Source organism: Canis lupus, chromosome 18, assembly GCF_011100685.1.
Source record: "Canis lupus familiaris isolate Mischka breed German Shepherd chromosome 18, alternate assembly UU_Cfam_GSD_1.0, whole genome shotgun sequence".
Lineage (NCBI taxonomy): Eukaryota > Metazoa > Chordata > Mammalia > Carnivora > Canidae > Canis > Canis lupus.
This window is the reverse complement of record NC_049239.1, coordinates 56,304,290-56,448,468: the sequence shown is the minus strand read 5'-3', so window position 1 is coordinate 56,448,468 and position 144,179 is coordinate 56,304,290. Positions and strand designations below refer to the sequence as shown.

The 144,179-nt window shown below is 39.1% G+C and overlaps 4 protein-coding genes and 1 long non-coding RNA gene across 15 annotated transcripts in view; 2 read left to right on the top strand and 3 right to left on the bottom strand.

The window, feature by feature from the left end:
* Nucleotides 1-28,007, bottom strand: part of LOC119864288 (rho GTPase-activating protein 20-like) — a 49,232-nt gene extending 21,225 nt beyond the window's left edge. For 3 of the 6 annotated variants that reach the window (XM_038564455.1, XM_038564456.1, XM_038564458.1), the window contains exons 1-3: nt 12,826-14,395; nt 11,725-11,892; nt 3,656-3,805 (exon numbers count right to left, since the gene is read on the bottom strand). The gene's annotated coding sequence lies outside the window, so the exon portion shown is untranslated. Of the gene's footprint in view, nt 1-3,655; nt 3,806-11,724; nt 11,893-12,825; nt 14,396-26,732 lie in introns of those variants that run through there. The other 3 variants (XR_005373696.1, XM_038564457.1, XM_038564459.1) reach the window with 3 other exon arrangements.
* Nucleotides 28,008-29,102: 1,095 nt separating this feature from the next.
* MAD2L1 (mitotic arrest deficient 2 like 1) lies at nt 29,103-36,315 on the bottom strand. Its single transcript, XM_038564453.1, has 5 exons — nt 36,123-36,315; nt 34,893-35,039; nt 31,776-31,896; nt 30,669-30,772; nt 29,103-29,953 (listed from the first exon to the last, which is right to left on the bottom strand). Exons 1-5 carry the CDS (start codon nt 36,193-36,195, stop codon nt 29,781-29,783), a joined length of 618 nt encoding a protein of 205 aa, XP_038420381.1. The 5' UTR covers nt 36,196-36,315; the 3' UTR covers nt 29,103-29,780.
* Nucleotides 36,316-74,516: 38,201 nt separating this feature from the next.
* On the bottom strand, nt 74,517-115,609 carry LOC100685183. 3 transcript variants are annotated; one of them, XR_005373694.1, is made up of 4 exons: nt 115,304-115,609; nt 88,953-89,061; nt 84,399-84,567; nt 74,517-74,701 (listed from the first exon to the last, which is right to left on the bottom strand). It is a non-coding gene; the product is annotated as an uncharacterized LOC100685183 (long non-coding RNA). The 3 variants fall into 3 exon arrangements; XR_005373693.1 differs by lacking the exon at nt 84,399-84,567; XR_005373695.1 differs by lacking the exons at nt 74,517-74,701; nt 84,399-84,567 and adding an exon at nt 78,840-78,866.
* LOC119877253 (U6 snRNA-associated Sm-like protein LSm8) lies at nt 90,368-90,757 on the top strand. Its single transcript, XM_038564454.1, has one exon. The coding sequence runs from the start codon at nt 90,441-90,443 to the stop codon at nt 90,729-90,731; it is 291 nt and encodes a 96-aa protein (XP_038420382.1). The 5' UTR covers nt 90,368-90,440; the 3' UTR covers nt 90,732-90,757.
* A 74-nt stretch (nt 115,610-115,683) lies between the features above and the next one.
* MS4A13 (membrane spanning 4-domains A13) lies at nt 115,684-137,619 on the top strand. Of its 4 annotated transcripts, none has more exons than XM_038564451.1 (7): nt 115,686-115,978; nt 118,403-118,517; nt 121,277-121,417; nt 124,685-124,741; nt 125,679-125,798; nt 129,881-129,976; nt 134,695-134,718. In XM_038564451.1, the coding sequence occupies exons 2-7, from the start codon at nt 118,464-118,466 to the stop codon at nt 134,701-134,703; spliced, it is 477 nt and encodes a 158-aa protein (XP_038420379.1). In that variant the 5' UTR covers nt 115,686-115,978; nt 118,403-118,463; the 3' UTR covers nt 134,704-134,718. The 4 variants fall into 4 exon arrangements, with proteins under 4 accessions (XP_038420380.1, XP_038420379.1, XP_038420377.1 ...); XM_038564449.1 differs by lacking the exon at nt 134,695-134,718 and adding an exon at nt 137,004-137,619 and having other exon boundaries at nt 115,688-115,978; XM_038564450.1 differs by lacking the exons at nt 115,686-115,978; nt 134,695-134,718 and adding exons at nt 116,122-116,370; nt 137,004-137,619.
* Nucleotides 137,620-144,179: the final 6,560 nt, after the last annotated feature.

Below are 144,179 nucleotides of genomic sequence, written 5' to 3'. Positions count from 1 at the left end.
AGCATCACCCTGGTATATATTGCTATTTTTCTGTGACTTCTAGATAAAGAAGGCTGTGCCTCCTGAGTGAGCATCATATACACCCTTGACGGGAACACCCTACAGAAAGCATGTGCCCAAGTGAAAGATTTTAATAAGAGAAATAATTTAAAGCATGTTATTTTGCTTGGAATACATATATTCATGAGTGCATTAAACAATGCTGACTTTTGCTGTGTTTCTGTCTGAGAATAGTTAAGATTTTCTAGTTTGTGCCTTGATATTAACTAGATCTATACATCTTAGGCAAATTACTTGACCCCGTCGAGCCTTACATTCATTCTTTGAAATGCTTGTCTGCACACAAACTTATCAGAGTGAATATATTAGTAAGCATTGGTGGTTAATATTTTTTATTTTTTATTTTTATTTTTATTTTTTGGTTAATATTTTTTTAATATTTGGAGTATATATATTAAGAATTGCTATCTTCACTATTCTCTCCGACATAATGTCAGTTGAACAGATTTTTTTTTTTTCATTTCCTTTTGTCAATTCTAGAGCCAGAGCTACTCTAGAGTAGTGGGATGGGTTGCCCTTATGCTTTATGGTTCTCTCCCACTGCTGCCCTCCCTCCAAGGGGTGTCCTGCCAGGCAATGATCAGAAGGAAGGCTGCACAGAGTTGGAAACCCAGAAGCAAACTGTAAAACGATGGTTAGAGAATAGAAAACCACTCCCAGAGCCATCCAGAATTGCCTGCCGAGTGATTTGTTTTGCTCTTTTATGCTTTAAATTGTTTTTCCTCTCTAGAGAATTTTCAAAGACCCTATGCTATGATACGGATTTCATTTTTTAAGAATAGAATGAAAATTCTCATTCTGTCATTACTGATTTATTATTAAATGTACCTAAGGGAGCTTTTGCTGTTCTTTTCATCTGTCATAAATGCAACATTCACAAGAATCACAGAGACTTCCCTCTATTAAGGAAAAAGAAGCTTCTATGACAGCAATACAACCAAACCAAGATAACCAGGAGTTAATCCACAATTGAGAATTGAGAGTATGTTTTAAAAAAAATGCATTTTGAATGCTGCTAATGGATCATCATGAACAACAGGCTCTTTGGATTCCTTAGAGCTGGTTTCATGTGTGAAGCTATTCAAAGTCTAAAAAGTTATCATCTACATCATTTTATCTAAATTAATGCACTTTATTAAATATATAAGTATTTAGAGCTTTTTTTCTTTTTACTGCTAACCAACTTTTGTTTTTTAGATTTTATTTATTTATTCATGAGAAACACAGAGAGAGAAAGAGGCAGAGACACAGGCCGAGGGAGAAGCAGGCTCCATGCAGGGAGCCCGATGTGTAAATTGTACTCCCCTTAGAGTTGGGCTTTTGATGGACTCCACTCTTTTGTGAGTGGTATTAAAGCAATGGGAAGTAGATCCTAAAGAGGAAGAACAGTGATTTCAAATCTGAAAACTTAATTGTGACTATGTGATGCAAGCTATGTGATCATGGGCACGTTGTTAACCACTTTGATATTTAGTTTCCACAACTGGAAAAGGGTTAATTATAGCTCAGAGTGTTCCTGCAGCTGCAAGGGCTATTCGGATATAAAGAATATAACCATTCAAATTAAATCATATTTAAGAAATTTAGCATTTTGATGTAACTGTCTTGGCTCAGAAACAAGAATATCTTTTTAGGGAAAAACACCTGTAATATTATTTCTTTATACATATGGCAGATTGTAATATGTTAAATTAGTTCCTAAAAACATTATTCTTCATCACTGTGATCTTCTGAGAAAGATCAATCCACTGATGCAAAATTACTAAATATCAGTATTTTCTCTGCTAAAATTTTCACAGCATTTAATATCCAAAGTTGTGAATGTCTTAAGGCTCATTCACACGTGGACTTATCACTTACCAGCATTTTTTTTTATTGTGGTAAATTACACATAAAAGAAAATTGACCATTAGTGACCTTTAGTACATTCACAGTTTTGTGCAACCATCATGACAACATTTTTATCACCCCAAAGCAAACATGTGTCTATTAAGCAGTCACTCTCCCTTCCCTCCTGTCCCTAGCTCCTGTACCACATTTTGTATATTTGTTGATAAACACTTGGTTCTTTCTTTCTTTCTTTCTTTCTTTCTTTCTTTCTTTCTTTCTTTCTTTTTCTTTCTTTCTTTCTTTCTTTCTCTATTGTCAACAATGCTGCTACAAACGTTTGTGTATCAATTTTTGCGTGGACATGTTTTCCTTTCTCTTGGATATGTGTCTGGAGGTCATATGTAATTCTGTTTCACTTATTGAGGAGCCATCAAACTGTCCACGGTGGCTGCCACATTCTATATTTCTACCAGCAACACTGCTCCCCACCCCCTCCATCACCATTTCAGGACCTGTCGCATCAAGAAAGTAGAATGCCCATTTAGTGTCCCAAGCTGACTAGGTGCATAGACACAGCTTCTAGTTACTATGCCAATCTGCAGAACAGTAATAATAATCAATAACAAAAGCATCAGGTGCCAGGTGTTGTTATAAATGCATTCTATGTATTTGTACAGCCTATTAACTAATACAACATGTATAAACTTGACTTCCACATTTTCCTCCTATTAGGGGAAAAAAATTTCTTGGGCACTCTCCTACCAAACATTTTATATATTCCCATTTGAAACTGTTTCCTTCCATTTGCAATCTGGAGAAGATATTAAGCAATGGGAACTGTGATCTTTATGGAAAAGAAGACCTGCAGAGAGGCTATAAATACATGTTCCTTCTCAAAAAACTTTGAAAATTTTTCACTAAGTTAACAGCTGCATTTTAGGATTAATAAATTAACAACTTGTAAACATTTTTGTTGTCTTACGTGTGAGATTTTGGAGTGGGGTGAGGAGAAGAAAGCAGTGTGCTAAGTGCAACTGCATAAAATAGGAACGAGGCTTGGGGTGTGGATGTTTCAAACAGAGATGCAAGTGTGGCATGATCCCTGTAAACTCAGAGGTGTCTGCTCAGGATATCCAGGGTCGAGAGCCACATTGCCCATCCTCATGTCAGCCTAAGAATGTGTCTTACACAACTAACCTCTACTCAATGGAAACATATTTTTGTTTTAGATTGTCACCAACTAAGATAATCTGTACACAGCAATTCAGGCAACCTAGTATTCAATGACATGATCAATTTATTTGTATAATTACATACTATTGTTAAGGGAATTAACTTGGGAGTGTAAAAGCAATTTTTCAAATTTAATTGGACCCTTTAATAGTACTTGCTCAAGAAATCTATTCTGGTGATTTAAAAATGCAGATACTCCCTGGGAATCAGAGGGCAGGATATTGGAGAGGAGACCTTGAACCTCACTCTGTTGATTCTCCTTCCACATAACTAGAACACCTAACTCCTCAAGTGGCTACTAGAGCCCATCTGAAAAACCATTGATCAAAACCGAAGGAAATTACTCCAGTAGTTCCCAGTATACATTATCTACTTGCTTCCATGTGGATATAAGCACCTTCTTAGGCAGAGTACAAGGCAAAACAGGTGTCATGGGAGGTCAAAAAGTGAGTCACCAGCTTGGTAGACAATAGATTACAAGGTTATCCTTTTCAAGCCATGTAATTACAGGACACTAAGCCATTGGTCTTACCTGAAGGTGGCCAGGAAGTTCACCGTGAGCCAGCCCAACACAAAGGACCTCCCAGAATGGATGTTGGCATCTCCCACTATATCCATGCAGTTGGCAATCCACATAGTGTTCAGTGGTATTTTATTTTTTATCTTAAAGTTTTTTTTATACCTAGAAAGATCCCAAACAAGACCTCTGTTAGTTCATTTCAAAAATGTTATGGGAGCAGCTGTGCTCATTAGAGACCAGTTCTCACTGTTCTAGGGTAAATCATGCCTCCCACATCTCTATTACCCTCTGTGCACACACAGCAAATGGTTAGATGGGCCTTTGCAACATGTGTGTTGAGCAAATTCTGGCTTGGAAACCTGAAAACACTTACTCTAATGGCAGCAAATAGCCGTTCAAAAATAGACTTTTTGAATGGTGAGTGTTGAGTAACCACTGTATATTTTAGAGCTTTGTAAGAAAACCATTAATTCATTTGCTATTGCTGGATTTGTTACTTATTATACATAATTTTTATGGCTATTATTGCAGTTAATTATTCATTTATGACTTGCATACTTCAAAAAGTGTTTGAGGGGCTGAACAAAGGTACCTGATACATGATTTATAAAAATAGTTATACATTTTTTTTCTTAAGAGAGACAAACCAGGGGCACCTAGGTGGCTCAGTCAGTTAAGCGTCCAACTCTTGGTTTTGGCTTGGGCCATGATCTCAGGCTCTCGAGATCATGCCCCTGTGTAGGGCTCCCCACTCAATGAGGAGTCTGCTTCCTCTCTCCCTCTGCCCCTCCCCCTGCTCATGCTTGCTCTCTAAAATAAATAAATAAATAAATAAATAAATAAATAAATAAATAAGTAAATAAATAAATAAATAAATCTTTTAAAGAGTGTGAGGGAGAGAGAGGAAGTCAAAGCAAAAAAAAAATAAGCTTGGATCAGAAAGATTTAAAAGTTACTTTCAACCTTAATTTAAAAAAATATTTTCTAGGCTTTAAAGCATAGGTTATTTTCAATTTCCCTTCTTAAAATTTTGTCGATACCATTTTCCCTTAGATTCTGGCTAAAATGAAAAAACTGTTAGCCTACAGACTGAGCCTGACTGAAAAATCATCCATCCATCCATCCATCCATCTGTCCATCAATCAATCCCAGATCAGTGGTCTGGAGGTCTTATATGTAAGTCATGGATACTTCCCATTTCTCTGAGGAGTCAGAAGGGGTGAAACCGCTTTTTGAAAATTTCTGCCTAATCTTTGACCTCAAAGATGAAAACCACCATTGATTTATTTTGGTTGATTAATTGATTAATTTGGTTAATTCACAACTTGGACTCGCAGGTAGGCTTGAGATTTAAATAGTTACAAGTCCTATAAGGGATGCCTGGGGAACTTGGATCCTCCACTCTAGAATTCCTTACTATTCAGAAACACATGTGGAAAACACTGAACTAAACTGAGATGAAAGACACCTCATGTGCAAAAATCCCTATGACTCCACTGATTCATGGAACAATTAAAGCTAAAACTCTTCAATGGGATTTATGAAATAAAAATAATCTCTTAGGAAGCCCACTTGAAGGATAATCTAGATTCAAAGCTTAGGTCATAATGAATATAAATATGATGGATACCAACATCTTTCCACATTTTTATTTCAACATTTTTTTATTTCAGCATTACACCCAAGTGCCTGTATCTGTGTGCTTGAAGATTTTTATGGAACATAATCAATTAACAGATAAAATCATTTTTCTAGATAGTAATTCCAAAGGCATTGTCACATCAAAAATATATGGCCAGGGGGAATGATAGACAGATATCTGCTTGTTTTTACGTTTTTTTTTTTTCTTTCTAATATAGGTATTTGTGTATATACAGACACCTAAGATCCCATGTGGAAACTTCCAAATATATTGACCTGGAAAAAACCATCCAATAACCTTAGTTCAATAAAGCACCAGGATTAGTTGAACCAAGGAATTATCCTAGAGCCCAGAGCATGGTTTCTACTCTCCTATAACATTTTGAACACTTATCATATGCCAAGCTCTGTTCTAAATATTTTATAAATATAAATATAAATATAAAAAATTTAATCCTCAAGCAACTACACTAGATGGTCTCTATTAGTTCCATTTTACAAATAAGGAAACTCACAGAGAGTGTAAATAAATTGTCAAACGCAGGAGACAGGGTTTGAACCCAGACAGCCTAACTCATAAGCCCATGTTTGTAAACATTTGGCCATGAAGTAGCCTTTTCATCTTTCCTACCCTCAGCCTCATTTCTGTCCCCAGAGCCATCAGGCTTTCTCATGGGATTTATATTGGGAGTGAGAGGATAAATCTCAAGGCATTATAGTAATACAGCCAGTTGCTAGCTTGGATATATTTAAAACGTGTTTTAAACAAAGCTTTATACTTCAATAGATTCTTCTAAGGTCTTACTGTGTTTCTTTACTCCCAATCACTGACCCAATTGGATTATCTCAGCAGAAATTAGAAAGTGTTAATCTACTGTAAACTGACTCAAGAAGAAGGAAGAGGAGGAGAACTGCAGTTTTTACTTCTAAAAATAGTCCTTTACTATAGTTGTATTAACATGATGGATGTCCTTCTTGCTTTCCACTACCTTAACCTTTATGCCAGAAGGTAAGCCCCAGTGAACTGTGGAGATTTGCAGGATTCTAGGGAGATTTCCTCTGTTCTAAGATAGAGGTATTCTCTTACAAATGTTGGAAGCAGGGGTCATAGTCTATTCTGTAACTATTTGTCATTTCACTGACAATGAGTTAATAGTCATCTTCATCTTTTGACCAAATTAAATTCATTTTTTATTTCATTTCTACATTCTTTAATAACTAACGATGAGGAATGTGATGTCTAAAGAGGGTGTGAGCTAAGTTCAGTCCCTTTTTCTAAATTCACAGATTTCTATATTTTATTAAGTAGATACTATTCTCTCTTTTTTAAAGATTTCATTTATTTATTCATGAGAGACACACAGAGAGAGGCAAAGACATAGGCAGAGGGAGAAGCAGTGCCCCAAGTAGATACTCTTCTTAAAAATAAAGTGATTTTTATTTTAATTTTTAAAGTACTTTAAAATACTTTAATTTTTAAAGTAATTTTTATTTGAAAAATAACTTTAGTATTCTAATGAATATCAAAAATGATGAGGTTCCATTTGACTTCAATTCTTGTGAATACAAGTTTCTAGTGTATGAAAGAAGTGACAAAAATCCCCAATTTTCACTATTATTAACATCTTGTACAACTGGAGAAATAGAATTTCTTTGTGAAGAAACAAACATTTAATTCCCCTCATTATTACGTGCAAGCCAAAATTCACTAATTCTGACCGAAAAAACAGGTAGAAATTAATCAACTACTTATTCAATTTCTGTTAAATTCTGTAGTGTCAACCTAAGGTGAGAGAGTCTCCAGCTGATGCCTGAGGGTGAGCTGAGGTAAAATGGAACCTGGGCCACCCTACACCCTTTTTATGGCTAATTGGAAAAATTAGGCACTAAACTCAGATTATTAATTTGAATAGATTGATTGAGGGTATTGATTCCTCCATGTAAGAGCAAGGCATGACAGGGATGAAATATGTTATTTCAGGGGCTATTCCTTTTTAGTTGTTTCCTTCTAGAAAAAAAAAGGTAATTTTTTTCATATTAACAGTGATCATAAATATACCCAAATATTTACTATGGGAATGATCTCATAGTAGTTTTCTAAAGATTGTGACAAGCATTAAGTGCTGCTTGCTACTGCTATGGATGAAATTGTGTGTCCCTCCCACTGCTTTCCTGCCTTCTTACCATAAAGCCCTCTCTGCCAGTATCATCATGTTTGGAGATAAAGCTGCTTTTTTTTTGATATAGAGGTTTTGAAGGTAATTAAGTTTAAATGGGATCATCAAGTTAAGGTCCTAATCCAATAAGATGGATGGCCTTGTAAGAAGCGGGAGAGATCTGTATGTGTGTACATACATGCATTGAGGAAATGCCTTGGGGTACACAGTGAGAAGGCAGCCATGTGCAAGCAGAAAAAGAGCTCTCACCAGAACCTGACCATGATGATATCCCGAACTCGGAATTCTAAAAATCTGTGTTCTCTCTATATCAAAGACCTTGGCTTAAAAATGAAATTCAAATGTCCTGAGATCACTTACATTTTCTAATATTCCCAATGTATATATAAAGTATATAAGTAATATTTTGGGAGCTGAGTCTCTTTAAAAAAACATTAACAAATAAATTGATAAAGATTTTGTCACATAAAAACTCTTGAGTAGACATAAGGACATATCTCAAAAGCAATATGTGAAAGATGAAAAATGTTCAACTTGTTTTGTCATAATGAACCATTTGAAATAAAAATTCAGCCCTTCAATAGGTGCAACTCTCTAGTGGAAAAAGAACACTGTCTTTATATAAAATCTTTTTAGCAGAACATCGTAGGCTCTGTAAAACCTGCTGAGAGGTAAGCAGCACCCAGGACAATAAATGGTTCTAGTAAGAAAAGGAAAGTCTTCTCCTCTCCCTAAATGCTATAATAATTACAAAGATGAAAAAAAAAGAAGAAGAACAGTATTCCCCTTATAAATTGAATATGAGTGGTCTGTAAGGTCCTAACAACCAGGAAATGAGTTTGCTATTTGTTAGCATGTCTCTTGGGCTAAGGATGGAAGGGTACAACATGGTATGGGAGGAAGAACATGGCCTTGGATGAAGGCAGGCCTGGGTTGGAATCTCTTGCATGATTTTCCTTTGTATGACTGGACCATTTCTGAGACTTCCCCTGTCCCCATTTTCATCTCTGCAGCCTGTGGATGATAAAAAATACTGGCCTCGGAGGGCTGTGAGAAAATTTTTATTTATTCATGAGAGACACACAGAGAAAGGCAGAGACATAGGCAGAGGGTGAAGCAGGCTCCCTGTGGGGAACCCGATGTGGGACTCGACCCCAGGACCCAGGGATCATGACCTGACCCAAAGACAGATGCTCAATCACTGAGAAACCCAGGTGGGTGAGGCATCTGTGATGTTCCTAGTGTGGTTTCCAGCATGCATCCCACATATTTTGGTCTCCCATATTCACCTTGGTTAAATAAGGATAATGGTAACTAGTCTGTATTTTTAAAATAATGACTTGGCCCTCTATCAGGAGGAGTAGAGTCTTTCATATGGACCTCATGCCAAGGTCTGGACATTCTTTTTCTCTTTGTCCTCCTTATGACATCACCACCTTCAAGGTTACATCTATGGGCAATTTCCCTAATCTCAAATATATTTTACAACTATCTTTGCCTCTGATTTTTTTTTGATAGCTATACTTCCTTCATTTTTCAATTCACTAAGTGTTCTGATTTATTTCTTACCAAGCAGATTGGAGTTCGTTGTTCACTCAACGTAAAGGAAGGGTTAATTTCAATAATGAAAGAATCTAGGTGTTCATGGAATGTTCTATGAAATTCAGGAAAAAAGAGAGAATAGAAATGGTAGCACCACATAGTGAATAAAAGCCTGTGCTTTGAAATAAATAGACCTAATTTCAAATGTAGAGTCTGTCAATTACTAATATGGTTACCTGGGCAGAGCCATTAGACCTCTGAGCATCAAGGTTCTCCAAAATAAAAATAATCTGATCTCACAGGGTAGTTGTAAGGTTGGACAAAATTAGGTACATAAAGTTTTTTAGCATAATATCTGACATGTAGTAAGCCCCTCATAAATTATTATTAATGTAACCCAGATGAGTATAGCATCTTGCCAAATTATTACTAGCAAGTCTTACCTATGACATGGCATAACTGGGATCTAGGGTGAAGGCAGTAAAAAAAGAGGGGGTTAGTTTTTTCTCATGACCAAAAAACTTCTTGATATTTTGTTTGTGGGAGTCTTCTTTGTCTTCCATGTTTTGTGAATAATGCAAACAGAGATGGAGTAAGTAAACAGGTGACCTTCCATGACCTGCTCCCAGATGTTTACTGAGCAATTATGTTCTAGACTGGATATTTGATGCATTTGTGTTCAGGGTTGAGAGGAAAGTGCACACAGTCGATTCTTTCTCCTACATTCCATCTGTCTGCTCCATCTTTTTATTTTAAAAGATTTATTTATGTATTCTTTATTTATTCTTTATTGTTATGAGAAACACAGAGAGGAGAGAGAAGCAGAGACACAGGCAGAGGGAGAAGCAGGCCCCCCGCAGAGAGCCTGATGTGGGACACGATCCCAGGTCTCCAGGATCACGCCCTGGGCTAAAGGCAGCCCTAAACCCCTGAGCCACCCGGGCTACCCTGCTCCATCTTTCCTTTTTACTAAACTGCTAAGATAGAGCCCTGATACCATCCATCAGGACTATTGCCTCCCCTAACTAGTCTCCCTGCTTCCACTCTTGCTTACCCATCCATCTATTATCTACCAACAGTCAGAATAATTTGCTAGGAATATAAATCAGATTTGGTCAGTCCCCTAGTTAAAAATCCTTTGGCAAAATATTTCCACTTTTTTACCATGGCCTGTGAAGACCCTGTGTGACTAGACCCTTGAGCACAGTATCATATCTGATAGCATGGCCCATGCTCTAGGCTCTAGTCAAATCAGTCTTCCCTGAGCCCCTCTCTCTGAGGAGTCAGATTGTACCCACATAGGCGGGCAAGTCCCTCAGCCTCGACGGCTCAGGCACATTGTCTGGGAATGTGGCTGCTTCTCCTCTCATAGATTTGGTTTTAATTCTCCACCTCAGAGAGGCCCTCCTAGACTATTCATCTCTAATTATGTTCCCACCCTCTCCACACAGCCCCCATCCACGTTCTATCAGCAACACTAATCATTATCATTCCCCCTCTTATTTTTATCATTTGTAAGTCCCAGGCAGGAGAGACACTGGCCTGTCACATTGTCAGTTGTATTTGCTGCAGGGACTTGACACAAAACAAGACCTCCAGAAGTACTCAAGGAATGAAGGACTCAAGCATTGGCAAACACAAAAGGAAAAAAAAAGTAATGTTTTCTTATAGTAAGGGTTAATGAAGAAAGAGAAATTAAGGAGTCAATCCCATTTACAATTGCACCCGAAAGCATAAGATAACTAGGAATAAACCTAACCAAAGAGGTAAAGGATCTATACCCTAAAAACTATAGAACACTTCTGAAAGAAATTGAGGAAGACACAAAAAGATGGAAAAATATTCCGTGCTCATGGATTGGCAGAATTAATATTGTGAAAATGTCAATGTTACCCAGGGCAATTTACACGTTTAATGCAATCCCTATCAAAATACCATGGACTTCCTTCAGAGTTAGAACAAATTATTTTAAGATTTGTGTGGAATCAGAAAAGCCAGGAGAATTTTAAAAAAGAAAACCAGAGCTGGGGGCATCACAATGCCAGATTTCAGGTTGTACTACAAAGCTGTGGTCATCAAGACAGTGTGGTACTGGCACAAAAACAGACACATAGATCAATGGAACAGCATAGAGAATCCAGAAGTGGACCCTCAACTTTATGGTCAACTAATATTAGATAAAGGAGGAAAGACTATCCACTGGAAGAAAGACAGTCTCTTCAGTAAATGGTGCTGGGAAAATTGGACATCCACATGCAGAAGAATGAAACTAGACCACTCTCTTGCACCAGAAACAAAGATAAACTCAAAATGGATGAAAGATCTAAATGTGAGACAAGATTCCATCAAAATCCTAGAGGACAACACAGGCAACACCCTTTTTGAACTTGGCCACAGAAACTTCTTGCAAGATACATCCATGAAGGGAAGAGATACAAAAGCAAAAATGAACTATTGGGACTTCATCCAGATAAGAAGCTTTTGCACAGCAAAGGATACAGTCAACAAAACGAAAAGACAACCTACAGAATGGGAGAAGATATTTGCAAATGACGTATCAGATAAAGGGCTAGAATCCAAGATCTATAAAGAACTTATTAAACTCAACACCAAAGAAACAAACAATCCAATCATGAAATGGGCAAAAGACATGAACAGAAATCTCACAGAGAAATGCAATTTTTTTGAGAATCACAAGAGCACAAAACATGGTACACCTACTTGGTATTAGACATCAGCAACAAATCGCTGTACAAGAAAAGCTGCCGCTTCTGCCTCCTCCAGCCTCTCTTGAGTTCAAAGGGGCCATGGATGAGCACAGTACGAGTGGCACCCTCAGATGATGTAGTGCTTTCGCTGTGGGTGTCCACCTCCACAGACGAGCTCTTCCTGCAACACATCAAACACAGAGCAACTAGTTACTAGTCAAATACACAATATAGTTTAATGCCAAGTGTCAAGGTTTACACAACACTAAAATTTAGTCTCAACCCCCAAAGCAGAGCTCCAGAGCTCAGAATCAGGGATCCTTGAGTTACAGAAAGCTATAGAAAGAGGTGAGGTCACTTGGGGAACTGATGCTGAGGGAGGACAGTTTCAAGGACGAAGCCCTTGAGCATGCCAACACTTAGAGGTGTGGTGGAGAAAGAAGCAAAGCTAATCATGAGCCATTAGGCAGGCGAGAGCCAAGAAGCCAAAGGTAGAGCTGATTACAAGAAGGTGAATGAACAACAAAAACAAACAGGACTTGTGGCCTAATATAAAATAAAATAATGTGTGAAGAATTAATTACAATTTGCTTTTATGTTAAGATAAAAATGAAGATAACTGAAGATTCTGGAAATTGATCCCCATCTTATCTAATTCAATATTCAAAATTGGGGTAAAAATTCTCAAAGATCAGCAAAAATACTGGAAACCTCAGAAAGTTTCTGAATACAAGAGTTTAGCTATTATTTGGCTGAGCTCTGACAGGACTTCCTGGTCAGAATAGGTAAAACAACTCAATTGAACAGAATGTAAAAATTCTTTCATAAATAGGACAGGTATTTTTATAGACCCACTGAAAATTCTGTCTCATGGAGAGAGAGAGTTGGCTCTCTCATGGAGTCAAGAAAGTATCTCCGCCTCCCCCAAGGATGCATAAAGCCTGCTCCCTTCTGCTCATCAGCCCTGAATCTTATGAACAGGAGCAACTTTTCAGGAAGCTGGTGCTGAAGTTACTTATTACTTTCTATGTAATTAGAAGAAACAAAAGAAAACAACACTTCCTGTTATTGCCAGTCTGTTTGGATGATCAGAAATAGTGTATCAGAAGACTACCTCATGCAGTGAAGCCTTGAATGACCACCTGTAAGTTTAGTATGCTTTCTGATTGACGGGAACATCCTTTTTTCTTCAATTCATGGGACGGGAAATCGAGTGAGTCTACAGTACTTGGCAGAGTACTGTCAAATGCTTGAAGCCTGAAGATTCCACAGTGGTCTGAGATCACTGACATTATGATGTCACAGATTCAAAGCTCATGTCATAACTGCCAAACTGACATACTGGTTTCCCTATCTTGGCCTCCAAGTTTTGATTTTTTAAAAGTAATCTTTTTATTTTGAGATAACTGTAGATTCATTTGCAGCTATAAGAAATAATACAGAGAGATAACATCAGTTTTTTACAGATGGAGTCTTCCAGAGATGCTTCCATCACCACAAGGGTCCTTCCTATTACCCGTTTACAACCACACAAATTTCTTTCCCCCTCCACCACCTCTTTAATCCCTGGCAATCACAAATCTGTTCTCCATGTGTATAATGTTGCCATTTCAAGAATGTTATACAGATGGGATCATATAGTTTATGACATTTGGGGATTTGCTCTTTTCCATTTGATGTAACTGGAAATTCATCTGGACAGCTGCAAGTATTCACAGTTCATTTCTTTGTGTCCCTTAGTAGTACATCATGATATGGATGTATCACAGTTTGCTTAACTACCTGTTGAAGGAGTTCAGGATTGTCTGCAGGTTTTGGCTGTCACTAATAAAGCTACTATAAACATCTGCATACAGGTTTCTGTGTCAGCGTTAAGTCTTAACTTCTCTGGGCTAAATGCCCAGGAGTGCAAGAGCCAGGTCATATGGTAGCTGCTATGTTTTGTTTTTTAAGAAACTGTCCAACTGTTTTCCAGAATGGCTGTGCCGTTTCACATTCTCCCCAGTACTGTATGAGTCATTCAGTTTCCCCTCATCCACAAGAGCAGTTGGTGTTGTCATTTTAGCTATTCTGATAGCTGTGTAGTGTGATATCTCACTGTGGATTTCACTTGCATTTCCCTAATGGTTAGTGATACTAACCATTGATTTGCCACCTGGACATCTCCTTCAGTGTCACGGCACCTACAGGAGCCTGTTAAAAACATGTTACATGAAGACGGTGTTCCCTTTCCACTAGGAAACTAATGGTTTTACAGATGATGAGGCTCCTGCACATACAGGTTGGACTCTGAATCCAAGCAGCCGTGACGTAGCATGAAGGCTTCAAATCCAGCTGACTCAGGAGGTCACACAGCTTCCTGTGAGCCACCATCCCTTCCCACATGGACAGTGTCTTTCTTTGACAACTGTGGAGGACTGAAATTTGATCTTACGGACAAAGTTTGTGGTTTCCCTTACAGGCTCCTGTAACAGGCATGTGAAAACCTATCTTTTATTCCCCACTAGACTATGGACCTCAAGGAAAGAGTCTGTGTCTGATCTATCATTAAATTCTCACAATCACTGGCACGTCAGAGGAATCAAAAAATTCTGTATTGAACAAGTGAATGAAATAGTTTTCTGGCAGGGATGGACAGGGAAAAAGGCATGACATAAAACAATCTTTCTCTTATTTACTTCATTCATTCAACAGATAGTGTTTGAACCTATACTAGGAGAAAGGCACTTGATAGGTCTGGGCAACAGGGAGCCAGGCCCAACTCTCACAAAACCAGGATTTAAATGAGGAGGCGGGGGGGGGGGGGGGAGACAGAAATTAAACAGAGAATGCCATCAATAACTGCCTAACACAGCCTCTGGAAAGTACAGCAGAGGAAAATTAAAGAGTGAGATGAGAAATTTAGAGAGGGACTTGACACCTGATTTCAATTATGGAGAGGAAGGCTTCTTTGAAGATCTCATTTGAAATGACCTTTAAAGAATAACTTGGGGAATCCCTGGGTGGCGCAGCGGTTTGGCGCCTGCCTTTGGCCCAGGGCGCGATCCTGGAGACCTGGGATTGAATCCCACATCGGGCTCCTGGTGCATGGAGCCTGCTTCTCCCTCTGCCTGTGTCTCTCTCTGCCTCTCTCTCTCTCTCTCTGTGACTATCATAAATAAATAAAAAATTTAAAAAATAAAGAATAACTTGGGATTACTTAGAAGAGAGAAAGAGGAAGGAAGGGGGAAGGGAGGGAAGATATATTTGTCAGTTGAAGGGACAGAATGTGACTAACTGATGTTTCAGAAACATGGAAGACTTTGCTGGATTGGAGACACAAGCAGAAGGTACAGGAGAGGAAATCGGCCTGTAAATTAGGTAGAGGTGAGAGCACAAGTCCTGGTAGTCTTTTTAGACTTTATTAAGGCTTCTCATCTTAAAACCAAACTAACACAGAAGTGGCATGTAGATAGTGGCCTCCAGACTTCTCACCACTTTTATTTATTTTTTAAAAATATTTTATTTATTTGAGAGAGAGAGAGAGAGAGAGAGAAAGAGACAGTGCATGTGCACAAGGGGGGGGGGCAGAGAGAGAGAGAGAGAGAGGAAGAAGCACAAATGGTGCTGAGTGTGGAGTCTGACCTGGGGCTCTGTCTCATGACCCTGATATCATAACCCTGAGCCGAAATCAAGAGTCAGAAACTTAACCACTTAAACTTAACCAACTAAGCCACCAGGGTGCCCCTTCTCACCACTTTTAAAGGACAACGCTTGACTGGCCATGCTTGACTGTATTTAGAACCATGGAGGCTCATTGGGCAAGACTTTCTGGCCTCCCATCAAGCACCTGTCAAAATCTATTTCAGGTAAAAAACAATCTATTTCAGGTAAAAAAATATAGGCAGACTTATCTCTGCACCTTCCCCAATTCTCAGATTGTGTCCCATTCTCTGCGTCTCCCTTCAGAGAGGTTAGAGATTTAGAGGCCAGGAAAACCTCTCCTTTTAGAATCTAGTCCTGTTGATCAATTCTGATATGCATCAGACTCACTTGGGAGGCTTTTCAGGCACTCATTCTGAAACTGCCTCCCCAAGAGGTTCTGATTCATCAGATCTGGAAAAAGCTCTTTGAGTGATTCTTACATGTAACCAGGATTGTGAGTCACTGGTTTTCAGGAATTAATTGAGAAAGATACAGTGATAGCATCTTCTCCTTGTAGTAAAGCAAAGGAGAGAAAAGTTTGTCTGAGAAAGATAAAAGGAACTTTGTTTTACCATGTCATAATTACCTTTGCAGTAATAGCTGAAGCTTAATTTCTTCCATACCATTGTTATTTATTTTAATTTGATGAATGAGCTCTAAATAGAATAATAGTGATAGGGTCTGTTTTCTTTTCTTTTTAAAAGACTTTATTTATGTATTTATTCATGAGAGACACAGAATGAGAGAGAGAGAGAGAGAGAGGCAGAGACACAGGCAGAGGGAGAAGCAGGCTCCATACAGGGAGCCCGATTTGGGACTCCATCCCGGGTCTCCAGGATCATGCCCTGGGGTGAAGGCAGCGCTAAACCGCTGAGCCACCTGGGCTGCCCTAGGATCTGTTTTCATCTATTTCACCGAACACCTATGTTTTCACCCTAAATATCAAATAGAAGAGATACTGTAAGGTGATCTTTATGCCCATAATACCATACCATTGATCTATTGTCTCTTTTTGTCAATACCATACTGTTTTGATTACTACAGCTTTGTAATATATCTTGAAATCTGAGTTTGTGATACCTCCAGTTTTTTTTTTTCTTTTTCAAGATTGCTTTGGCTATTTGGGGTCTTTTGTGGTTCCATAAATGCTTATGAATTACTTGTTTTAGTTCTGTGAAAAATACTATTGGTACTTTGACAGGGACTCCATCAAATCTGTAGATTATTTTGAGTATGGGACATTTTATTAATACTTGTTCTCTCATCAATAAGCATATTGGAATATTTCCCCATTTGTGTTTTCTTCAATTTTTTTCACCAATGTTTTATAGTTTTTCAGTATATATATATATATCTTTCACTTCCTGGTTTAAGTTTATTTTTAGGTATCTTATTATTTTTGGTACAATTGTTAATGGGATTGTTTCTTAATTTCTTTTTGCTCTTCATTATTAGCGTATAGAAATGCAGTGGATTTCTGTATATTGGTTTGTATCCTGTGACTTTCCTGAACTCATTTATCAGTTCTAGTCAATTTTTGGTAGAATCCTGAGGGTTTTCTACATATAGTACCATGGCACCTGCAAATAGTGAAAGTTTTACCTCTTCCTTACCCATTTGGATGCCATTTATTTATTTTTCTTGTTTGATTACTGGGGCTAGGACTTCCAGGGCTATGCTGAATAAAAGTAGTGAGAGTGGAAATCCTTGTTTTGTTCTTGATCTTGGGGAAAAGCTCTCACTTTTTCACCATTGAGTATGATATTAGCTGTAGTTTTTTTATATATGGTCTTCATTCTGTTGAGGTATATTCCCCCTAAACCTACTTTGTTGCGTTTGTATCATGAATGGATGTTGTACTTTTAAATGCTTTTCTGCATCTATTAAAATGATCATGGTTTTTTACCCTTCTCTTGTTGATGGGATGTATGATGTCAATTGATTTGTGAATATTGAATCATATTTGCATACTAAGAATAAATCCTACTTGGTCATGGTAAATGATTTTTTAATATATTGTTGGATTTGGTTGGCTAATACTTTGTTGAGGATTTTTGCATGTACGTTCATCAGAGACATTGGCCTGTAATTCTCTCTCTTTCTCTGTAGTCTCTTTATCTGGTTTTGGTATCTGGCCTCATAGAATACATAGAAGCTTTCCTTCTTCTGTTTTTTTTTTTCTTTAAAGATTTTATTTATTTATTCATAGACACAGAGAGAGAGAGGCAGAGACACAGACAGAGGGAGAAGCAGGCTCCACGCAGGGAGCCTGATGCGGCACTCGATCCCGGGTCCCCAGGATCACACCCCAGGCTGCAAGCTGCGCCAAACCGCTGCGCCACCAGGGCTGCCCTGTTTTTTGAAGTAGTTTGAGAAGAGTAGGTGTTAACTCTTCTTTATATGTTTGGTAAATTTTTTTTTAAGATTTTATTTATTTATCCATGACAGAGAGAGACAGAGGCAGAGACACAGGCAGAAGGAGAAGCAGGCTCCACACAAGGAGCCCGATGTGGGCCTCGATCCCAGGACTCCGGGATCATGACCTGAGCCAAAGGCAGATGATCAACTGCTGAACCACCCAGGCATTCCTAAATGTTTGGTGAAATTTACCTGTGAAGGCATCTGGTCCTGGACTTTTGTTTTTTGGGAGTTTTTTGAGTACTGATTTGATTTCATTGTGGATAATCAGTCTGTTCAAATTTTCTATTTTTTCCCAACTCAGCTTTGAGAGGTTATATGTTTCTAGGAATTTATCCATTTCTTCTAGGTTGTCCAATTAGTTCGCATACAATTTTTTCATAATATTCTCTTAAAATCCTTTATATTTTTGTGGTGTTTATTATTTCTTCTTTTTCATTTCTGATCTTGTTTGAGTCCTCTCTCTCTCCCTCTCTGTCCTTTTTTTAAAGGATTTTATTTATCCATGACAGAGAGAGACAGAGGCAGAGACACAGGCATAAGGAGAAGCAGGCTCCATGCAAGGAGCCCAATGTGGGACTCGATCCCAGGTCTCCGGGATCATGCCTTGAGCTGAAGGCAGACGCTTAATCGCTGAGCCACCCAGGCGTCCCCCCCACTCTCTTTTTTATGAGTCTGGCTAAAGGTTTATCAATTTGGTTGATCTTTTTAAAGAACCAGCTCTCCTGGTTTCATTGATCTGTTCTATTGTTTTTTGTGTTTTTTTTTTGTTTTTTTTTTTTGTTTTTTTAGTTTCTATTTCATTTATTTCTGCTCTAATCTTTATTATTTTATTTCTTCTGCTGGTTTGGGGTTTTATTTGTTCTTCTTTTTCCAGCTCTGTAGTGTAAGGTTAGGTTGTTTATTTGATATTTTTCTTGCTTCTTGAGGTAGGGCTGGATTGCTCTAAACTTCCCTTTTAGAACAGCTTTTGCTAGATTCCAAAGTTTTTGGACCATTGTGTTTTCATTTTCATTGGTCTCCAAGTATTTTTAAACTTCTTCTTTGATTTATTCTCTTAAAATTTTAAATCTTTGGGATCCCTGGGTGGTGCAGCGGTTTAGCGCCTGCCTTTGGCCCAGGGTGCGATCCTGGAGACCCGGGATCGAATCCCACGTCGGGCTCCTGGTGCATGGAGCCTGCTTCTCCCTCTGCCTGTATCTCTGCCTCTCTCTCTTTCTCTCTGTGACTATCATAAATAAATAAAAATTTAAAAAAATTTTTAAATCTTTGATTACATGTGTATATTGGAAAACATTATGTAATGGCAAGAGCATGAGGTCTGGAATCAAATTACGCAGTTTTAATCCTTCCTCATAATTTACTACCTATATGACACTGGGTAAACTAGTTACACTTCTGAAGCCTCACTGTTGTCATTTATAAAATCAGGATGGTGATAAAAGCAGCTTCATAGGGTTGTTATGAGAATTAAATGAGATCATACTGCAGAAATCTTAGTATGATACCTAACAGAGTAATCCTTCAAATGATTTAGTTATAGGAGACATTGAGACTTTTTATTCAGAAATAGTAACAATATCGTGGGTATTCTCCATGACCAAAGATAGGGAGAGATTGTAATAGTGCCAACTGAGTAACTACAAACTGCCAAGTTCTTTGCCAGGCAGTTTATGGACATCATCTCATTTCCTTGTAGCAGGTTTGTGAGGTAAGAATCATTATTTCCACTTGGAGAAACTGAAGTTTAGTAAAGTTAAGTGACTGAAAACCACATACCTAATAATTCATAGAGTCAAGTTTGTCTAATTTCAAAGTCCTATAATTTTTCCTTGCCTAAACAATGTTTCCCTCCTGGAAGAGGAAAGAAAATATATTTTAAGCCACATCCCATTTAGGTTGGCTCCCAAATTATTTAATTGACACATAAGTGAGTGTTTTCATCAACTGTCAGTGTTCACATATGGTGCCCATGTCCCACTCAGTCTCTTCTCCCGAGAATGGCTGGTTGTGGAACCCAGAGCTACTGCTGGTACCATGAACTGACTGTCAGACAGGAAATTTGCATCAGCTCTCAATGTGGATAGGAGACTCCTGGTACTTTACAGAACGAGATCTTAGGTTTTAGACAGGCTGGGAGTAAGAGTCAGGGCTGTGAAAAGTCTAATGATTCCCCTCCTAATGTCCATGGTTCACATCTCTTTGATAGATACCAGGCTATGAATTTGTGGCTAAACATTTCCACTGCCTTCTAAGCTTGATACCCATCCTAGATAAGTATTATGAGTAATTTCTCTCCTGATTCTGGCACTCTGGATTTTCTACTACCACTAATTGATCTCTATAAAGAGGGAAAAAAGAAAAAAAAAAAAAAAAAAAAAAAGAGGGAAAAAAGAGATGCCCAGGCCTTGGCAGTGAGTGTTCACGCCACTACCCTTTGCTGCCCTCTACTGACCATATCTGGAAATTACATTTAACCTTCTAGGTCCTTGTCCCAAAGCAGATAGAGATACTGCAGTGAGTGAAACCAGGCACACAAAATTTGAGATGCACCAAAAAACTAAGGAAGATATATTTTAATATAATATTTTTAAAAGTCAATTTTCAAAAAATAAATGATGAACAAAATACCGAAATGTACCCTAAAACAGTACTACTACTAGCTTATATGTACAAAGACCCTGCCATCCATCTTTTCATTCAAGAAAGAGGTTTAATACCACAGTGGAAAATCATGCTACCAGTGCTGATGAACCTTTTTCATCACTTGCATATATGGAAAAAGACCCAGAAAATTTAGAATAAACTGAAAAAAAAGGGGGGGGGGAGAGAAGGTGCAAGTGGAACAGATATTATAACAGTAGACTCCTGAGGAAAACAAGTAAGAGAACGGAAAAAAAATTAAGAAAACAAAACCAACTAACATCTTCAGAGTCAAGAAGCCAAAAAAGAGGTGGCTATGAAATAAGAACAAAGGCAGATAAAGATTTCTTGTATATTAAAGGTATCATCGACCAAATTGAATTTAAAAGAAAGTCTTGAAGATTGAGTTCAAGGAATCCCATTTGACCTTGACACTTGGAACATTCATCTTTCAGTTTTAATGACCTAAGGTTACCCCTTTTTTTCTCAATAAATAGAGCTATTTAGTCCTTCAGTAAGGAGTAATTTAATCATTGGAATAACGGAAATGCTATTTTAATTTATAGAATCAACATACAAACAAAGCTTGGAAGACAACAACTGTAAAAGAGAATCTGACTAATATTAACACTGATAATATGAAACAATGGAAGTCTGAATATTAAAGCAGCAGAGCGATATGGAGGATAATGTCACAGATTTTTCTCACCTATTTATTTATATAGCAAGAAATCAATTATATACTGTCTAAAATTGATGTAACAAAATAGAGTTTAAGTATACTCTTTAAGGGATCCCTGGGTGGCGCAGCGGTTTAGCGCCTGCCTTTGGCCCAGGGCGCGATCCTGGAGATCGGGGATTGAATCCCACGTCGGGCTCCCAGTGCATGGAGCCTGCTTCTCCCTCTGCCTGTGTCTCTGTCTCTGTCTCTCTCTCACTGTGTGCCTATCATAAATAAAATAAAATAAAAAAAAAAACTGTAAGTATACTCTTTAAAATGATAATCATCAGAAATATCAAAACAAAGTAACTGGAAAAACATAGGCATGGATGGATCAAAGAAATAAGTTTCTCATCTTCCAATAGATGCTATCTAAAGTTGATAAACAAGATAAAAGAAGAAGTGCAAGTATTAACATATATTTCAGAGGTATTGTGATAACCACCAGGAGAACAGAAAATACTTAAAAATAGGGAGCTGGAAATGAGTCGGGGAACAAGTTCAAGCTGAGAATTTACTTTTCACTTGGTATCACTCTGTACTGCTTGATTTTTAAAACATGTGTATGTATTAATTTAGGTATAAAAGTTAAAAGAAAAAAAAAAACCAACTCAACTTTTTGCAGCTGCAGCTCTTGGCATCACTTCCTTCCCAGCTGCAATCTCTCTCCTTACACCAGTGGTCCAATCCTACAGAGATAGGAAGGAGTAAAAGAGACTAGAAAAGTTTCTGTCCTGAAATTTAAGTTTTTTGGAATCTTTTTGGTTTGTGCTCGGGTTCTATCTTTTCAATGGTGCAACTCTTTGGAATACTAACTTTTGACTACTTTAATCTGTGATATCTAGAATCTCCTGAAAGTTTTGCTAAACTTTGTTATCCTTCTTTTACTTCTTGACAAAAGACTAATCCTGACTCATTGCCTCTTAGTGTGATCACAGTATTTTATTTTCTTAGAATCTTGATTCTGGCCACCTACTGCTTTGCCTGGCCCAACTCAACCTGCCTAGGTAGGAATGAAATGTCTATGGAAGAGATGACAATTATCATTTTCAGAATAAATAAAATGTCATATATTAGTAAGTTAAACATAGTACTAAGGGAGTAGGGTGACGTTCATTATCCCATTCCTCATGCGTTTACAGAGGAGAGTGTACTTCACTGTTCTGGAGAGAACAGACTTGGAAGAATTTGGGAGTAGAAGTTTTCTCTAGACTTGTGGTCTCACAATCTTGTACTAAAGTAGCCAAAACATGAGACACAAGACACAAGGAAATGAAGAAACCAGAATATCTACATTTTTGAAGAAGGCAATAATGTCTCAAATGTCACTCTCTGAGAGAAAGTAGGTAATATATATGGAAGATCCCTGCACACATCACCAAAACAAAACAATAACAGCAAATGCAAAGGAATACCTATATTAAACATGTGGAAGCACAACTATTGATGGGCACTTTCTGCTCAGTCATACAGATTCACAGGCTGTGGATTCAGTGCTGGTGCAGCTGGCTGGCTTGCCACCAGACTGAGACCAGGTCCTCGCTGTCTCCAGCATAGATGCTACTAAGTTATCTGCTATGCTCTTTGGCCGATAGCAGTGTCAGATGATATTACATATTCACTTAATTGGAGTACCACAGTTTTGTTTGTGACAACTTCTATAGTGGAGATGCAGTTTCTTTTGTGACTGCTGACCCCTTGGAGACTAGAACTATTTAGAGATTTGAACCAACTTTGAAGAGGCTGAAGAAGCTATACTCATTCCTGTGAAATCCCAGGACACAGCTGCAGCTGTAGGAACCTTGGCTCTGAGTTAAAGCCTCTGGCTGACACTGAGCCAATTGTATAAAATGGATAGTGAGAGCATTTGGACTTTAATTTCTATGAGCTTTTATTTGCAAGGGGATTTAGTTTGTGGGGAAGTTGAGTAATAAAAATGAGTTTCATATTGTTCAAATTTGGGACATTTTAATATTGATACAGTTCTCTGTGTTCATTTCATAAAGTCTGGTGAGTTATTTTGGACAACATGACTGGGCGTAATTAGTGATAAGAAATCGAATCAGAGAGAGAACTTTCAGCTTAGTACTATCTGACTCATGGTGCTAGTCTTTTGTGGGCAAAAGCAAAATGCCCTTCAAGCAGTTCCAGAAGGACTCTGTGTAGGGAGAAGCAGACTTGGGGACTGTGTGAGCACAGCAGCACTGTGAGCATGCACCACTCGGCTGAGAGGGACAGCTGCCCTGGTCCCCTTCTGATGCCTGAGTACCAAGGGTTATGACATTGTTTCTCAGCCTTCCATCATGTGTGAACTGCCTTCGTGACTTTTCTACAAAAAGTGACATGTTTTTAAGTATTCAGCGTGGACTTTATAATCTTTGCTCAGGGTAATATGCGTTAAAACATGTTAGGAAAAAAAAACAGGTATCTTTCTGACTACAGATGAAAATACATACATAATTACTAAAACTGAAAAAACAAAAGCCTTTGAGTATGCTACTTAAAACAACTCACATGATGCCAGTGGAATCCACAATGTAATATATTTAAAAAATTAAAAGCTGGCAAATATTAGGAGGGATGCGTGTTATTCCCCTCTTCAGGATTCTACTCCAATCCTGATGACAGAACATGGTTTTGGAGAAGAGATTTGGGGTCGCTGTCTTCACTTTCTCACACCATCCCAAGCAATGTAGAACAGACCTTTTTAAGACCTATAGAAGCTGTGTAAAGCTTTTGTACTTAAAGAGCTTCTTGGTCCCCTATTGGAGTGGGCTTGAGTGAGGACAACTGCAGTTGTCTGGCCATCCCATGGCTTGTTTATGGAGGTGCAGTAGCAAACCCTATTTTTGCAAAAGGTCTAAGCTTCTACCCAGCTTTACTAGGGAACCCTATAATTTGGATGATAACATACATCTCAATCACCTTCTATCTTCCCTCTTTCTCAAACTGGTTCCAACCCATAAAGAAGCCCAAATTCCAACACAGCATGTAGTTACAAAAACAAGTGAAAGAATGAAAGAAGAAAATGTTGATGGAAGAAAATGTATGCTGCTATTATACAGCAAAATACTATGTATATATAAACATTTAATGATAGCTTATTTTGAAAAAGTGTTTTTTAAAAAATTAATGCAACTCGATATTCAAATAGTGTTGAGTTCTCCTTCCCCAACTTGCTGGTAGAGTCATGTAGTATTCCAGTCTTTCTGGCTGAGTCCCTGCAACTGGAGCAGGGCACCTTCCCCTGTTGCCTAGATTCTGAAAACCAGTGAGAAAGAATATTGGTTTTGGGGTCAGGCCTGGTGCTAGACCCTGTGTGTCTGAAGTTCAGCAAATTACCTAGCCTTCCTGAGTCTCAGGTTTTATACATGTAAAATGGGAACAATACCCCCCTCTAGGGTTGTTGTGAGGATTAAGTAATAATGCATGTGAGTGAGTGACACTGCCATTCAGAAAGAAATTCAGATCCATGCCTAGGTATCCACTGGGTATGTCCATAATTAGATAGTTTTTGAAGAGGTTTGAGATCTTTCCCTTGCATGGAAGTGGAGCATGAGTGGCCGTGCTTATACTCAGAGGCTTTTTATAGCACAGATAAAATGCCAAAACAATAAAGATTTTGATCTCATGTGTTCCTTTGTGCAAACAAGCTTGTATAGCAAAATGGTGTAAACACAGATGAAAATGGACTTCATACAAATAAATGAAATTAGGTTTCTCTAGTATAAAAAGAGATCAAATGGTAAGAGCACAAAAATAGGTGAAATGGTAAAATAAACTGACTTGTGTAATCAGTGGGTAAATTCTTGATATTTTCCTCTCTAAGCTTTTTCTAATAGTTTTGTTGCTAAGGCTACAATATTTTTGCCAGATTGGAAGATGATTGTCAACTCTAATGAAGATTAAGTAGCTTTCCCAACTAGATTTAAAAAAAAAAAAAAAAAAAGCATCAGTTAATGCTGCTGGCTTTCAAAGCCATAATCATGAAGAATGGAAAGATCTTTAAAGATATGCTCTTAAATGTGTGGGAAATATCAGAAAGGGAGACAGAACGTAAAGACTGCTAACTCTGGGAAACGAACTAGGGGTGGTAGAAGGGGAGGAGGGCGGGGGGTGGGAGTGAATGGGTGACGGGCACTGGGGGTTATTCTGTATGTTAGTAAATTGAACACCAATAAAAATAAATAAATAAATAAATAAAGATATGCTCTTAGAGACTCCTAACTCTGGGAAACGAACAAGGGGTAGTGGAAGGGGAGGGGGTGGGGGATGGGGTGACTGGGTGACGTGCACTGAGGGGGGCACTTGACGGGATGAGCACTGGGTGTTATGCTTTATGTTGGCAAGTTGAACTCCAATAAAAAATAAATTTAAAAAATAAAAAATACAGATCTGCTCTAAGAAGATGTAACTAATAAAATTTGAAATTTAGCAGCATTTCTATTCCATAGTTATTCCAACACACTGGTTACACTGAACAAAAATAACTTAAAACAGAACTTTACATATTTAATAAAAAAGATAAAGATATTATTATTTACAACTTTAGCAAAAAATTAATTCCCTAAAGAGTAACAGGTTATTTAATGAACAATGCTTTTGACTGGTTGGGAAAGTGTTTCACCACTGCTCACAAATTCATACTTGATTTATTCCTTGAACAATATAGATAAGTTACAGGATTAAGTCCTCTGTCTTTTGGTTCCTGCCATTAATTGGTTAAAGTCATCTGAGGACAGTGTAAATATAATGCTCCCAAAGAAACCTGGAGTTTTATAAAGTAGTTAATGGAAAGTAATTTGTTATGGACATTCAATTGCTAAAAGGATGTAAAAGGGTAGGAGCCATTAGGAAAGATGAAGAAACACTTCTTTTGATGTGCTTGCTGAGGAGCCAAATGAGCTTCTTGATCATGGACAGAAGAGACCATCTAAAGTTCAAAAAATGTAGAGCTGTTTGTGAATCCATTGATCCTGCTATTCTACTTGTGCACTAAAGCAGGAAAATTAAATATTACTTAGCCAATATAGGTGCTGTGTTTTCTTCCTCTGATGTCTTTTTATTTTTAAAGCCAGAAATCCCATTGTTAATTTCCAATAGGAAAAGCTGAATATTAAAGTTAAAAGTTCACCTTAATTTGAATATTGTAGCATTAGTGACATCTGGTGGAAAACGAGTTACAGTGTGGCATTATTTAGGTATTCTGATCTTTCCTGTATAATATCATTTTCATCAGATTTTCACACAGCCCTCTCCTCAAGTCCATGGGAAGAGTGTACTTTCTGGCCCCACTGAAGTTTGGCTTAGCCTTAAGACTTACCTGCATCAGTGGAATATGGGCAAAAATGTCAGTGTGAAAGTTCTGAAGATAAGCTTTAAGAGTCCTGGTGAGGCATTGCCCCGTCAATGAAAGAACGAGACATGTGCCCTGCAGACTTGCATGAGAAGAAGACAAGCACTCCAGGTAACCCACAGACTTCCAGGAAAAAAAAAATTGTTATTCTATGGTTGTTTGCTGCAAAAGCCAATTAATACATGAGACTATTACACACCTCTGTGTGAATTCCCATGGAGGCTTGACTCCTCTCTTCAATTGATGACACTGGGAGAAGAATCCTGGAGACATGTGGTTCAGTCCCTTCTGGAGCTCTATTTCAGACCCTGATAGGCCCAGCCGGAACATGTTTCCATTCCTCTACCTATGGTAAGCAAAGCTGAGTCAAGAGTCCAGGGCAGGCCCATCAGACTCTCTTAGAATCTTCGTTTCTCTAACATGGTGTGGAAGTCATGTAGGGCTTTTTTTTTCTTCCAAATTTTTATTTAAATCTTAGTTAACATATAGTGTAATATTGGTTTCAGGAGTAGAATTTAGTGATTTATCATTACATATAATACTAACTGTTCATAGGTCATTCGCAATTCTTGCATCTGTTGGTTTAAATATCTTCCTCTTAAGGTGGACTTCAAGGTATAGGAAAAGAGGGCAGGACAAGTTTAGTTGGGGCCATAGGCCAAAGCTTTTCCAATTGAGCTTTGCCAATAAAGCTCATAGCTTGGCTCCGACTCAACTCCAATATATGTACTAGTAGGAGTCACTAGTGTTATAAGCCACAAATTATAAGTGGTAATATTAGGATTGTTTTATTTGGCGAATAAAAACAACTGACAGAAATTTAAGTATTATCAGTGATCTATTAAAGTTGCTACTGGTGAACGTTTTTCAGGGAATAACCACATTATTTCTGGTTATTTAGCAGAGGCATTTAGTGTTTCCTAAAGCAGTTACTGCTTTCTAAAAAGAATTTCAAACTTTTGTCCCAAAAGTAGGACCAGAATTTTTAACTCTTCATATTTTTACTGAACTTCCAGTTCTGCTTTCCTTCTCAACCTAATGTTTCATGTTTAGAGGTTACAAACAGCCCAGAATTTATTTTTTTGATGTTTTTTGAAGAATTTATTTTAAATTCAACTAATTAACATATAGTGTATTACTAGTTTCAGAGGTAGAATTTAAGAGGTGTTGGATATAACACCCAGTGCTCATGACATCACCTGCCCTCCTTCATGCCCATCCCCCAGCTACCCTATTTCCCCAACCTCCTCCCATCCTGTGACCCTATTTGTTTCCTATGATTGAGTACCCTTTTTCCTCCCTCTCTGTTTTCATCTTCTTTAGTTTTCCTTCCCTTCCCAGACGTCCATCTGTTTTGCTTAATTCCACATAGGAGTGAAACCATATGGTAATTTTCTTTCCTGACTTATTTCAATTAACATGATACCCTCTAGTTCTATCCCAGTCTTTGCAAATGGCAAGATCTATCTATCTATCTATCTATCTATCTATCTATCTATCTATCTATCTATCATCTATCTATCTACCTACCTATCTATAGATCTCACATATTCCTTATTCATTCATCTGTCCAAGGACATCATGGCTCCTCCCACAGTTTAACAGCCCAGAATTTAAATGTTTTAATCTTGCTAGTGTCCGCTTTGTAACATACCTCATGTTTGGAAAACCAGACTCTTGACCATACTTTAATTCAACATCTTTTTCATTTCTGCAGAACTACTTTTCTTATTCAGGAAAAAGACATGTGGGTGGACCTCAATTAGATAGCTTCAACAATTCTCAAGGCAATGGGCTTTCACAATAGCATTCACTATACCTGTCATCAAATACTGGCACTTATTTGTCTTGCAATGAGAGAATTGCCCTTTATTCTTAACAAGCAGGCAACTGGATCAGAGAGATCAGATTACTCAGGCGAAAAAACAAAGACAAATACATAATGAGATAAACCTGTGTAGTAACTACCTGGAAGCTTGCCATCTATTTTCCTCTCCATATCTCAAGCTTCAGAAAAACCAGGACTTTGTTTCATTCATCCTAATACTTGGCACTTTTACAGGTGCTCACTTTGTAATTTCTGAATGAGTGATACAGGCTATGTGTTTTTACTTTATAGTGAAGGTTAATGAGTTAACTCATATAAAAAACTTAGAACAGTGTCTGATACTAAGCACTTAATTACAAAACAAGGTAACATTTAGAATAGAGATTAGAAAAGACTTCAGAAGTTTGCCTTAAACTGATCCTTAAAAAATAAGCTAGCCAATAAGGCAATAAGGCAATAAGGATAAGAGCATAGAAAAGTTCTACAGTGCACTATATGCTAAAATCAATTAATTCCAAATGACATGTATTATTTTATACAGAGAATGATGCTTATTTTAAGTCTAAGGTTATAAGATTAAAGGGATATAATCAAAGCTTGTCCACTAAATTGAAAGTACCTCCAGATTTATTCAAGTTTGTATCTTTAGGCCTTGGTAGGCACAAGATATTATTTGCTATACTGAATCCATTCTATTGTATGTGTTAATACCACACCAATATAAACATATTTTAAGACAAATTTTAAACATACATATTTAACTTTATTTCACCATGATTTAAAGCTTGATTTTATAAAACATAAAAAAAATTTAAGAGTTCTGTATCACAGGAATTTAAACAGTGGCAATATACATAGCTTTGTAGGTTCGAGTTCTACAACAAATTAAAATCAAATAATTGGAAATGTTTTCAATATGGAAAATATACAAATAAAATAAATGGCAGAGACCTATTATGAGCAATTTTTCATTACTTGCAGATTATCATTAGATAATTTCAGAATCTAAACAAAGACTCTCAATATTCAGACTTCTTTTACTGTATTTTACATTTAATATCTCCCTGCCTATATTCCAGAGTCAAAGTACTTGACCAAAAGGTCTGATTTAAGAAGGCATTTAGCTTTATGGCAAAAGTTATCCATCTACAGTTACCACTTTCAAGGAATTGACAACAATGCTGATGTGATCTGCTAGTTCCCTTTTGAACAACATGCAATAATTTATGCCAACCCTGTATAAAGTCATACAGGTAACAAAAAAATGGAACAATTATGCACAGTTCAATAGATGTATAATGTTAAGTTTTCCCAGTCTAAAAATTAACCAGTGAAACAAAATTTATCAACTATAGTTGACTTGGTTTCAGGAAAACTGCATCTGAGAACTACAAGTACATCACTGTCCTTATCTCATCCTCAGTCATTCGTGGGAATTTTATAGGCCACCATGCTATTTACTTTGTGGATAGTAGTAGTAAATGAACGAAGACGGACTTCCTCAGAATTGGTAATAAACTGTGGTCCCGACTCTTCCCATTTTTCAGGTACAACCAAATCTTTGTCTGTATAAATCAGTAGGTCAAATGAACCTGAATTGGGGATAAGATCATTAAAGTACAATTATTTTTTGAAAGGTACAACTATCCTTCCTGTCTCCCTCACATATGAGCCACCTATCATGTCAGAAAAGCTAGTTTAGCTTGATCTCTAATCAGTTATATTAGCTAATTGCTTTTCTTCAATGGAAATTTTAGTACAGAAAATACTGTACTCCTTTTTACTTAATGAAAAACTCGAAAAAGAAAAACTTTTTTTTTTCTTCAAAGAGAAAAGCCATTAAAGATATTTGCAGAAAGTATATAATTAATCATGAGACAGCATGAATCTAAGCCAGAGAAAGAGAACATCTTGGTTCTGTGACCATTGTATCCCAATGCCCAGTACCGTGTCAGGCATACAGTAGGCATTTAGGGTATATCTGATGAATCAAGGAGTAACTAAGCTAGAAAAGAAAGACACAGTTATACCTGTAAGTCTTAATTATATACAAGGAAATGTGTAGAAAATAAAATGGAAGAAATTACATCAAAATATTCAGGAGTACTGTAGAAAACTTTCATTCTTTCCCTTTTCAGCACTTGTAAATAAAATGCAACCAGCATTACTTTAGATTCATGACGTTTTTCTCACTTGTATACCATGACATGGATAATTAAGAAAAAAATTCAACAAAACTGTTCTTAAAGTAATAGCTTAGTCTTTCCACAACAAATCTGAACCAACGTGAAGTCATATAATACTTACAAGAGACTTCCAACAGTGGCAGAAACGTCACGGTAGCTGTGATCTGTCGGATTACGGAGCGGATCTCATCCTGGATAGCCTTCTGAGACTTTTCTCTGGGTGTGCTACCGAGGAAACCAAATGAGTTGATTCATTTTAAGTTTTAACAAGTTATTTAAAACACTGGTAAGATTGTTTGATTAAATGCTTCAAAACTCAAATTAAGTAATGCATTCAAAAGGAGTTTTTAAAAAAACGATTATAATTTCATTTATTATTCCAGTATTTAAGACTGCTCTTCCAGTCTCTTCCCAGGTCTCACTTTCTTAGTATCACTTTCTTAGTATCAGGTCATTAAATAACAGATGACTAGAAAACCTGCCAAGTGCTTCAAGTCAGGAAACATTCAGCATATTGTAAAACAAAGATAACAAGTAGTACCTAAGATCTTTAATTGGCATAATCATTTTGGCATTTTTAGTAATACCTAAATGTCTAATTCTGTAGTGCTTCAAATAAGATGTTATATCAAGTTATTTTTATAATTAAACACTTTCTAAAATAGACCAAAGGCTTCAGGAACTACATTTCATTATGAGAGAGTTCTGAGTTTACAGGTAAGCATGCCTAGGACAATGCTAAGAATTAGCATATAATGAGGGGCATTTCCCATCCAGAGGACCTAAGAACTTCAGTTAAGAGTGTCTTAGGAAGTTCATAGCATTAAATGAAATACAGTAGAGCTGCAAAATAAGCTAGTAGAAAGTCTAGGATAATACTTCACGGTTAAAAGTACCTTGACACAATTCATTAAATGGCCCACCTAATATATCATGTGTAGCTTACATATAGCACCATAAATACTAAAGGTTGAAATTTATGGATTTTAGACTAAGGGCAATTATGTTAAAAGTACACTATACAAGTCCATAATAGGCACAACTCTTTTGTGAGCACAGTTTGTGAGTCTAATTCTTCTCCACGGGAGATGAAAGATCGAATCTAACATATTTAGAAACAAACTACCTTATACAAAACTATTTCAATATAGTTAGAACTCATTTACTCAAGAAAACAAGTTTGGGAAAAAAAATCTATGAAAGTGGAAGCAATTTAATTCATACTTACTTGTCATCTTTTGCAGTCTTGTCGCACTCAATATCAAACTGCCACCTTTCAAGGACTTCACCGCTTTCAATATTTGAGATGACTACCACCAGTTTCTGAACTGAACACTTGTATAACCAATCTGCAATGCATAACAAGGCATCTTTTTTGGTTCACTGCATTACAAAGTAACTCTCTTCCCAGGTCTCACTTTCTATCCTTAGCAAATTCCTACCACTGGTATTTTGGAACTCCTCCAACCTGTACAGAAAACTTGCCTCATAATAACCTAGCTCCTGTTTTTCAATTCTCAGTATCTGTACCAGATACTGAATGCTAAGGACAGAGTAGTGAACATGCAGTATACTCTAATCCAAGGTAAACTGCAGAAGATGAGCATTAACCTAATCACTGCAGTAATAAATGTAAAATTTTAATTGTAATAAATGCTAAGAAGGTACAGTATGTGATCCAATGAGAGAATATAGGAAAATCTGACTCCGGGAATTCTCACTCGACTTCAATTCTAAATAAATACCATTAAATATGCAAAAGGATACAGAAAATGTACAGGTCTTAAATACTGAAAAGCGAAAAGTATCTGACCAGAGGATTGAAAGGGTAATACAAAGGGAGAATGAACAAGGTCGGTTTGTACAAGATACATAGGGGTCAGACCACACAAGGCCACATGGACTAAATTAAAGAACTTATACTTCAAGAACCAGGGAAGTCATTACTTTGTATAGGGTGTGATGTGATTAAACTTATATTTCAGACTATACTTTTGCCTGCGATGTGTGGAAAGTAGAGTGGAAGAGAGGATCTAGGGATGCTAAATGATTACCTCAAGCAAGAGGTACTGAAGGCTTATAGAAGGATAAATTGGTAGAGATAGATAAGTATAGGTAGAGTCCAGAGATTTCGTGGTTAAAATTGTTAAGATTTATTGGATACTAATGAAACTAAGGAAGAGGAAATACTCAGGGATAGTTCCCAACTTTCTGGTTTATACCACTGGTTGGAAGGTTGATCCGTTCACTGAGAGAAAGAGAATGGAAATGAGACATGATGCTTACAGTTTTTTTTAAAGGTTTTCTTTTTCTTCATTTTTTTTTAAGATTTTATGTATTTATTCATGAGAGACAGAGAGAGAGAGAGAGAGAGAGAGAGAGAGGCAGAGACACAGGCAGAGGGAGAAGCTGGCTCCATGCAGGAGCCTGATGTGGGACTCGATCCCAGGTCTTCGGGATCATGCCCTGGGCTGAAGGCAGCGCTAAACCGCTGAGCCACCTGGGCTGCCCTAAGGTTTTATTTCTAAGTAATATCCACACCCAATGTGGAGCTGGAACTAACAACCCAAGATCAAGAGTTGCATGCTCTACTGACTGAGCCAGCCAGGACCCCCTTACATTTAGTTTTCAAGTATCACTAGGATAGCCACATGTGGATATCAAGGGAGCCACTTACTATATGAGCAAAGAGAAGACTTGGGTTGGATGTATGCTTGTGAGTCAACTACACAAAGATTGTTAGTGAAGTTATGTATGTGTCAGAAATCATCTTAGAGATTATAATAAGAGGGCCTCATAATGAGCCCTGAATTAATCTTGGAACTTGGGATAATATACTCAAGAATACACAGTTGTTTTTTTTCAAGAGACAAAAACAATCTTGTAATATTTAGGGCTTGTGGGCCACCTAGGTCTCTTGTGTAGTCTTTTAAAAACTAGCTTTTAAAAATCTGAAAATATTCTTAGTTTGCAGGTAGTACAAAAATAGGCCACTTGCTGGATATGGGCGGTCAGTCTTGCTGACCCCTTGACAAAAATCAGCTTTTTCTCAATTTTGCTCTGAAAAGGAAGAGATTGGGTAGTCACTTAAAGATCTGGGGTGTGTGGAAATTTTTTTCTTTTAAAACTGAAGACAGATGAAACCAATGAAAATATCTCAAAACAAAGAAGTCAGAAATACCAGAGAAGAACTAGGGTAAAGTCCTTAGGAAGGCTAGAGTGATGGGGATTCAAAGAGATCGAACAATTTGCCTCTAAGAAGAGCAATTCCTCCATTCTAACTAAAAGGGACAAATTAAATCGGAAGGTTTAATTCACATACAACTCACATACAACTGAGGTGAAATGTCATCAGTGTAGTCTTAAAGGAGACAACCTAAAATCAGTAGCTTAGGCAGGGCTTGCTTCTTCATCAAATTAAGGTGACATAGATTCTTAGTTACTTCTATGTTTCAGGCTAAGTAATCTGAGTATAGCCCTGGGTGATTTAGCCCTGAAGATGATAAAAATATGATTAATAGAATTTAAAAAATAAAGCCCCTTGAAACAGAAAATATATATATGACTCAGGAATTAAAAAAAAATTACTGTAATTTTTTTGGGAACTAGTTTTGGAAGGTCAAATGAGGAGCCAGGGAGAAACATCCTATAACACAGAAAAATTAGAAGTGAGAATCCTAAGTAGAGAAAAAGATGGGGGGAAAAAAAGAATAGATGGAGAACAAGTATTCATTCAACAAGTATTCAGTAATTTCTTGAGCTAAGAAAAAACAGTGAGTGTTCAGATAGAAATGGCTAACTTACAGGCAGGATTTTAACAAAGACAATTGAAGACAGTAAGACATTAAAAAACTTTATTGGGTACTCTATTAGTAGTATTTTTTTTTTTTTTTAAGTTTAGTTCCCAGGCTGGATTCAATTTCATTTTATCTTAAAATAATGATGGTTTTAAACTCTAGGCAGCTATAGAAAATATATCATGTTAAAAATATATAGTGGATTTCTCTCCAATAATAAACATCATCATAGTTATGTAAAATTCCAACTTGTTCCACCTGGCTACACGAACTGCAAAAATCACTTCAAAGGGAGTTGATAGAGATTGTTTTGTGAAGCCAGATCAGATTTCTAACATCAAAGTATTTAGCCCACTCAAAATGTGGTAGGGAAGAGTGGACTTTCTTTCAACTTATTATTTGCTTCCTTCCGATTGAGAATCACTGTATTTGAAATTGCAGTGTTTTACACCTCTTTGTATAGCGCTGAAAAATGAACACCAAGATGCCAGAAAGTACGGGTCCAAGAAAGCCTGCAAAACTCAAAATGGTTTTCAACAATTAAATACCTTTCAGTTGTTCCACTACATTATTTAGGTATTTCATGAGCTCAGGATCAGTTGTTACAAGCAAGGTGAGTCCGTATTTCTGCACTCTGGTAAAGGTTTCAGATGGATATATGCCACGCTGATATAAAATGCTGTTGATGCCAAATGCTGAAAACAAAAGGAATGTTAAAGTCATTTTCACTTTGCAACTCTGGAAAATAAAACCTATTTAGATGTGGCTGCGGTTTCATTCCTGGTATCAAACTGAAAAAGCCTAAACGTGCATTTGTGGGTGTCTTGCTGAAAGCAGAGTAAGTGAAAAGTGCCACTGAAAATCCTTAAAAATGTTGCTTCTAAGTAAAAAGAACACGATACCTGCGTTTATGCGGAACTAAAAATGCCAAACTGCATTAACCTAGTGTCAAAGTAGAACTACAAGCTCACGGTAATGCAAGCCCCAATTCAGGTTATGTGATCACAGGGTGTCGAAATAGGCTTTTGCGTCTGGATTAGCAACTGATTAACCGGTCCAATGTTCCAAAGCAAGCCTCTCCCTCACTTTTCCCTCCTCTTCTCCTACCAGATTCCATCAGAGGGTACAAACATGGCCTGGTCCAGGACAGAGTTTCCTAAATCTAGTCCATCGCCGTCAGTACCGGGGTCAAAGCTTGGTGGAAGGGCTATTCAAGATATACTGGGGCCCCACCCCGCTCGGGGTGGGCGTAGGCGTGGGGCTGGGGCCGGGCTGGGAAGCGTGTCGGATCCGCCGTTTAAAGCAAGGCTGCTGGGATCCCTGGTGGCGCAGCGGTTTAGCGCCTGCCTTTGGCCCAGGGCGCGATCCTGGAGACCCGGGATCGAATCCCACGTCGGGCTCCCGGTCCACATCGGGCTCCCGGTGCATGGAGCCTGCTTCTCCTTCTGCCTGTGTTTCTGCCTCTCTCTCTCTCTCTCTATCATAAATTAATTAATTAATTAATTAAAAAAATTTAAAAAAAAATAAAGCAAGGCTGCTGGTGGAGGGGCCGCAGCGCCAGGCGGGCCTCGGCAGCACCTGGGCTTCCTGCTCCACCAGGAGCGAGGCGCCCGGGGGTGGCGCCTGCATCCGCCTCCTCCTAGATTAGATTCTCCAGCCCGGCGGGCGCTGGAGCAAAGAGAGCCGACCCCGACCCCCGCCTCCGTGGCCGGGCCGGGCCTCCAGGGCGGCCTGGCCTCAGCTCTCCCCGCCCTCTGGCCTGCGCAAGGGGGACTTACAGAAGAACTCGGCCACGATTTCGGCGCTCCCGCGCAGGGTGATGCCTTGCTCCCGGGAGAGCTGCAGCGCCATGGCCAGGCCTAGGGACGAGGGAGCGCGCTGCTGCCCGGCGGACGGCGACGCCACAGCCTCCAACGGAAGTTCCCCGCCAGTCGTTTCAAAAGTAACGACGCAGCACGCCAGGGGCCCTCCGCGCAGGCGCGACGAGCCTCCCGGCAGGCCCAGCGCCAGTCTCCTCGCTCGCGGGAGGGGCGCCTCGCGCAGGCGCAGTGGGTAGGCGTGGTCAGGCACTTCCGGGTTGTCGGGCACGGAAGGGTCCCTACCGAGCACCTGTAATTGTGGTCGCCGGGTCGCAGCTGAGGCGAGACGACCGCAAAACCTGGCTTTGACGCCCGCTCCCGAGGCCTGCGGAGTGAGCAGCCCAGGATCCCGGTTCGTCAGTTTCAAAGCTATTTTCAGAGTGATGTGAACGCGCCAGTTGCATCTTAACGTGGCCCAGGGACCCCGCCCACTCCCTAGTGGGCGATTGAAACTTGCTTAGATACTCTGGGAGTCAGTCAAGAAACCGCGTGCGTGGCGGTCCAGCCACAGCTTGAGAAGGCCTGGTGACTGTGTGCGGGCGCAGCTGTTAAGGAACTGGGGGGCAGACCCGGTGGCTCGGCGGTTTGGCGCCGCCTTCTGCCAGGGCGTGATCCTGGAGACCCGGGATCAAGTCCCACGTCGGGCTCCCTGCGTGGAGCCTGCTTCTCCCTCTGCCTGTGTCTCTGCCTCTCTCTCTCTCTCTCTCTCTCCTCTCTGTGTATTCTCATGAATAAATTAATAAAATCTTACACACACACAAAAAAAAGAAATTGGGGGGGGCGGCCCTGGTGGCCCAGCAGTTGAGCGCTGCCTTCAGCCCGGGTGTGACCCTGGAGACCAGGGATGGAGTCCCTCCAGCCCTAATCCCTAAAGCCTAAACCCTAACCCTAACTCTAAATCCTGGACCTGGTAAATCTGGTCCCCATCTGGCCTCACCCAGTCCTGGTGACTTTGGTCCCCACCTGGGCCCCACCTGGACCTGACTGCTGTGGACTCCTTCGGGCCTCACCTGGAACTGGTGACTCTGATCCTATCTAGGCCTCACCCAGACCTGGTGACTCTGGTCCTCACCTGGGCATCATTGGGACCCGGTTACTCTGTTCCACACCTGAGCCTCACCTGGACATGATGACTCTGGAACCCCTCTGGGCCTCACCCTGACCTGGTGACTCTGGTCCTCAACTGGGCCTCACCTGGACCTAGTGAATATGCTCCCCACCAGGGCCTCATCTGGACCTGGTGACTCTGGTCCCTACCTGGGCATCATCGGGACATGGTTACTCTATTCCTCACTGGGACTCACCTGGACCTCGTAACTCTGGTCCTCACTTTGACCTCTTCTGTACCTGGTGACTCTGGCCCCACCTGGGCCTCAACGGAACTGGTGACTCTGATCTTCACCATGGCCTCACCTGGACCTGGTGAGTCTGGCTCCCACCAGGACCTCACCTGGACCTTGTGTCCCTTGTTTCCTTCTAGCCTCATCTGTACCTGGTGACTCCGGTCCCCATCTGGGCCTCACCTGGCCCTGGTGACACTGGTCCTCTGCTTGGCCTTACCTGGACCTGGTGACTGTGTTCCCCACCTGTGCCTCACCTGGATCCAGTGACTGTGTTCCCCACCTGGGCCTCACCCGGACCTGGTGAATCTGTTTCCCACATCAGGTTCACCTGGACATGGTGACTGTGGTCCCCTTCTTGGCCTCACCTGAACCTGGTGACTCTGATCACCATCTGGGCCACACCTTGACTTGGTCACTCTGGTCTTCATCTGGGTGTCATTGGGACCTGGTTAATCTGTTCCACACCTGGGCCTCACTTGGACCGGGTGACTCTGGTTTGCACATGGACCTCACCTGGAGCTGGTACCTGTGGTGTCCTTCTGGCCTCACCTGGACATGGTGACTCTGGTCCCCATCTGGGCCTCACCTGGCCCTGGTGACACTGGTCCTCAGCTTGGCCTCACCTGGACCTGCTGAGTGTGGTTGCCACCTGGGTCACACCCGGACCTGGCGACTCTGGTCCCCACCGGGGCCTCCCCCGGACCTGGTGAATCTGGTCCTTACCTGTTCCTTACCCAGACCTGGTGACTGGTCACCACCTGGGCCTCACCTGGTCTTGGTGAATCTGGTCCACACCTGGGCTTCACCTGGACCTGGTGACTGTGGTCCCCACCTGGGCCGCAAATGGACCTGGTGGCTCTGGTTCCCACATGGGGCTCACCTGGACCTGGGTCCTATGGTCTCCTTCTAGGCCTCACCTGGACTTGGTGACTCTGATACTCATCTGGGCCTCACCTGTACCTGGTGACTCTGGTCCCCTCTTGTGCCTCAGCTGGACCTGTTGACTCTGGTCCTCAGTTTTGCCTCACCTGGACCTGGAGACTGTGTCCCCACCTGGGCCTCACCCAGACCTTGTGACTTTGGTCCCCACCTGGGCCTTACCTGGAGTTGGTGAATCTGGTCCCCACCTGGGATTCACCTGGACCTGGTGAGTCTGGTTGCCACCTGGGCCTCACCTGGACCTGGTGCCTCTGGGCTCCACCTGGGCCTCAACCTGGACCTGGTCTTTTTGGTCCCCACCTGAGCCTCATCTGGTCCTGGTGGCTCTGGGTCCCACATGGGCCTCACCTGTACCTGCTGACTGTGGTCCTCACGTGGTCCTCACCCAGACCTGGTGACTGGTATGTGAGGAGTCTGCTCCAGATTCCCCCTCTCCCTCCACCCCTCCCCACTGCACCCTCTCTCAAGTAAATGTTCTGAAAATTAACATCAAGTCATGTGAGCATCTTTATCCCCTCTTCAGAGGTGCCTTCATATGTGTAATGACCATTTTAATGCCTTTCATGGACCCACTGTGAGTCCCATCAGAAACCCCTTTTCTTTGATATTATTGAAGTACATTCAACACACAATGTTACAGTAGTTTCAGGGCTACGACTTAGTGATTTGACAATTCTGTGCATACTCAGATCTCCCTACGAGAAGTGGAGAGAAGTGTCATCATCATCTGTCCCCATACAAAGTTGTCACGATAGTACTGACTCTATTGAATAGGCTGTACTTTCTAAATATCTGTGTCTTATTTATTTGAGAACCAGATGCTTATAGCTCTTAATGTTCTTTTTTTAAATTTTTATTTATTTATGATAGTCACACAGGGAGAGAGAGAGAGAGAGAGGCAGAGACACAGGCAGAGGGAGAAGCAGGCTCCATGCACCGGGAGCCCGATGTGCGATTTGTTCCCAGGTCTCCAGGATCGCGCCCTGGGCCAAAGGCAGGCGCCAAACCGCTGGGCCACCCAGGGATCCCGCTCTTAATATTCTTCATCTATTTTGCCCATCTCCCACCTGCGTCCCCTTTGGCTATCAGTCACCATGATCCATCACAGTAACAAGAGAAAGGACATGGGGCAGCCCGGGGAGGCTCAGTGGCCCCACGTCCTCCTCCTTGAAATCAATTAATTCCTCCTTAATTTCCTGGTTTACCCTTTCATCTTTTAGCAGGATGGTCCTTAACCTCTACGTGTTTGAAGTCCTTCCAAACTTCTTCTTGTCATTCAGTTCTAGTTACAAAGCATTATGGTCAGAAAATATGCAGGGGACAATCCCAATCTTTTGGTATTGGTTGAGACTTGATTTGTGACCCAGTATGTGGTCTATTCTGGAGAAACTTCCCATGTGCACTTGAGAAGAATGTGTATTCAGTTGAGTTTGGATGTAAAGTTCTGTAGATATCTGTGAAATCCATCTGGTCCAGTGTATCATTTAAAGCTCTCATTTCTTTGGAGATGTTGTGTTTAGAAGACCTATCGAGTATAGAAAGCGCTAGATTGAAGTCACCAAGTGTATTATTATCTAAGTATGTCTTAACTTTGGTTATTAATTGATTGACATATTTGGCAGCTCCCACATTCGGGGCATATATATTGATGATTGTTAAGTCCTCTTGTTAGATAGATCCTTTAAGTATGATATAGTGTCCCACTTCATCTCACTACAGTCTTCGGGGTAAATTTTATTTCATCTGATATAAGGATGGCTACCCCTGCTTTCTTTTGAGGACCATTTGAATGGTAAATGGTTCTCCAACGTTTTATTTTCAGGCTGTAGGTGTCCTTCTGTCTAAAATGAGTCTCTTGTAGACAGCAAATAGATGGATCCTGCTTTTTTATCCAGTCTGAAACCCTGTGCCTTTTGATGGGGTCATTAAGCCCGTTCACGTTCAGAGTTACTATTGAAAGATATGAGTTTAGTGCCATCATGATATCTATTCAGTCTCTGATTTTGTGGATTGTTCCACTGGACTTCTTCTTAAAGGGGAATTTTAAGAGCTCCCCTTAAAATTTCTTGCAGAGCTGGTTTGGAGGTCACATATTCTTTCAGTTCCTGCCTGTCTTGGAAGCTCTTTATCTCTCCTTCCATTTTGAATGAGAGCCTTGCTGGATAAAGTATTCTTGGTTGCATGTTTTTCTCATTTAGGACCCTGAATATATCCTGCCAGCCCTTTCTGGCCTGCCAGGTCTCTGTGGAGAGGTCTGCCACCAGTAGCTGTATGATAGTGCTTCTGAATTGGCTTTCTGACATTGAATTGTAATCCAGATTTTGTAACTCTGTGGGAGAGAGGACTGTTTCTGATTCTTTCTTTTGAGGTGAGTTTTTCCTTCTAGTCATTTTGCTCAGGGCAGAATGGCCAAAAACAAGTTGTATTGGGAAAAGAAGAAAAAGAGAAAGAAGGAAAGAAAAGAGAAAAAGAAAAAAGAAAAAAGGAAGAAAAAAAGAAAAAAGAGAAGAAAAAGAGAAAGAGAAAGAAAAAGAATGAAAGGGAAAAAAAGGGGGGGGGAAGCAAACAGAAATCAAAAAGAAAAAAAAAATCCACGGGGGAGTATCTTCTGATTCTGTATACTTTAAGTCTCTTGACTACCCCTGGAACTTGTCCGTCTAGCTGGTCTTCTGGGGGAGGGGCCTGTTGTGCTGAATTTCAGGTGTTGGCACTTGGGGGAGCTGCTCTGCTCCCTGCCTGGTGCAGGGCTCAGTAGGGGTTGTTTACCCCGTGAGGCCGCAGGAGGAACAACCACGGTGGCTGCGGCAGCTAGGAAACCTGGATTCATCCCCCACAGGAACTCTGAAGCACTCCCCCTGCAGGGCCTGGAGGCTCCGGGGGGCGGGGCCGCTACTCTGCTCAGCTTGGGGCAGGAGCGTCCTTGGGGTCCTGGGCCCTCCTGGCCTCTGCCTGTCCCGGGGGGAGGCCGGATCCCGGGCTGTGTCCCCGGCGCCCTGGGCTCTGGGACCTGCGCTGTTGGATTCGCGCTCCCGGCTGCGCAGCCGCCTTTAAGGAGGAATTAAAAAGATTCATGGAAACTAATGAGAATGAAGATACAACCGTTCAAAATATTTGGGATGCAGCAAAAGCAGTCCTGAGGGGGAAATACATTGCAATACAAGCATCCATTCAAAAACTGGAAAGGACTCAAATACAAAAGCTAACCTTATGTAAACCTAAAGGAGCTAGAGAAAAAGCAGCAAATAGATCCTACACCCAGCAGAAGAAGAGAGTTAATAAAAATTCGAGCAGAACGCAACGAAATCGAGACCAGAAGAACTGTGGAACAGATCAACAAAACCAGTAGTTGGTTCTATGAAAGAATTAATAAGATAGATAAACCATTAGCCAGCCTTATTAAAAAGAAGAGAGAGAAGACTCAAATTAATAAAATCATGAATGAGAAAGGAGAGATCATTACCAACACCAAGGAAATACAAACGATTTTAAAAACATATTATGAACAGCTATACACCAATAAATTAGACAATCTAGAAGAAATGGATGCATATCTGGAAAGCCACAAACTACCAAAACTGGAACAGGAAGAAATAGAAAACCTTAACAGGCCAATAACCAGGGAGGAAATTGAAGCAGTCATCAAAAACCTCCCAAGACACAAAAGTCCAGGGCCAGATGGCTTCCCAGGGTAATTCTATCAAACGTTTAAAAAAGAAACCATACCTATTCTACTAAAGCTGTTTGGAAAGATAGAAAGAGATGGAGTACTTCCAAATTCGTTCTATGAGGCCAGCATCACCTTAATTCCAAAACCAGACAAAGACCCCACCAAAAAGGAGAACTACAGACCAATATCCCTGATGAACATGGATGCAAAAATTCTCAACAAGATACTAGCCAATAGGATCCAACAGCATATTAAGAAAATTATTCACCATGACCAAGTAGGATTTATCCCCGGGACGCAAGACTGGTTCAACATTCATAAAACAATCAATGTGATTCATCATATCAGCAAGAGAAAAACCAAGAACCATATGATCCTCTCATTAGATGCAGAGAAAGCATTTGACAAAATACAGCATCCATTCCTGATCAAAACTCTTCAGAGTGTAGGGATAGAGGGAACATTCCTCAACATCTTAAAAGCCATCTACGAAAGCCCACAGCAAATATCTTTCTCAATGGGGAAGCACTGGGAGCCTTTCCCCTAAGATCAGGAACAAGACAGGGATGTCTACTCTCACCACTGCTATTCATCATAGTACTGGAAGTCCTAGCCTCAGCAATCAGAAACCAAAAAGACATTAAAGGCATTCGAATTTGCAAAGAAGTCAAACTCTTCCTCTTCGCCGATGACATGATACTCTATATAGAATACCCAAAAGCCTCCACCCCAAGATTACTAGAACTCATACAGTAATTTGGCAGTGTGGCAGGATACAAAATCAATGCCCAGAAGTCTGTGGCATTTCTCTACACTAACAATGAGACTGAAGAAAGAGAAATTAAGGAGTCAATCCCATTTACAATTGCACCCAAAAGCATAAGATACCTAGGAATAAACCTAACCAAAGAGGTAAAGGATCTATACCCTAAAAACTATAGAACACTTCTGAAAGAAATTGAGGAAGACACAAAGAGATGGAAAAATATTCCATGCTCATGGATTGGCAGAATTAATGTTGTGAAAATGTCAATGTTACCCAGGGCAATTTATACATGTAATGCAATCCCTATCAAAATACCATGGACTAGAGCCCCGGCCTGGAGAAGCAGGAGCTGCACCAACCTTCCCGGGCGGAAAGGGGCTCGCAGGGAGGTGGAGCAGGACCCAGGAGGGAGGGGATGCCCTCGAGCTCCCCGGGACAGTAACAGCAACTGCGCGCCCAGGAGAGTGCGCCGAGCTCCCTAAGGGCTGCAGCGCGCACGGCGGGACCGGCGGGACCCGGAGCAGCTGGAGGGGCTCGGGCGGCGGCTCCGCAGAGGGGGCTGCGCGGCCCCGGGAGCAGCTCGGAGGTGCTCGGGCAGAGGAAGAGGCTCCGTGCGGAGGGGGCTGCGCGGTTCCAGGAGCAGCTCGGGGTGCTCGGGCGGCGGCTCCGCGGAGGGGGCTGCGCGGCCCGGGAGCGCGAATCCACCAGCGCAGGCTCCGGAGCACAGGGCGCCGGGACACAGCCCAGGATCCCGCCTCCCCCGGGACAGGCAGAGGCCGGGAGGGCCCAGGACAGCAAGGACGCTCCTGCCCCGAGCTGAGCAGATCAGCGGCCCCGCCCCGGAGCCTCCAGGCCCTGCAGACGGAGACCTCCGGAGTTCCTGCGGGGGCTGAATCCAGGTTTCCAGAGCTGCCCCGTCACTGGGGCTGTTCCTCCTGCGGCCTCACGGGGTAAACAACCCCCACTGAGCCCTGCACCAGGCAGGGGCACAGCAGCTCCCCCAACTGCTAACACCTGAAAATCAGCACAGCAGGCCCCTCCCCCAGAAGACCAGCTAGACTGACAACTTCCAGAGGAAGCCAAGGGACTTAAAGTACACAGAATCAGAAGATACTCCCCCGTGGTTCTTTTTTTTTTTTTTTTTTTTTCTGTTTTGTTTTGTTTTGCTTTTTGATTTGTTTCCTTCCCCCACCCCCGTTTTTTCTCCTTTCTTTTTCTTTCTCTTCTTCTTCCCTTTTTTTTCTTTTTCGTTTTTTTCTTCCTTTTTTTTCTCTTTCTCTTTTCTTTCCTTCTTTCTCTCCTCTCTTTTTCTCCTTTTCCCAATACAACTTGCTTTTGGCCACTCTGCACTGAGCAAAATGACTAGAAGGAAAAACTCACCTCAAAAGAAAGAATCAGAAACAGTCCTCTCTCCCACAGAGTTACAAAATCTGGATTACAATTCAATGTCAGAAAGCCAATTCAGAAGCACTATCATACAGCTACTGGTGGCTCTAGAAAAAAGCATAAAGGACTCAAGAGACTTCATGACTGCAGAATTTAGATCCAATCAGGCAGAAATTAAAAATCAATTGAATGAGATGCAATCCAAACTAGAAGTCCTAACGACGAGGGTTAACGAGGTAGAAGAACCAGTGAGTGACATAGAAGACAAGTTGATAGCAAAGAGGGAAACTGAGGGAAAAAGAGACAAACAATTAAAAGACCATGAAGATAGATTAAGAGAAATAAACGACAGCCTGAGGAAGAAAAACCTACCTTTAACTGGTGTTCCCGAGGGTGCCGAAAGGGCCAGAGGGCCAGAATATGTATTTGAACAAATTCTAGGTGAAAACTTTCCTAATCTGGGAAGGGAAACAGGCATTCAGATCCAGGAAATAGAGAGATCCCCCCCTAAAATCAATAAAAACCGTTCAACACCTCGACATTTAATAGTGAAGCTTGCAAATTCCAAAGATAAGGAGAAGATCCTTAAAGCAGCAAGAGACAAGAAATCCCTGACTTTTATGGGGAGGAGTATTAGGGTAACAGCAGACCTCTCCACAGAGACCTGGAAGGCCAGAAAGGGCTGGCAGGATATATTCAGGGTCCTAAATGAGAAGAACATGCAACCAAGAATACTTTATCCAGCAAGGCTCTCATTCAAAATGGAAGGAGAGATAAAGAGCTTCCAAGACAGGCAGCAACTAAAAGAATATGTGACCTCCAAACCAGCTCTGCAAGAAATTTTAAGGGGGACTCTTAAAATTCCCCTTTAAGAAGAAGTTCAGTGGAACAGTCCACAAAAACAAGGACTGAAATAGATATCATGATGACACTAAACTCATATCTCTCAATAGTAACTCTGAATGTGAACGGGCTTAATGACCCCATCAAAAGGCACAGGGTTTCAGACTGGATAAAAAAGCAGGACCCATCTATTAGCTGTCTACAAGAGACTCATTTTAGACAGAAGGACACCAACAGCCTGAAAATAAAAGGTTGGAGAACCATTTACCATTCGAAATGGTCCTCAAAAGAAAGCAGGGGTAGCCATCCTTATATCAGATAAACTAAAATTTACCCCGAAGACTGTAGTGAGAGATGAAGAGGGACACTATATCATACTTAAAGGATCTATTCAACAAGAGGACTTAACAATCCTCAATATATATGCCCCGAATGTGGGAGCTGCCAAATATATAAATCAATTAATAACCAAAGTTAAGACATACTTAGATAATAATACACTTGGTGACTTCAATCTAGCGCTTTCTATACTCGATAGGTCTTCTAAACACAACATCTCCAAAGAAATGAGAGCTTTAAATGATACACTGGACCAGATGGATTTCACAGATATCTACAGAACTTTACATCCAAACTCAACTGAATACACATTCTTCTCAAGTGCACATGGGAAGTTTCTCCAGAATAGACCACATACTGGGTCACAAATCAAGTCTCAACCAATACCAAAAGATTGGGATTGTCCCCTGCATATTTTCTGACCATAATGCTTTGTAACTAGAATTGAATGACAAGCAGAAGTTTGGAAGGACTTCAAACACGTAGAGGTTAAGGACCATCCTGCTAAAAGATGAAAGGGTCAACCAGGAAATTAAGGAAGAATTAACAAGATTCATGGAAACTAATGAGAATGAAGATACAACCGTTCAAAATCTTTGGGATGCAGCAAAAGCAGTCCTAACGGGGAAATACATCGCAATACAAGCATCCATTCAAAAACTGGAAAGAACTCAAATACAAAAGCTAACCTTACACATAAAGGAGCTAGAGAAAAAACAGCAAATAGATCCTACACCCAAGAGAAGAAGGGAGTTAATAAAAATTCGAGCAGAACTCAATGAAATCGAGACCAGAAGAACTGTGGAACAGATCAACAGAACCAAGAGTTGGTTCTTTGAAAGAATTAATAAGATAGATAAACCATTAGCCAGCCTTATTAAAAAGAAGAGAGAGAAGACTCAAATTAATAAAATCATGAATGAGAAAGGAGAGATCACTACCACCAAGGAAATACAAACGATTTTAAAAACATATTATGAACAGCTATACGCCAATAAATTAGGCAATCTAGAAGAAATGGACGCATTCCTGGAAAGCCACAAACTACCAAAACTGGAACAGGAAGAAATAGAAAACCTGAACAGGCCAATAACCAGGGAGGAAATTGAAGCAGTCATCAAAAACCTCCCAAGACACAAGAGTCCAGGGCCAGATGGCTTCCCAGGGGAATTTTATCAAACGTTTAAAGAAGAAACCATACCTATTCTTCTAAAGCTGTTTGGAAAGATAGAAAGAGATGGAGTACTTCCAAATTCGTTCTATGAGGCCAGCATCACCTTAATTCCAAAACCAGACAAAGACCCCACCAAAAAGGAGAACTACAGACCAATATCCCTGATGAACATGGATGCAAATTCTCAACAAGATACTAGCCAATAGGATCCAACAGTACATTAAGAAAATTATTCACCATGACCAAGTAGGATTTATCCCTGGGACACAAGGCTGGTTCAACACCCGTAAAACAAACAATCAATGTGATTCATCATATCAGCAAGAGAAAAACCAAGAACCATATGATCCTCTCATTAGATGCAGAGAAAGCATTTGACAAAATACAGCATCCATTCCTGATCAAAACTCTTCAGAGTGTAGGGATAGAGGGAACATTCCTCGACATCTTAAAAGCCATCTATGAAAAGCCCACAGCAAATATCATTCTCAATGGGGAAGCACTGGGAGCCTTTCCCCTAAAATCAGGAACAAGACAGGGATGTCCACTCTCACCACTGCTATTCAACATAGTACTGGAAGTCCTAGCCTCAGCAATCAGACAACAAAAAGACATTAAAGGCATTCAAATTGGCAAAGAAGAAGTCAAACTCTCCCTCTTCGCCGATGACATGATACTCTACATAGAAAACCCAAAAGTTTCCACCCCAAGATTGCTAGAACTCATACAGCAATTCGGTAGCGTGGCAGGATACAAAATCAATGCCCAGAAATCAGTGGCATTTCTATACACTAACAATGAGACTGAAGAAAGAGAAATTAAGGAGTCAATCCCATTTACAATTGCACCCAAAAGCATAAGATACCTAGGAATAAACCTAACCAAAGATGTAAAGGATCTATACCCTCAAAACTATAGAACACTTCTGAAAGAAATTGAGGAAGACACAAAGAGATGGAAAAATATTCCATGCTCATGGATTGGCAGAATTAATATTGTGAAAATGTCAATGTTACCCAGGGCAATATACACGTTTAATGCAATCCCTATCAAAATACTATGGACTTTCTTCAGAGAGTTAGAACAAATTATTTTAAGATTTGTGTGGAATCAGAAAAGACCCCGAATAGCCAGGGGAATTTTAAAAAAAGAAAACCATATCTGGGGGCATCACAATGCCAGATTTCAGGTTGTACTACAAAGCTGTGGTCATCAAGACAGTGTGGTACTGGCACAAAAACAGACACATAGATCAGTGGAACAGAATAGAGAACCCAGAAGTGGACCCTGAACTTTATGGTCAACTAATATTCGATAAAGGAGGAAAGAATATCCATTGGAAGAAAGACAGTCTCTTCAATAAATGGTGCTGGGAAAATTGGACATCCACATGCAGAAGAATGAAACTAGACCACTCTCTTGCACCAGACACAAAGATAAACTCAAAATGGATGAAAGATCTAAATGTGAGACAAGATTCCATCAAAATCCTAGAGAAGAACACAGGCAACACCCTTTTTGAACTTGGCCACAGTAACTTCTTGCAAGATACATCCACGAAGGCAAAAGAAACAAAAGCAAAAATGAACTATTGGGACTTCATCCAGATAAGAAGCTTTTGCACAGCAAAGGATACAGTCAACAAAACTAAAAGACAACCTACAGAATGGGAGAAGATATTTGCAAATGACATATCAGATAAAGGGCTAGAATCCAAGATCTATAAAGAACTTATTAAACTCAACACCAAAGAAACAAACAATCCAATCATGAAATGGGCAAAAGACATGAAGAGAAATCTCACAGAGGAAGACATAGACATGGCCAACATGCATATGAGAAAATGCTCTGCATCACTTGCCATCAGGGAAATACAAATCAAAACCACAATGAGATACCACCTCACACCGGTGAGAATGGGGAAAATTAACAAGGCAGGAAACAACAAATGTTGGAGGGGATGCAGAGAAAAGGGAACCCTCTTACACTGTTAGTGGGAATGTGAACTCGGTGCAGCCACTCTGGAAAACTGTGTGGAGGTTCCTCAAAGAGTTAAAAATAGACCTGACCTACGACCCAGCAATTGCACTGCTGGGGATTTACCCCAAAGACACAGATGCAGTGAAACGCGGGGACACCTGCACCCTGATGTTTATAGCTTCGATGGCCACGATAGCCAAACTGTGGAAGGAGCCTCGGTGTCCAACGAAAGATGAATGGATAAAGAAGATGTGGTTTATGTATACAATGGAATATTACTCAGCTATTAGAAATGACAAATACCCACCATTTGCTTCAACGTGGATGGAACTGGAGGGTATTATGCTGAGTGAAGTAAGTCAGTCGGAGAAGGACAAACATTATATGTTCTCATTCATTTGGGGAATATAAATAATAGTGAAAGGGAATATAAGGGAAGGGAGAAGAAATGTGTGGGAAATATCAGAAAGGGAGACAGAACGTAAAGACTGCTAATTCTGGGAAACGAACTAGGGGTGGTAGAAGGGGAGGAGGGTGGGGGGTGGGAGTGAATTGGTGACGGGCACTGGGGGTTATTCTGTATGTTAGTAAATTGAACACCAATAAAAAATTTAAAAAAATACCATGGACTTTCTTCAGAGAGTTAGAACAAATTATTTTAAGATTTGTGTGGAATCAGAAAATACCCCGAATAGCCAGGGGAATATTAAAAAAGAAAACCATATCTGGGGGCATCACAATGCCAGATTTCAGGCTGTACTACAAAGCTGTGGTCATCAAGACAGTGTGGTAGTGGCACAAAAACAGACACATAGATCAATGGAACAGCATAGAGAATCCAGAAGTGGACCCTCAACTTTATGGTCAACTAATATTAGATAAAGGAGGAAAGACTATCCACTGGAAGAAAGACAGTCTCTTCAGTAAATGGTGCTGGGAAAATTGGACATCCACATGCAGAAGAATGAAACTAGACCACTCTCTTGCACCAGACACAAAGATAAACTCAAAATGGATGAAAGATCTAAATGTGAGACAAGATTCCATCAAAATCCTAGAGGACAACACAGGTAACACCCTTTTTGAACTCGGCCACAGTAACTTCTTGCAAGATACATCCATGAAGGGAAGAGACACAAAAGCAAAAATGAACTATTGGGACTTCATCCAGATAAGAAGCTTTTGCACAGCAAAGGATACAGTCAACAAAACTAAAAGACAACCTACAGAATGGGAGAAGATATTTGCAAATGACGTATCAGATAAAGGGCTAGAATCCAAGATCTATAAAGAACTTATTAAACTCAACACCAAAGAAACAAACAATCCAATCATGAAATGGGCAAAAGACATGAACAGAAATCTCACAGAGGAAGACATAGACATGGCCAACAAGCACATGAGAAAATATTCTGCATCACTGGCCATCAGGGAAATACAAATCAAAACCACAATGAGATACCACCTCACACTGGTGAGAATGGGGAAAATTAACAAGGCAGGAAACAACAAATGTTGGAGAGGATGTGGAGAAAAGGGAACCCTCTTACACCGTTGATGGGAATGTGAACTGGTGCAGCCACTCTGGAAAACTGTGTGGAGGTTCCTCAACGAGTTAAAAATAGACCTGCCCTACGACCCAGCAATTGCACTGTTGGGGATTTACCCCAAAGATACAGATGCAATGAAACGCCGGGACACCTGCACCCTGATGTTTCTAGCAGCAATGTCCATAATAGCCAAACTGTGGACGGAGCCTCAGTGTCCATCTAAAGAAGAATGGATAAAGATGTGGTTTATGTATACAATGGAATATTACTCAGCCATTAGACACAACAAATACCCACCATTTGCTTCAACGTGGATGGAACTGGAGGGTATTATGCTGAGTGAAATGAGTTAATCAGAGAAGGACAAACATTATATGTTTTCATTCATTTGGGGAATATAAATAATAGTGAAAGGGAATATAAGGGAAGGGAGAAGAAATGTGTGGGAAATATCAGAAAGGGAGACAGAACATAAAGAGTCTTAACTCTGGGAAATGAACTAGGGTTGGTGGAAGGGGAGGAGGGTGGGGGGTGCGGTGAATGGGTGATGGGCAGTGAGGGGGGCACTTGACAGGATGAGCACTGTGTGTTATTCTGTATGTTGGCAAATTTAACACCAATAAAAAATAAATTTATTATGAACAAAAAAGAAAGAAAAATACTTGGCTACGCTTTTGCCTCTGCTACATCGGACAGAAGCTAGTAGGATATTCCAGAACATCCTAATGGAGCCACACATGCCTAATAAAATGACAGCTTTTCCCCAAGCTCTTGCCGAGAGCCAGCATGAGGCAAAGCACGATGTGAGAAGGGACTGCGGTTAGACATAAAGACGTTTTCTCTCCAGCCCTGTGAGTTTTTCCTCAAAAACAAAAGAAAAGAAAACAAAATCCACATGAATCTCCACCCTCCAACTAAGATTCTTCCTCATTTAAGAAATGGATTTCATAAGTTTTTGTGTATGCTTTATACATTTTAATCAGATATTATACTAAGTTACAACCCAATATATTCTGGAAACAAAGTTTCAAAAAATAAGTAAAGTTTAATAAGGTAGGTTACTTTGAAAACTATCCTAGTTTTAAAGATATAACCATTGGTATCACAATGTTAGCTATTAAACTAGGCCACAAATTAGGACTTTAGCCCACTGACTAGTAGTATTTTAAAATCTGTACCCAAAGTACATAGGAAAGTTATCAGTCTATGTTATTTTTCTTAGGGAACTCGGGTTTCTATAGATTTTTTATCAACTCTGAATTCTTCTTAGAAGTCTTCCACATTTTTGGTTAGATCCAAGGTTTATAAACAAAATGTGATGTAAAACCATGCCATACGAGAAAGAACACCCCAATGTGGTCTTTTTGCATTACAGGCTTCTCTTGTACAATTTTTGATTGAAAATTGCCTCAAGATATTTGGAGAAGACATCACTTCTCTCTTGGGAGAGAATTCAATGAGTTGTGATAACAATGAAAAAGCTGCAGGTACTGTGAATAATTTAATTGGCTTTAGGGAGACACAGACAGCAAGGTTGCCAGGGGTCATGGCAGATAGCCCTGTTCTGGAGCCCAGAGCATTCCCAGGGCAATGATTCCCAGCTGCTCCTTCTTCTGAAGTCTGGCTCACAGGTCAAGGGAGGTTTCACACTGTTGGAGACCAAAGAAAGCATAGAAACTTCAAGAAAGGGATCCCTGGGTGGGCAGCGGTTTGGCGCCTGCCTTTGGCCCAGGGCGCGATCCCGGAGACCCGGAATCGAATCCCACGTCGGGCTCCCGGTGCATGGAGCCTGCTTCTCCCTCTGCCTGTGTCTCTGCCTCTCTCTCAATCTCTCTGTGACTATCATAAATAAATAAAAAATTAAAAAAAAAAAGAAACTTCAAGAAGTTTCTAGCAGTATTAGGAGATAGCATGGTATGATATAGTGTTTGGGAATTTTTTCTAACACAATTTTAAATGGATCATATATATACATATATACATATATATGGTTAAGCATATAATGCGTAATTATGTATTTCTATTTATAATATATAAATCTGGTTTCAGCCAGAGCATGGGGCTTTTATTCCTCCTCCCTCCTCTTTTTGCTCAGTGGCTCTTGAGGCACCACAGGACTCCAGTGCTCTTTGAAATGAGTTGAAAAGAACCAACATCATTGAGAGACAAGGACTTGACTTGATGTCAAACCACCTCTCCAGAGGACAAACTCCAGTGCCCCCATTTATCAGCTATATTACCTTTTGCCAATTATTCTAGCTCAGTATCACTTTATTCATGCCTAAAATGTGGATAAAAATAATGTCTAAATCTTAGAAATGTGGTCAAGATTCAATAAGATAAAGGATGTAAAACACATTTCTAAAAAAGCAATTAATAGAACTAGGAGAAGTTCCCCTGAGACTAGTGCGAGTATTATTGGAGCCTAGCTAATCACAGCTCACCGGCAACACCCCGCTTTGTAAAACAGAGTTTACATTCAGAACCTGGAGACACATATCATCAATCACTCCATAGTTTTGACATGTCTTCATTTTACAACATATACTTCATTGTGTTGAGGAAATCTTTAGGGTAATCCGTGTGATCAGGAATTAAGACGATTCTAGTGTCATGTCTGAGAATATGTTGATATAAGACAAGTGTTTGTTTTTCATTTCATCAGTGCCCGAAAAATCACCTGTTGAATCCAAGCCAATGAGTGATAGTGATTTACAAAAAGGCGCAACTACAGAAAGATACCAAATCTCCATCTGGCATGGGTCCATCCACCAACATGTCAGCAGTTTGCTAAGTCACTGAAGACTGGAATCTCCATAATGACACTTGACACTTTCTATCTTCATTTTTCCAATGAATGAAAATTGAACCCCTTCCAAGACCCAGCTATTTCCATTTAAAGTTTTTTCTTGGTCCCATATATTCATATTGAAGTCTTCCCACAAAATATCTCCTGTATGTTCAATGCAGACCATATCTATCATCTTACATACTTTTTGTAATGCGTTGTATTGTGTTGTATGTTTATATATTGATAATAAAGATCATTCCATAACTCAGTAGGTTAGACAACCATTTCTTTGGTTATGATTCACATAACACTTCAGTGGAGACTCATCTGAGCAGTTTCTGTTCTCAGCTGAGGTCACTTGTGCAGTTGCAGTTAGCCTGCAGTTCCTCTGGAGCTCACCTAGGTGTCTACTGGCACTGGCTCTCAATTGGTCCCCATGTGTTCAATAAGGTAGCTTCTCCTCCTTTCATATGGTGGAGGAAGAGTTCCCAGAAGCAAGAGAGACTTTCCAAGAGTTCAAGTGGGAGAGGACTGTGCAAAAGACCACGCCAAAGATGGTGGTTTACAGGACAAAGAGGCATTATTTATTGAGACCACACATCATAAAACTCACGGCAGCACCACTACCGTACATATCCTTTTCTTTGCTGGCTTTTCATCCTCAGTTCTGTACACCTGCATTTCCTAAGGGGTATTCCAAGTATGGTAGGAAGGATCTTTGAAATACTCTTTTTTCACCTCAGGTATTCCTTCCCTCACCCTTCTTCCTGTCTTAAGCTGCCTTAAGAGGCAACTAAATCACCTCCTTGGGGAATAGAAGCAAGAGGAGAATATGAGGAAAAGGGAGCTCTTTTGCTTACGAGTTTTGAAGATTTAGCTTTCTAGGAAACAATGATTTGTGGCATACAGTAGAAGATTTAATCTCATGGGAATTAATCTCATGGGCAATCTCATGGGAAAAACCCCAAACCACTAGGTAGGTACATGGGATATCTGCACCATTTCCTGGATAGAAACCAAAAGGAAGCAGAAATACCTCACAGAATAGCGAGCTGACATGTCTCAGAACGATGGGGCCCTCTATGTCCACGCAGAGCTTCTTATACCTCAACATGGAACAGATCAGTTAGTAAAAGTATCTCCATCAGTCCCAGAATAGCATACTATTCTAGAAATAGAAAATAGAAATAGAAAGCCACTGGGTCTGAAAGACATGCCTCAGCAACAGGAGTACACACCAATTTCCCAGGACCAGAGAGCAGTTTGGACACCTTAGTGTCTATTAGTATACATCAATGACACAGAGCAACCAGATAAGTGCCACTTCACCATTTTATAGCCTCCCTGGCACTAGAAGACTCCAGAACATAGACACACTCATGGGGACAATTAAGAAATCCTAAATCTCTACCAGTCTCGGAACAGAGAATCAAACTAGACATCAAGTGAGCTATTTAGAACTACAGTACTGTACATTTCTTACATATGCTAGTGTATAGACGGAGATTGCTATCAGTGCATATAGAATATATGATCCATGCATTGTTTTCCCTTTCCCAGAAAGGGTTCTCTCGTCCAATAGGCTTGGGAAATTCATATTTTCCTTTTGGAAGTCAAATGCCCCAGTATTTTTTCACAGTTATTTGACATGATTTGACCCTTTTGAAGTGACCCTATTAGTTAATGATCCTTTGAACATTAGTAAACATTTTTCTAAAGATATTTCTTAATTCACAGTTTAACATTTCACTCCCTGATAAGAAGCCATCAAAGTTTTCAATAAATCTTTGGTGTTATTCCTTTTTTTCCCTATAAAAAATATGTTCTCTTTAAGATCCTGCACAATGCAGCCTGCTCTGTTAATTAGTATTGTCTTCACTCTTTCCCAGTGCAGATCCTTAACTTTAGCTGGGTCAGAGATTTCCTTGTTTCCTGAATAAACCACACTCACTTATCTACTATAATTCTCACCTCTTCTTGGACTCTTCATTGCTACACACTAAGTAGCCTAGCCATTTGGGTTCTCCATTCCTAGAAATTTCACAAAGCCTTTCTGATCTCAATTTAATAGTTCTTTAGAAAACATGAGCACTTGCCCCTACTGGACATTGGCTCATATGCTGCTTTGACCATCAGGAATTACGCTGGTGTGTTCATACATTATCCAGAAAATCCAAATTCCTGTGGTAAACAACTGTATCTTGTGTTAGTTCTGTACTTCTTTTAAAGCCTGGCTAAATGTCTACTCAAAAAAATGTATGAATGAATATGTTCAATTTTCTAAGAGTATAGAGATTTTATAGAGATTGGTAGAAACTGCAAGTTTTAAAACAAGAGGTAGAACAGCACGTGAAATTTTAGGGGGCGACAGCAAGTCATAGGTTTGAGTAATTGTTTTAGATATGACTTCACAGGCTGATTGACATGTTCTTGGATATACTATTTTTATTCATTATACAAAAAATGTGAAATTGGTGTGATATATTTGGGAATAATTACATGTTTGTATGAAATTTCTTTTAAATATCAACAGTTCAGAATAAAAGGTGCAAAAAACATAGCTGGGCAATGCATCTGTGAGTTTTTAAACCAACAAAGATATTTTAAAAAAAGAAAGAAAGAAATTGAAAAGAAGAGGAGATAGAAATACAAGAGGAGATAGAAATACAAGGAGGCATAGAAAAGCTGAAACTGAACTAATTTGTCAACTGTGACTCAGAGAAGAGATTTCTGACATAGAGAAATAGTTAATAAATGTTAGTTTTTCCCTCAGGATACTCAAGCATAATATCTCTGGGAACAGCAATTCATTTCTTAATTTTGAGGAAAAGATCCTGAGAACTCTGATAAATTTAAAAGGATCTAATTGCATAATCTAGAATGAATGACAGGCAATCAGGTGTTCCCATATTGGCCTTTACCATACCTGGGAGTAAGATATGTGTAATCTTTAGTTAATATGCACTTAGTGATACAGTTAAGGCAAACATTTCGAAAAGTTAAATAAAAGTACTTAGAAGGACTATCTTTATTCCAGAAAGAAAGTTACTCACTGGCTACCAATATAAGAAAACTAATTCTCATAGCTGGTCTGGATCAATTACCACGAATTACTATGTATATATCACTCAATTTTTAAAAAATATTTATTTATTTATTTATTTATTTATTTATTTATTTATTTATTCACAAGAGACAGAGAGAAATAGAGGAAGAGACACAGGCAGAGGGAGAAGCAGGCTCCATGCAGGGAGCCCAACATGGGACTCGATCCTGGGTCTCCAGGATCATGCCCTGGGCTGAAGGCAGCACGAAACCACTGAGCCACCCGAGCTGCCCAATATGACTCAATTTTTATTCATATGAGCAACATGTAAGAATTTGGTGAATGAAAAAAAAAAAAAAGAATTTGGTGAATGGAATATATATCAGTACAAGAAACCAACTTTTTTTCAGAGAGCATTGAACAATGCCTTTTATATTTTTCTGTAATTCTTTCCATGCTAGTCGAATGGGACAATAAATACTCTGAAGATTTATAGTGGATGGTGACTATTTTCCAGTTTTGTTTTGTTTTACTTACCCATAGCATAACTGGTGCTAAGAACAAATTGGTTTCTTCACAGTCTTGGGCCTCAATGTCAGTATTAACTTAGTTGGCTTACTCTTTTAAAGAATGAAGTCATTCCTTTGTGAAATAAAAGAAACAAGTAAAAACACCAAATTGTCAAAGGAAAATTGTAATTTCTTAAAGTGGATAAAGAGAAACTGCTTTATAAGAATGGGAGGTTTTCCAAAATGTAAAAGTATAAAACTGGTTGGGAAACAAAACAAAACAAAACAAAACAAAACAAAACAACACCATCCTTAGGATAATAATTATCTCTGTGCAAGGAAAGACTAGGATTAGGAGAAGGGGGAAAGAAACTCCAAGTACACATATATCAATTTAAATTCTTGAAAGATTTAAAAAGCTAACACTTCACCATGTGCTTCATACTTCTTAAGAACATGTTGTAGGTAACTTGGTCATATAAATATCTACAACATACCCATGCATACACACACACATTGAATTGTATATGTAAACATACAAAACACTGTTAAATGAATAAGTAAATATACCACAGAATTTTTTAAAGATTTTGTATTTATTCATAAGAGAGAGATAGGCAGAGACACAGACAGAGGGAGAAGCAGATGGCTCTTCACAGGGAGCCAGATGCGGGACTCGATCCCCAGACTGGGATCACACCCTGAGCCAAAGGCAGACAGATGCTTAATCGCTGAGTCACCCAGAGGTCCCTAAATTACAGAAATCTTATCATTCAGCAATTTTATCTGTGATTCCTCTGTATTGATGATCTGGTTCACTCAGTCTAAGTGGCTGAACAGTAGTATTCCGTTATATGATGATAACACTTATGTGTGTACACATCTAGTCAAACTTTCTAGAGGCTTACCTAGTTTATTAGCTTTCAAAGAAATTGATTTTAAAAATCATCTCCATAAATGTTTTTCCTAGGCTTATTAATTTGTGTTTTTATAATTCTGTTGCTTCAACTTTCTTACTGTTTTGATTTCTTCATCTAGCTTCTTGCATTAAATGCTAGGTCATTGTAGTAAATATATTTAAGGCTATTCCTAACTTCTAAGTACTGTTTTAGCTATACCTCACAAATTTATTTTTCATATTTTAGTTTGTTGATAAAACCATTACAGTTTATGATTTTCCTTGTGAAGTCTTGTTTAACCTAGTCATTAAAAACTTTTGGCTTTTTTTCAGATTTTCTAACCTCTAGGATTTTAATTACTAGTTGTAATAGTTAATTTCTAATTAAACTGCATTGTAATCAGATAATGTGGTTTGAATAACTATGACTCTTTGTGACTGAGAGTATACAGTTAATTTTATAAATATTTAAAATGTTGCATGCATGCTTTAGGAGAATGTGTATTCTCTGTTACACTCTCTTTTTTTTTTTATACTCTCTTTTGAATACAGGGATATGTAAACTCACAATTCTGTCATATGTGTTACTCAAATTCTCTATATATTCTCCAAATGTGTAGTTTCTGAGAGAGGTGTTAAAATTTGCCATTATGCTTCTATGAGCTTTTCACTTTTATTTTGCAATTCTGAGTTTTCATAGTTGTTGGCTTTTGGTGTTTTACAGTTTAGGTCTATATTATTAGGCACATACAAATTTATAATTTCTATTAGCATTTTCATGAATTATAGCTTATAATTATAGCTCTATAATTATGTGCTTTATTCACATTAATGCTTCGACTTCATATTCTACTTTGACAGATATTGTTGCACTACCTTTTTTTTCGGTTCATATATGCTTAGTCTATTTCTTTTTTTTCCTTTTTATATTTTCTGTTTTAGGTTGTGTGTGTAACAGTGTCCCCTGTAAGCAGCGTATAACTGATTTTTTATATCCACACTGATAATTTCTGATATTTATTTATTTTTATTTTTTTTAATTTTTATTTATTTATGATAGTCACAGAGAGAGAGAGAGAGAGGCAGAGACATAGGCAGAGGGAGAAGCAGGCTCCATACACCGGAAACCCAACGTGGGATTCGATCCCGGGTCTCCAGGATCGCGCCCTGGGCCAAAGGCAGGCGCCAAACCGCTGCACCACCCAGAGATCCCAATTTCTGATATTTATTAAAGCGATTTAATCTATTACATTTTATTGTCATTATAGTGTATTTCAAGTTATACGACAAACCGTATTTTATAGTTTTAGTTTTGTTTCATCAAAGATTTCTCCTGGTTCCTTTTTTCTTCCTTTCCTAAGTTTTGTTAGATTCATAAATCATAGCTTAGTTTTCTGTGTCAATTTTTATTTATATTAAAATTTCTCAGCTGTTATGTATTTGACCACTTTGTTCCAATATTGCTCTATAATCTTATACTAGAATCCATTAAAAGTTTATGAAACAGTGATTCTCAAGGAACACTCGATATAAACCTTTTCACTTTTCTCTTTATACTGCATCCTGGGTAAAATTCTCAGTTCTTTTTTCCAGTTTATTAACTTCTTAACTTTGGTCATTTTAGAGTTTATTCTTTTACTTTCGTATTTTTTCTTTTTTTTTCTCTCTCTCTCACTCATGTGCTCTCAAATAAATAAAAATCTTTAAAAAGATCATTTCATTTTCCCCTCTGATTTTGTACCAAGAAGTAGGGTCCTACTGAGACAAATACCTAAAAATGTCAAAGCAGCCTTAGAACAGGATAAGGGGTAATAAGGCTGTAGGAGTTTGGAGGGCCATGCTGGGAAAAGCCCACATTGCTGTGAAGGAACTATTGGTAGAGGTAATAGATGTTGAAGGCGATTCTGGTAAGAGTTCAGAAACAAAAGCAAGATCTTCAGAGATAGACTGTATCTTCTTAGAGAATACATAACTAATCAGAAACAGATTGTTCAAAATATGGATGTTGAAGATCTTTCTGTGAGATCTCAGATGGAAATAAGGAACATGTTATTGGAAACCATAAAAAAAGAGAACCTTGTCATAAAATGGCAAAAACTTGGCTTAACGAGTGTTCTAGTATTTTGTGGAAGTTTGAACTTGGAAACAATAACATCGGATATTTATCTGAGTAGATTGCTCAGGAAAGTATTAAAGGAGCTTGTTTCCTCCTGTTTATAGTAAAATGCAAGAAGAGAGAAATGAGTTGAAGAAGGTATTCAGCAGAAAGAAGTCAGGACTCAAAGATTCTCAAGTTTCCTAATTTCTCAGTTTGTCATTTCTGCTCTAGTACTTGTGCTCATGCTCTTGCTACCCCTAGACAGTTCCCTTCTTGTCCTCTTCCCATCCAAATCCGACCTATAGAGTGTCAGCTTCCCAAGAGTGTTCAGTCATGTTGGCATTTTCTCTTGTGAATTTCCATAGCCATATAATCATTCTCCTGTAATTTTTGTGACATGTAGTCTTTAAGGCAGGTCTTTTTTTTTTTCACATTTTCTGAAATTGAAATTTCAATTTTACTCTTTTGTCTATGTATATATCTTTTTCAGTAATTCTCTGTCCACCCTCAAATGCCTTTCATGGATAACACATATGTAATCCACAGGTTCTAGAATATGAGGAAATAGAAAACTTGACTTCTCAATGGTTCTCAGATGGTTCTCCATGGCACCTCCAAGAGCAGGGCTAGAGCAGGGGGAAATTTAAGCAAACCAGTGGAGCCCTGCTCTGGTCACTCCTATACAGCCTTGAACAAGCAGCTCAACTCTTTTTTTTTTTTTTTTGTACTTTTTGCTTTATTATTTTATTTATGGATCTGAGCAAAAAGTTTTGTGAACCCCAAAATATTGGTATAAATGTGTAGTATGTTTTAGCTTTGTCTCTCTTAGGAGAACACAAGCTTCTGTACCCAAAGAGACTGGCACAGTTATGTCTAGATACTTGGGTCAGCTTATTCTTGATTGGTTTGTGTGCAAACATGCACACTACATCCATAGTCATAACTCCTCTTAATCTTTCTTTTTTTTCCCTCTTAATCTTTCAAACAACTCTGTGCCAGTCTCCTAAATGTTAGTTCCCTTCTAACATTTTCCTAAAAAAAAAAAAAAAAAAAAAAAAGGTGTCTCAGGCCTCCCAGAATGAACACGAATTTCATAGCATTAATATTTCTTTACAGACAGCAAATTTTAGATTTCTTTCCAAAGCAAATGAATGGATTTTAAGAAAATCTGTAAATGGCTATATTTTAAGAAAAAAGTATTATCCTTAAGATTAGAATTTGGAGGGAAAAACAACCACAACGTTTATCTAGAAACTTGTTATCTTCTCCCTCTGCCCCTTCTCCTGCATGCTCTCAATCAATCAATCAATCAATCAAACCTTTATTTCAAAAGAGGAAATGGGCTCACACAATTGTGGAGGCTGGCAAGTCTAAAATCTATAGGGCAAGCTTGCAGTTCTAATTCAGGAAAGAATTGATGTTATAGTCTTGAGCCCAAATTGCACAGGCAAATGAGAAATTCAGGCAAGGCTTCTGTGGCACTGTCTTGAGGCTGAATTCCTTCTTCTATAGGAAACTGGTCTTTGCTCTTAAGGCCTTCAACTGTTTGAATGATGCCCACCCACCCTACAGAATGTAATCTGCTTTACTCAAAGCTTACTAATTTAAATGTTATTCACATCTAAAAAATATATTCACAGTAACGTCTACACTAGTTCTTGACCAAACTATTGGGCACCATAGCATAACCATGGTAACATATAAAATTAACCATCACAGTGTGTCATTATCTATTAGGCTCTGTTTTCTTACCTCTTTTCCTCACTCAGCTCTATTTAGTTTCACTTTACTCCACCAAATAAAATGCAATATGATTTCAGCCTTGCAAGGGTCTCCAATCTGCTACAGACCTAAAATCTCTGAACTAATCAGGAGTTCAAAGAACGCTCTAGATGACACAGCCACAAAGACCAAATTCCCAACAGCTTTGTGTATCAGAGGTTTTCCTGCATGGTAGGTTTGGTGGAAGAGACAATGAGTGAAAGAAGCAAATGTATATGAGGCAGACTGATCTCAAAATGTTAATACACATTTGCCACGAATTCACATCATGGATGGTGTATCATTTGTGTCATTATTGCTAGAAGTAAATTTTCATGAAGTCTGCCTGATACATATGTCAAGACTGCTGGAGTGTGGCTAGGTAAGCGTGGATCTGAGCTGCTCTTTCATTCTGTATTTGGAATCTCAGTAGTCATCTCCTGGATTTTTTTAGAGCAGAACTGATACAGCATTCAGGAGCATTTCAAACTCTCGAAATGACATTTGAAAGCATTCAAATGAATGCAAGTAGCTGCATAAAGTAAACACTAAAAAGTGAGATTAACTATTGCTATGCTTTATGAGCCCTTTCATGTTTTTCTTCTAGCACCATGGTAATAATAAAACTTAATTGTAGCAGCCTTGGCAGTTTAAAAACAGCACATATGTATTTCCACATTTGATTCTTCCTCCAAATAGCACCATGGAGAAATATTGTTCTACAGATATGAAACTGGGGATTCAGAATTCAGATTTCACTTGCTGAAAACAAATAGTAAATACTGGGTCAGAAGTAGATCACAGCTTTTTTCACTACATCATCTAGTCTGTTAAACATTCTCAATTGCTGTTCTGGAAAATAAAAATCATTATGTTTCTAAAGTAAATTAGAAATTTACACAATTGTGTTACATTTAACACAAATGACTTGTGTTAGAGGTAAGAGTTCTTACACAAGAAAAAAAAAGCAACTATTTGTGGCATTACCATGAAAGTCTCTTACTGTGAACTGTCAGAGAAAAATGTTAAATTTACATGACTCTCATTGATTTAAAATGTAACATAAAAATACTAGAAGAAAAAAGAAATGGTGTTTTCAGTTATGATAATAAAGGAAGTAATTTTCTTTTGTGTCTGGTAATTGCATTGGAAAACATTTAAAAAAATAAGTACAACTCAAACTTAATTAGATCTTTGAAGAAGTAGAGGAAAGAGGAGATTCATTCTGAGGATCAGCTTGATCTTTGCTTCTTTCACAGAGATCAAAAGATTGTTATTTGAGGGATCCCTGGGTGGCGCAGCGGTTTGGCGCCTGCCTTTGGCCCAGGGCGCGATCCTGGAGACCCGGGATCGAATCCCACGTCGGGCTCCCGGTGCATGGAGCCTGCTTCTCCCTCTGCCTGTGTCTCTGCCTCTCTCTCTCTCTCTATGTGACTATCATAAATAAATAAAATTAAAAAAAATTAAAAAAAAAGATTGTTATCTGAGAGGGAAAAGCAGAATTCCATTAGGACTGAGATGAAGGATGCTGGGAGCAGAGTAGCTGCCTTCTCAGTACTTCCTAATTGGGTATCCTGTCTCCAACAAGATACTCTTAAATGATTCTTCAAAATCTTAATTCCAGTAATTAAGCCATTTAGACGTGGGAAGGATGTTAAACAGAGTCCAATAAGAGCAACAGGATTCAAAGTCACTGCAAATGACTAGAGTGGCAAAGAGATGAAGAGATTGGAAAACAGGAAACTTTTTCCCTGACTCTCTAAAGTTAACCTGCAGTGCCTCAAATGAGTTCATTTATCATTCATGGGCCAGATAATAGGTCTCAGTGTGGAGGCTGAGAAAATTAAGGCCATTCCACTTTAAGTTCAGCGTTAGCACACGTCCAGCCATCCCAGGCCCCTGTGAATAAGAGCTGAAATTTACATTACTTCAGTTACAGGAAAAAAAAAAAAAAAAGCTTACAGCTTAACGCCCTGGAAAGCCCCATATTAGAATGAGAACAGAGCTCAATGCCCTTGAAAGCCCCATATCAGAATGTAAACAGAACTTGAGAAATTCCCCCCCCCCCCCCCCCCCACTTCTGGAGGTCCCCCAGACCAACCCATAAAACTAAGCTGAAAACCACCTCGGGGTCCAAGTCCCTGCCCTGCTGTGTCGGGTGTACTTGGACACAAGCTCCAGCTTGTAAATAAACCCTCGTGTGTTTGGTGGTGTGGTCGGCTCCTTGGTGGTTTCTTGGATACGTAATCTTGGGCACAACATTTGGGGACTCGTCTGGGATCCGAGAAACCCCCAGGACCCCATCTGGAGGGTTTCACGCGTGGTGAGTGCGCTCAACTTTTTCCACCTTTTGCGCGCATATTCTCTGAGAGCTCTAACCTGTAGGAATTCCAATCTGTATTGGGTCAGCATTGGCTTAGGAGGACGTGCTGATGGGCCATGGACGGGGGTCTTGAGGAGACGTCCCTTGCCCCCGCCTGGAGGACAGAGTCCTTATCAGTAAGGAGGACGGAATCCTCGTCTGTACGGAGGGCTGACTGCCAGCCCTTCGGGTTACTTTCTGTTTTTGTCTCTGCGGCCGCATTGGAATGTTTGTCTGTGTTGTTGGGTCCTTGTTAATCGTCTTTATTGTCTGTGTCTTGGTGCGGATTGTGGACATAATGGGGGAGACAGAAACCACTCCCCTGTCTCTTATGCTCTCCCATTTCTCGGATGTTAGGGAAAGAGCTCGTATTCTGAGCATAGACATACAGAGAGAGAGATTCCAAATTTATTGCATATCAGAATGGCCAACCTTTGACATGGGATGGTCCTGAGAAGGAACTTTTCACCTACCTATTATGTTACAGGTTAAGGCCGTGATCAGGGACAAACCGGACGGCCGCTTTGGCCAGGTGCCCTATACCTGATCTGGCAGGACATGATCGAGAATCCCCCTCCTTGGCTAAAACCATTTTTACCCCCCAAAGCAAGACCCACCGAGATTCTAGCCTTGCGGAAAGCCGAGAAGGAGACCGACTCCACTCCCCAAGCGCCCCTTTATCCGGTCTTCCAGGATTCCTCCCCGGAGGACCTGATTCTCCCACCGCCCTACCAGGCACCCCCTCCTCCTTCTGCCCCTCCATTAGAGGCACGGGGGGGGGGGCGCTGCAGAAGGGGCGCCACCCCTCCCTGACCAGGGAGTCCCTGTGCACGGGCCAGCAGCAGGGACACGCGGACACACCTCCAAATGCGGGGCTGGTGGACTCCACCGCCCTTCCTCTCCGAGCCATGGGGCCCCCCGATGAGACTGGCGGACAGCTAATGTTATATTGGCCATTCTCCACCAGTGATTTATATAATTGGAAAACCCATGATGCAAAGTTCTCTGATAATCCGAGAGATCTAATCGGGCTTTTAGATACTGTTCTCTTTACCCACCAGCCTACTTGGGATGACTGCCAACAGCTCTTGAAGGTTTTCTTCACCACTGAAGAGAGAGAACGAATTCAGGTGGAAGCCCGGAAGTCTGTTCTGGGAGAGGACAGACAGCCGACTCAAAACCTAGACCTCATAAATGCTGCCTTCCCTTTATCCCGCCCCACCTGGGACTACAACTCAGCTGAAGGTAAGGAGAGACTCCGGGTCCACCGCCAGAATCTAGTGGCAGGTCTCCAGGCTGCCGCGCGCAAGCCTACCAATCTGGCCAAGGTCTATGATGTGAGAGAGGGTAAGGATGAGAGTCCAGCAGCCTTCTTAGAATCATAGAGGCTTTTAGGCCGTACGCCCCTATGAACCCAGAAGCCCCGGAAACAAAGGCCGCAATTATCATGGCTTTTGTTAACCAGGCCGCTCCGGACATTAAAAAAAAAATTGGAAAGAGTAGAGAGACTGGGAGAGAAGAGCTTGCAGGACTTAGTGATAGTAGCAGAACGAGTCTATAATAATAAAGAAAGTCCGGAAGAAAAACAAACCAAACTAAGTGACCAGCAGACCCAGAACCTGGCCAAGATCCTGCTGGCTACAACCATGGATGATCCACGGGAAAGACGGAAGCACCTCAAGAAGGACACCTTCAGGGACAGGTAAGGAGGATGGCCCTGGTCCCCGTCGGGAGCACCCTAAGCTGAACAAAAACCAATGTGCTTATTGCAAAGAAGAGGGCCACTGGGTGAAAGGCTGTCTTAACAAAAAACCTAAGGCCCCTGCCAAGATCTTGGAGATGGAGGACCTGGACAACTAGGGGAGTCAGGGTTCGGCACCCCTCCCCGAGCCCAGGGTAACTCTCAGAGTGGAGGGGCAACCTGTTGAATTCCTAGTGGACACTGGGGCACAACATTCGGCTTTATTACAACCCCAAGGGAAATTGGCAAGCAAGACTTCATGGGTGCAAGGGGTCACGGGCACCAAACAGTACTCAGGGACCACCCAAAGAACTGTGGACTCGGCATGGGCCGAGTCTTTCTAGCACACTAGACAACTTCTCATCAATAACTGACATTTAGTACATTTGTTGTTGTAAACAAAGAAATTTCAGCTCAGAAAAATGTGAAGAAAAAAATGTGAAGAAAATTTCTGAGTGATCCTAGAGTAATGGTTTTGAGAATTATTAAAAGGTTCTTAAATACAGTATTAGGGCTTTTTGTGGTTTAGATGTATTTTTTACATTTATGATTCTATTAAAGTTTTAAAAGTTTTTCAAAGTAGTTTTATCAATTTCTATTCCAAGCAACAGTGTATGAAGAGTTCCAGTTGTTCCATATCTTACCAACACTTAGGGTTTTCACATTTTACTTACTTACTTACTTAATTTATTTTTATTATTATTTTTTACTTTTTTTAATACACATACACATATTGCTGGGCTTGGCTTGACATCTTATTCAGTATTTTTTTTTCTAGTGTTTATAAGTGAAGTTAGACTATATTAATTAATCTTTTCTTAATTTGATCATTTATTTCCGCCATTCCACTTTGTGCATATTCTTCCTTTTTTCTAGTTTCTTATATTCAAAACTTAGATTCACACAGATTCAATCTCTGTATTTGTGTATTTATGTGTGTATATACATATGTATGTGTGTATATATTTATGTATTACATACATCTTAATATATTAATATTTATATTATATATCAATCGTATATCCTATATATTTTTATTAATATTTACTTTTTACTCTACTATGTATATTAATATGTAATATAGTTAATATATAAATATTGGCTCTATTACTATCAGGCAAAATAGATCTTAAGATAGAATTATTTTCTGAAGAAGTTAAAGTTCTAACAATATATATTTAATATATGTACTATATATGTAATATATAATACATATAATATATAAGCTAACATATAAGAGATTATATATATTAATGACATAAGTATATCATATATCTATATCCTGTTACTTATATAACATGCATTTAATATATGTACATTAATTATATATTAGATTATATAAGTCTATAATATATAAGTTTAAGATCTAAAGATATGTATCTAATATATATGCAAATAAATATTAGAATTATATATGAAAGATATTTGATTATATATTCGACTATAATTTTACATTTATATGTAATTTAATATATAATAATCATGTTATTATGATATATAATTGATATATATTATTTTTCTATGAACTATATATTAATATACTATATAATTTATATTTTCTGCATAATCTGCCCAGATACTTGAGATTCTTTCTCAACACATTAAGTTTCTGTGCTTATGCTGTGTTTTGTCTTGATTACTTAAAAAAACAAAACCCAGAAGTTCTTACTTCTGAGACAGCTAAGATTGCTTATAGTTACCCTAACTTCTTATGTTTATTTATAAATATTGTGTTGTCGTTTCAATTAGCAAGAAACCAAGCTACAACCATTCATTGTTCTCAGGTATTTACGTTAAAAGTCAAGTGACCAATCTCTTTTGCTAATGCTTTTGAATTTGTCTTCTCAAAGCCAGCCACAAAATTTAGAAAAAACAAGGGTAAATGAATGAACAAATCCAAGATATCTTTTAAAACTATTTTGTTTTCTTACCTTACAAACAGTAACAGTGGTAAATACTACTAGAAATAATCTTTTTTGCATGTGTATTCTATTTCATTATTAGCTCCATACTATCATAAAAGCTATGAGAGAAGAATTATGAAATCAGACAAGTTTCAACTTTATTGGTTGTTACATTCTGGTAAAAATGTTATTAATCTAAATATATTTCTGAGATTATATACTTTATAGAAAAGTACTCATATATCACACACAGCATGTTACTATCCTAAAGGAAAACTGATATAATCCTTATATAACATTTGTATATCATATCCAAAAATAGGGTTTTACTTTCCTCCATTCTGATGTTGTTGGTTACTGATATAATTAACCATAATGATTCATCCTTATCCTCAACAGGTAATACTGATTTCCTTTCCTGCTTGCCCAAAAACTCTGACATGAGGCAGAGGCCAAACACTGTTTTTTATAAGGTAGGGCAGTTTCAGAGCCTCATGAAAAGGACTGTACCAGGAACTCTAATAATGCCTCAAGAAATGGACTCAAAATATAGCACAGAAGCAGCAGCTTTTTTGTTTGTTTTTGTTTTTTTTTTTTAGATTTTACTTATTTATTCATGAGAGACACACATAGAGAGGCAGAGACATAGACAGAAGGAGAAGCAGGCTCCCTGCGGGGAACCCCTTGTGGGACCCGGTCCGGGACTCTGGGAGTCAAACGCAGATGCTCAACCACTGAACCACCTAGGCATCCCATGATTTCCTGATATCACAACTTGTGCTGGGGGTATAGGGATCTTCAGGAGACTTCTCCAAGAACAAAAGAGCTGATGGGTGCAACTGCATTCCCCTACCCCTGAGCCTGTATATCTGGACACCTGCAGGATTCAGCATGAATACTCTCCATTTAGCTTGCTAACACTTCATGCCTCACCCCAGAATTCTCCTGTGGACCTGTCCACTTCAACACACCCTCAGCAGGAGTCAATCTAAAGCTGTGTCACAAGACTGACAGTGTGCAAGCAGCCCTAACAGGGACTAGCACCACTTCACAATGACTCCTGCCCTGGGGAGAGGGAAAGAAACCACACATACCAGTTTGACTGCAGCCCCAGCAGGGGGCTGGGGCCAGACATCTGTTCTTATCATAAGCTCCACCCATTAACAGCTTTGCAGGGGACAACGTAGGGAGCCTGCCCTGCAGTTCAGTGAGACTGAAGCTCTGGAAAACTGCTGGTCTGAGTAAACTCAAGCCCAAGGTGAGCCCCAGACTGACCTATTAACAACACAGAGACCAAGCCTAGCCACAACAGGCAAAGAGAACCATTGCAGATGACTGGACTAAAGACAAATACAAGTGAGCCACAATAGTAGGGCACAGACAACCCACATAGGAGACACTTGTGAAGCATCAAGTTCTGGGGAACAGGGGACACTGCATTGCAAGGCACAACAGGACCTCTTTTTCAAAAGGTCACTATCGTTAAGAGCAGGATATGTAGCTGACATTCCAAACACACAGAATCAGACACAGAGAATTAGATAAAATAAGGAGATAGAGGAATATGTCCCAAATAAAAGAACAGTACAGTATCAAAACAAGAGAGCTAAATGAAATGCAGATAATATGCCTGGTAGAGAATTTAAAGTAATAGTCATAGAGACACTCACTAAATTTGAGAAAAGAGTGGAGAACCTCCATGGGACACTCAGCAAAGAGAGAACATAAAAAAGAACCAGTCAGAGATGAAGAACTCAATAACTGAAGTTAAAAACACATTGGATAGAAGAGAGGAAACAGAACTCAAGGAGGCAGAAGAATGAGGTCAGTGACCTGGCAGGCAGAGTAACAGAAAGCAATCGAGCTGAATAAGAGGGAGAAAAAAATAATAAAAAAATGAAAATAGATTTAGGGAACTCACAACACCATCAAGCATAATAATATTTGCATAATAGGAATCCCAGAAGAAAGAGAAAAGGGTAGAAAATGTATTTGAAGATATAATAGCTGAAGGCTTCCCAAATCTGAGGAAGGAAACAGAAATCCAGATTTAAGAGGTACAGAGCATCCCCAACAAAATCAACCCAAGGAGGTCCACACCAGACACACAGCAATTAAAAACGGCAAAATGTAGTGGGAAAAAGAATTTTAAAAGCAGCAAGAGAAAAGAAAATAGTCACAAACAAAGGAAACCCCATAACACTAGAAGCTGATTTTAGCAAAAATTTTGTGGTCCAGAAGGGAGTGACAATATATATATTAAGTGCTGAAAAAAACATCTGCAACCACGAATATTCTAACCAACAAGGTTATCATTCAGAATAAAAAGAGAGAAATCGTTTCCCAAACAAAAGTTAAGGGAATTCATCACAGCTAAACCAACCTTAAAAGGAATGTTAAAGGGGAGGCTTTGAGTGAAAAAGAAAGACCATAAGCAGGAGTAAGAAAAGTAAGAAGCAAAAAAGCAGTGAGTCTACAAAAACTAGTCAAGGGATTCATGAAATAAAAAGATGTAAAGTATGTCACCATACACATTAAATGTTTTGGAGAGAGTAAAAATTAAGTGCTTTTAGAATGGATTCAAACTTAAGGGGACCATCAACTTAATATAGACTGCTTTTTGCATAAGATGTTATACGTAAACCTGATGGTAACCACAAATCAAAAACTGGCAACACATATGCAAAAAATAAAGAGAAATTAATCCAAGTAATCCACTAAAGAAATCAGCAAACTGTGAGAGAAGAGAGGTATGTTCTCTCTGTACCTACTTTTTTGAGGGTTTTTATCATGAATGTATGTTGTACTGTCAAACACATTGCATCTACTGACATTATTATTATTATTTTTTAAGATTTTTATTTATTTATTTATGAGAGACACACAGAGAAAGAGAGAGGCAGAGAGACAGGCAGACGGAGAAGCGGGCTCCATGCAGGGAGCCCAACGTGGGACTTGATCCTGGGTCTTTAGGACCACGCCTTAGGCTGAAGGTAGCTCTAAACCGCTGAGCCACCCGGGCTGCCCTATTACTTTTTTAAAGATTTTTATTTATTTATTATTTATTTATTTATTTATTTATTTATTCATTCATTCATTCATTCATTCATTCATTCATGAGAGACACAGAGAGAGAGAGATGCAGAGGCACAGGCAGAGGGAGAAGCAGGCTCCATGCAAGGAGCCTGACATGCGACTCGACCCCAGGTCTCCAGCATCATGCCCTGGGCTGAAGGCAGTGCTAAACTGCTGAGCCACCCAGGCTGCCCTCTACTGAAATTATTACATAGGTTTTATCCTTTCTTTTATTGATGTGATGTATGGTATTGATTGATATGTGAATATTAAACCACCACTGCATCCCAGGGAATAATATCCTACTTGATTATGGTGAATGATTTTTTAATGTATTGTTGGATTCTGTTTGCTAATATTTTGTTAAGGATTTTGGCATCTATATTCATCAGAAAAAATGAATGGCCTGTAGTTCTCTTTCTTTTTCTTTCTTTCTTTCTTTACTTTCTTTACTTTTCTTTTTTTTTTTTTTTTTGGTAGTGTCTTTATCTGGTTTTGGTAGTAGGTTAATAATGGCCTCATAAAATGAACTTGGAAGCTTTTCTTCCTTTCTTTTTTGGAACAGTTTGAGAAGAACAGGTATTAAGTCTTTAATGTTTGATAGAATTTGCCTGTGAAGCCATCTGGCCCTGGGCTTTTATTCAAACCCAGACCTTTACCAAAGTCCTTGCTCTTAACCTGTATCATATACATAGACAAGAATATGCTGTGGATAGCAATATATAAATGTTGTGAGACAGGAAGAATATTCAAGCTTCACCCTTCGCATTCATATCTTCATCCAAGTCCATTATACTTAAATGAAAAGGCCCCATTTCACATACTTGAGGATCTTCTGGGGCTTCTTATCAGTAAAATTTTCCTACGATGGTGGAGTTTTTTTTTTTTTAATCAAAAGAAGAAGTTAGAAATGGAAATGATAGTGAATAGTTTTCCCTCTCTGTCTAGACAAATGCATTTCTCTTAACAGCTCTCTTGAATCTTGGTGAAGATAGAGACTCTAGAATGAGTAAAACTGGTACTCTTCCCAACACCTGCTCTCACTGTATGAGGACTAGGGATAATCAGAGAAGTAGATCTTAATATGCATCACATGCTTCACTAGACTGGCATTGTTCCAGACAAATAAATTACTTGACTACAGAAAGGGCAGTTATATTGAAATTTCAACTAAACAGTAACAACGATAATGGGAAAAAATAACAATATTAATAACTATGGATTTGTGGGCTTACTAAATTGTTCAGAAATGTGAGATCCACAACTCTGATGTGTCTGCTGTCCAATGCTTGATTTGTGGTATAGATCAAAAACTTTTCCCTGGGTGGCTCAGTTGGTTAAGCATCTGCCTTTGGCTCAGGTCATGGTCCCAAGACCCTGGAATGGAGCCCCACATCAGGCTCTCTGCTCAGTGGGGAACCTGTTTCTCCCTCTCCCCCTGCTTACCGCTCCCCCAATTTGTGCTCTGTCTCTGTGTCAAATAAGTAAATAAAATCTTTTTTAAAAAATTTTCTCGGGGGATCCCTGGGTGGCTCAGTGGTTTAGCACCTGCCTTTGGCCCAGGGCATGATCCTGGAGACCCCAGGATCGAGTTCCACATCAAGTTCCCTGCATGGAGCCAGCTTCTCCCTCTGCCTGTGTCTCTGCTTCTCTCTCTCTCTGTCTCTCATGAATAAATAAATCTTAAAAAAAAGCTTTTCCCTGAAAAATCATGTGAAATTTACATACAGTGAAATTCACAGAACCCAATTTTTTATTGTCCATTTGGTCAGGGACTAATTGCCATATTAAAATCACCCTCTGTCAGCTATTTTTTTTCTAATGTATATTGGTTTCTTATTTAATCAGACTTATACATTTTATTTCCATTGAATATGGAATTCTAATTCCTTATTATTTAACCTTAACTCAAATCTTACCCTCTCTTTTAATAAATTAGGAATACTAGTAAAATATTATTTCTAATTATCAGTACATTCCTCTCTCTTCTTTCATCTGACAGGTGAGACATACAATCACTCAATCTTCATGCAAAGATATATGATGATGTAATACAGATTTTACAGAATACTGTGTATGTTATTTCTATTACGTAATTCATTTTAGTGTTTCCATCCATCAAAATATAGCATTCATATGAAATTTCTCTAATAATTTTTTTGCCTCTTATGTACAGACATATATATATGAAGTAACTGTCTTACAACATGTAATAGGTTGACTTATTTATTTGTATGTGAGGATTTATACAGTGATTTGTCTCCAAAGAGCAACTGAAATAATTTTTAAAAATGGAAAACATAAAAATTTTAATGTGAAGACTACAGGGAAGGCTTTAATTAAGGAGAAGCCTGACATATTTTCCTGATAATGACAACACAGACATTGTTAAATTTCTTTGCGAGGACAATGAGAAAAAAGATAGGAAGGTGCTTTTATAAAGTCATTGTTATTATTACTCAAGTCAATGAGTTGTTAAGTACAAGCTTAATTATGACCTATGTTCATCATCTTGATACTTAATAATGCACCAGATGCACTTTTCCTGCTTTGTCAATTGCCTGATCTATCAGTTGACTGAGTGTTCCCTGCCAAATGTGACTGTCTTCAATCTCCAGAGGAGATAGTTGGTTTACCCACATCTAGACTTCATCATTTTCTTCTCAAAATATTTTTTTTCCCTGAGAAAGGTTCCATCAGAAATTAGGTCGGAAATTTGTTGTTTACTCACCACATCTTAGGTCAGAAGAAACAAAGGACACAATATCTCATCTTGATAAATGATTGAGATATGTCAGATGACATACTAATTTTAAAAGTTAAACAGTTATTTTTGACCTGGAGTCTTTCCAGAAGATTCACTAGCTGCAGGAGCTAATGAAATGATTGTATCCTACATAGGTACAGCAAAGGAGCACAACTAATTGAAATGCTGTTCTGCAACTAACAATTCCTTGAAAGTCTTCCATTTATTTCTCAGAAAATATGAGCTCAAATTGAATAAAAAATTGTATTTTTTTAAAGATAGAGATTATAAAAAGGAGTAATGTAGAATCTTATAAATGGAAAGATATAAATAATTATTTTAAATTCTAAACTATCCTTTTGCTAATGAAGAATACATTTCTCCAATTTTCAAAGAGTAAAAATTGATATTAAATTCCAATTTACTTACCAATTGAATTATCCTTCAGCTACTTCATGTACTCATTATTTTTTATCTTTGGTTTTCATAGGAAAATTTAGATCACAGTTTACATAAAACAACAACCTTACAATTTTTTGTTTTGTTTTGCTTTAGTTAGGTATTCTTTACTCAAAACTCAAGAGTTAGTGGCCAGTATTGTACTGACAAATATGGCCACACACACACACACACACACACACACACACACACACACACCCCTACAACTTGAAAACTGAGCTTCTGTAAGGCCCCTTAGCCATCTGTCCATAGAAGAAATCAGTAATTTGATAGGCTTTGTCTTATAGACTGACCATCTGCAATCCTGGTAACACTACTTAAGCTCTGAGATACCAGTGGGATATTTGTTCAAATGTACTTTATCAGGTGATCCAGTGTTTCATGTTTTCAACTATTTTAAAAGTAAATAAAAGGGAAACCTTGGCTATATTGGGAGAAATTTTCTTTTTTTTAATTTTTTATTGGTGTTCAATTTACTAACATACAGAATAACCTCCAGTGCCCGTCACCCATTCACTCCCACCCTCCGCCCTCCTCCCCTTCTACCACCCCTAGTTCGTTTCCCAGAGTTAGCAGTCTTTACGTTCTGTCTCCCTTTCTGATATTTCCCACACATTTCTTCTCCATTCCCTTATATTCCCTTTCACTATTATTTATATTCCCCAAATGAATGAGAACATATAATGTTTGTCCTTCTCCGACTGACTTACTTCACTCAGCATAATACCCTCCAGTTCCATCCACGTTGAAGCAAATGGTGGGTACTTGTCATTTCTAATAGCTGAGTAATATTCCATTGTATACATAAACCACATCTTCTTTATCCATTCATCTTTCGTTGGACACCGAGGCTCCTTCCACAGTTTGGCTATCGTGGCCATTGCTGCTATAAACATCGGGGTGCAGGTGTCCCAGCGTTTCATTGCATTTGTATCTTTGGGGTAAATCCCCAACAGTGCAATTGCTGGGTCGTAGGGCAGGTATATTTTTAACTCTTTGAGGAACCTCCACACAGTTTTCCAGAGTGGCTGCACCAGCTCACATTCTTTTCAAGCAGAATGATCCAAGTAAACACTTCTGAAGATTATATCTGGATGCATACAATTTGACATTGTGCATTTCTACAAAAATGTGAGATTAGTTGAAGATATCAATCAACAAATAGGGATTATGAAAAGTCACTTTCAACAAATACATAAGTTGACTTTGATATAGTCACACAATTAATAGAATTTTGGATAAAATATTAAATAATTTTAGATCTTCAAAATTAACATAAATTAACATAATTAATTATAGTAAATTTAATCCCAGAGCTGAAATAAGGTTGCCTATGCCAGGCTATCAAATATATAGCTAGCACAAGCAGAATGTGGTAGAGAACAAAATTAAAAGATAACTTCATAAAGAGTTCCATGGCAAAAGTCATTTCTACAAATTGTAGAAAGAACTATTAGTTTCTTCTTATAAATATATGGTAAGAATATTTACTTCATTTAAATTATGAAAGGCCACCCATTCATGAAGGCTATCCATCAAATATTTAATTCAGTATAAGGCATATTTTACAAAGGTACATTTTATGTCTAATATCCAATTCAATATTACAAAAATGCCTTAGTGTCCCTCAACCTTATAAACTTCATATTCAAGAATGAATCTGATGTCACTGTTTGTTCTTCATAAAAACAAGAAACACAGATAGTTCAAATAACCCAAACTTGCTTCTTCTAATATTAGGTCTTATAGAATCACTGCAGCAATTATGGCTACAATAATCCTGCTAACTATAGAGAGTTACCATGGGCTAGCAGATACCTATATCCAGTAGATAATGTAGAGAAGAGCAGAGAGTAAACACCTATTCTTCAGGATCAGTGCTCACTAACCCTGGAGTCCTTCCTAGCAATTCTCCGACCTCTTCCACTCTACATCTGGCCTTCTTTACTTGTCTCTAACCTAAGCCAAGTTCCCTGGAGGTTACTCTTTGTCTCCTAAATCTTTTACATACAGCTCTCTCCTTCAACTAGATTCCCTATTGAACTCTCTTGTCTTGGCCATCTTGCCCAAATGCCAGTAAACTCGCAGGATGATAGTCTGTGTCTTGTCTCTCCTCCTAGATTTGAAGTTCCTCCAGGGGTATACATGGTATTTTATGCTTCACTGTGATACTCTACAAAGTATTTTGATAATTTGATAATTAAACAGTAAGTTTACATTAAGTTGATCCTAGGGCCATCCAGTTTCAACATAAAATTCATCGGACTGGATCAGAGTCAGATTTTAATTTACATGGTTTATTGGAGTTGGCTGTCTGAAGAGTTGTGTGGATAAAGACTGAGCAGCAGTATCTGCTGTGTGTGTAGGACGTGAGAATGATAACACACACATATTTGTGATCTTAGCATGAATTCAATGCAATGAGTTGCAGCTTCTCATCTAAATGTTTTCGAAAGATTTTGCAGAAGTTATCTTGGATGAACTTTTATAACAAATATGTGCTCTTGGTCATGCTCTGTTTCAGTATTGGTCAAATGAGTATTTATTTATTTCCTTTAGACCGATGGGGTCAGACTCTGTCCAGGAGTCTGGAAAATGCTCTGGGCATAGCACAAAATGAATGCTTTCTTTTGGGATGCAGGCTTTTAGGATTGCATAATACTATTCTTTATAAAAATTACCCCACTCCCAATTTGTAACGATAGGCCATGTAAAATGATATTCAGCCTCCACAAAAGACTGACTCTCCATGGTTCCAGACTTTAGTAGTAACAACCATAACAATGAGAATTTCCTGATTCAGAATACAGTGTTCTAATTTTCAGAGTAAAAATTAATATTAAATTCCATATTTTCTTACCAAGTGAATCACTCTTCCACTACTTTAGGTGCTCATCATTGTTTTATTGATTCCTTGCTTCAAGTTTCATTTTATCATATTAAATAGCAATTATTGACGTTTTTATGACTTCTAATAAAACTGGAGGCCAAAGCAAGTGGACTCACTTGCAAAAATTCTGAAAGTAAAATCAGTAGTATTTCACCCTTTCAGAACTTCCTAATCCCAGATACACTAAAGGAATCTGAGTGTCACTCACTAAATGTGAGGCTTGGGCTCTTATCTCTCCATCTCACATCCTCCAGCTGCACCAACAGTTAAAGCCAATCTTGATAAAAGTTCTTTATTACTGTGTTCTCATTACAAAACACCATACTCTACACAAAAAGCTAAGAAGTCAGGCAAGCAAAAAAAAAAAAAAAAAGTCAGCCAAGTTACCATTTGCCTTTCATCACTGTCTTAAATCTTGGAAGTTTAGATTTCAGAAGACCAAACAGTACTCCATTTGGAATTATAAAGCATTATGAAACCAACTCCATTACCTAGGAAAATAAAAGCTAATGTGATAATTGCCTACCTGTGCCAAATGACTACAGGTGCCTTAATTTCACTCAATTTATGTTTAGGACCTCTCAGCTGCTATTTCTCAAGAGTTGCTGAGAAACAGTTTTTACTAAATCTACAGAGCATTTTTAAAAAGGTGTAATTTTCCTCCTACAACATAGAATATAAAGAAGCTAGCTAATCAAAATCAGGTTCTTTACTAATGTAAAAGTGATACAAACAATATTAAACATAAGAAGTTTTATTCTTGGAGAAAAACTTATAGAAAAACAAAAACATAAAAAGTATAAAAAGTAACCACGGAAATTTATTTTATAAAATATTAATAGAATATAAAAACAAATGGGATTAGCCTGTACTGTGGAATGGTAAATGGACTGAACAAAATATTATGTTCCATTTTCTATTATCTACACTCATCAAATTGTGCAAAATGCTGGCCTATGTTAGATGTTCCCATCTGTAAAAAAACAAAAACAAAAAAAAAGACTTCACACTTTTCAATGCCCTTTCTTCTTTTCTTTTTGATAGGCACAAAGCTTCATATATATAATTTGCTTATTTTTCTGTTAATGGTTTCTACACATCAGTGTAAAACTGTAATGATTTGATCTTTTTTAAAGGTCAAAGGCAGGCGCCAAACCGCTGCGCCACCCAGGGATCCCAAAGGTGTACTGCTTTTTGAAAGAACTTTTAAAGAAAAATTTTCATTTGTTTATGAGGGAGCTGGCACAAGAAGTTTAGAAAGATTAGGCATGGAGATTTAAAGAGAGACCAGCTGGAATGTTGCAGTGAGAAGAGTTCGCGCTTCTATCCAGGTAGGAAGACAGGGGAAAAAGAAATAAAGAAACAAAAGGCCTCCAAGGGGGAGGGGCCCCGCGAGGAGCCAGGCTGAGGCCGGGGCGAGTGTCCCCAGGACAGGAGAGCCCCGTCCCGGAGAAGCAGGAGCTGCACCAACCTTCCCGGGCGGAAAGGGGCTCGCAGGGAGTTGGAGCAGGACCTGGGAGGGCGGGGATGCCCTCGGGCTCCCGGGGACACTAACAGACACCTGCGCCCCGGGAGAGCGCGCCAGGAGCAGCTCGGAGGGGCTCGGGGGCAGCTCTGCGGAGGGGGCTGCGGGGCGGGAGCGCGAATTCCAACAGCGCAGACCGGGAGGACAGGGCGCCGGGACACAGCCCAGGATCCGGCCTCCCCCCGGGACACGCAGAGGCCGGGAGGGCCCAGGACAGCAAGGACGCTCCTGCCCCGAGCTGAGCAGATCAGTGGCCCCGCCCGGAGCCTCCAGGCCCTGCAGACGGAGAGCTTCAGAGTTCCTGTGGGGGCTGATCCAGGGCTCTAGAGCTGCCGCAGCCACTGGGGTTGTTCCTCCTGCGGCCTCACGGGGTAAACAACCCCCACTGAGCCCTGCACCAGGCAGGGGGCAGAGCAGCTCCCCAAGTGCTAACACCTGAAAATCAGCACAGCAGGACCCTCCCCCAGAAGACCAGATAGACGGACCAGTTTCAGGGGAAGTCAAGGGACTTAAAGTATACAGAATCAGAAGATACTGCCCCGTGTTTTTTTTTTTTTTTTTTTTTGATTTCTGATTGCTTCCCCCAACCTTCTTTTTCACCTTTTTTTCTTTTTCTTTCTCTTTTTCTTCTCTTTTTTTCCTTTCTTTCTTCCTTTTTTCTTTTCCTTCCTTCTCTCTCTCTCTTTTTCTCCTTTTCCCAATACAACTTGTTTTTGGCCACTCTGCACTGAGCAAAATGACTAGAAGGAAAAACTCACCTCAAAAGAAAGAATCAGAAACAGTCCTCTCTCCCACAGAGTTACAAAATCTGGATTACAATTCAATGTCAGAAAGCCAATTCAGAAGCACTATCATACAGCTACTGGTGGCTCTAGAAAAAAAGCATAAAGGACACAAGAGACTTCATGACTGCAGAATTTAGATCCAATCAGGCAAAAATTAAAAATCAATTGAATGAGATGCAATCCAAACTAGAAGTCCTAACGACGAGGGTTAACGAGGTAGAAGAACCAGTGAGTGACATAGAAGACAAGTTGATGGCAAAGAGGGAAACTGAGGAAAAAAGAGACAGACAATTAAAAGACCATGAAGACACATTAAGGGAAATAAACGACAGCCTGAGGAAGAAAAACCTACGTGTAATTGGGGTTCCCGAGGGCGCTGAAAGGGCCAGAGGGCCAGAATATGTATTTGAACAAATCTTAGCTGAAAACTTTCCTAATCTGGGAAGGGAAACAGGCATTCAGATCCAGGAAATAGAGAGACCCCCCCCCCTAAAATCAATAAAAACCGTTCAACACCTCGACATTTAATAGTGAAGCTTGCAAATTCCAAAGATAAAGAGAAGATCCTTAAAACAGCAAGGGACAAGAAATCCCTGACTTTTATGAGGAGGAGTATTAGGGTAACAGCAGACCTCTCCACAGAGACCTGGCAGGCCAGAAAGGGCTGGCAGGATATATTCAGAGTCCTAAATGAGAAGAACATGCAAGCAAAAATACTTTATCCAGCAAGGCTCTCATTCAAAATGGAAAGAGAGATAAAGAGCTTCCAAGACAGGCAGGAACTGAAAGAATATGTGACCTCCAAACCAGCTCTGCAAGAAATTTTAAGGGGGACTCTTAAAATTCCCGTTTAAGAAGAAGTTCAGTGCAACAATCCACAAAAACAAGGACTGAATAGATATCATGATGACACTAAACTCATATCTTTCAATAGTAACTCTGAACGTGAATGGGCTTAATGACCCCATAAAAAGGCGCAGGGTTTCAGATTGGATAAAAAAGCAGGATCCATCTATTTGCTGTCTACAAGAGACTCATTTTAGACAGAAGGACACCTACAGCCTGAAAATAAAAGGTTGGAGAACCATTTACCATTCAAATGGTCCTCAAAAGAAAGCAGGGGTAGCCATCCTTATATCAGATAAAATAAAATTTACCCCGAAGACTGTAGTGAGAGATGAAGAGGGACACTATCTCATACTTAAAGGATCTATCCAACAAGAGGACTTAACAATCCTCAATATATATGCCCCGAATGTGGGAGCTGCCAAATATTTAAACCAATTAATAACCAAAGTGAAGTAATACTTAGATAATAATACACTTATACTTGGTGACTTCAATCTAGCTCTTTCTACCCTCGATAGGTCTTCTAAGCACAACATCTTCAAAGAAACGAGAGCTTTAAATGATACACTGGACCAGATGGATTTCACAGATATCTACAGAACTTTGCATCCAAACTCAACTGAATACACATTCTTGTCAAGTGCACATGGAACTTTCTCCAGAATAGACCACATACTGGGTCACAAATCGGGTCTGAACCAATACCAAAAGATTAGGATCGTCCCCTGCATATTCTCAGACCATAATGCTTTGAAATTAGAACTAAATCACAACAAGAAGTTTGGAAGGACCTCAAACACGTGGAGGTTAAGGACCATCCTGCGAAAAGATGAAAGGGTAAACCAGGAAATTAAGGAAGAATTAAAAAGATTCATGGAAACTAATGAGAATGAAGATACAACCTGTCAAAATCTTTGGGATGCAGCAAAAGCAGTCCTAAGGGGGAAATTCATCGCAATACAAGCATCCATTCAAAAACTGGAAAGAACTCAAATACAAAAGCTAACCTTACCCATAAAGGAGCTAGAGAAAAAACAGCAGATAGATCCTATACCCAACAGAAGAAGAGAGTTAATTAAAATTCGAGCAGAACTCAATGAAATTGAGACCAGAAGAACTGTGGAACAGATCAACAGAACCAGGAGTTGGGTCTTTGAGAGAATTAATAAGATAGATAAGATAAACCGTTAGCCAACCTTATTAAAAAGAAGAGAGAGGAGACTCAAATTAATAAAATCATGAATGAGAAAGGAGAGATCACTACCAACACCAAGGAAATACAAACGATTTTAAAAACATATTATGAACAGCTATACGCCAATAAATTAGGCAATCTAGAAGAAATAGACGCATTCCTGGAAAGCCACAAACTACCAAAACTGGAACAGGAAGAAATAAAAAACCTGAAAAGGCCAATAACCAGGGAGGAAATTGAAGCAGTCATCAAAAACCTCCCAAGTCAGAAAAGTCCAGGGCCAGATGGCTTCCCAGGGTAATTCTATCAAACGTTTAAAGAAGAAATCATACCTATTCTACTAAAGCTGTTTGGAAAGATAGAAAGAGATGGAGTACTTCCAAATTCGTTCTATGAGGCCAGCATCACCTTAATTCCAAAACCAGACAAAGACCCCACCAAAAAGGAGAATTACAGACCAATATCCCTGATGAACATGGATGCAAAAATTCTCAACAAGATACTAGCCAATAGGATCCAACAGCACATTAAGAAAATTATTCACCATGACCAAGTAGGATTTATCCCCCGGGACGCAAGACTGGTTCAACATTCATAAAACAATCAATGTGATTCATCATATCAGCAAGAGAAAAACCAAGAACCATATGATCCTCTCATTAGATGCAGAGAAAGCATTTGACAAAATACAGCATCCATTCCTGATCAAAACTCTTCAGAGTGTAGGGATAGAGGGAACATTCCTCGACATCTTAAAAGCCATCTATGAAAAGCCCACAGCAAATATCATTCTCAAAGGGGAAGCACGGGGAGCCTCTCCCCTAAGATCAGGGACAAGACAGGGATGTCCACTCTCACCACTGCTATTCAACATAGTACTAGAAGTCCTAGCCTCAGCAATCAGGCAACAAAAAGAAATAAAATGCATTCAAATTGGCAAAGAAGAAGTCAAACTCTCCCTCTTCGCCGATGACATGATACTCTACATAGAAAACCCAAAAGCCTCCACCCCAAGATTGCTAGAACTCATACAGCAATTTGGTAGTGTGGCAGGATACAAAATCAATGTCCAGAAATCAATGGCATTTCTATATAGTAACAATGAGACTGAAGAAAGAGAAATTAAGGAGTGAATCCCATTTACAATTGCTCCCAAAAGCATAAGATACCTAGGCATAAACCTCACCAAAGAGGTAAAGGATCTATACCCTAAAAACTATAGAACACTTCTGAAAGAAATTGAGGAAGACACAAAGAGATGGAAAAATATTCCATGCTCATGGATTGGCAGAATTAGTATTGTGAAAATGTCAATGTTCCCCAGGGCAATTTACACGTTTAATGCGAATCCCTATCAAAATACCATGGACTTTCTTCAGAGAGTTAGAACAAATTATTTTAAGATTTGTGTGGAATCAGAAAAGACCCCGAATAGCCAGGGGAATTCTAAAAAAGAAAACCATATCTGGGGCATCACAATGCCAGATTTCAGGTTGTACTACAAAGCTGTGGTCATCAAGACAGCGTGGTACTGGCACAAAAACAGACACATAGATCAATGGAACAGAATAGAGAACCCAGAAGTGGACTCTGAACTTTATGGTCAACTAATATTCAATAAAGGAGGAAAGACTATCCATTGGAAGAAAGACAGTCTCTTCAATAAATGGTGCTGGGAAAATTGGACATCCACATGCAGAAGAATGAAACTAGACCATTGTCTTACACCATACACAAAGATAAACTCAAAATGGATGAAAGATCTAAATGTGAGATAAGATTCCATCAAAATCCTAGAGGAGAACACAGGCAACACCCTTTTTGAACTTGGCCACAGTAACTTCTTGCAAGATACATCCAGGAAGGCAAAAGAAACAAAAGCAAAAATGAACTATTGGGACTTCATCCAGATAAGAAGCTTTTGCACAGCAAAGGATACAGTCAACAAAACTAAAAGACAACCTACAGAATGGGAGAAGATATTTGCAAATGACCTATCAGATAAAGGGCTAGTTTCCCAGATCTGTAAAGAATTTATTAAACTCAACACCAAAGAAACAAACAATCCTATCATGAAATGGGCAAAAGACATGAAGAGAAATCTCACAGAGGAAGACATAGACATGGCCAACAAGCACATGTGAAAATATTCTGCATCACTTGCCATCAGGGAAATACAAATCAAAACCACAATGAGATACCACCTCACACCAGTGAGAATGGGGAAAATTAACAAGGCAGGAAACCACAAATGTTGGAGAGGATGTGGAGAAAATGGAACCCTCTTGCACTGTTGGTGGGAATGTGAACTGGTGCAGCCACTCTGGAAAACTGTGTGGAGGTTCCTCAAAGAGTTAAAAATAGACCTGCCCTATGACCCAGCAATTGCCCTGCTGGGGATTTACCCCAAGACACAGATGCAATGAAACACTGGGACACCTGCACCCTGATGTTTCTAGCATCCTTGTCCACAGTAGCCAAAGTGTGGAAGGAGTCTCGGTATCCATCGAAAGATGAATGGATAAAGAAGATGTGGTTTATGTATACAATGGAATATTACTCAGCCATTAGAAATGACAAATACCTGCCATTTGCTTAGATGTGGATGGAACTGGAGGGTAATATGCTGAGTGAAATAAGTCAATCAGAGAAGGACAAACATTATATGGGCTCATTCATTTAGGGGAATATAAATAATAGTGAAAGGGAATAGAGGGGAAGGGAGAAGAAATGGGTAGGAAATATCAGAAAGGGAGACAGAACAGGAGAGACTCCTAACTCTGGGAAATGAACTAGGGGTGGTGGAAGGGGAGGAGGGTGGGGGTTGGGGGTGACTGGGTGGCGGGCACTGAGGGGGGCACTCGACGGGATGAGTACTAGGTGTTATTCTGTATGTTGGCAAATTGAACACCAATAAAAAACAAATTTATTAGAAAAAAATCTAAAGGTTGGAAAATTATATTCATAGGAAGGAGAGAGAGAACAGATACAAATCAAATTGGTGGTTGTTTCCTTTTTAGGTGTTTGCAAGGGCACTGAATAAATAGCAAGGGATCTCATTAAAACAAGAAGTGTTTGCACACCTACTTGTCTAGGAATAATAGTAATTCAAAAACTTGATTAAGTGTTTTCCATTGGAGTCAGAGGCAGCACCACAAATTCTCTAAACTTATTGAGGCAATAATTTCTTAATACATACCCATATCAAAACATTATGTTGCACACCTTAAACTGACACAATGTTATGTGTCACTTATATCTTAATAAAACTGAAAAAAAAACCCAGATTGCTACATAAAATAAATAATTTAAAGAGCTCTTATATAAGAGTCATAAGACTGAGAAGTCATGGCTACTATTGTATACATCTACACAACTGCACAAAACGTACTCACAAGTTAATTTAATTATCACAAGAACAGTATTCTGTCTCACCCTGTTTCCTGAACACTCTCTTCAAATTAGAGGTGAAGAAACCAAGGACTGGAGAAGTCAAATTCTTAGCCAATGCATTACAGCCAAACAGCTAAATCAAAATTTAACATATGATGATCTCAAACCCATAAATATTCACCTTGGAACAATGCCTCCCTCTCTGAAATATTGGTTCTGTCATTAACAAGCTCCATGACATCAGACAAAATTATTAATTTCTCTGGATCTTAGTTTCCTTCTGTGTAAAATTCTCTGAAGACAGGAATTCCAAGTTCTTTTTTGTTTTATATAAATAATCCATCATTTCTCTGTTAAAAGCATATCATAAAGTCAGAAATAAGGCACATGATTGTACCGTGAAGTCTTTTGTTTTTTAAAGATTTTATTTATTTATTCACGAGAGACACCGAGAGAGAGAAAGAGAGGCAGAGACACAGGCAGAGGGAGAAACAGGCTCCATGCAGGGAGCTCAACGTGGGACTCGATCCGGGGTCTCCAAGATCATGCCCTGGACCAAAGGCAGGTGCTAAACCGCTGAGCCACCCAGACTGCCCACCGTGAAGTCTTTTTAACATAAGTGGTTATTTCCCTCAGAAAAATAAATACCACTTGGAAAATCAATAAATAAGTAATCATTAAATTAATACTTATTGAGGGCTGACTGTGTATCAGAACGATGCCTGTGATTGACATGGAGAATGCAGCAATAAAAAATAAGATTGCTGCCTTCACAGAGCTCAGAGACAACTGGAGGATATAGGCAAGACAAGGATGAAATACAGCATCATGTGTTAGGGCAAGAAACTGCACATGAAAACAGAGCGTGTAATAGAGACCTGGAAGTCAGAACAGATCCCCTGCAAACCAGTGTGGGAATACACCTTCAAGGACTTGAGATTAAATAAACAGACAAACAAGGAAGAGAAGGATGTTTTATACAGAGAGAGCTGCAGATAAACAAATATGAATAAACTAATATCCAGAGCTAATGTGCATATTTAACTATTCAACTTTCCAAAGGTACTCGTAATCGCCATTTAAACCACAAGACCTGATACAGCAAAAGTCATCTGAAATAAATCCAATTCTACATTCGCACAAAATAATTTTCATAGAGGTTAAGTGGCATGACAAAGGCAATCCAGTTGTGCCTGATTCCATCATTAGAAACCTGTGTTTTTTACTTCTAAGCATTGCCACTTTCCCACACATATTTTTCCTTGAAGATCACTAAACACAAAAATGATCCTAGTGCAGAAACACATTTAGGGACACTGGACTACTGAAATAATTACTACTGAGTAATTCAAGAGAAGATACATAAATATAAACTCGGCTGAAGAACCAGATATGAACCTGCTCTAAAGCCATTTGGGAAGCTTCCCTTATTCTATGTTATACCCACATACTAAGGCATCTCAAAGAAGACAATCAAGCCATCAAGAGCACTAAACTGTAAGAGTACAATGAGATTCATTTTACATGAGCAAAAGCGTAATTTTACTTGTGGCTTTGAAATAAATGGTAATTTATGTATTTATATATTTTAATAAGGTATTACCATCCTACAATTTTTAAACCAAAAAGATAAAACAAATGTGAGTCTTCATTACTGACTTTTACATCCTAAGGAAGGATGATCAATAATTCTTTTGAAAGTCCATCACCTGACATTCACTTCTTAATTGCATATCTGGTATAGTGAGAAAAAGCAAATGCCCTTAAGCATGTGGATTTTATATTTAACAAGTGTTTCTCCAGACTTGGCTGGCTTTGAAAAAGGTACAGACCTATAAGTAACATTCTCAATGACAACCAAAATAAAAAAAACAATACTCTAGAGATTAAAGTCCCAAAGAGAACCCTCAAATCACCCAAGAACCTCTTTCTTCCAGGGGAGTCCTGGGTGCAGTCTGGCCTGCCATGAAAGACCCTAGTTTCTCATGGCCTCACCATTACCCCCCAGCCAGGGCAGGAGGCCAGTTTCCTTCACAAGGTGTAAAGCTTAGGATTCTCTAGCATTCCCTTGAGAAATTGATTGTGGTCACCACAAATTTCTACAGGCAGCTGACAGAGGATATAGAATTCCTACCACTAAAAACAGAAATCGTAACTCACACTTCGGCTTTTGTATTCACATGTCACTAAAAATACCAAACATTTTATTTTTAACCAATGACTATATTCTATGTATATGTACATGGGTCTGAATCTATATGCAACACTCAGTGCATAACTAACTTAAGTCCATAACCAATCAACCAAAAATATTTTCAAGGTATAAACTTAAAGTACAACTTGAAAGAGGCCACTTACATTTAACTTATATCCACCTGTCATCTCTGCAGCTGTTCCAGCTCCTACTTCCACAGTGACCAAGGGTGGGCATGGCTGCTTTTCCCTGGTTTTCCCAAAATTTCTCCCAAAAATATGTGCACACAGCAGACTTTTCCAAAGTTTGGTACTTTTATGCCAGAGAATGTTAATAACTTAAAACCAGATTTTAGACAGCTGTGCTTTCTAAAGACTGTGGTTATCCTGCCATGAGAAAGTGTTCACCTCTTAACTGGTAAACACTTTTTGTTTTTAAAGGTTCCAGGGTCCCACTGTGATGCACGGCTCCCTTCTCCAACTCTGATTTCTAGTAACATCTTACACCAAGCATTTTCTCTAACAACTTGTTTCATCTTAGTAGTATAGAGCATATCCTGGTGTCTCTCCTATCCTAAACCAAAGTAGACTATATAGGTATTTTTCTGGAGGAGAAGTTCTTTTTCCAAAAGGAACTCTATGCCAGCTGTTTTTTTTTAAAGGTGAAAATTTTGTCCACTAAAGTAACACACTATTTTAATTAATTTTTAAAAATTATTATGAATGGTGACATTAGCAAGGCAGGTAAAGAAAGACCTAAGATGCGGTATGTCAGTTCTATGAAATTCCTCATTTCACACTTGCTCAACAAACTTTTATTGAGTGCCTGCTCTGTACAATGTGCTACTGTGGATGAACAGCAATAAGGCAAACAGATGTGGATTCTGGAGATTACAATCCCAAAGGAGTGATGGATCATTTTTTTAAAGGTATTCATACACAAACTTGTGGGAGGTGTATGAAGAAAATAACTGAACACAATGGTAGTGAGTAGTAAGGGAGAACTTCTTGGAGAGTATGGTCAGGAAAACTGTCTGTAAAGAGGTGACATCTGGGCCAATTACCCTGGAATGGGAAGATGGTGGCCACCCAGCATTGGTGAACAAGGACTCATGTTCAGAGTCTTGCTAGGAGGACAAGAAAGGAATCAAGTGTGACTGTCCAGCACCACTCCTAAACATATAGGCACAAATCTTTTTCCTCGTCTGAGTCTACTCCTTATAACATGGAGCAGCGGTCCTGGTATGGAGAAAATGTGATCAACCAACTCCTACAGTTCTATGGGCCACCTGCTAAGAAGCAGCAGCAGGAGCTTAAGAGGAAGTTTTAAATGCTGTGTAGTGGTAACACTGTAGAAAACATCTTTCAAGCCCTTTGGACATGTCAGGGAACTGTAAATAATGATCCATCTGTAACTCATTTGTTGCTTCTTCAAAGAGTAGACAAGTGACAAACTTGACAGATGGCTAGTTTTGGGTTTGGTCTGGTTTGGTTTGGTTTGGTTTCTAAATCTTGCTTATTAGTAACAGAGTCACCAAAACACTTTGCTTAGGCAGGGGTCTGTGGCAATTATTTGATGAAATGCAGCAACCGACTTTGAGATAAGAATCAAAACCACTACATAAAAGCCTTCAGAAAAACACATATGGATATGATAGCTGATATTTTTCCAAAACACATGATATTGTTTATTCATGAGTTAGTGTAGTTCTGGCTGGATTTAAAGAAGTTCAAAGCTATTTCCCTTTCTGTCCCAATGCATGGATAATTTCTATAAAGAACACCACCCGGGGCATCTGTGCCTTATAACCTACCTCTTTGGCACCACAAGTGAAGACAGAAATAGATACACAGAGCAATTTTTTTTCAAGATCAATTTAACTTTTCTTTTTCAATTAGGGACACTTATCTGTAGTTTCACCAATGTATCCTCACACAAATGAACAGGGAAAAGTAAATAAAACCATAATGGCAATTATTGCTATGTAAATCATGATGGTGATTCACTTAAAGTGTAGAGTCCCCCAAGCCTAAAATACTTCAGAGTATAAGGCTTTTTTTTTTTTTGGTAAAATCAAAGTACTACTTTATTAAGTGAGTTATTTTACACAATATGAACGTCAATATAATTACAATTGTGAAAAAATTTTTATAACAAGGATGGACTGATTTTCAGATTTCCAAATCAGAGTCAACTGTACACTTACACAGAACTGTCTTTGCATGAAGCCCAAAAGGGAACAACAGCATAAAAATGAGTGTTTCTGTAGCCCCTTTATTTTTGCTGATCAACAGTTTGTTAGAAAAGCAGCTACAGGTTTGTTACCTAGGGTCTGAGACAGTAGAAGAGTCAAAGGTGGGCAACCCCAATGGCTCAGCAGTTTAGCGCCTGCATTCAGCCCAGGGCAGGATCCTAGAGACTGGGGATCGAGTCCCTGCTTCTCCCTCTGCCTCTGTCTCTGCCTCTCGATCTCTCTGTGTCTGTCATGAATAAATAAATAAAATCTTACAAAAAAAAGAGTCAAAGGTATCATGAAATCACCTGTAAACAACTTTATGCCTGAACATCAGCCAATTCTGGAGGAAGTAGAATCTTAGGATGCTTGCTTTCAAAGTGCTGCTTGAAGGTCTTCGAGTCTGGCATTTGTGTCCTACAAACAGTGCAGATATATATATAAAGATTTTATTTATTTATTCATGAGAGACACACACACACACAGAGGCAGAGACACAGGCAGAAGGTGAAGCAGGCTCCATGCAGAGAGCCCAACGTGGGACTCAATCTTGGGTCTCCAGGATCATGCCCTGGGCCGAAGACAGTGCCAAAATGCTGAGCCACCCGGGCTGCCCAAGGCTTACTTTGAATGTAAGCTGGATAAACATATATTTATTTGAAAAGCAAATCAAGGGGCTCCTGGGTGGCTCAGCTGGCTAAGTGTCTCAGTCTTGGCTTCGGCTCAGGTCATGATCTCGCGGTCATGAGATCATGAGATTGAGCCCCATGTCCTGCTCTGTACTCAGTGCAGAATCAGCTTCAGATTTTCTCTCCTTGTCCCTCTCTCAAATAAACAAACAAACAAATAAATCCTTAAATTAAAAAAAGTAAAGCAAATCAAATTCCATGGTTTTCTCTACTTGTCCTTATCTGTAAAGACATGTAGAGTTGACACATGAGAAATAGAGCCTTTCTTTTTTTTTTTAATAGAGCCTTTCCATAAATGAGCATGTCTATTCACAAATGAGATACTTCCAGCTCTTACCTTCCACCCTGTTTATTGATATTATTATTATCATGTATAATAAAGATATCTGTCTATGGCTTGGTTTGAAAAGGGCTTGCACACTGTCCATCAGCAATAAAAAACCCATGACCATACTCATGTGGTAATTAAGTCTACAGCCTATCAGCTCATATGAAACAGGCTGAGGCTGTTCTGGTTGGTGGAAGGGAGGAACATAAGACCCTCAGAGGACATCACTAAAATTCCTTCACCCCAGAAATATACACCTCAGTTGGGCAGGCCCTGGTGCGAATAGGAGGTAAGGAATTGTCAGAGAGTACCACTTATTCATGGGAAAGGGAGCCAAACTAGAGCTGAAACCCTAGGCAGACTGAACCATCCAGAGCTCAGTACAGTGGGGAGCAGCATTCAGCTCTTGCATAAAACCACAGTCTGTGTTATAGCTCTTGACTGCATTGTGCTTAAACAGACACTGTCCTACAACCCTGGGGGTTAGGAAGACACGGCTGGGTAGGGGTGAGGGGAGAGAGACACCAGCATAGGCCCTAGTAGGTGTATATATCAGATTCAGGGAATGCAACACTGAATATAAGGAACTATTCTATCCTCAGCTCTAGAGCTAGCTCCCTTGCTATGTGATTTTGAAAAATGAAATCCCACCTCTCAGTCTACATTCCTAAGTCTGCAAATGGGGCATAAAAGTAATGCCCAGGCCGGGGCCTGGCGGGCCTTTCCCGCTGCGGCGTCGCCCGGGTGGCTGTGCGGCGCGGCGCGGCGGCCCGAGCATCATGACGTCCGCCCTGGAGAACTACATCAACCGAACCGTGGCAGTGATCACTTCCGATGGAAGGATGATCGTGGGAACACTGAAAGGGTTTGACCAGACCATTAATTTGATTTTGGATGAAAGCCATGAACGAGTGTTCAGCTCTTCACAGGGAGTAGAACAAGTGGTGCTAGGGTTATACATCGTAAGAGGTGACAATGTTGCAGTCATTGGAGAAATTGATGAAGAGACAGATTCTGCGCTTGATTTGGGGAATATTCGAGCAGAACCTCTAAACTCTGTAGCACACTGAGGAAGAATTACATACATTGGACATACATTGGACATCTGTAAATCTTTGTATAGAAACTGATTATTCTGAGGATGATGTATGGAATTTTTATGAATGTAATTTTGGACTTTTGACTTCATATTGATTCATTGTAATATGATATGTAAATTAAAATATTTCTACATTTCCTTGAAAAAAAAAAAAAAGTAATGCCCATCTTTGGATGTTATTTGTTTTTTCTTTTTTTTAATTAAATAAGTTAGTGCCCATAAAGTCACTCTTTTGAACACTGCACTGAAAAAAAACTGGCCACTATTTAGTAAATCCTTGGCAACCCAAGGACTGGTACCCAAACATACAGCAGAGGAGTTTACATATGTAACTTCTAATTTAATCCTCACAAATATCTTAGCAGGTTTAGCCACTTAGCCACTTAGTAATCAAGAAACTGAGGCATAAAGAGGTTAAGTTAACTTAGTCAGATACATACAATAAACCATCTGTCTGACCCCTCAGTTCTCCTATTCTTAACCACTATAATGTAAAACTCCATAGAGCTAAATCTCAAAGATGCTCATTATTAACATGTCAGTAGACAATATTCTCATGTATTTGCTTTCATTCAGTGAAACAATAAACTACACTGTTTATAAGAATAGTTTTTTTAAAAAATGAGGTCCAAAGCTATTTTTCTTTCAAGTAGGGAAAACATTTTTTTTTCTGAAAACACTGTTTATCTAAAGGTTATTCATCATCAACAAACACTACTTCATTGTAACATCATAACAAACCTACAATTTTGTAGGAGAGAAGTATGGGTTTTAGAGATGTTAAGTGATATCAAGTAAATAGTAATACTAGTAATCATTTACTGACATTCTACATTTAGCATGTCTTCTGGTGCTTTAGGTTATATCTAATCTCCATGATAAGACAAGGCAGTGTCACCCTCACTTTCATAAATGCAGAAAGTCAGGAAATATTTGCCAAGGGCTCAAACCCTTAAATGATGAAGGTAGGTTCAAGTTCAGGTCTTTCTCACTCTTCAAGCTTTGCTTTTTCTAGTTCAGCAAGCACTGTCATAATAAATAGATACCTCCTTACTCTTTCTTATGCTCTTCCTTTCCCTGACTCAAGTATCTCCCAAATTCAAGCCTTTATCATGCTTCACTGAAGCATTAAAAATGCCTCGATTTGTTTCTTTCAAAAGCACCCTCCACACTGCCACCAGAATTATATAAGTAACAGCAGCACAAATCTGACTGTGACTGCTATTCTCAACATACTTTAACAAGTCCCTTCAAGCGCATTCCAAAGCCCAAGACTTCATTTGGCCTATGAAGTCCTCTGTAGCTGACTCCACATCTCATATTTTACTTTCAAGTAATACAAAATGCCCAGAGTTCCCCAAGCATACCCTGCTGTTCATTTAGCACTGCCTTTATACTCTCTGTGGTTGAGTAACCACCTTATGACCTTTCAGTCACCAACTTTTCCCCATCCCCCAAAACTGCCACACATGTTTACCTCTTAAGAATCACCCCAGACGATGTAAGCTGGTATAACCACTCTAGAAGACAGTGTGGAGGTTCTTCAGAAAGTTGAAAATAGAGCTACCCTATGACCCAGCAATTGCACTACTAGGGATTTACCCCAAAGATACAAATGTCATGATTCAAATGGGTACTTGCACCCCAATGTTTGTAGTAACAATGTCCACAATAGCCAAACTATGGAAAGAGCCCAGATGTCCATCAACAGATGAATGGATAAAGAAGATGTAATACACACACACACACACACACACACACACACACACACACACATAATGGACTACTACTCAGCCCTCAAAAAAAATCAAATCTTGCCATTTGTAATGTAATGACATGGATAAAACTAGAGGATATTATGCTAAGTGAAATAAGTCGATCAGAGAAAGACAATTACCAGACGATCTCACCCATATGTGGAATTTAATAAGAAACAGAACAGAGGATCATAGGAGAAAAGAGGAAAAAATTTAAAAAGATGAAATCAGAGAGGGAGACAAATCATAAGAAACTCATAATCATAGGAAACAAACTGAGGGTCCCTGGAGGGGAAGGAAGTGGGCAGATGGCGTAACTGGGTGATGATTAAGGATGGCATGTGACGTAATGAGCACTGGGTATTACAGAAGGCTGATAAAACACTGACCTCTACTTCTGCAACTAATAATACATTATGCGTTAATGGATATTTTAAAATTTTAAAGTAAAAAAATAAAATAAAAAGAACCATCCCAGACATCTCTAGAAATAGCTGCCCACCCTTTATTCCTCAAACTGAAAAAGAAAGATCTCTGTCAAACTCCTAGGCTCTGCACATACCTCTCACACATTATTTTGAAATGTTCTATGTATGTCTGTATTTTTCTAAAACTATAGTTTATTTAGCTTTGTTTTTCGGTACTTGGTAAGACTAGAAATTTAGCAAAGAATTTGTTGAAATACACTTAACTGGCTTGCCCACGTATAACATCTGAGAAACAGAAGGAGGAGGATTTTAACTTCAGGTCTTTTAAGGCTAGGCCCAGTGCTCTGTTATATCCAGAAAATAAACACATCTATCCTGTAGCGAATTATGTTGCATAGACACAATTTTGAAACAGAGGTTGGAGCAGAACTAGATCAAGTGCCTAACACATGCCTGAAATTATTGTCATCTTGGAAGCAAATGACAAAATAATAAATTTAGGCTACTTCTAAACTATTGGTATCAATATGTGACAAATCTGTACCAATTTCTAACATGGATCAGTGTATTTATGAAGTGTCTATAATATAGCAGGAAAAGTTTGCATCTAAATGAAATATATTTATGCCAACAATGACCTTTAGTAATTGCATAATTACTGCATTGCCTGGTACTATTTGCAGACATTCGGTTATTAAATACAGATTCAGGAGCAAGGGAAGAAATCACAATTTTTCTAGATAGGCTCTCAATCTAGAAGTAATTAAAGACTTACTTAAGAGACAGAACATGAAAGACCCTTCACAAACCAAACAGTTAAACCTACATTAAATTAAAATTACATTTTACCTTAGAATTACGAAAAAGAAATACTTTACTGCCTGCAAGGTAAATCATTTTAAATAAGCTCCTTCAGTCTGACACAGTCTCCCTGATGGATTTCAAATTAAAATAGTTTACCCTATTAGGGGAAATGCCTCACTTTCCTTTACGGATTTCCCCCTTTAGTCTTTTAAACGTGAGTGCCTCTTGAATACTGCCCTTGGCTCTTCTTTCTTATGTACTCCCTGGGGATTTCATTAAAGAACTCCATTTTAACTACCATTCAGAACTAGATTACTCCATTCCTACAACTCATCCAGTGAGGCCACTGTGAGGCTCAGGGGCGGGTTGTTTACCCCGTGAGGCCCCAGGAGGAATAGCCCACTTGGCGGGGCCAGCTCTGGAGCCCAGGATTCAGCTCCCGCGCTAACCACGGAGCTCTCCGTCTGCAGGGCCTGGAGGCTCGGGGCCGGGCCGCTGCTCTGCTCAGCTGGGGCAGGAGCGTCCTTGCTGTCCTGGGCCCTCCCGGCCTCTGCCTGTCCGGGGGGTAGGCCGGATCCCGGGCTGTGTCCCGGCGCCCTGTGCTCCTGGTCTGCGCTGTTGGATTCGAGCTCCAGCCCCACAGCCCCCTCCGCGGAGCCTCTTCCTCTGCCCGAGCCCCTCCGAGCTGCTCCCACCCCGCAGCCCCCTCCGCGGAGCCGCCCCCGAGCCCCTCCGAGCTGCCGTGCGCGCTGCAGCCCTTAGGGAGCTCGGCGCACTCTCCCGGGGCGCAGGTGTCTGTTAGTGTCCCCGGGAGCCCGAGGGCATTCCCGCCCTCCCAGGTCCTGCTCCAACTCCCTGCGAGCCCCTTTCCGCCCAGGAAGGTTGGTGCAGCTCCTGCTTCTCCGGGACGGGGCTCTCCTGTCCTGGGGACACTCCCCCCAGCCTCAGCCTGGCTCCTCACGGGGCCCCTCCCCCTTGGAGGCCGTTTGTTTCTTTATTTCTTCCCCCCACCCCCCACCCCGTCTTCCTACCTTGATAGAGGCGTGAACTCTTCTCACTGTAGCATTCCAGCTGTTCTCTCTTTAAATCTCAGACCGAATTCGTAGATTTTCAGGATGGTTTGAAGGCTATCTAGGTAATTTGGTGGGGACAGGTGACTTGGGGACCCTACTCTTCCGCCATCTTGCCTAAAATCCCAAAATATTTAGTCTTGAGAGGAAAATGATGCTCTTCCCTAACCTGTTCTTACTTCACCACCTAGGTTTCTAAACCACATGATAGATGCCTCTGTGCCAGTGAAAACAGATCCTTAAGATCTTCCCTGCAGCCCCTGTCTGCATCAGGGTTCAAGCTTACTCCATGAGATGCATTAATAACAGAGACCACACCCTGCCCCCCGCATATTTCTTTCCATATATATCTCCAGACACCTCCCTTTTTGGAGACACTTTCCTACTATGTAAACTACTCCACCCAAATAGCGTCTTTGAGCTTTTAGCTGCCCATTTTCATCAAACACACACCAAAATTCACAAGGTCTTCAATCAAGTGAGTTGCTAAATACCAACCCCTATAGTTGTTCAGAACATGTCGTTAACATGTGTATTTTCAAATCTAAAGCCCAAGCACTATTTGGATTGTCACACGGATAAGGGGAGAGAAAAGGGTGAGAGGGCATTGGGCAGAAATGTATCCTCAGATCTCCAGTCCTAAAAACTGCTTGAAGAAGTTGCCAGTACCATGTCAGCACTTCATGATCTCCTTGCTCCCTGCACCCTTGTTCTGCTCTCTGCTTCAACCCCACTTCCCAAATCTTCTTGTCAGGGCTTTGCATCTTTGCAAGTGCCCCACCATTCAGCCAGTTGTTGTTGTTGCTTTTAAGATTTTATTTATTTGAGAGAGAAAGTGAGCCAGAAAAAGAGCACAAGTGGGGAAGGGCCACAGGAAGTGGGAGAAGCAGACACCCTGCTAAGCAAGGAGCCCCCAACCAGGGGTAGACCCTAGGACCCTGGGATCGGGATTTGAGACTAAGGCAGACACTTAAACTGAGCCACCTATGTGCCCCTCTTTAGCAGCTCTTTAAGCCAATAATTGGTTGTTAGATTTGTGTCTTCTTCCACCTACCTCCCACAGCAAATTTATCACTACATCTCATTGGTTCTATACTCTAAATTTCTATTGATTTTATTTTTCCCTTCTCTGCATCCCCACAGTCTCTAGTCGGGACCTACATCATGACTTGCTGAGACTAATACAATAAGCCACAACTGACTTCATCACATCTAATTTTGTGCCCTGAGCATTTTTTTCCCTATTATACAGAGTACTTTTTTAAATGTCTGCTTCTCCCCCTCTTAGAAATCTTAAAGTCTTCCTAAATTCTCTGAATGTCAGGGCCTTCAACTATAAACTGAGGATAATGATTTCTCCACTAGTGGTTATTATAAGAATTTGAGAGAATATAAAATATATGTACAGAGAATATGTATATAAAAAGCCTTATATAATATTCTATTTGGCATGTGTCAGAAGTTATTACTTTTTTTATAAGATACTTGAGGGCATTGGACTAAGTGGAGAAGCAGAAGTCCATTCTAGCTCTAAACTATTACGGTTGTATGTTACCAAAAGAAGCTGGATGAACCTAAATATGAAACTTGATGCCATACTCTTTAGATATTCTATTGGTAATAGAATACTGAATCAGATGGACGCAGATATGACTCATATCAGACTATGTCAAAGGTCATAAAAAATCACTCTTGTCTACATACTGCATGTTGCCAACCCCAGCTTTGTCACCTTTCTTCCACTGGGTCATAGATTGTTGACAGATTGCTCAGGTTAGGGAGTCAAAAAAAGAAAATGAGTGCTTCAAATAAGTCAAGCCTTTAAAAAAACTGAAATAAGAACTTTAATATAAACACAGCTCATCTCATCTTTGCCTCAAATGAGGATGAGGGTGGAAGGAGAGTTTCCAAAGGTGGAAGTGATGGTGTTTTCCAGTTAATACATAAGAAGGGAGAAAAGAACAATCAGAGAGAGGCATAACAGATGGTCTTCTGAGAAAGAGAATACTTTTTAACTGAATTAAACTGAATTTAATTTAAAAAGCCTCCTGGGTTCTCCTCCACAGGAATTTGAGGATCAAAACACTGGGGAATGAGAAGTTTGTAATATTTTCTCTGGTTCCTAGAACTCTTTTTTTTTTAAGATTTTATTTATTTATTCATGAGACACACACACAGAGAGAGAGAGAGAGAGAGAGAGAGAGAGAGGCAGAGACACAGGCAGAGGGAGAAGCAGGCCCCATGCAGGGAGCCCGACGTGGGACTCGATCCCAAGTCTCCCAAGATCATGCCCTGGGCTGAAGGCTGCACCAAACCGCTGAGCCCCCCAGGCTGCCCTGGTTCCTAGAACTCTTTCAGGAGAATACGCTAGCTCTGAAGTATGGAGTAACTACCAGGAAAGGAAAAATAATAAAGAATACCGAAAGAATATGGTGTCCCTCAGCACCTTGAGATTCAAAATGAAATTATGAAACCTGTATCTATCAGTAGATATATAGTACCTTTTCCAGAAGCATAAGTCTATCTTCTAGTCTTTCTCTGATCTTTTCTAGATTCTAAACTCCTGCTCCATCATCCCATTCTTGAAAGGAATTTCTTGGATCAATGACCATTCATTCCTGCAGATGTGGGAATTGTGCCATTTCCTTTTTAATCTGTGGTAGATAAACATATCTTTCTCAATGAATGAAGCATTAGTTTATTTGCTTAAGATAAATGAATGAATGAATGAGTCTGAGAACTCCCCACAAAGCTTGTTCTTACAGCCTGAATTGCAAAGTCTTTCTCTACATATTGTGTGAAGAATGCCTACCTTGTTGGTTGTTACAGGAAACTGAGAGTTATAAATGAAAAACCTTATATTCTGCTTGGCACAGAGTCTAGAGTTACCTTTTCCTGTAATAAAGTTCAATGATTTCCCAAATTTGGAAATTAAAATTTCAGGTATATCCCCAGAACAAGCATCATTAGGATTTTTCAAATAGTACGTAGCTCATGGTCCAAATACACACGTTTTAAAATGTCATATAATTGATGAGATCCATTAAACCTCCAAAGACATATTTGGCTTTCTATTATGAATTCCAATACTTGAAAACCTTGGGGGAAAGCCTTCTGTAACAGGGTATGTCAAATACAAGCTCTGTTTTTGCTTATTTATACTAAATAGCCTCTAACCCCCAATGCACTATGCTGCACAAGATTTATTTGCAAAGTCTTTAGCCAGAGCTAGAGTTCCATGAGTTCTAGTATGCATGAACGTCTCTCCAGCAAATTATTTTGGGTTAGTTTTTGTGATGTGGCTTTGATTTCAACAAATTTGTCCACTTATGTTTAGAAAATACATAGTTATGAACACTTTTTATCCAGTGAGCTGTATTTTCATTTTGGAGTATACTATTTAGAACAAAGACTAAATGTATTGAATGCATTCCTTCGTGGGTTATAAATTAAATTTCTGGATAGGGACATGATCCTTACATCCTAAGCAAGGCAGAAAGTTATATCATTTTCAAAATATTTAGTGAGATATTTAGCAGAGGGAGAAGCAGGCTCCATGCAGGCAGCCCGACAGGGGACTCGATTCCAGGACTCCAGGATCACACCCCGGGCTGCAGGTGGAACTAAACTGCTGAGCCACCCAGGCTGCCCAAATTTTCAGATTTTAAGAATCTCTGAAAAAGAGTTTATATTAATAAATTCATTCTGTCACTGTGTTACTCATGATAGGGGTCTTTAATTGGTTTATTGATTCTTTGTTTTATAAAGAAAGATTTCATAATCTTAGTTGGGGTTATGAGTTTCAAAAGAATTTCACAAATTGGTAAATGTTAAACAGAGTCACTGATAGTTTAATAACTGATCCATACTTGCTGATATAACTGTGTACCTTGCATCTAGAGATCATTTTTTAAGAAAAGAGCCAAGCCAATTTTGTTTACCCAACACAGTAAAAAAAAAAAAAATTCTACTGTGAAATGACAAAAATGTGATAAAATTTAGTCTCTAGAAGGAATCTGAAGCTGCCCTCTAGTCAAAGCCTAATTATTTAGAAAAGCAAAAACACCATTCTTTATTCTCTCATTTAACAATGCACTTACAAGGCAGGATGTTAGACCCTGCAATCAAAGATGGATACATGAGAATGTTTGCCTTCAGCAAATGTAAAACTTCGTATCTGGCTTTCCTCTCCCTCAGACAGGGCTTTTCCCAAGTAGCACATGTTAGTCCTTTACTCCCTCATATCCCATTTGATTCTCTTTCTCCTTCAACCCAGGTATCACTCGAGTTATTCCAGAGAACTCCCCTATCAGGTCAATAATGAACTCGTTGCTCTAACGGTCCCTTTTAATCAGTCTTCCTTGGCCTGTCCCTAATCCTTGACACTCCTTCATGAGATGACAGGGACATTCTTCAGGGGCCTTGCTCTGTCTATGAACTGTATGTTTTCAGCAGTAACATCATAGGGGAGCAAATGCATAGGAGCGCCCAGCAGAGCCACATTTCCCCAGCCTTTCCCAGGAAGGAGCAACCAGGACTCTTTCCTTGAATCAGGCACTGTGAAATGATGATAACCGCACAAAATGGAAATAAATAGGTGGAGGGCAAGATGGCAGAAGAGTAGGGTCCCCAAGTCACCCGTCCCCACCAAATTACCTAGATAACTTTCAAATCATCCTGAAAACCTACGAATTCGGCTTGAGATTTAAAGAGAGAACAGCTGGAATGCTACAGTGAGAAGAGTTCACGCTTCTATTAAGGTAGGAAGATGGGGTGGGGGTGGGCGGGGGGAAAGAAAAAAAGAAACAAAAGGCATCCAAGGGGGAAGGGCCCCGCAAGGAGCCAGGCTAAGGCTGCGGCGAGTGTCCCCAGGACAGGAAAGCCCTGTCCGGGAGAAGCAGGAGCTTCACCAATCTTCCCAGAGGGAAAGGCGATGGCAGACAGTTGGAACAGGATCCCAGGAGGGCGGGGATGCCCACAGAGCACCTGCGCCCAGGGAGACCTCACCACACCCCAGGGCGGAGCTCCCCCAAAGGGCTGCAGCACGTGCCCGGCTGGACCCGTGAGCAGCTCGGAGGCGGCTCGGTAGGAGGTTCTGCGCGTAGGGAGCTGCACGGCCCCGGGAGCAGCCTGGAAGCAGCTCCGGCAGAGGCTCTGCGCAGAGGGGGCTGTGCTGCCGGGAGCACAATTCCAACAGCACAGGCCCCAGAGCACAGGGCGCCGGGAACACGGCCCAAGATCCGGCGCTCCCCCCAGGACAGGCAGAGGCCGGGAGGGCCCAGGATAGCAAGGACACTCCTGCTGCCAGGCGGCCCCGAGGTGAGCAGATCAGCGGCCCCGCCCCCGGAGCATCCAGGCCCCTGCGACTGGCAGCTGCGGTTGTTACTGCAGGAGCTGACTCTAGGGCTAGAGAGCTGGCCCCCACCACTGTTGTTGTTCCTCCTGGTGTCACCGTGTGCCCGGGATGGAGTGGGGCCAGCAGGGAACAGGGGCCTCACGGGATAAACAACCCCCACTGAGCCTCACAGTGGCCTCACAGTATAAACACGTTAAACAACTTTCAGTGAGCCCTGCACCAGGCAGGGGGCTGAGCAGCTCCCCAAGTGCTCACACCTCAGAATCAGCACAGCAGGACCCTCCCCCAGAAGACCAGCTAGATGGACAGGGGAAAAACAAATTATTGACCCAAGATGCACTGGAAACTTCCAGGGGAAGTCGAGGGATTTATAGTACACAGAATCAGAGGATACTCCCCCTTGTTTTTTGTTTTCTGTTTTCTTCCCCCCTCTTTCTTCTCTTCTCTTCTTTTTTCCTTCTTTTTTCTTTTCGTTTTCTTCTTTCTCTTCTCTCTTTTTCTCCTATTTCCAATACAACTTGTTTTTGGCCACTCTGCACTGAGAAAAATGACTAAAAGGAAAACCTCACCTCAAAAGAAAGAATCAGAAACAGTCCTCTCTCCCATACAATTACAAAATCTGGATTACAATTCAATGTCAGAAAGCCAATTCAGAAGCACAATTGTAAAATTACTGGTGGCTCTAGAAAAAAGCATAAAGGACTCAAGAGACTTCATGACGGCAGAATTTAGAGCTAATCAGGCAGAAATTAAAACTCAATTAAATGAGATGCAATCCAAACTAGAGGTCCTAACGACGAAGGTTAATGAGGTAGAAGAACGAGTGAGTGACCTAGAAGACAAGTTGATGGCAAAAAGGGAAACTGAGGGAAAAAGAGACAAACAATTAAAAGATCCTGAGAATAGATTAAGGGAAATAAGTGACAGCCTGAGGAAGAAAAATCTACATTTAATGGGGGTTCCCCAGAGCGTTGAAAGGGACAGAGGTCCAGAATATGCATTTGAACAAATCATAGCTGAAAACATTCCTAATCTGGGAAGGGAAACAGGCATTCAGATCCAGAGAGATACCCCCCACCTAAAATCAATAAAAACAGTTCAACACCTAGACATTTAATAGTGAAGCTTGCAAATTCCAAAGATAAAGAGAAGATCTTGAAAGCAGCAAGAGACAAGAAATCCCTGACTTTTATGAGGAGGAGTATTAAGGTAACAACAGACGTCTCCACAGAGACCTGGCAGGCCAGAAAGGGCTGGCAGGATATAGCCAGGGTCCTAAATGAGAAGAACATGCTGCCAAGAATACTTTATCCAGCAAGGCTCTCATTCAGAATAGAAGGAGAGATAAAGAGCTTCCAAGGTAGGCAGAAACTGAAAGAATATGTGACCACCAAACCAGCTCTGCAAGAAATATTAAAGGGGACCCTGTAAAAGAGGAAGTCCAAGGAAACAATCGACAAAAACAGGGACTGAATAGGTATCATGATGACACTAAACTCATATCTTTCAATAGTAACTCTGAACGTGAATGGGCTTAATGACCCCATCAAAAGGTGCAGGGTTTCAGACTGGGTAAAAAAGCAGGATCCATCTATTTGCTGTCTACAAGAGACTCATTTTAGACAGAAGGACACCTACAGCCTGAACATAAAAGGTTGGAGAACCACTGACCATTCAAATGGTCCTCAAAAGAAAGCAGGGGTAGCCATCCTTATATCAGATAAATTAAAGTTTATCCCGAAGACTGTAGTGGGAGAGGAAGAGGGACACTATATCATACTTAAAGGATCTATCCAAGAAGAGGACTTAACAATCATCAATATATATGCCCTGAATGTGGGAGGTGCCAAATATATCAATTAATAACCAAAGTTAAGACATACTTAGATAATAATACACTTACACTTGGTGACTTCAATCTACCTCTTTCTACATTCAATAGGTCTTATAAGCACAACATCTCCAAAGAAACGAGAGCTTTAAATGATACACTGGACCCGATGTATTTCACAATTATCTACGGAACTTTACATCCAAATGCAACTGAATACACATTCTTGTCAAGTGCACATGGAACTTTCTCCAGAATAGACCACATACTGGGTCACAAATCAGGTGTTAACTGATACCAAAAGATTGGGATCGACCCCTGCATATTCTCATAATGCCTTGAAATTAGAACTAAATCACAAGAAGAAGTTTGGAAGGATTTCAAACACGTGGAGGTTAAGGACCATACTACTAAAAGATGAAAGGGTCAACCAGGATATTAAGGAAGAATTAAAGAGATCCATGGAAACTAATGAGAATGAAGATACACCCATTCAAAATCTTTGGGATACAGCAAAAGCAGTCCTGAGGGGGAAATACATCGCAATACAAGCATCCATTCAAAAACTGGAAATAACTCAAATACAAAAGCTAACCTTACCCATAAAGGAGCTAGAGAAAAAGCAGCATATTTGCTGATCCTACACCCAGCAGAAGAAGAGAGTTAAGAAAGATTCAAGCAGAACTCAACAAAATCGAGACCAGAAGAACTGTGGAACAGATCAACAAAACAGGAGTTGGTTCTTTGAAAGAATTAATAAGATAGATAAACCATTAGCCAGCCTTATTAAAAAGAAGAGAGAGAAGACTCAATAAAATTATGAATGAGAAAGAAGAAATCACTACCAACACCAAGGAAATACAAACAATTTTAAGAACATATTATGAACAACTATATGCCGATAAATTAGGCAAACTAGAAGAAATGGATGCATTTCTGGAAAACCACAAACTACCAAAACTGGAACAGGAATAGAAAACCTGAACAGGCCAATAACCAGGGAGGAAATTGAAGCAGTCATCAAAAACCTCCCAAGACACACAAGTCCAGGGCCAGATGGCTTCCCAGGGTAATTCTATCAAACGTTTAAAGAAGAAACCATACCTATTCTCCTAAAGCTGTTTGGAAAGATAGAAAGAGATGGAATACCTCCAAACTCATTCTATGAGGCCAGCATCATCTTAATTCCAAAACCAGACAGAGACCCACCCAAAAAGGAGAAAGAGATGGAATACTTCCAAACTCGTTCTATGAGGCCAGCATCATCTTAATTCCAAATCCAGACAGAAACCCCACCAAAAAGGAGAATTATAGACCAATATCCCTGATGAACATGGAGGCAAAAATTCTCAACAAGATACCAGCCAATAGGATACAACAATACATTAAGAAGATTATTCACCATGACCAAGTAGGATTTATCCCCGGGATGCAAGGCTGGTTCAACACTCGTAAAACAATCAATGTGATTCATCATATCACCAAGAGAAAAAACAAGAACCATATGATCCTCTCAATAGATACAGACAAAGCATTTGACAAAATACAGCATCCATTCCTGATCAAAACTCTTCAGAGTGTAGGGATAGAGGGAATATTCCTCAGTATCTTAAAAGCCAGCTATGAAAAGTCCACAGCAAATATCATTATCAATGGGGAAGCACTGGGAGCCTTTCCCCTAAGATCAGGAACAAGACAGGGATGTCCACTCTCACTATTGCTAATCAATATAGTACTACAAGTCCTAGCCTCAGCAATCAGACAACAAAAAGACATAAAAGGCATTCAAGTTGGCAAAGAAGAAGTCAAACTCTCCCTCTTCGCCGATGACATGATACTCTACATAGAAAACCCAAAAGACTCACCCAAGATTGCTAGAACTCATACAGCAATTCAGCAGTGTGGCAGGATACAAAATCAATGCTCAGAAGTCAGTGGCATTTCTATACACTAACAATGAGTCTGAAGAAAGAGAAATTAAGGAGTCAATCCCATTTACAATTGCACCCAAAAGCATAAGATGCCTAGGAATAAACCTAACCAAAGAGGTAAAGGATCTATACCCTAAAAACTATAGAACACTTCTGAAAGAAATTGAGGAAGACACAAAGAGATGGAAAAATATTCCATGCTCATGGATTGGCGGAATTGATATTGTGAAAATGTCAATGTTACCCAGGGCAATTTACACGTTTAATGCATTCCCTATCAAAATACCATGGACTTTCTTCAGAGAGTTAGAACAAATTATTTTAAGATTTGTGTGGAATCAGAAAATACCCCGAATAGCCAGGGGAATTTTAAAAAAGAAAACCATAGCTGGGGGCATCACAATGCCAAGTTTCAGGTTGTATTACAAAGCTGTGGTCATCAAGACAGTGTGGTACTGGCACAAAAACAGACTCATAGATCAATGGAACAGAACACAGAATCCAGAAGTGGACCCTCCACCTTATGGTCAACTAATATTCGACAAAGGAGGAAAGACTATCCACTGGAAAAAAGTCTCTTCAATAAATAGTGCTGGGAAAATTGGACATTCACATGCAGATGAATGAAATTAGACCGCTCTCTTGCACCAGACACAAAGATAAACTCAAAATGGATGAAAGATCTAAATGTGAGACAAGATTCCACCAAAATCCTAGAGGAGAACACAGGCAACACCCTTTTTGAACTCGGCCACAGTAACTTCTTGCAAGATACATCCATGAAGGGAAGAGACACAAAAGCAAAAATGAACTATTGGGACTTCATCCAGATAAGAAGCTTTTGCACAGCAAAGGATACAATCAACAAAACGAAAAGACAACCTACAGAATGGGAGAAGATATTTGCAAATGACCTATCAGATAAAGGGCTAGAATCCAAGATCTATAAAAAACTTATTAAACTCAACAGCCAAGATACAAACAATCCAGTCATGAAATGGGCAAAAGACATGAACAGAAATCTCACAGAGGAAGACATACACATGGCCAACAAGCACTCCTAGGAGAAAATGCTCTGCATCAGGGCCATCAGGGAACTACAAATCAAAACCATAATGATATACCACCTCATACCAGTGAGAATGGGAAAAATTAACAAGGCAGGAAACCACAAATGTTGGACAGGATGCGGAAAAAGGGGAACCCTTCTGCACTGTTCGTGGGAATGTGAACTGCTGCAGCCACTCTGGAAAACTGTGTGGAGGTTCCTCAAACAGTTAAAAATAGATCTGCCCTACGACCCAGCAATTGTACTGCTGGGACTTACTGGAAAGATACAGATGCAGTGAAATGGCAGGACACCTGCACCCCGATGTTTATAGCAGCAATGTCCACAATAGCCAAACTGTGGAAGGAGCCTCGGTGTCCATCGAAAGATGAATGGATAAATAAGATGTGGTTTATGTATACAATGGAATATTACTCAGCCATTAGAAATGACAAATACCCACCATTTGCTTCGACGTGGATGGAACTGGAGGGTTTTATGCTGAGTGAAAGAAGTCAATCGGAAAAGGACAAACATTATATGGTCTCATTCATTTGAGGAATATAAAAAATAGTACAGGGAATAAAGGGGAAAGGAGAAAAAATGAGTGGGAAGTATCAGAAAGGGAGACAGAACATGAGAGACTCCTAACTCTGGGAAACGAACTAGGCGTGGGGGAAAGGGATGTGGGTAGGGGGTGGGGATGACTGGGTGACGGGCACTGAGGGGGACACTTGTTGGGATGAGCACTGGGTGTTATTCTATATGTTGGCAAATTGAACACCAATAAAAAATAAATAAAAAAAAATCAGACCTCTCCACAGAGACCTGGCAGGCCAGAAAGGGCTGGCAGGATATAGCCAGGGTCCTAAATGAGAAGGACATGCAGCCAAGAATACTTTATACAGCAAGGCTCTCATTCAGAATAGCAGGAGAGATAAAGAGCTTCCAAGATAGGCAGAAACTGAAAGAATATGTGACCACCAAACCAGCTCTGCAAGAATATTAAGGGGGACTCTGTAAAGGAAAGAGGACACCCAAAGAAATAACCCACAGAAGGAGGGACTGGATACGTATCATGATGACACTAAACTTTTTTCTTTCAATAATAACTCTGAACGTGAATGGGCTTAATGATCCCATCAAAAGACACAGGGTTTCAGACTGGATGAAAAAGCAAGACCCATCTATTTGCTGTCTACAAGAGACTCATTTAGACCTAAGGACAATTACAGCCTGAAAATAAAAGGTTGGAGAGCCATTTACCATTCAAATGGTCCTCTAAAGAAAGCAGGTGTAGCCATCCTCATATCAGATAAACTTTATCCCAAAGATTGTAGTGAGAGAGGAAGAGGGACACTGTATCATACTTAAAGGATCTATCCAACAAGAAGACCTAACAATCATCAATATTTATGCTCTGAATGCGGGAGCTGCCAAGTATATCAATCAATTAATAACCAAAGTTAAGACATACTTAGATAATAATACACCAATACTGGGAAACTTTAACACGGTGCTTTCTACAAATGACAGATCTCCTAATCACATCATCTCCAAAGAACGAGAGCTTTAAATGATACACTGGACCAGATGGATTTCACAGATATTTACAGAACTTTACATCCAAACGCAACTGAATACACATTCTTCTCATGTGCACATAAACTTTCTCCAGAATAGACCACATACTGGGTCACAAATCAAGTCTCAACCAATACCAAAAGATTGGGATTGTCCCCTGCATATTTTCTGACCATAATGCTTTGAAACTAGAACTGAATGACAAGAAGGAATTTGGAAGAAACTCAAACATGTGGAGTTTAAAGACCATCCTGCTAAAAGATGAAAGGGTCAACCAGGAAATTAGAGAGAGTTAAAAAGATTCATGGAAACTAATGAGAATGAAGATACAGCCGTTCAAAATATTTGGGAAACTGCAAAGGCAGTCCTGAGAGGCAAATACATCACAATACAAGCATCCCTCAAAAAATTGGAAAAAACTCAAATACACAAGCTAACCTCGCACCTACAGGAACTGGAGAAAGAACAGCAAATAAAACCTAAATCCAGTAGAAGAGAGTTAATAGATTTCGAGCAGAACTCAATGAAATAGAGACCAGAAGAACTGTAGAACAGATCAACAAAACCAGGAGTTGGTTCTTTGAAAGAATTAATAAGATAGATAAACCATTAGCCAGCCTTATTAAAAACAAAAGAGAAAAGACTCTAATTAATAAAATTCATGAATGAAAAAGGAGAGATCACCATCAAAACCAAGGAAATACAAATGATTTTAAAAACATATTATGAGCAGTTATACGCCAATAAATTAGACAATCTAGAAGAAATGGATGCATTTCTGGAAAGCTACAAACTACCAAAACTGGAACAGGAAGAAATAGAAAACTTGAACAGGCCGATAACCAGGAAGCAAATGGAAGCAGTCATCAAAAACCTCCCAAGACACAAAAGTCCAGGGCCAAATGGCTGCCCAGGAGAATTTTATCAAACATTAATGAAGAAACAATTCCTATTCTACTAAAGCTGTTTGGAAAGATAGAAAGAGATGGAATACTTCCAAACTCGTTGTATGAGTCCAACATCACCTTAATTCCAAAACCAACAAAGACCCCACCAAAAAGGGGAATTATGGATCAATATCCCTGATGAACACAGATGCAAAAATTCTCAACAAGGGGACACCTAGGTGGCTCAGCAGTTTGGCGCCACCTTCAGCCTGGGGAGTTATCCTGGGGTCCTGGGATCTGGTCCCATGTCAGGCTCCCTGCATGGAGCCTGCTTCTCCCTCTGCCTGTGTTTCTGCCTCTCCCTCCCTCTCTCTCTCTCTCTCGCTGTGTGTCTCTCATGAATAAATAAAATCTTTAAAAAAATTCTCAACAAAATTCTAGCCAATAGGATCCAACAGTACATTAAGAAGATTATTCACCATGACCAAGTGGGATTTATCCCCTGGATACAAGGCTGGTTCAACTCTCATAAAGCAATCAACGCGATAGATCATATCAACAAGCGAAAAAACAAGAACCATATGATCCTCTCAATAGATGCAGAGAAAGCATATGACAAAATACAGCATCCATTCCTGATCAAATCTCTTCAGAGTGTAGGGATAGAGGGAACATTCCTCAGTATCTTAAAAGCCAGCTATGAAAAGTCCACAGCAAATATTATCAATGGGGAAGCACTGGGAGCCTTTCCCCTAAGATCAGGAACAAGACAGGGATGTCCACTCTCACCATTGCTAATCAACATAGTACTACAAGTCCTAGCCTCAGCAATCAGACAACAAAAAGACATAAAAGGCATTCAAATTGGCAAAGAAGAAGTCAAACTCTCCCTCTTCGCCGATGACATGATACTCTACATAGAAAACCCAAAAGACTCCACTCAAGACTGCTAGAACTCATACAGCTATTTGGCACGGTGGCAGGATACAAAATCAATGCCCAGATGTCAGTGGCATTTCTATACACTAACAATGAGTCTGAAGAAAGAGAAATTAAGGAGTCAATCCCATTTACAATTGCACCCAAAAGCATAAGATGCCTAGGAATAAACCTAACCAAAGAGGTAAAGGATCTATACCCTAAAAACTACAGACCACTTCTGAAAGAAATTGAGGAAGACACAAAGAGATGGAAAAATATGCCACGCTCATGGATTGGCAGAATTAATATTGTGAAAATGTCAATGTTACCCAGGGCAATTTACACATTTAATGTAATCCCTATAAAATACCATGGGTTTGGGGATCCCTGGGTGGCTCAGTGGTTTAGTGCCTGCCTTTGGCCCAGGGTGCAATCCTGGAGTCCTGGGATTGAGTCCCGGGTAGGGCTCCCGGCATGGAGACTGCTTTTCCCTCTGCCTGTGTCTCTGCCTCTCTCTCTCTCTCTATGTCTATCATGAATAAATAAATAATATTTTTTAAAATTCCATGGGCTTTCTTCACAGAGTTGGAATAACCTTAAGACTTGTCTGTAATCAGAAAAGACCCCGAATAGCCAGGGAAATATTAAAAAAGAAAACCAGAGCTGGGGTATCACAAAGCCAGATTTCAAGTTGTATTACAAAGCTGTGATCATCAAAACAGTGTGGAACTGGCACAAAAACAGACACTTAGATCAATGGAACAGAATAGAGAACCCAGAAATGGGCCCTCAACTCTATGGTCAACTAATATTCAAGAAAGCACAAAAGAATATCCCCTGGAAAAAGGACAGTTTCTTCAATAAATGATGCTGGGAAAATTGGCCAGCCACGTGCAGAAGAATGAAACTAGACCATTCTATTACACCATAACAAAAGAGAAACTCAAAATGGATGAAAGATCTAAATGTGAGAGAAGAATCCATCAAAATCCTAGAGGAGAACACAGGCAACATCCTTTCGAACTTGGCCACAGCAACATCTTGCAAGATACATCCATGAAGGCAAGGGAAACAAAATCAAAAATGAATTATTGGGACTTCATCAAGATAAAAAGCTTCTGCACAGTGAAAGAAACAGTCAACAAAACCAAAAGACAATCTACAGAATGGGAGAAGATATTTGCAAATGACCTATCAGATAAAGGGCTAGTATCCTCGATCTTTAAAGAATTTATTGAACTCAACAGCAAAGAAACAATCCAATCATGAAATCAGCAAAAGACATGAACAGAAATCTCACAGAGGAAGACATAGACATGGCCAACAAGCACATGAGAAAATGCTCTGCATCACTTGCCATCAGGGAAATACAAATCAAAACTATAATGAGATACCACCTCACCCCAGTGAGAATGGGGAAAATTAACAAGGCAGGAAACCACAAATGTTTGAGAGGATGTGGAGAACGGGGAACCCTCTTGCACTGTTGGTGGGAATGTGAACTGGTGCAGCCACTCTGGAAAACTGTGTGGAGGTTCCTCAAAGTGTTAAAAATAGAACTGCCCAGGGATCCCTGGGTGGCGCAGCGGTTTGGCACCTGCCTTTGGCCCAGGGCGCGATCCTGGAGACCCGGGATCGAATCCCACGTCGGGCTCCCGGTGCATGGAGCCTGCTTCTCCCTCTTCCTGTGTCTCTGCCTCTCTCTCTCTCTCTCTCTCTCTCTGTGACTATCATAAGTAAATAAATAAATAAATAAATAAATAAATAAATAAATAAATAAATAAATAATAAAAATAGAACTGCCCAATGACCCAGCAATTGCACTGCTGGGGATTTAACCCAAAGATACAGATGCAGTGAAAAGGCAGGACACCTGTACCCCAATGTTTATAGCAGCAATGTCCACAATAGCCAAACTGTGGAAAGAGCCTCAGTGTCCATCAAGGGATGAATGGATCAAGAAGATGTGGTCTATGTATACAATGGAATATTACTCAGCCATTAGAAACGACAAATACCCACCATTTGCTTCAATGTGGATGGAACTGGAGGGTATTATGCTAAGTGAAGTAAGTCAATCGGATAAGGACAAAGATTATATATGGTCTCATTCATTTGAGGAATATAAAAACAATGAAGGGGAATAAAGAGGAAAGAACAGAAAATGAGTGGGAAATATCAGTGAGGGTGACAAAACATGAGAGACACTGAACTCTGGGAAATGAACAGGGGTGGTAGAAAGGGAGGTGGGTGGGGGATTGGGGTGACTGTGTGTCAGGCACTGAGGGGGGCACTTGTCAGATTGAGCACTGGGTGTTATAATCAAACTCCAATAAAAAAGAAGAAAAAAGATCAGAATGAAATAAAACAAAAGGACCACTAAAGTGAACAACAAATTTTTAAACAAAGAATTAGAAAATAAAAGGCCAGGAATCCTAAGGAAGAAGAGACAAAAAAAAAAAAAAAAAGAAAAAGAAAGAAAAAAATTGAGAAGAGAAAAATAAAGGGTTGGGGACTGGGAGATACTGGTGGTGACGAAGTTGTAGTGGAGGGAGAATGTAGTCTATCTGAGGGGTTCTAGAGGGTGATCCTCTTGTTTCTGAGTATGTTAAGTTCTGTATGTTAGAAGGTGCTCAGTCCCAAATTTATATAAACCACAAATATGTGTAGAGGGCCCCAACACTGACCACAAAAACATAAACGAGATAAAAGAGGGGAGCAGAATGGGAATGAGGAATCTCGCAGAATGAACCAGCAAGGTATACCACTTGGTTCTGGGTACATACTGGTCATGTTTTAGAAGGTATTAACTTCTGCCATTGTAGAACAAAATGAGGCAGGGAAAACAAAAAACACAAAACAAAAAAAATATATCTTGTATATCTCCCAAAATTAAGTTAAATATGTTGAAGGGAATCTAGAAGTGAAAAATATATCTAGGACCTGTAATTGTAGAAATATGAAAGTCAAAAAGGAAGAATCTTAAAAATTAAGAGCTGGTAAAATATTGTAGTGGATGGGAAAGGAGAAAAAAATTGGATATAAAAACGAGTTGTACTGGAAAAAGAAAAAAGGAGGGGTACCCTCTGGTTCTATATACTGTAAATCCATCCACTTCCCCTAGAGCTTTCCAGCACTGCTGGGTCAAGAACTTGCTCTTCCCCTGTCCTTCCATCTGGTCTTCTGGGGGAGGGGCCTGCTGTGCTGATTCTCTGGTGTGTGTACCTGGGCTCCTGAAGGCAGCAGGGCGCAGCCCCCTCTGCCCTGAGCCAATGCCTGACCTGACCAACCGGCTTCTCCTGGAGTCCCCGCCGGCAGCGCTCCAGCCCTTTACTTAGATGGGCCCATGGTTTGCGGTGCACTGCCCTGGGGTGCACTTCCTCTATTAGTGACTCCAGGAGACTGAAGACTTCACTGCCCAGGAGACTGAAGACTTCACTGCCCCTCCTGAGATTCTGCCTGAGTTCTCTGCTCTCTCTGTCAAACAGATAAGTAAACGATAAAAATAAATAAATAAAAGTGGATATCCCTTTTACTGAATTCTACCAACTCACAGGTACTTAGCAGCCTGCACTGATCACTTTCTCCACTCATGGTCTCTACCTAGTTTAAATCTCACACAAAATTTGACTTTGTTTTCATAAATCCTGTCACTCACCTAAGTATTTAGCAACATTTATAATCCAGCACAGACTTTTTGGCCAAATATCACTTCATATAGTCATAGGATGCCGGCTGCAATGTCTAGTTCTGTTGGGTATCAGCCTATTAATAGTGATGCTATCCACCTGAATGCCTGAGGCCCTCGCCTGAGCCCTACCACTCACAGCAGCCCCCAAAGACATTTCCCCTTCTAGAACAAGTGCTATGGCTGGACTGATCCTTGTGGTTCTTACTGTAATTGTAGGTTGCACCTCAGCAACAGCCACCAGGAAACTGAAGGACAAGACTTACTATTCACAAGCCCTGGAGGATATGCAGCATGCCCCAAGGGCTACGTAGCAAGGGAGAGAGAGAGAAAGCACAAACCTGGGGTTCTGACTTTATTAGGGTTGAATGTGAAGTACCTACAGTTTCTTGGATTCATTCTTTGTGGGTGAATTTAAACATAAGAGCAGGAATTAGGGCACAGGAAGAGAAAAGCAGGGTCATTCAAGAAGTTATCTATGTTATGTAATCTATGTTAACCAGAGCTTTCTTTTTTTTTTAATATTTCATTCATTCATTTATTTATTTAGTTTTAAGATGTTATTTACTTATTCATGAGAGACACAGAGAGAGAGGCAGAGACACAGGCAGAGGGAGAAGCAGGCTCCATGCAGGGAGCCCAATGTGGGACTCGATCCAGGGAGTCCAGGATCACGCCCTGAGCCGAAGGCAGACACTCAACGCCTGAGCCACCCAGGCGCCCCTAACCAGAGCTTTCTAAAGGGAATCTTCAAAGGTGGAGTGGCCTATTTTTTTCCCCAGTTGTTTTGCGAGCAGCTGTGTCATATGCTGGCAATTCATTTATTTGAAAGGAATGTCTTTGAAATGGATGCACTGGCAATCAAAAGCTTAATGTCAGGGACTTAAGTCTCTAATTTTACAGAGGAGAAATCAAAGTCAAAGAGTAGAACAGAACAATGGAGTACACGCATCCAGAACTGGAGCTGAGAATGATCCCTAGGCCTTGTGATTTCACCAACTGTATTCCTTACACAATTCTTTGACAGTCAAATGGCACAGCTCTACCTGAAGGAAGCCTGAGAAAGCAAAGGGGCACAGATTCTGGAGCTAGAACTGCTAGACTTAGAACCACAACTGCACATTTATAAGCTGTGTGACTATGAACAAGACCCGTAGCCTCCCCAAACCTCAGTATTTTCACCAGCTAAAATAATAACAATGGTGCAGTTTAAGTAAGATAAGCCAATGTGTTAAAGCAACTATACAAGGAGACTATTAGACCAGAATAGCTCTAATGCCTTGATAGCCTACATAAGCAAACTGAAACCAAAGACAGAATCAATGCACACCAACCGGAGAAAAATGAACTTAGGAACAACTAACCACAAACAGCCAACTAAGTTCTCTCAAATAAGGCAGCTGTCTAAACTACAGCCAATCAAATAATTTCCTCGCTCTGCTCCCACGTCATCTAGATAAAAACCTTTCCCCTAGCTCCTGCCGATGAGGTGTTCCTAACCATTTTCAGTTTGGTGTTGCCCAATTCAAATCAATGTTCACTCAAACTCTTCAAATTTTTTATCTAAATTTATCTTTAAACACATATAAAGGACACAGTAAATGCAAAAAAAAGCAAAATAATTTTTAAACTATTAATTAGCATTTCATTAAAGAACTGTATTTATGTAATAATGCTAACTATATGGAAATGAAAATCTACTACATATGTAGGTATGTGTGCAAGTATGCATATCCATATACACATGTGTTATATTTTATGTAAATATACATACATGCACATGTTGCACATCTACAATAAACTCAATTGCTTAGTTTCCCCAGTGTTATATACATTTATTTCCATTTCTCTTACTAGAATAACCTGATGTTTACACAGAGGAAGTATCTGTTTTCTCTTGTGTACAGGTAAAATGCAATTCCTCACAGCAATCTGGACAAAATATTTCATGGGGGCTTATAGCCAGTGGAGTCCTTATAATGATTCCCAAGGATGGTCTTAACATCATATCAAGCAGAGTGGTCTCATCACATTTCCTTGTAATGTTTTTGTTGTCCTTAGGACCAATTCAAGGGAAATGCAATATAATTTGCATGGAAAAATATCTTATAAACAAAAACTAAAAGTAAAAAAAAATGTAAGTCATATTGGATGTCATAATATGACTGCCTCTTCATTGTTGAAGGATGCAGAGTTTTGAGAACCAAGTGACACAAATTAGAATGCAATTGATTCTGAATTTCTAAACAGTTTACAGGGACAGAGAAAAGTAAAATTGGTTGACTGATCTGTGATATTATCAAAGGAATTAAGAAGTACCAAGGAACTTTGCTTATCCCAGAGTTTGATGAGAATCCTCATCTATTCTTGCCTACTAAATCCATAATCTTGACATTGAAAACACATTCAAGTAAGTTCCTCCTTCTACATCACACGGATTGCATAGTATTGTTAGATCACACTCTGCTCAGACAGGTAAATCACAAAAGAACAATCCTAATGTCAGAAACGAAACTAATTTATTACTCATGACAAAAACTCATATCCTCATTGATGGACTGGCCAGTACAAAATGTAAAGGCACGAGAACAGCCTGAACATATATTTTTTTCTTTTGAGGAGAGTCACAATGAAGTTAGTTAGTTATGAGGCTAACAAGGAAGTTAGTTATGAGGCTAATAAGAAAGCTATTGAGTTTATAACTGATTTTCAAGGTATAAATGATCATAAAAGAACTTGGTGGCTTTAAGATATACTTGTAATTTGGCTTTGGCAAAATAAGGGGGGTTGGGGTGTTAGTGGTACTTAGGCAGTTTCTTTCTTCTTTCTTTTTTTAGGCAATTTCTTTAAAAAAGAAAAATCTGTCTCTGTTCCTGAATGTTTTACTATCATTTACTAAATATTTACACCACAAGCTTGAATTTTAATTTTTTTTCCTGGAAAAAACAAGACTTCATGACTTTCGGTAGCTGTAGGAATGTCTGCTCTCCGGGTACTTTACTCCCCCAGTAAGTCACGACACGTGCATAACGGGCGTACCTGTACTTGGCCTTTAAGATCACACTTTTTGCTTGAGGTTCACCACGACCCCCCGACTTCCTCACCTACCACGTTAAGACCCTTCTGTGTCTTCCAGCCGCTACCTCCACTTCTTTACAAATCTTTTCAACACGTTTTAGCGACTCTCCACATCAAATAGAAAACTGATTACCAGGTGTAACCTGAAAGGTAAACTCACCTCAGCAGGTGGATGAAAAAGTCATTCTAGAGTCTGGCCAAATGGTCTCTTCATTAATTTCCATCTCTGGCTTCTCACGTTTTTTCACAGAGGTGGAGGATAGTTGCGGACTCCACTATCTGCCTTTGTCGATACATACACCCCCTACAATTTTCCTCTGAGGGCAAAGAAGGTGATCCCGGTCGCTCCGCGGCGAATGCACCGGAAAGACCGACGTCGGAAGCTAGAATTCGAAGCCGTTTCTTCAAACGCCGAGCGGCAGCGGGCGCCTGACCGCGCAGTCCGGCCCGCAGCGCCCTACGGAGCCTGCGCACGCGGGATGCCCCGCCGGAGTGGATGCGCAGGCGCACGAGGGCAGCGCCGGGGCTGCTGCCGTTGGAGGCCCGCGCGGCCTGAGGAGCCTGAGGAGCCTGAGGAGCCTGAGGGCCGCCGGGTCCCGGGCTCCTTGCTGTTTCAGCGATGCTTGCGGGGGGACCTGGCTCTAGGGGCGCCGCCCGCTGAGATCCGCCTCTCGCTCTGGGCCTGGGCACTGGCGGGAAGACCCAGACCGGCGCTGAGGGGTGCTCCTGGGCGGGGAGACCAGCCCCCGCGGGGGTCCTCCCTGGGCCCGGGCCCGGGCCTGGGCCTGAGAAGGCGAAACTCAATCCCTAGGACCTTGACCGCGTAAAATGAAGGGTAATGATGTCGCTTCGCTTACAGTATTTCTTAAGTGTTAAAAGGCGAAAAGCGGCGCGGAGACCGAGTGCGGTGCCGCCCACCCTCGCTCTCCTGCCCGGTCTGCGCTGGTGCAGACGCCGGGCCTCAGCCGTGTCCGCGCCCCGGCCCGTGTGGCCTCGTCCAGCCGGAGTCCCTCAGTCACAGCCCAGGACCGGCCCTGAGTGGGCAGAAGTGAATTCCGGGAGCTCCGGGAGCTCCCGCTGCCTTGGGAGCCGGTCCCGAGCGTCCAGAGTTAGACGACACTGATGCCGCGTAGGGGAGAAGGAGAGGGGCCGCGGACGCTTTCCAAAGCAGGCTGCTGCGGAGGCCTGAGGGGCCAAACCCAGGGAGGGCCCGGGTGAGGCCCGAAGGTGCGCAGGGAGCAGCTCCTCAGGGGCTTTATCCAACCTGCCGAAGGGTTTGGGCTGTATTCTGAGGACAGGAGGAGTCGTATCTGCTAAAAATGGAGAAGTGGTTTCCAGACATGTGCTCTCTGTCGACTGTTGGAAAAGTTGTGTGTCATAAAGCGAGTGTATGGGATGAGGATAGGGTTGGGGATAGGGCTGGAGGCTTGTTCTGCTTGTTCTTTGGAACATGCTTTTTGGTTTAGGGATGGGCTCTCCAGAAAATAAAAACAAATTAGTAAGTTTTGTTTTTTATTTAGAGTTTTTTTTTTTTTTTTTTTTTTTTTTTTTTTACAAAAATGAAATACTTAACTGGTCATAGAATAGAATGCTTTTGTAAAAAAATTTAACCATTATTTGTTCCAGAAATATATTGTGATTTCTTGTATTTCCTATATTTTAGGAATACATTTCTTTTTTCTGCCTTCCATCAATTAAGCCAAAGAAATATATTGTAGTTTCTTGTATTTTATATTTCAGAAATATATTGCGTAGTTTCTTCCTTCCATCAACTAAGCTAAAGAATTTTAAACACACAGTCTGTTTCTTTCTTGTATTTTAGTGAATACTTCACCTGGGGAGATTTGGGAGGGGGCTTGATGGAAACTATAATGTTGCTACATATTCTGCCCAAGTCACTCATGATGCTTCCACTATCAACTGTGAAAAGAATTTTTATACATACATAAAAGGACTATCTTTTTTTTTTAAAGATTTTATTTATTTGAGATAGAGAGTGAGAGAGTGAGCATGAGCACAGGTGGGGAGATGGACAGAGGGAGAGGGAAAAGCAGCCTCTCTGCTGAGCAAGGAACCCAATGCTGGTCTCCATCTCAGGAGTAATTACGTTTTCTTATTTTCCTTTTATCTCGAAAGTGACAACAGCAATCTAGACATGACTTCCTGTTACTTAATATATTAATTCTTTAATTCTGTGTCTTTCATTTAAGCATGACAGAATGATTGCCTTGATTGCCTTTAGGCAACTGTACCCTTTCTTTGATATTTCTCAAAGGTGGTGTTTAATACATGAGACTTATTATTTATACTTAAATTATTAACATAGTATTTTCTCTACAGCCAGTAGGTCTTGTAATTCTTACCTAGCTTTTTTCTGTCTCTGTACTTTATAGAATTAAGGGATATTCGGAAAGTCAATCTTAGAAACTGAAGACTCATTAAAATAATCAAATCATGAGATTTTAAGGGTACAGGGAGTGAGAGGTCATTGACTCAAACCCTCCTTTTGAAAGGACCAAGGCTCAGGGTTTAAGATCATCCATTAGATAATCACCTGGCTAAGTGGCATGATTCGTGTTATTGACCTAAGTATGGCATATTAGAAGATGTAGAACAATGTAATGTCAGATCTACAAAGGATATAGTTATCAGCAAGGTTTCCTAAACACCAGGGAGAAATGCAGGAATAATGGGGGATGGGGGAAGAAACAACAACAAAAGAACTCCTAGGAGAAGCCTTTAGGATTGCGGAAGCAACTTTGGTAAGTTGTCTGGTGGCAGAAAAAGTTCTTTCATATAGAAAGAAGAACTAGATAGCAAGTATGTATCAGAAAAAAATATCATAAACCCATGATCAATTTAAGTACAAGAACTTGGTTTTGAAACGCAAACATGTCATAATGAATTGCATTGAACTGATTATGAATTGCAAATAATTTGTTAAAAGCTTTGCTGAAAATTCTCTAACACTGTTCCCTAAGCATTCTTCATATTTTATCATCCAGAGCCACTGTTTACTACTTAGAAAAAATGATTGTAATATGCCTTTATATTTTAGTTGTAGAGAGAGGCTTTTCACTTATGGAGGCCGTTATTCAGAACAGGAAGATGCAAGCTGATGCCTTTATGAAGTTAGGCACAGAAAGGAGAGAGCAATTGCTTCATAGTTTGGGGAGGTGGTTGTAAAACAAGGAAAGAATCAAACTTAAGTATCTTCTTTTGAGCAAAGTGTATATATATGTTTTGTATTGTTTTGTAGAAGTTAATAAAGATATCACCAAAGATTAGAAGCATAATCATCTAGAAGAAATGCTGGTAGTATGGCTCCATGTATGTGTTCAAAAATCTCTCCAGCAGATAGTCTTGTTTTAGGGGTAAGTAAAACTTCACTTTGACTAAATTCAGGACTATGCACTACTTCAATTTACTAAGGATTATTCTTGAATCTGGAGAGGGGCTTATTTGCTTAAGTCAAAAGGGTCAAAATGGATTTTATTTTATTATTATTTTTAAAGATTTTATTTATTTACTCATGAGAGACACACACAGAGGTAGAGGCAGAGACATAGGCAGCGGGAGAAGCAGGGTCCCTGCAGGGAGCCTGATGTGGGACTTTATCCCGGGACTCCAGGATAACGCCCTGGGCTGAAGGCAGGCGCTAAACCACTGAGCCACCCAGGGATCCCTCAAAATGGATTTAAAAAAAAAATTTAAGTACAGTTGACACACAATGTTACATCAGTTTCAGGTGTTCAATGTAATAATTTGACATCTCTCTACATTATGTTAAGCTTATCACAAGCATAGCTACCATCTGTCACCATATAATGCTTAACAGTATTACTAACTATATTCCTTGTGCTGTGCCTTTTATTCCTGTGCCTTATTCATTCCATATCTGCAATCTTCCTGTATCTCCCACTCCCCTTCACCCAAAAATATTTTTTTAAATATTGATTGTCTTCTACAAATTTTGGCTGATCACTCATGTCTCTTCATAAATATATGCTTATATATAAGCATAGTGACTAAACCAACATACATAGGATAGTAAATCCCAAAAAAGAATAAAAGAAAGTGTTTTTTTCTTAAACCAGGAAAGGGATCTATTGCTGATCTCTTTCAATTACTGTATTGATGTCTATGCAATAGGATGATTATTAGTTTGTCTCTTCAATTGTAAACAGCTGAGCTAGCTCTTAATAAACACCAAGGAATTATGAAGATCATGCTTTTTCACATCTAAAGGAGAAAGAACTTTTCCTTTGAACTTAGCCACTCTGTAGATTAATTGTCTAAGTCTCCCGCCTGACTTCAGCAGAAGTTTATAATCTTTTTGGAGTCACAGACCCTTTTGGACATAGGAAGAAAGTGCGGAATCTCCTCCCCAGCTTCATGTATGTATCGTAATCATTTGCGCTTATATTTTTGGTGTGTGTGTGGGAGAGGCCTATGACCTCCTAAAGTCCCATTCATTGGATCTAAGTCAAAAACCATTTTTAAGTGAAAAAACCCAGCTTGTTCTCCACACACTAGCAGCCTTGCTTTCTTATAGAGTTCTTTTCAAGCTTTGGCTACTTAAATATTTCCTAGTATTATATAGGATAACCGCCAATTATAAAAGGAGACACTATCTTTCAAGCTCACTCATTTAAGAGTTGGGAAAGTCATGTGGAATTAATATTCTCCATACTAATGTGCTTATGCAAGAGGTATGCTGGGTACCCGCTTTTGGAGACTGGTGACAACAGTGAGACAGCTAAAGTCCAGGCTCTTAAGGATTTTGCAATCTAGTAAAGGATTTTCTCCCAATCAAATCCAAAGTATCTCTGAAAATAATGCCTTTCTTCCAAATTAGATGCAGAGGAAATCTTAAATTCTAAAACTATAAAAATGCATAAGATTGTTAACAAAAAGTGATCTTTCTATAAAAGAGAATTCTCTAAAATATATCTTTAATATTAGCCAATTGCATTTATGTATTTTTAGATTACTTGCTTTACAAAGAGCTGAGACTATTAAAGTTAAATCATTAAATAGCTTACTATTAAAGTTTATATTAAGGGGCTCCTGGGTGGTTGAGCGTCTGCCTTTGGCTCAGGTTGTGATCCCAGGATCCTGGGATCTAGTCCTACATCAGGCTCCCTTGGGGGAGCCTGCTTTTCCCTCTACCTATGTCTGCCTCTGTCTCTCTGTCTCTCATGAATAAATAAATAAAATATGTTAAAAATTAATTAAAATAAAGTTTATATTAAAGTGAAAATAATATATCCTCTGAATTTTTTTTTATTTTTTATTTTTGTTAAGTAGGCTCCACACCCAACATAGTGCTTAAACTCATAACCCTGAGATCAAGCATCATGCTCTACCGATTGAGCCAGGAGATGCCCCAACCTCAGAAATTTTTAAAGAGTAATTAAAAATGTGATTCAGTATATGAAATACATGTTCATTTATAAATTGAGAAATAAATTTACTGGCACATATTTGCTTGGATTGTAATATCTTACAAATTAAAATTGAGTAATAATTTTCCCCTCCACCAACCCATCCCCTATCCAATAGGAAAACCTTGTACAAGTAAATCTACACTAGGTACTCTGCATCTCTATGTTGGACTGTACCTTACTGCAGCATACTTGTGAAAAAGATAGATACCAAATATGCCTTGAAAGCAAAGATAAGTCTTTAAAAGATGCAAAAAGTGATTCAACCTTCATAAATTACTAATTTACAAGAATATATTGGATGCATGACTTCCTGCATCCAAATATATTAGTAGCTGTATTTTCCCCCAAATACCTTCGGTATTCTCCTCTCATGCCATTACTTAATAGGTATGGAGGATAGCCAATTGTAGAGTCAGATCATCAACTATTTATGGGAGAATTGACCAGAATTATTATTGAGCATACTTGAGCATGCTCCAAGTATGGCTGATTCCTATTTGGTAAACCTCAGTACTTCCTAGTTAGGGCTTTCTTTTGGGGCTAACCAGTCCAGAAAATACATGATAAGTGCATTGCTATTTTACTTTTATCTTTCATAAAAGTACTGCATGTTTCTTATAGTTAATTTATTTATTATGTTATAAATCACATAGTTTCAGTGCTAATACCTTCTCTTCTCACAGGCTGTCCAGATTATGATTGGCATATTTCATGTTTTCATGTGGTATTTCTTATTGATTTTGTATATGGGACAAATTAGAGGAGTCTTTGGGACGTATGAACCTATAACTTACAAAACAGGATGTTCTCTATGGGGCATTATTGTGAGTAAAATATGTTTATATGATTTAATCATTCAGTAAATCCTATTCTTGCCACTAGTGGAAGATAGGGAACAGTTTTTAAACAGAGATTTCAGGCTAATTATGTAAGTAAATCCCATGTTGGTAGACTTAATTCAATATCAAATTCCTTTTTTCAACAAACGTTTTTTTGAGCACCTTTAGTTTACAAGGCAAAACCTCACATTTTGCCAAGAAATGTGGATACAGAAGGGAATACACAATTACAACCATAGGTTGGAGTGTCTTTAGATATGTTAAAGACAATCATAACCTAATATCCATTAGCATGATTAATTTTCATATTTAGGGTCCTTACCTTCTTCACACAATAAGCCTATACTCAAATATTATCTAAATTTGACATTACCTGCTTTCTTCTATGGTTTCTAGACAGCCATAAGGTAGTAGAAAAATTTGAGGAGCATGGCAACCTCAAAACTAAGTGAACAAATAGGGAAAGATAAACTATATTAAATTCTGTTATTTTGCCAAATAGGGCTGAGAACTGACCATTGGAGTTAACAGTGTGGGAGCCAGCAATAAACTGGACAAGGAATGGTGAGGCAAAACCTGACTAGTTGGTTTAAGAAATAATAGGAAGAGAAGAACTAGACACAGCAAATACAACTCCTTTAAGGACGCTGGTGTAATGTGGCCTTGAGAAATGGGGTAGTAGCTGGAAGGAAATTTCAGTCAAGAGAAAGTTTGCTTATTTGTTTCAGTAAGATGGAAGTATCATGTCTTTTACTGAGGGGACCAAACCAGAAGAGGGAAAATCGATATAAATAAATGGATGGAGGGAGGGATTATTAGACTCATGTAGGCAAGAGATGATGAATCTGAACACATAAATACTTTGGTTCATGGACAGTTTATCTCTAGCAGTGGTTCTCAACTAGAGGTGGTTTTGCCCCTTAGAGAATATTTGGTGATGTCTGGAGACATTCTTGGTTTTCACAGCTGGGATGAGCATCTAGTAGGCAGAAGCCAAGGATATGGCTAAATATCCCACAACATATAGGATAGCCCTCATAAGAAAGAATTATCCATCTTTAATGTAAATAGTGCCAAGATGGGTAATAGGATGGAAAGGTAGAGGAACAAAGAGAAAGGACAAATTTTGATAGGCAGGTAGATGGGATGTTGGGAGCTTATGGAACTTTTCTTCCAATGGCTTCAAATATCTCAGCAAATTAGGAAGCCAGATCATGAGCTAAAAATGAGAATGGGATAATGGATTGGATTTTTGATGAGAGGACATGAAATAGTCATCTAGAAAAAGTGAGAGAGTATATGCATTGTGCAAAAGTAGTTTGACTTTCAGTAAGCATTAAGAGCTCACTTAAGCTTTAGGAACATGATGTGTGTAGTGAGATGTGCCAAGATGATTGTGTGTCTTTCTCTGGTCCTGTTTGGCTGCATTGGTTCAGGCATTCAGTGAGAAGGAGAACTGCATTTAATCAGAATTTGGGTTTAACCATGCATCTATGATCCAACAAGAATAGTGCAAAGGAGTTGAAAGTGTACATAAGCGAGTGTAATAGTTGGCCGTGGAATTTAAGCTGGTAAAGGAGGGAATATAACAGGGAGGTAAGGGCCTCGATTATAGATCCAGATGAGGTCAAAGGATTGTTAGAGTTATGATACTATAAGATGTGATGTAGAAATATAGAAGCTAGTGGTCAAAGTGGGATACTTGAGATTTGAAAGGTGTTCTACTTACTGGCAGAAACAAGCACAAAAAAAAAAAATGAATATGGTTGTGAGTGACTGAGCTAGGATGAAATCAGAGGACTAGAGAAGAGACATTCAAAGAACCACAAGCCCAAGGTATTAGAAGGATCACACATATATACATAAATTACCAAGGTTTAAGAAGTATTACAGAGAGAATGAGACAAGAATTCAAATCACCATGAGTAGAGTGACCAAGTCATCAGTGGATGAGGAGACCACTTACCCAACATGTGAACCAATGTTATAAGGGCGGGGGGTTGAGGTGACTGGGTGATGGGCACTGAGGGGAGCACTTGGTGGGATAAGCACTGGGTGTTATGCTGTATGTTGGCAAATTGAACTCCAATAAAAAAAAAAAAAGAAAGAAAGAAAATGGCCACCATTTGAGAGTGCTATAGAGAAAGCAGTAGTGTCTAGGAGATCCCCTGCCTCTATACATTGGCTCAGAAATGTCAAAGAATTGCTTTAGAAAAAAATATTGAATTTTCAGACAATCAGATAAATGATTAATGTCTGTCAGTGTTTAATTGTACATTATAAAAATAGCTTCTGGAATAAAGTATAAAATTTCAATTAAATTTAATCCAATGCAAAACTGTCATAAACTTTTGAAAGACATTTTGTGAAGCTCATGGTTTGATACTCTAGCTACAGAGCACTCCGGTTTAAAGTTCAACTTTATATTCTTCCTTTCATTGTCTAATTCCTTAGAAATCTAAGCTTTTGTTGCAAAATGAAGTGCTTAGTGTGTAAGTTTAAGTTATCCTGGAGGAGTTAGTAGCTTTAAGGTTTAGTCTTCCTATAACTGGTATAGCCTGAATGCTGTTTTTCCACAGATTATCCTTTGACTTAGATTTTTGTTAAAAAAAAAAAAAAACACTGGAACAGATAAGACAAAGGGAGTATTTCAAGGAAATTATGCAACTCACCTTCAAACAATATGGCATAGCTTTACACTTCTGGGAAATAGACAATGTAACCTAGTATGAAATAATGGAAATTCTTTTTTTTTTTAAAAAGGGCAAAAACATGAATTATTATTACATTAATAATGGCCACAGTCTCAAGAGGTATATTTTGTACAAACACAATTTGGGGTAGACTCATGAGCCACTTTTTTCGTATCTGGATATATATACAGTAATTGTAATCAGTGGCTTCATTTTATTAGGAAGGATAGCATTTGGAATGCTAATCAGGTGAGTTCAGAAAGCTTGCACAAATATAAGCAAACTTGGCCCTTGATTCAGGACCCTTTAAGTCGTCTTTGGCATATACCACAACCTGAATTCTGCCCACTGTCCCCTATGTTTCTGTGATTAAATGACCCTGCTGTGAGCTTTCATTTCATTACTTGTTCTGACCCCTTCTACTGAAACTTCTTTATATTTTGTTACTCTTGATATTCTAAAAATAATTTACCTAAAAGAGGGAGTTGTTAAAAATACATTTTAAGTTGATGAGCACTATCAATGAGTATTTATAAATTAAATATGTTTTTATATCCAGTTTATCATTGCAGGAGTCTCCATAATAAGAGCAACAAGGCATCCAACTCAAGGAATGGTAAGTGGAGATGCTTAGGGTATCCTAGAAATCCCTTTTAATACAGCTAAGTAGGTTTTAGTGATTAAACAATGAAAGACCCTACCCTACTTATAAAGAATTAAACAAAAGCTAGGAGCACATAATTTAATGTAGATTGTAATCTATAATGGTTAGAATCATTATGTAAAGTTTCTAAATTTAAATATAGGGTTTTTTTGGGGGGGTTGGTAATATACCTTTAACATTGTATGAACTTTACTAGTAGAAAAAAATTAATAATGCCTTTATATATAGACATAATATTACTGTAAAACTTCACTTTCCTAACTAGTTTGGGAACAGGATTATATCTTGTAATACAGTAGAAGATCTTTCCAGAAGATCCATCTATGGGATAGATAAGATATTGAGAAGGAAAAAAAAAATCTTAGACTCTTAGAGCTACAAAATCAATGAGTATGATCTCACAATTGTACAGATAAAAACTTATATTCAAAGATATCGATGGATTTCCCTAGAGAATGAAAATCCTGGATTAAAAATCAATGAATCTCATTTGGCTTATTTCTTTTTTTTTTTTAATTTGGCTTATCTCTATGAGCAGTCATTTTCCATCTTTTTTGTTTCTTTTTCATTTTACTGTGGAACTACTTTTGTTCAAATCCTGTACTTAATATTTCTTCCAAATAACTCAGAAGATTATAAATTACAACATTTTTTAGCCCAAATGGAAGGCTGATGCCTATTGGTGTGATAGTTCACTGTTCCCTCCAGATTAACTGGGTTTCACATAAGCCAGGAAAGTATTTTATTCTAATGGCAAGCATATCAGCACCTCTAAAGCTTCAGAAAGTAGATCAGAGCTTTGACTAAATGATTTTTTTCAGCAATACCAACTGTTTAAACAAAGTGTTTATTCTGAATACAACAAGCTTACCATATATCTTCTTTTCAGATTACATGTGCTTTGACCACTAACATCTTCTGCATAATTATTGCAATTATTGCATCAGTTCTAACAACAATTGAATTGTCTTCTTTTAATTCCGTGTCATATAGGAATTATGGACAAGCGGTAAGTGACCAGTTCTTTAGGAACATCTTAATTTCAAACATCTTAATTCTCTTCTGAGGCTTTAAAGACTGTAGAGGTAAAATAAGGCTGTTACTGGCCTCCATAATATTATTTTCTTTAAGTAGTAAGCTCTTGATTGAAAATTTTAATTCAAAAGTAATTCTAACATGATTTTTTAGTAAATATTAATAGAATGTTTAAATTCCTGACATGCCCAATTAAAACAAGTAAATAATATGAAGGCTTCCTTGATAAGTATATATGCATTAGGCATGGGGTCACTGATGATTCTCTTAATGAAAGAAAAGTATAGTCCTGACCTTAAAACCATTCCCCAAATCAGCAAAATAATTCTGCTACTGATTCATATAATTGGCATTATAGACTACCTGGTAATTTCTGGTTTAACCCAGAGCTCTTCATACTGAGCATGTTTTTTTAAAGATGTATTTATTTATTTTAGAGCACAGGTGGAGGGGAGGCAGAGAGAAGGGAGAGAGAGCAAGAATCCTCCAGTAGACACCCAACTGAGCACGGATCCCTTTGTGGGGCTCCATCCTGAGACCCTGAGATCATGACCTGAGCCAAAATCAAGAGTCAGACACTCAGCTGACTTAGTCACCCAGGCACCCCCATACACAGCCTATTTTTTTTTTTTGTCTCACATGAATTTTGCTTTATGTCCTCGTGCTAAATGTGCATGAATGTGTCTTGCTTCCATTTAATTGACTATCCAATCACATACTTTGTACCAGAGAAATAACTATTTCTTTTTTTAAGATTTTATTTATTCATAAGAAACACACAGAGAGAGGCAGAGACACAGGCAGAAGGAGAAGCAGGCTCCCTGTGGGGAGCCCAATGTGGGACTCCATCGCAGGACCCCAGGATCATGACCTGAGCCAAAGGCAGATGCTCAACCACTGCGCCACCCAGGCATCCAACTGTATTTCTTCACCCAGGCATCCAACTGTATTTCTTAAGATAGTAACATTCTCCAGTAAATGTGAATATTTTTACTGATATCACAACTGATTTATTTCGATTGTATTGGCTTTAAATTCAGAATTACAGAATATTAGTGCACCAAAAGACTTTAGCAATACTTGTAAAATTCTTCTGTTTCAAATGAGAACATATCAGAGTAGAGCTCCTCTTTATTGCTGAATAACAAAACAAAAAATAACAACTTGAAAATTTTAATTCAAAAGTAATTCTAATGAGAAGACTCATTGTAGATGAGACATCAATTTCCTGCTCCCCCCACCTCAACATTTCCCTCTCTACACCAGCACTATATGATAAAGGAACCATCAGTGGAAGGAATCCAAACATGAAGAACAGAAACCTAGAGGACAATGAAAGGATGAGAGAAGATGCAATAGTACCCCAAAATGGATTGTGTGTAATGAGTGATGGATTGATTTAAATAAGTACGCATTAGATTTTTCCTATACATTTTAAACAAATTCTCCATTTTCCCTGGAAATTCAATCTGGGCATCTTCATTTCTAATTTTGGCAGAGATAAGGAGGAAGAATTAGGTTATTAAGTGAAGGATTCTTTCAAATTACTCAGCTGCCCACTCTTATTCAGAAGTTTATAATCATCAGTTTAAGATAATACAGCATAATATCCAGGACCCATCTTTTGCAAAGAGTATTGTAGACTGTATTTATCTGACCTGAACTCAGTAGTAATGATCAATTTCACAGTCTCCTAAATGCACAAGTTTCAGTTTTGTTTGCTGTGATTAATGACATGAATGAATTTATATATTAGACCCACATCTCTAACCCACAGTCTTCTCCTAGAGGCATTATAGAATCCTATTCCTACATTCACTAAGGCAGCCAACATTTTACAAGATTTACTATAGGCCAGCTTTTCTGAATGCAAGCTGATTCCTTAAACCCATAAACTCATCAAGTTACTAGTGTTTCCAGGTAGGTTCAGCTATCCCAAAAAGTGCATGTCTCTGAAACACACTTCTCATATAGCAAAATGGTTGATAGGATAAATCCAGACAGACTGATTTTACTCAAACACTGTCTTCAGTACTCACTGTGTGTGACTCTGTGGACAGTTTCTTGACTTCCCTGCTTCTCAGCTTCTTTATGCCAATGGAGAAAGTGCTAACATATACCTATTAGTTAAACTACTTTGTCTCTCAGACTCCAGGCATGTTATTCTAATAGCCAGCTTGATGTTTCACTTGGATATGCTTCTCTTGTCACTATCTCAAATTAAACAGATATTAAATGGAAAATACTTGCCTCCTGAAAAGTACTGTGCTGCAAGACTCCCTTATTCAACCTCTGAAGTTCAAAACCTTGATGTAATCTTTTACCCTTCTTTTCTCTATCTTCCCAATTACCACATATTGTTCATTATTTACCTTAACTTTTAATAATTAGGGCTTCCTTGGTTGTAAGTGACAAGAAATACAACCCAAATTGACTAAAGCAAGAAAAGGGCACTTATTAACTTAGGCTGGACTTAAATGCCTAAATCACCTGTCAAGAACTCAGTCATTCTTGCTGTTGTTTGCTTGTTTGAACTTTTCTGGCAGATATCTTGCTATTTTCAGGGACAGAATTTGAGAATAACACACATACAAAAAAAAGGGTCGGGAAAAGGACTTTTTATAATCTTAGCAACTAAGAGGCCACCAGTACTTCCCAGCTAAAGTGCTACAATTGTGTTTCTGCCAACAAAATTAAATCAGAATTCTGATAAGGAAACTTGTTATTTTAAATCCTCCATAGTCTTTTCTTTATCCTCTTGTTAATATCATACACTCCCTGTAACTGAGTTAAACTCGCTTTATCATTTTCTTAAAACATGTTCATTCTTGCATTCAATTTTTTGCTCACATTATCAAACCATAGGTCATGTAATATGTATTTTAGTTTTATTATTGTTTCTATTTTATGTTTCCATTCCTTAATTATTTTGTCACACTTTGAATGTATGCTATTACATTTTTTCTGGAATAAGATACATTACAACAAAACTAGTAAATGAAAAATTTAAAGCTGCCTAGAATGTTGCTTCCCTCCTTCATTTTTCTCAGTCCTATTCTTGTTTCCAATGTCTTACCTCTTTATGAAGCCTTCTTTGATATGAATGGCTCAGTCCAACTTCATGTTCCCTAAAATTCCTGGGCAAGTTTTTATCCATTCTGATATATTTAACCTTATTATATGTCACCTTACATTATTTTCTGTCTTTTCTACTTCAGTATATATAAACCTTGAGAAAGTAGGGATTTTTTTTGTCATTTCATATTTGCCATCTAATCCCTAGCATCTAATAGTTTCTTGTATAAAATATAGTAAATAAATCCAAAAAAAATGGAGAAGGAAGAAGAGAAAGACTTGAAGGAGAGGCAATTGTAATGTTATTCTTCCCAGGTCTGAATCATTCTTTCTATAGCCAGCACAATAACTACATTTATTTTCAAGATTAGGACCAATATCATTCATCCTGATATATAGTTGAAAATATCTTTCTGATCTCAACAGAAGGGATCTGCTTTATTATCCCAGCAAAATTATAATCACTGTATACTTCCAAGTGAGATATTATTTGAGGATTTATTCATCCTTCCACATCCTGCTACAGCAATTTCTATGTGTGATTTTTATCACCATACATACAAATTTAAGAAGGTCTGTAATTAGTAACAGTTGTTTTAATACATGAAAATTGATTGATAAAGTGTCTTTAGTAGTTATTACTGGAGACAGAAGAGTCTAATATTATTAATTGAAGAGCTTAGATAGAGACTCTGTGATGAAAAGAATAATGAGAATGAATAGTTTTAAGAAGTGAGACAAGAGTGCTGAGTGATGAAGACCACCAGTGGAAGCTGAAGATAATGAACTGTGGGAATTAAGGCTAGGAAAAGTAGAGTGGAAGACAAAGAAGTAGAAATGACTTAGGAAAGTCGAATGGTGAAAGCAGCTTATTTATTTTTCCTATTTTCCTTGACTCTTATAGTAGGAGGTCCTTCTGTGAACATATTTGCACTTATTAAATATAGTAATGCAAGACCTCTCCCTATTTTCTGGTTTCAGAAACTTGGAAGAGAAGTTTCACGGGTTTTACTGATATCTTACCCCTTGGAATTTTCTATTGCATTAACATACTCAATCTTTGGCTGTATTGATTTGGTAAGTATTTATCTACTCTCTGGCAAATCAAGAGATGCTGATTTCTAGCACATACATTCTATAAGGAGATGATACAATATGTTAGAACTCATGAAAATGGGATATGTCACAATATTTTCTTTAAAATTTTTCATTATTTATTAAGTTATACATTAAACTATAAAGTAAAATTATAGAGTAAAAAGTCCTCTTACTGTAGTCCTCATCATACACACACACCCAAATCTAAACAAAAAATACATACAGACACAGACACACACACACACACAGTTTTCTTGTTTACTAATCATGTAATTCATATTCATAATGTTTGTCACATGTATTTTTCTCATCTATCATAAACATCTTTTCATTATAAAATGCCTTTTAGTAGCATCATACTTTTCATTAGTATTTATTTTCACATTTTTTCTTGCTGCATATATAGCTTTTTTCCAGTTTTTAAAAAATTATAAACAATGATCTTTGCATATAAGACTAGTATTTCTGTAGGTAGTTGATTCCTAGAAGTATAATGACATTTTATTTTTTATACTTTTATAGTACTTTTATAGTGCTGTGGATTATTATAGCATTTGAGGATGTTATCAAAGTTTATGAGAATGATTATTTTATCACAAGCTTAAAAAAAAACTAGATATCAAGGTGCCTGGATAGCTCAGTTGGTAAGCATCCAACTCTTGACTTCCAGTCAGGTCATGATATCAGAGTCACGAGATTGAGACCTGCATAGGGCTTCCCACTGGGTGTGGAACCTGCTTAAGATTCTCTCTCTCTCTCTCTACCCTTCTACCCCTGCCAACGCTGCTCTTGTGTGCTCTCTCTTCTCTCTCAAAACAAAACAAAACAAAAAATTAGATATCTACACTCATTCATTCTTTCACAAATATATACAGAGGGCCTACTACTTACTAGGCATTGTAATAGGCACTAAGGACACAATGATTAACAATGCAACATCCCTACCATCAGGAAGCTTGCATTTTGGTGGAGGAGAAAAACAACAAATATATATGCATATGTGTTTGTGTGTATATATATATATATATATATACACACACACATATATATTTATGAGTATATATCTATATCTATATATAGATATAAAATAATTTAAGGAAGTGAAAAGTGTTATGGAGTAATATGAAAAGGAGATAAAGCAAAGATTATTTTTACATAGGTTAATAAGAAAAGACCTCCCTACAGGGACTAACTGAAGTGTAGAAGTAACATGGGAAAAAGAGTTTTCTAAGAATAGGGAATGAGTGGGGCTTCCAGAATGGCTGAGTGAGGATATAGCAAAGCTTCCCTAAAAAGAAATGATAAAACTGGACAGACTGTCAATAAACAACCTTTTAAAGATTCTGGGAATTTACCAAAGCATACAACAAACATTTTTTTACTTAAAAAAATTTACTAAACCTCAGTAAGAATAGTGGGTGGGTGTCTGTGATATTCTATTTTGAGACTGCTCCAATTCCTCCTAGCCTCCACCCCAGGTTCCATTTTGAGTATAGAAGTCTTACTGGCTCAAAGTGTATATTACTTTCCTAGGGCTACTCTAACTACCACAGACTATGTGACTTAACAAGAATTTATTTTCTCACAATTCTGGAAGCTGGAATTCCAAGATCAAGGTGTTGGTAGGGTTCTGAGGCCTCTCTCCATGGGTTTTATTTTTATGTATTTATTTATTTATTTTCTAAAGGAAGAGTAGAATTTAACACTAGTGACTCTCTCTATAGGACAAGTTCCATGTCAGTACAGAACATATCTCTTTCATGGATCATTTTATCTCATGTGCCCTGTACAAGAGTGAGCACACAAAATATGTGCTGAATAAATGAACTGATGAATTAATCATGTATCTCATCTCAAATAATGGGCAAACTACTTCATATAGTTGGAGAGATTCAAATTTTTAAATTAAATATATGAAAGAAGAAATGAATGAGAATGAAGAAACAAATTATATGTTGTTGGGGCAAGTGAGGGTGGGGTCAATGTAGCATGTAGTAAAAAATTGTTCCCTCCCCTAGAAGAACTGAGAAGCTTATGTGACCTATAGTGGGAAGGATATTACTTCTTTTGGCATGCATAATTTTCTAACAGTTGGCCCTTATATTTGTGTAAAATAGCCTTTACAGATATAATTAAGCAAGGTACAGAAAGAAATCCACGGAAAAAAAATCTCCAAAGACAAAAAATTACAAATTTCTGGTCATTCAGAGTAATCAGCTGTATTCACCCTTCCCTACCAAAAAAGCCACCAAGAAATTTGTATTACAGTTTTTTTTTCCAGTTTCTTGCTGTAGCTCTTAGTGGGCTACATAATAAGGAAAACACCTTATGTGTTTGGCATGTGATATTAGGTGAATAGAGGGGTTAGATTAGATTATTTAAATGATCAAAGCCCTGGTATTTGAGTTAAAATTGCTTCTCTAAAAGGAATATGGGACCTTGGAGCAACCAAGAGAATTTTGTAAGCCATGTTCCTCAAATAACAGGCAATGTCTTTTTACAGTTTTGCAAATTTCCAGTTCCTCCCTCTTTAAAGTGTTTTGCCAAATGCTGAAGATGGTGAAAGTCCATAATGCAAATATCAATTGTACATATTTATAGCTCTCATTCTTCATATGTGTTTAGTCCCTCAGTTTTCATGAATTACATTACATTCTTTTCCCTAGTGAAATGCTGCAAAGCATAGGTGTCTAGGTGTTCATCTCCTTGGGCTTTAGATGGTTGTCTTCTCCCTACATCTTCACAGGGTCTTCCCTCTGTATGTCTCCTCATCTTATAAGGACATCAGTCATTGGATTAAAACCCACTGTAATGACTTTATTATGACTTCATTACTGCTTTAAAGACTCGATCTCACATTCTGAGGCACTGGGAGTTGGGACTTTAACATATTGAACTTTAGGGGGACACAGTGCTGCCCTTAACAACCTCTAACCAGTCATTGCCTGACTACTTATGCTGACCAGAGAAGAACCCCATTAAACCAGTCTTTTTTTAAAAGATTTTATTTATGTATTCATGAAAGACACACACACACACACACACACACACACACACAGAGAGAGAGAGAGAGAGAGAGAGAGAGAGAGGCAGAGACACAGGCAGAGGGAGAAGCAGGCTCCATTCAGGAAGCTTGATGTGGGACTTGATCCCGGGACTCCAGGATCATGCCCTGGGCCAAAGGCAGGCACTAAACCACTGAGCCACCCAGGGATTCCCCTTAAACCAGTCTTAAAAATAAAAATGTGAATTTAAATAAATGAAAAAAGTAAGTAGACATGTCAGAGACCACACACTGCAGGGAGACAGACTCCACAAAATTAGTATAGGCAAGTCACAAAAGGGAGCAATAACAAGCACTCTGGGGGAAGATAAGGGAATCAGATACCAGAGTCACTACAATATATTGTCTAAAATATCCATTTTTCAACAACAAAAATATGACATGCAAAGAACAGGAAATGGTAACATATACACTTAAAAAAAGAGCAGCCAGTAGCTACAGTTTTGGGGGGAAGAGAATGACAAATGTTGGCTTTCAGAAAGAAAGACTTTAAAGAAGTAAAGAAAAAAATATTAAAAAATTAACGTATTTGGGATGCCTGGGTGGCTCAGTGGTTGAGCATCTGCCTTTGGCTCAGATCGTGATCCTGGGGTCCTGAGATCGAGTCCCACATCAGGCACCCCGTGGGAAGCCTGCTTCTCCCTCTGCCTATGTTTCTGTCTTACTCTCGGTCTACCATGAATAAATAAATAAAATCTAAAAATAAATAAATAAATAAATAAATAAATAAATAAATAAATAAATAAATAAATAAAATCTTTAAAAATTAACATACTAGTTAATATTAACATTAAAAATGATAACAATGACTCATCAAATAAGAGTATGAATATCTATTACCTTGTGATATTATGAGTTTGCATAGTCTAAATTTGTCTAATTGCATCCATTAAATATGTTCAGTTCTTTGTATATGTTATATTTCAATAAAACTATTACTTTTTAATAAATAATAATATAAATAAAAGAGATACTAATTATTAGAAAGAATCAAATGGAAATTCTGTAGTTTAGAAATACAGTTCCTGAAATAAAGAACTCACCAGAGGGAATGAAAAAAAGATTTGTGCTAAAAGAAGACAAAGAAACAAAAACAAAAACAAAAATAAATAAATAAATAAATAAATAAATAAATAAATAAAGACAAAAATCAGCAAACATCATAGAATGATATAGATCATCCAATCTGAAGAACAGGAAATAAAAAGAAGAAAAATTAATAGAGCCTCAGAGATCTTTGGGACACCATCCAGTATACCAACATATGAATAATGAGAATCCCAGAAAATGAGGGAACAGGAAAAATACTTGAAGAAATAATGTCAAAAATTTTCCTAAATTTGATGAAAAATATTATTCTACACATGTAAGAAGCTCAGTAGCCTTCAATTAGAATAATCACAAAGAGATTCACTCCTAGGCACCTGAGAACAAAACTGAACTAAAAAAAGAAAATCTTAAAAGCAACAAGAGAAAAATGATTTTCTGTACAATAGAACAACAGTAAGTTTAACAGCTGACTTCTCATCAGAAACAACAGGGGCCTGAAGGCAATGTGATGGCACATCAAAGTGTTCAAGGAAAGCAGTCAAGCACCAATTCTGCACCTTTAACTAATCATTCAAACATGCAGGTGAAATAAAGACACAGAGGAGCAAAGAGAGAGTATGTGGCTAGGAGACCCGCCTTACAAGAAACACTAAAGGAAGCTCTTTAGTCTGAAGGGAAGTGATATCAGATGGAACTCAAAAACACATGAAGAAATAAAGAGCATCGGTAAAGGTAATTACTGCAGATGACTATATAAAAAAAACTAAATAAATATACCTTTTGTGCTTCCCTTAACTGAATGAAAAGACAGTTACATATAAATTGCATTGGGCCCAACGAGATAATCCAAAATAACCTCCTTACTTTAAAGTCACGTTATTATCAACCTAAGTCAATCTGTTACAACTACTCAGCTCTACCTTGTAGTATGAAAGCAGCCATAGACAATGTATAAATGAATGAATATGGTTTCCTTCCAACAAAACTTTCCAAAATAGGTAGTGCGCTGGACTGGGTCCGTATTCCAGAGTTTACCAACCTCTATTCTATAGATATATAGTCTCGTTTTTCTTCTGAAATTTTAAGAGATAAGATTATAAAATAAATTATAACCTATATTGCTGAGTTTATAACATGCAGGTATAATATATATGACAATAATAGCACAAAGGAAGATGGGAGGAATAGAGCTACATGAGAACAAAGTCTCCAGGTATCTTGGTTCATCCCTTCACTCACACTAAAAGGAGTCATGAACTAGAGTCAAAAGGACTAGAACTAAGGAAAGATGACAGACTCAGGAAAGGCAAAAACATGCCTTTAGAAAATAACCCTTAAGGGCTGAGACCAAGGTCAGGTTCCTTTATTTTCCACCAGTGCTTCTGAAGCCTGGCTATGCATTAGAACAGACTGAAGGCTTGCACTGAGGGCCACAGGCCATTAGCCCACTCAAGAATTAAACTGGTCTGGGATAAACTCCTTGTTATGTATTCATACTGAGGTATAAGTTTTCTTTTTGGCAAAGTATTTTGTAAAGTGTGTATCTGTGTCCTACAAAAAGCACTGAAACTTACTTTCTAGGTGTCTTCTCTCTAGTTCTATACAGGGCAGCAATAAAAAAAATTCCTTTATTGGAATTAAAGTAGCAAATAACTGAAGCAGTTTGTGATAAATTAAGATGCACATTCTAATTACTCGACTAGTAAGAACACTCAAAAAGTACAATAAGGATCAACAAAGAAGTAAGATAATATACAGAAAGTATTAATAGGCAAAGGAGAAATATAAAAGACAAAGGCCTATAGAAAACAAATGGCAAGATATCAGACATAAATCCAGTCATTTCAATAATACCATTAAAACTACACTGAGATATTCATTTCCTAACAATGATTAACTTTCAAAATACGATTCTAAGTGATGATGGTGCTGATTAATAGAAGAAATCTCTCCTGCTTGAAGTGTAAATTATTACAACTTTGAAAAATTTTGGAGCATTATTATGTAAAGTTAAGATATGCATACCTAATGAATAATTTTATTTCTTAGTTTATACCCAACAGAAATGTGTGTCCATATGTACTATGATACACTTCCAGAAAAATACCAATATTATTCATAATAGTCTCAAAGTGGAAACAATGTGAATGTGTGAGTGGTGAATATATTGAAGTATATTACTCTAATAACATTCTACATAGCAATTAAAATGAACTATACCTATACTTAACAACATGGAAGATTATCACATATATAATGTTAAGTATATAAAGTCAGACTCAAAGAATGCATACTTTATGATTCCATTCATATGAAGTTTGAAACCAGGCAAAACTAAAGCCGAACTAGAATGTTTACAGAAGTATGCAAGCTAGGAAAACTGGAAAGAAAAGAAAAGATTAATTACCTAAGGGTCTAAATGACAAGTTATTTTTGGAAGGAAAAACTGGGTAGTAATTGGGAAATACTATGACAAAATAACTTTTGGGGTTCCAGCATCCTTTCATGTTCAAGAAGAATTTTTAGTTGTTGTTAAAGTTTGGAAGTATGCCAAAAGTCACAAGTGTCTGGAACACCTGGGTGGTTCAGTTGGTTAAGCATCTAACTGTTGATTTGATTTCAGCTCGAGTCTTGACTTCAGGGTCATGAGTTCAAGCCCCATGTTGGGCTCTACCCTATGTGGGGAGCCTACTTTAAAAAAAAGGTTACAAGTATCTAGTAGGAATTAAGAGAGTGGATTGAAGTAGAGTTGGGACACAAAGAGGACACATGACACTAACATTTTATTCTATAAACATCACTATTGCTTATGGTTTTAAAAATTAAGTATTTGTTGCATATATGATCTTAGGAAGCATGATATGACTTATAAGAGGTCAATTTTTTTTTCAGAATCGTCATAATGAAGATACTCTCACAGCTGTTACAGAGGAAGCTGAGAGCACTTTTTAAAAACCTTAGAAATGTGAGATTTTTCCTGGTGCTCATACCTGATGTGGGCCCTAATGATATCTCTGTATAACAAAGCTGCTACAAAGCCCACAGATTTTGTGCAAAAGAAAATACAAAACAAGTTGGATTTTTCTTCTTAGTATTCAAGAAATTTCTCTGCACATATTTTTGTAGGCTCCAAGTGGAAAGCTTTTCCCTATTTAAATATATTATTACAAGGAAAAATTTATTTTCTAAGTACTCTGAACCTGTCAACTCTAACTCTGAAGCTGTCAACTCTCCCTATTGAACTTTTATAAGAGACCATAAAAAAAATTTGTGATTGTCTCTAGAGTGCAGGCTCTAAAGACTTGGAGCATGATACTGAATAATTCTCAGGAAAACTTTAAATAATTTATGCCCCTACAAGTGAGGAGTACATTTCAGTATGAATTATTCTACCTGAACTAGCTTCTACTTGAACAAAATAGGAATCAAAAGTCATCCAACTCAAAGTCTGTTCATTGTTCTTTTTTGACTGCTCCTCTCCTCATTAAAGTTCCCTTCTGCCCCAAGAGTCTCTGCTATCTTTCTTCCCTTTCATTTCCCTTGATTCTTATTTCTTATCATTACTTGGATCATCTGTTCAATTGCTTTTCAAAGCAAACAAGCTGCTTTTCCACAATGAGAATTTCTCAAGAATCTTTTCTGAATTCAGATTCCCCCTCTCTTCTAATATGGGACAGAACTTCAGAAAATCTTGCTCAGCAATATTAGCCATGCCACTGAGTTCATGTAGCTCTCTTTTAGATGTGCTGCTGGGTTTTTGTTTTTGTTTTTGTTTTTGTTTGTTTTCTGCCTTGTTTCTCAAGAGGTTTCATCAATTGTTATTTCATATTATAAAAAGATAGATTTCATGGGTCTAAGAATTTCAGTGCTCATGTCTATCAGTTCAATACATACTAGGTGTCTTCTGTGTGCCAATGACTATATTAAACTCGAGAGTATCAAAGAAAAATAAGAGACCTCACCACAAGCAGTTTTTCAGAAAGAAACAAACAGATAGCAAATCAAGACTATGCAGTGTCATACATATATTACCAGAAATATGAAAAAAATTGAAGTAGTACAGAAGAGATAATGATCCTTTTGATGGTAAATAAAAGGAAAATGGAATAAAGCTTTATGAAGGATACAACCTCTGAGCAGGGGATTAATTATAGTTTGCAAAGCAGAGTGGAAGGTGGGAAGGCATTTCAAATGAAATTATCTCATGCAAAAAACAAAGAAAAAGAATATATTAAAAAGATCATAGTACATTCCAATAGCTAAAATAAATATATATCATTAAAACACAATGACAAGAAGGAATAGGTCAAGTGAAAATAGGAGATGTAAAAAGCCAGATGCTAAGTTAAATCATCAAAGACTCTTGACTGTATTGTACTGAACTGTATATATCTTGCATAGTGGGAAGCCATTGAAGAGTTTTTAAGTAGGAAATGACAGGCTTGGATTTACTTGAGGAAAAAGTATTAAGTAGGTGGAAATGCATTAGAAAGGATGAATTTGATAAGAACAGCTAGAATGTGGAAGAGAATAATGGATAACTATTGTAACGACTTAGACACACAATGAAAAAGAATGTCAATTTTAGCTATGATGACTGATTAGACATAAGTTATGAAGGAAAAAAAAAGAATCTAACTCCCCAGTTTTTCGATTGAGTGATACCTACATTGATACAAAATGTAGAAGACATAACAGCAGGATTGAATGATAGGTTCTGTTTTGGATAAATTGAATTTGAGATAATTATGAGACATTAAAGTAGAGATATCTAATAGGCAGTTGAAAATACTTGGAGGTTGAATAAAAGCTATATAGAGATTGATTTTGGTGGTAGTTAAAAATATGGAAAAGAGTTTCCATTTTCAACAAGGACTAGGTTTTTGCAGAACACAACAAAAGCAGGTCAAAAATTTAAAAGACCATCTGCTTAAGGGTATCTGAGGTCTAGATTTAAGGAAGCTAGAATTTAAGGAACCAAGAATCCAGAGTTGAAAACAAGACACAATCCAGGCTTTTGACATAGCTTTTCTACCAGATGCATTTTCTGAATCACAAACAGCAGATGAGAGGCCAAGAAGCTGAAAAGAGCTTCCAGTGTTCTTTTGGGTTGTGAAGACAATCGGAGCTCAGGCTCACTGAAGTGTGAGAAGCTCATAAACACCCAAAATGTTTTGTTATGTTCCCTTACAAGGGCTATATCCTAACGGTAATAGTGAGCGAAAATGGGCCACACTTCTTATAGACTGATGTGTGGACCCAAGTCAGCTCTGTTACTGACTGTACTAAAGGGAGTTTCTATAAATCTGAGAAAGGTAAAAAAAATAAAAATTTCAAAAGGAAATTTTTGAGCGAAAATGGGCCATACTTCTTATAGACTGATGCGTGGACCCAAGTCAGCTCTGTTACTGACTGTACTAAAGGGAGTTTCTCTAAATCTGAGAAAGGTAAAAAAGTAAAAATTTCAAAAGGAAGATAACATTATCCTGAGCATCAACTTATCTACAGTTTTTCATACATAATGTCTCATTTTAATCAAAACAAGAATTAAAAGAAAAAAATTAACTGAAATCCAAGAGAAATCACAGGCCTACAACTAAATAACAGAATTATAAAACTTAAATGACAAGATTTTAGCAGAGAAATGAAAATTATAGAGTCAAATGGAAGTGAGAAATCACATAATTAAGATATAGATTCATATATGAAAGTAACAGCTACTAAACATAACTGATAAGGAAATCAGGGGGGTAAAAGAAAAAAATAAAAGGAAAATCAGACTGAAGCATTGAGAAAATGATAGAAAATGCAATGTGGGGGGTGAAAACAGTAAGATACATATTAACAATAAAAAGTTCTAATACCATGTATTTGAAATTCTAGGAGAGTAAAGATAAAAGCAAATAATATTTGAAAAAATTATATCCTGGGAGTGTTCCCAAGTTGATTAAAAATAACAAATCATAGACTCAAGAGGGTTTTAATACTAAACTAAGTAAAAACAAACTCATGTCTAAAGATACATCATAGTAAAACTGCATAAAACCAGCCAGAGAGAGAACAGTCTTACAATTAGACAAGAGGAAAAGACATTTTACCTTCATGGAACAGTGATAAAAGAGAATGGCAGCTGACTTACAAAATCAGTAAATGCCAAAAGTCATCAGCATTGAATTGAAAAGTTCAGTAAGTGTTCTTAAGACAAAAGGGAAAGGATCCCACATGGAAAGCTGAAGTAAAAAGGAAAGAAAGAAAATGAAATAGGATAAATATCTGAGTAAAGATAAACGAATATGACCATAAAAACTATCATTTCTAGGTATACTAAAATGTATTTAGAGGGCGGGGCAAGATGGCGGAAGAGTAGGGTCCCCAAGACATCTGTTTCCACAAATCTACCTAGATAACTTTCAAACCATCCTGAAAACCTACAAATTCGGCCTGAGATTTAAACAGAGAAAAGCTGGAACGCTACAGAGAGAAGAGTTTAGGCTTCTAACAAGGTAGGAAGACGGAAAAAAAAAAAAAAAAATATATAAATAATCAAGTGGGGGAGACCTGCCCCCCCAACCCCCCCCCCCCCCCAAGCCGGGCTAAGGCCTGGCGGCAAAAGCCTCCAGGGCAAGAAAGCCCAGTCCAGGAGAAGAAGGAACTTTTAAAAATCCGCACTGGATTCTTCCCGCAGGGAAAGGCGCACGCAGGGAACTCCGCACGATCCCAGGAGGGGCAGTGGAGACCCCGGGTTCCCGGGGTCACTAACAGAGGAAGTGCGCCTGGGGGAAAGTGAGCCACAGACCTCGGGCGGAGCGTGGTAAAGGGCTGGAGCGCACACTGGCGGCCTCGGGAAAAGTTTAGACAGTGGTTCCGCATGGAGGGGGCTGCTCAGTCCCGGGAGCACAATTCCAGCAGTGCAGGCCCCAGACCCAGGGTGCCAGGGGACACAGCCCAGGATCCTGTGCTCGCCTTGGGACAGGCGGAGTACCGGAGGGCCCGGGAGAGCGAGGATGCTCCTGTCGCTGGTCGCCCCCTAGCTGTGCAGATCAGAGCCCCCCCACCGCCGGAGCATTCAGGCCAGTTCAGACTGGGAGCTGCGCTAGTTACTGTGGGAGCTGACTCCAAGGCTGGAGAGCTGGCTGCTGCCAGTGTGGTTGTTCCTCCTGGTGTCACCCTGTGCATGGGACCCAGTGTAGCCACCAGGGAACAGAGACCTCACAGGATAAACAACTCACATTGGGTCGTTCACCTGGCAGGAGCTGGGGCAGCTTCCCCAGGTGTATACACCTGACAATCACCACAATAGGCCCCTCCCCCAGAAGATCAGCTGGAAGGACAGGGGAAGAGCAACTTCTTGACCAATCAGCACTGGAAAGCGGCAGGGGAAGTCGAGGGATTTACAGTATATAGAACCAGAGGATACCCTCCTTGATTTTTTTGTTTTGTTTGTTTTTATTTCTCTTTTTTTTCCTACCTTTTTCCAGTACAACTTGTTTATTTTATTTTATTTTTTTGAACAACTCGTTTATAGCCATTCTGCACTGAGCAAAATGACTAGAAAGAAGAACTCACCACAAAAGAAAGAATGAGAAACAGTATTCTCTCCTACAGAGTTAAAGAATTTGGATTACAATTCGATGTCAGAAAACCAATTCAGAAGCACAAATAAAGCTACTGCTGGCTCTGGAAAAAAGCATAAAGGATTTAAGAGACTTCATGACTGCAGAATTTAGATCTAATCAGGCCGAAATTAGAATCAATTAAATGAGATACAATCCAAACTGGAGGTCCTAACAATGAGGATTAATGAGGTAGAAGAAAGAGTGAGTGACGTAGAAGACAAGTTGATGGAAAGGAAGGAAGCTAAGGAAAAAAGAGAAAAAAAGACCATAAGGAAAGGTTAAGGGAAATAAATGACACCCTCAGAAGGAAAAATCTATGTTTAATTGGGGTTCCAGAGGGCGCTGAAAGGGACAGAGGACCAGAAAGCATATTTGAACAAATCATAGCTGAGAACTTCCCTAATTTGGGAAGGAAAACAAGCATTTAGATCCAGGAGATAGATCCCCACGCCTCCTCCTAAAATCACAAACTACCAAAACGAACAGGAAGAAATAGAAAACCTGAACAGGCTGATAACCAGGAAGGAAATTGAAGCAGTCATCAATAACCTCCAAAGACACAAAAATCCACGGCCAGATGGCTTCCCAGGGGAATTCTATCAAACGTTTAAAGAAGAAACAATACCTATTCTACTTAAGCTGTTTGGAAAGATAGAAAGAGATGGAGTACTTCCAAACTCGTTCTATGAGGCCAGCATCACCTTAATTCCAAAACCAGACAAAGACCCCACCAAAAAGGAGAATTATAGACCAATATCCCTGATGAACATGGATCAAAAACTCTCAACAAGATACTAGCCAATAGGATACAACAATACATTAAGAAGATTATTCACCATGACCAAGTGGGATTTATCCCTGGGATGCAAGACTGGTTCCACCCTTGTAAAGCAATCAACGCGATAGATCATATCAACAAGAGAATAAACAAGAACCATATGATCCTCTCAATAGATGTAGAGAAAGCATTTGACAAAATACAGCATCCATTCCTGATCAAAACTCTTCAGAGAGTAGGGATAGAGGGAAAATTCCTCAGCATCTTTTCTTTTTTAATTTTTTTTTCATTCGTCAGCATCTTAAAAGCCATCTGTGAAAAGCCAACAGCAAATATCATTCGCAATGGGGAAACACTGGGAGCCTTTCCCCTAAGATCAGGAACAAGACAGGGATGTCCACTCTCACCATTGCTATTCAACATATTTACTAGAAGTCCTAGCCTCAGCAGTCAGGCAACAAAAAGGAATAAAAGGCATTCAAATTGACAAAGAAGAAGTCAACCTCTCCCTCTTCGCCAATGACGTGATACTGTACATAGAAAACCCAAAAGACGCCACCCAAGATTGCTAGAACTCATACAGCAATTCGGCAGTGTGGCAGGATACAAAATCAATGCTCAGAAATCAGTGGCAATTCTGTACACTAACAATGAGACTGAAGAAAGAAAAATTAAGGAGTCAATCCCATTTACAATTGCACCCAAAAGCATAAGATACCTAGGAATAAACCTAAACAAAAAAGTAAAGGATCTATACCCTAAAAACTACAGAATACTTATGAAAGAAATTGAGGAAGACACAAAGAGATGAGAAAATATTCCATGCTCATGGATTGAAAGAATTAATATTGTGAAACTATCAATGCTACGCAGGGCAAGTTACACATTTAATGCAATCCCTGTAAAAATACTATGGACATTTTTCAGACAGTAGGAACAAATAACCTTAAGACTTGTCGGTAATCAGAAAAGACCCCGAATAGCCAGGGGAATATTAAAAAAGAAAGCCATAGCTGGGGGCATCACAATACCAGATTTCAGGTTGTACTACAAAGCTGTGATCATCAAGACAGTGTGGTATTGGCACAAAAACAGACACATAGATCAATGGAAACAGAATAGAGAACCCAGAAATGGGCCCTCAACTCTATTTTCAACTAATATTCAACAAAGCAGGAAAGAATATCCACTGGAAAAAGGACAGTCCTTCAATAAATGGTGCTGGGAAAATTGGACAGCCACGTGCAGAAGAATGAAACTAGACCACTCTCTTACATCATACACAAAGATAAACTCAAAATGGATGCAAGATCTAAATGTGAGAGAAGATTCCATCAAAATCCTAGAGGAGAACACAGGCAACACCCTTTTTGAACTTGGCCACGGCAACTTCTTGCAAGATACATCTATGAAGGCAAGAGAAACAAAACCAAAAATGAATTATTGGGACTTCATCAAGATAAAAAGCTTCTGCACAGCGAAAGAAACAGTCAACAAAACTAAAAGACAACCTACAGAATAGGAGAAGTCATCATTTTTTGCAAATGACGTATCAGATAAAGGGCTAGTATCCAAGATCTATAAAGAACTTATTAAACTCAACTGCAAAGAAACAATCCAATCATGAAATGGGTAAAAGACATGAACAGAATTTTAATAGAGGAAGACATAGAT

What these genes read in the sequence shown, in the direction of transcription:
- LOC119877253 (XM_038564454.1), top strand. Translation starts at nt 90,441, where the DNA reads ATGACGTCCGCCCTGGAGAACTACATCAACCGAACCGTGGCAGTGATC.
- MAD2L1 (XM_038564453.1), bottom strand. Translation starts at nt 36,195, where the DNA reads ATGGCGCTGCAGCTCTCCCGGGAGCAAGGCATCACCCTGCGCGGGAGC. An exon ending in TGTAGTGGAACAACTGAAAG is followed by an intron (nt 31,897 to 34,892) that starts GTATTTAATTGT and finishes TATGCATTGCAG; the next exon opens with ATTGGTTATACAAGTGTTCA. An exon ending in AAGACTGCAAAAGATGACAA is followed by an intron (nt 30,773 to 31,775) that starts GTAAGTATGAAT and finishes TTTCCTCGGTAG; the next exon opens with CACACCCAGAGAAAAGTCTC.
- MS4A13 (XM_038564449.1), top strand. Translation starts at nt 118,464, where the DNA reads ATGGCTCCATGTATGTGTTCAAAAATCTCTCCAGCAGATAGTCTTGTT. An exon ending in CAGATAGTCTTGTTTTAGGG is followed by an intron (nt 118,518 to 121,276) that starts GTAAGTAAAACT and finishes CTCTTCTCACAG; the next exon opens with GCTGTCCAGATTATGATTGG. An exon ending in TCTTTGGCTGTATTGATTTG is followed by an intron (nt 129,977 to 137,003) that starts GTAAGTATTTAT and finishes TTTTTTTTTCAG; the next exon opens with AATCGTCATAATGAAGATAC.